Here is a 144179-nt window from a genome sequence, read left to right as displayed (position 1 = left end):
ACGCTCTACCGACTGAACTAGCCGGCTATTTCGGTGAGTACCTGTTGGGTTGCAAGTCACATAGTACTCGTTTGGGTTGGGTGGTCCCATACAGAATCTCTCCATGCCGCCTAATGTTTTCCTAAGGTCACACTCGTCACGTACTTCACTTTTATGTCATAATCATTTCTGAGAGGTAAAGAAATTGCATGACAACATGCAGAGCTATTGGCGTCAAAATTAACACACATACTTTATGTGACTCAAAAGCCGAACGAGTTACTTTCCGACGTTGTTTTAGATGTGCAAGTGCCAGTCAAAACTCGTGGTGACGGCACTCTGCCGACCATTTCGCTAGTTAACACCGGTCCTGTTGTGTGTGTTTCAAGCTCAAGAGCATCTCCAAGCAAAAAATGGTCAACAGCAACATTCAGACCGTTTCGTACTGCTCAATTGCTACATTAAAACGGTATGTTTCTTTTTCAGAACTGGAAAAACACGAGCGTGACAGCATTCGAACCTGTAATCTTCAGATCCGAAGTCCGACGCCTTATCCATTAGGCCACCCGATCACTGACGACCATGTGCAACTTGTATCTGACTTATCTCGAAACGCTCACTCCCCTGATGATTTGTGTTTTCGTTCCACACAGCCGCAGCCCCTTGCTGTTTCCCACCCATTCGTTACATTCAACCTCTTACGTGACTGACCAAATATAGACTGGGAAACAAGACCACACACTTTGTGCCTTTGGAATCGAATGGCAGGGCGTCCCTCGCCGCATTTGCTACGATGGCCATTTGCTTCTTCTGCAGAAGCGGCGGCGGCGGCGGCGGCGGCGGCGGCGTTGACGAGGACGACAACGACCGCGAGAGGCTCTGAGATATGTGAGAAATACATCTATAAAATGTAATTCAGACTGCCTCGTCCCACCTTATGCTGTACCGCTTTGGCAAATGCTTTATCTGCGCCATTCGCCTTAATCACATCTCAGAGTAATTCTTAAAAAAACGCCTGTCGCTAATTGTTCGTCATCACAGATACTGTTTGCTATACGGCCACGACGCGCAACTGATTTCCAAAATTCATCTTTCTCCTGTGAGGATGGAACTTACGACACCTGGTTTATTAGAGCAGTGCTCTACCACTGAGGTAAAGAGGCGCGGCCTAGCGGTACTCTTGAGTACTTCGTCCTTACGGTCTTCTGCATCATCAGACTTCAGCTGACAACACTTCATATTACCGGCTAATATTTGCAGCTATGGCGACCAATTACTGCTTGGCTACACATCTGACACGTAACCGATGTGCTCTCCAAACAACAACACTTGCATTTCTGAACATGTCTTTCACACATGTCTACAAAATCACCTTCACCTTCAAATACAGTTTCCTTGCGACTGACAGAGACGTAGGCAAAGTTTAAAGATGCTATCTCCATTACATCTCGTTAATCAGAAAAACGGTAATTTACATCTGCAGCGGAACAAAATTCCGTTCCGCCCAGCGCTTGGCTCGAACCCACGACCCTGGTTTTAAGAGTCTGACGCTCTACCGACTGAACTAGCCGGCTATTTCGGTGAGTACCTGTCGGGTTGCAAGTCACATAGTACTCGTTTGGGTTGGGTGGTCCCATACAGAATCTCTCCATGCCGCCTAATGTTTTCCTAAGGTCACACTCGTCACGTACTTCACTTTTATGTCATAATCATTTCTGAGAGGTAAAGAAATTGCATGACAACATGCAGAGCTAGTGGCGTCAAAATTAACACACATACTTTACGTGACTCAAAAGCCGAACGAGTTACTTTCCGACGTTGTTTTAGATGTGCAAGTGCCAGTCAAACTCGCAGTGTCGGCACTCTGCCGACCATTTCGCTACTTAACACCGGTCTTGTTGTGTGTTTCAAGCTCAAGAGCATGTCCAAGCAAAAAATGGTCAACAGCAACATTCAGACGGTTTCGTACTGCTCAATTGCTACATTAAAACGGTATGTTTCTTTATCAGAACTGGAAAACACGAGCGTGACGGCATTAAAACCTGTAATCTTCAGATCCGAAGTCCGACGCCTTATCCATTACGCCACACGGTCAATGACGAACAACTATAACATGTATACGACTCATCTCGAAACGCTCACACCTCTGAGGATTTGTGTTTTTTTTTCTACACAGCCGTTGCCCCTTGCTCTTTCCCACCCATTCGTTACATTCAACCTCTTACGAGACCGACCAAATATAGACTGAGAAACAAGACCTCACACTTTGTGCATTCGGAATCGAAGGCAGGGCCTCCCTCGCCGCTTTTGCTACGATGGCCATTTGCTACTTCTGCAGAAGCGGCGGCGGCGGCGACGACGACGACGACGACGACGACGACGACGAAGACGACGACGACCGCGAGAGGCTCTGAGATATGTGAGAAATACATCTATAAAATGTAATTCAGACTGCCTTGTCCCACCTTATGCTGTACCGCTTTGGCAAATGCTTTATCTGCGCCATTCGCCTTAATCACATCTCAGAGTAATTCTTAAAAAAACGCCTGTCGCTAATTGTTCGTCATCACAGATACGGTTTGCTATACGGCCACGACGCGCAACTGATTTCCAAAATTCATCCTTCTCCTGTGAGGATGGATCTAACGACGCCTGGTTTATTAGAGAAAAGCTCAACCACTGAGCTAAAGAGGCGCGTCCTTGCTGTACTCTTGGCTACTTCGACCTTACGGTCGTCTGCATCATCAGACTTCAGCTGACAACACTTCATATTACCGGCTAATATTTGCAGCTATGGCGACCAATTACTGCTTGGCTACACATCTGACACGTAACCGATGTGCTCTCCAAACAACAACACTTGCATTTCTGAACATGTCTTTCACACATGTCTACAAAATCACCTTCACCTTCAAATACAGTTTCCTTGCGACTGACAGAGACGTAGGCAAAGTTTAAAGATGCTATCTCCATTACATCTCGTTAATCAGAAAAACGGTAATTTACATCTGCAGCGGAACAAAATTCCGTTCCGCCCAGCGCTTGGCTCGAACCCACGACCCTGGTTTTAAGAGTCTGACGCTCTACCGAATGAACTAGCCGGCTATTTCGGTGAGTACCTGTCGGGTTGCAAGTCACATAGTACTCGTTTGGGTTGGGTGGTCCCATACAGAATCTCTCCATGCCGCCTAATGTTTTCCTAAGGTCACACTCGTCACGTACTTCACTTTTATGTCATAATCATTTCTGAGAGGTAAAGAAATTGCATGACAACATGCAGAGCTAGTGGCGTCAAAATTAACACACATACTTTACGTGACTCAAAAGCCGAACGAGTTACTTTCCGTCGTTGTTTTAGATGTGCAAGTGCCAGTCAAACTCGCAGTGTCGGCACTCTGCCGACCATTTCGCTACTTAACACCGGTCTTGTTGTGTGTTTCAAGCTCAAGAGCATGTCCAAGCAAAAAATGGTCAACAGCAACATTCAGACGGTTTCGTACTGCTCAATTGCTACATTAAAACGGTATGTTTCTTTTTCAGAACTGGAAAACACGAGCGTGACGGCATTAAAACCTGTAATCTTCAGATCCGAAGTCCGACGCCTTATCCATTACGCCACACGGTCAATGACGACCAACTATAACATGTATACGACTCATCTCGAAACGCTCACACCTCTGAGGATTTGTGTTTTTTTTTTCTACACAGCCGTTGCCCCTTGCTCTTTCCCACCCATTCGTTACATTCAACCTCTTACGAGACCGACCAAATATAGACTGAGAAACAAGACCTCACACTTTGTGCATTCGGAATCGAAGGCAGGGCCTCCCTCCCCGCTTTTGCTACGATGGCCATTTGCTTCTTCTGCAGAGGCGGCGGCGGCGGCAGCAGCGGCGGCGGCGGCGTTGACGACGACGACAACGACCGCGAGAGGCTCTGAGATATGTGAGAAATACATCTATAAAATGTAATTCAGACTGCCTTGTCCCACCTTATGCTGTACCGCTTTCGCAAATGCTTTATCTGCGCCATTCGCCTTAATCACATCTCAGAGTAATTCTTAAAAAAACGCCTGTCGCTAATTGTTCGTCATCACAGATACTGTTTGCTATACGGCCACGACGCGCAACTAATTTCCAAAATTCATCCTTCTCCTGTGAGGATGGATCTAACGACGCCTGGTTTATTAGAGCAAAGCTCAAACACTGAGCTAAAGAGGCGCGTCCTTGCTGTACTCTTCGCTACTTCGACCTTACGGTCGTCTGCATCATCAGACTTCAGCTGACAACACTTCATATTACCGGCTAATATTTGCAGCTATGGCGACCCATTACTGCTTGGCTACACATCTGACACGTAACCGATGTGCTCTCCAAACAACAACACTTGCATTTCAGAACATGTCTTTCACACATGTCTACAAAATCACCTTCACTTTCAAATACAGTTTCCTTGCGACTGACAGAGACGTAGGCAAAGTCTAAAGTTGCTATTTCCATTACATCTCGTTAATCAGAAAAACGGTGATTTACATCTGCAGCGGAACAAAACTCTGTTCCGCCCAGCGTGCGGCTCGAACCCACGACCATGGGATTTAGAGTCTGACTCTCTACCGACTGAGCTAGCCGGCTACCTCGGTGAATACCTGTCGGGTAGCGCGTCACACAGTACTCGTTTGGGTTGTGTGGTCCCATACAGAATCTCTCCATGCCGCCTAATGTTTTCCTAAGGTCACACTCGTCACGTACTTCACTTTTATGTCATAATCATTTCTGAGAGGTAAAGAAATTGCATGACAACATGCAGAGCTAGTGGCGTCAAAATTAACACACATACTTTACGTGACTCAAAAGCCGAACGAGTTACTTTCCGACGTTGTTTTAGATGTGCAAGTGCCAGTCAAACTCGCAGTGTCGGCACTCTGCCGACCATTTCGCTACTTAACACCGGTCTTGTTGTGTGTTTCAAGCTCAAGAGCATGTCCAAGCAAAAAATGGTCAACAGCAACATTCAGACGGTTTCGTACTGCTCGATTGCTACATTAAAACGGTATGTTTCTTTTTCAGAACTGGAAAAACACGAGAGTGACAGAATTAAAACCTGTAATCTTCAGATCCGAAGTCCGACGCGTTATCCATTACGCCACACGGTCACTGACGACCAACTATAACATGTATACGACTCATCTCGAAACTCTCACACCCCTGAGGATTTGTGTTTTCGTTCTACACAGCCGTTGCCCCTTGCTCTTTCCCACCCATTCGTTACATTCAACCTCTTACGAGACCGACCAAATATAGACTGAGAAACAAGACCTCACACTTTGTGCATTCGGAAACGAAGGCAGGGCCTCCCTCGCCGCTTTTGCTACGATGGCCATTTGCTACTTCTGCAGAAGCGCCGCCGACGACGACGACGACGACGACGACGACGACGACCGCTAGAGGCTCTGAGATATGTGAGAAATACATCTATAAAATGTAATTCAGACTGCCTCGTCCCACCTTATGCTGTACCGCTTTGGCAAATGCTTTATCTGCGCCATTCGCCTTAATCACATCTCAGAGTAATTCTTAAAAAAACGCCTGTCGCTAATTGTTCGTCATCACAGATACTGTTTACTATACGGCCACGACGCGCAACTGATTTCCAAAATTCATCTTTCTCCCGTGAGGATGGATCTTACGACGCGTGGTTTATTAGAGCAGAGCTCTATCACTGAGCTAAAGAGGCGCGGTCTAGCGGTACTCTTGGATACTTCGTCCTTACGGTCGTCTGCATCATCAGACTTCAGCTGACAACACTTCATATTACCGGCTAATATTTGCAGCTATGGCGACCCATTACTGCTTGGCTACACATCTGACACGTAACCGATGTGCTCTCCAAACAACAATACTTGCATTTCAGAACATGTCTTTCACACATGTCTACAAAATCACCTTCACCTTCAAATACAGATTCCTTGCGACTGACAGAGACGTAGGCAAAGTCTAAAGTTGCTATTTCCATTACATCTCGTTAATCAGAAAAATGGTAATTTACATCTGCAGCGGAACAATATTCCGTTCCGTGCAGCGTGTGGCTTGAACCCACGACCCTGGGATTAAGAGTCTGACGCTATACCGACTGAGCTAGCCGGCTACTTCGGTGAATACCTGCCGGGTAGCACGTCACACAGTACTCGTTTGGGTTGGGTGGTCCCATACAGAATCTCTCCATGCTGCCTAATGCTTTCCTAACTTCACACTCGTCACGTACTTCAGTTTTATGTCATAATCATTTCTGAGAGGTAAGACATTGCATGACAACATGCAGAGCTAGTGGCGTCAAAATTAACACACATACTTTACGTGACTCAAAAGCCGAACGAGTTACTTTCCGACGTTGTTTTAGATGTGCAAGTGCCAGTCAAACTCGCGGTGTCGGGACTCTGCCGACCATTTCGCTACTTAACACCGATCTTGTTGTGTGTTTCAAGCTCAAGAGCATGTCCAAGCAAAAAATGGCCAACAGCAACATTCAGACGGTTTCGTACTGCTCAATTGCTACATTAAACCGGTATGTTTCTTTTTCAGAACTGGAAAAACACGAGCGTGACGGCATTAAAACCTGTAATCTTCAGATCCGAAGTCCGACGCCTTATCCATTACGCCACACTGTCAATGACGACCAACTATAACATGTATACGACTCATCTCGAAACGCTCACACCTCTGAGGATTTGTGTTTTCGTTCTACACAGCCGTTGCCCCTTGCTCTTTCCCACCCATTCGTTACATTCAACCTCTTACGAGACCGACCAAACATAGACTGAGAAACAAGACCTCACACTTTGTGCATTCGGAATCGAAGGCAGGGCCTCCCTCGCCGCTTTTGCTACGATGGCCATTTTCTACTTCTGCAGAAGCGGCGGCGGCGGCGACGACGATGACGACGACGACGACGACGACGAAGACGACGAAGACCGCGAGAGGCTCTGAGATATGTGAGAAATACATCTATAAAATGTAATTCAGACTGCCTTGTCCCACCTTATGCTGTACCGCTTTCGCAAATGCTTTATCTGCGCCATTCGCCTTAATCACATCTCAGAGTAATTCTTAAAAAAACGCCTGTCGCTAATTGTTCGTCATCACAGATACGGTTTGCTATACGGCCACGACGCGCAACTGATTTCCAAAATTCATCCTTCTCCTGTGAGGATGGATCTAACGACGCCTGGTTTATTAGAGTAAAGCTCAACCACTGAGCTAAAGAGGCGCGTCCTTGCTGTACTCTTGGCTACTTCGACCTTACGGTCGTCTGCATCATCAGACTTCAGCTGACAACACTTCATATTACCGGCTAATATTTGCAGCTATGGCGACCCATTACTGCTTGGCTACACATCTGACACGTAACCGATGTGCTCTCCAAACAACAATACTTGCATTTCAGAACATGTCCTTCACACATGTCTACAAAATCACCTTCACCTTCAAATACAGATTCCTTGCGACTGACAGAGACGTAGGCAAAGTCTAAAGTTGCTATTTCCATTACATCTCGTTAATCAGAAAAATGGTAATTTACATCTGCAGCGGAACAATATTCCGTTCCGTGCAGCGTGTGGGTCGAACCCACGACCCTGGGATTAAGAGTCTGACGCTATACCGACTGAGCTAGCCGGCTACTTCGGTGAATACTTGCCGGGTAGCACGTCACACAGTACTCGTTTGGGTTGGGTGGTCCCATACAGAATCTCTCCATGCTGCCTAATGCTTTCCTAACTTCACACTCGTCACGTACTTCACTTTTATGTCATAATCATTTCTGAGAGGTAAGACATTGCATGACAACATGCAGAGCTAGTGGCGTCAAAATTAACACACATACTTTACGTGACTCTAAAGCCGAACGAGTTACTTTCCGACGTTGTTTTAGATGTGCAAGTGCCAGTCAAACTCGCGGTGTCGGGACTCTGCCGACCATTTCGCTACTTAACACCGATCTTGTTGTGTGTTTCAAGCTCAAGAGCATGTCCAAGCAAAAAATGGCCAACAGCAACATTCAGACGGTTTCGTACTGCTCAATTGCTACATTAAACCGGTATGTTTCTTTTTCAGAACTGGAAAAACACGAGCGTGACGGCATTAAAACCTGTAATCTTCAGATCCGAGGTCCGACGCCTTATCCATTAGGCCACACGGTCAATGACGACCAACTGTAACATGTATACGACTCATCTCGAAACGCTCACACCTCTGAGGATTTGTGTTTTCGTTCTACACAGCCGTTGCCCCTTGCTCTTTCCCACCCATTCGTTACATTCAACCTCTTACGAGACCGACCAAATATAGACTGAGAAACAAGACCTCACACTTTGTGCATTCGGAATCGAAGGCAGGGCCTCCCTCGCCGCTTTTGCTACGATGGCCATTTGCTACTTCTGCAGAAGCGGCGGCGGCGGCGACGACGACGACGACGACGACGACGACGACGAATACGACGACGACCGCGAGAGGCTCTGAGATATGTGAGAAATACATCTATAAAATGTAATTCAGACTGCCTTGTCCCACCTTATGCTGTACCGCTTTCGCAAATGCTTTATCTGCGCCATTCGCCTTAATCACATCTCAGAGTAATTCTTAAAAAAACGCCTGTCGCTAATTGTTCGTCATCACAGATACGGTTTGCTATACGGCCACGACGCGCAACTGATTTCCAAAATTCATCCTTCTCCTGTGAGGATGGATCTAACGACGCCTGGTTTATTAGAGTAAAGCTCAACCACTGAGCTAAAGAGGCGCGTCCTTGCTGTACTCTTGGCTACTTCGACCTTACGGTCGTCTGCATCATCAGACTTCAGCTGACAACACTTCATATTACCGGCTAATATTTGCAGCTATGGCGACCCATTACTGCTTGGCTACACATCTGACACGTAACCGACGTGCTCTCCAAACAACAACCCTTACATTTCAGAACATGTCTTTCACACATGTCTACAAAATCACCTTCACCTTCAAATACAGATTCCTTGCGACTGACAGAGACGTAGGCAAAGTCTAAAGTTGCTATTTCCATTACATCTCGTTAATCAGAAAAACGGCGATTTACATCTGCAGCGGAACAAAACTCTGTTCCGCCCAGCGTGTGGCTCGAACCCACGACCACGGGATTTAGAGTCTGACGCTCTACCGACTGAGCTAGCCGGCTACCTCGGCGAATACCTGCCGGGTAGCACGTCACACAGTACTCGTTTGGGTTGGGTGGTCCCATACAGAATCTCTCCATGCTGCCTAATGTTTTCCTAACGTCACACTCGTCACGTACTTCACTTTTATGTCATAATCATTTCTGAGAGGTAAAGAAATTGCATGACAACATGCAGAGCTAGTGGCGTCAAAATTAACACACATACTTTATGTGTCTCAAAAGCCGAACGAGTTACTTTCCGACGTTGTTTTAGATGTGCAAGTGCCAGTCAAAACTCGCGGTGTCGGCACTCTGTCGACCATTTCGCTACTTAACACCGGTCTTGTTGTGTGTTTCAAGCTCAAGAGCATCTCCAAGCAAAAAATGGTCAACAGCAACATTCAGACAGTTTCGTTCTGCAAAATTGCTACATTAAAACGGTATGTTTCTTTTTCAGAACTGGGAAAACACGAGCATGACAGCATTAAAACCTGTAATCTTCAGATCCGAATTCCGACGCCTTATCCATTACGCCACACGGTCAATGACGACCAACTATAACATGTATACGACTCATCTCGAAACGCTCACACCTCTGAGGATTTGTGTTTTCGTTCTACACAGCCGTTGCCCCTTGCTCTTTCCCACCCATTCGTTACATTCAACCTCTTACGAGTCCGACCAAATATAGACTGAGAAACAAGACCTCACACTTTGTGCATTCGGAATCGAAGGCAGGGCCTCCCTCACCGCTTTTGCTACGATGGCCATTTGCTACTTCTGCAGAAGCGGCGGCGGCGGCGACGACGACGACGACGACGACGAAGACGACGACGACCGCGAGAGGCTCTGAGATATGTGAGAAATACATCTATAAAATGTAATTCAGACTGCCTTGTCCCACCTTATGCTGTACCGCTTTGACAAATGCTTTATCTGCGCCATTCGCCTTAATCACATCTGAGAGTAATTCTTAAAAAAACGCCTGTCGCTAATTGTTCGTCATCACAGATACGGTTGGCTATACGGCCACGACGCGCAACTGATTTCCAAAATTCATCCTTCTCCTGTGAGGATGGATCTAACGACGCCTGGTTTATTAGAGCAAAGCTCAACCACTGAGCTCAAGAGGCGCGTCCTTGCTGTACTCTTGGCTACTTCGACCTTACGGTCGTCTGCATCATCAGACTTCAGCTGACAACACTTCATATTACCGGCTAATATTTGCAGCTATGGCGACCCATTACTGCTTGGCTACACATCTGACACGTAACCGATGTGCTCTCCAAACAACAACACTTGCATTTCAGAACATGTCTTTCACACATGTGTACAAAATCACCTTCACCTTCAAATACAGTTTCCTTGCGACTGACAGAGACGTAGGCAAAGTTTAAAGTTGCTATTTCCATTACATCTCGTTAATCAGAAAAAAGGTAATTTACATCTGCAGCGGAACAAAATTCCATTCCGCCCAGCGTGTGGCTCGAACCCACGACCCTCGGATTAAGAGTCTGACGCTCTACCATTTGCTTCTTCTGCAGAAGCGGCGGCGGCGGCGGCGGCGGCGTTGACGACGACGACAACGACCGCGAGAGGCTCTGAGATATGTGAGAATTACATCTATAAAATGTAATTCAGACTGCCTTGTCCCACCTTATGCTGTACCGCTTTGGCAAATGCTTTATCTGTGCCATTCGCCTTAATCACATCTCAGAGTAATTCTTAAAAAAACGCCTGTCGCTAATTGTTCGTCATCACAGATACTGTTTGCTATACGGCCACGACGCGCAACTGATTTCCAAAATTCATCCTTCTCCTGTGAGGATGGATCTAACGACGCCTGGTTTATTAGAGCAAAGCTCAAACACTGAGCTAAAGAGGCGCGTCCTTGCTGTACTCTTGGCTACTTCGACCTTACGGTCGTCTGCATCATCAGACTTCAGCTGACAACACTTCATATTACCGGATAATATTTGCAGCTATGGCGACCCATTACTGCTTGGCTACACATCTGACATGTAACCGATGTGCTCTCCAAACAACAACACTTGCATTTCATAACATGTCTTTCACACATGTCTACAAAATCACCTTCACCTTCAAATACAGTTTCCTTGCGACTGACAGAGATGTAGGCAAAGTCTAAAGTTGCTATTTCCATTACATCTCGTTAATCAGAAAAACGGCGATTTACATCTGCAGCGGAACAAAACTCTGTTCCGCCCAGCGTGTGGCTCGAACCCACGACCATGGGATTTAGAGTCTGACGCTCTACCGACTGAGCTAGCCGGCTACCTCGGTGAATACCTGCCGGGTAGCACGTCACACAGTACTCGTTTGGGTTGGGTGGTCCCATACAGAATCTCTCCATGCTGCCTAATGTTTTCCTAACGTCACACTCGTCACGTACTTCACTTTTATCTCATAATCATTTCTGAGAGGTAAAGAAATTGCATGACAACATGCAGAGCTAGTGGCGTCAAAATTAACACACATACTTTATGTGTCTCAAAAGCCGAACGAGTTACTTTCCGACGTAGTTTTAGATGTGCAAGTGCCAGTCAAAACTCGCGGTGTCGGCACTCTGCCGACCATTTCGCTAGTTACCACATGTCTTGTTGTGTGTGTTTCAAGCTCAAGAGCATCTCCAAGCAAAAAATGGTCAACAGCAACATTCAGACGGTTTCGTACTGCTCAATTGCTACATTAAAACGGTATGTTTCTTTTTCAGAACTGGAAAAAATACGAGCGTGACAGCATTAAAACCTCTAATCTGCAGATCCGAAGCCCGACGACTTATCCATTAGGCCACACGGTCACTGACAACCAACTATAACATGTATACGACGGTCACTGACGACCAACTATAACATGTATACCACTCATCTCGAAACGCTCACACCCCTGAGGATTTGTGTTTTCGTTCTACACAGCCGCTGCCCCTTGCTCTTTCCCACCCATTCGTTACATTAAATTTCTTACGAGACCGACCAAATATAGACTGAGAAACGAGACCACACACTTTGTGCATTCGGAATTGAAGGCAGGGCGTCCCTCGCCGCATTTGCTACGATGGCCATTTGCTACTTCTGCAGAAGCGGCGGCGGCGACGACGACGACGACGACGACGACGACGACCGCGAGAGGCTCTGAGTTATGTGAGAAATACATCTATAAAATGTACTTCAGACTGTCTCGCCCCACCTTATGCTGTACCGCTTTGGCAAATGCTTTATCTGCGCCATTCGCCTTAATCACATCTGAGAGTAATTCTTAAAAAAACGCCGGTCGCTAATTGTTCGTCATCACAGATACTGTTTGCTATACGGCCACGACGCGCAACTGATTTCCAAAATTCATATTTCTCCTGTGAGGATGGAACTTACGACGCCTGGTTTATTAGAGCAGTGCTGTACCACTGAGCTAAAGAGACGCGGCCTAGCGGTACACTTGCATACTTCGTCCTTACGGTCGTCTGCACCATCAGACTTCAGCTGACAACACTTCATATTACCGGCAAATATTTGCAGCTATGGGGACCCATTGCTGCTTAGCAACACATCTGACACGTAACCGATGTGCTCTCCAAACAACAACACTTGCATTTCAGAGCATGTCTTTCACACATGTCTACAAAATCACCTTCACCTTCAAATACAGTTTCCTTGCGACTGACAGAGACGTAGGCAAAGTTTAAAGTTGCTATTTCCATTACATCTCGTTAATCAGAAAAACGGTACTTTACATCAGCAGCGGAACAAAATTCCGTTCCGCCCAGCGTGTGGCTGGAAGCCACAACCCTGAGATTAAGAGTCTGACGCTCTACCGACTGAGCTAGCCGGCTCCCTCGGTGAATACCTGCCGGGTAGCACGTCACACAGTACTCGTTTGGGTTGGGTGGTCCCATACAGAATCTCTCCATGCTGCCTAATGTTTTCCTAACGACACACTCGTCACGTACTTCACTTTTATGTCATAATCATTTCTGAGAGGTAAAGAAACTGCATGACAACATGCAGAGCTAGTGGCGTCAAAATTAACACACATACTTTACGTGACTCAAAAGCCGAACGAGTTACTTTCCGACGTTGTTTTAGATGTGCAAGTGCCAGTCAAACTCGCGGTGTCGGGACTCTGCCGACCATTTCGCTACTTAACACCGATCTTGTTGTGTGTTTCAAGCTCAAGAGCATGTCCAAGCAAAAAATGGCCAACAGCAACATTCAGACGGTTTCGTACTGCTCAATTGCTACATTAAACCGGTATGTTTCTTTTTCAGAACTGGAAAAACACGAGCGTGACGGCATTAAAACCTGTAATCTTCAGATCCGAAGTCCGACGCCTTATCCATTACGCCACACTGTCAATGACGACCAACTATAACATGTATACGACTCATCTCGAAACGCTCACACCTCTGAGGATTTGTGTTTTCGTTCTACACAGCCGTTGCCCCTTGCTCTTTCCCACCCATTCGTTACATTCAACCTCTTACGAGACCGACCAAACATAGACTGAGAAACAAGACCTCACACTTTGTGCATTCGGAATCGAAGGCAGGGCCTCCCTCGCCGCTTTTGCTACGATGGCCATTTGCTACTTCTGCAGAAGCGGCGGCGGCGGCGACGACGATGACGACGACGACGACGACGACGAAGACGACGAAGACCGCGAGAGGCTCTGAGATATGTGAGAAATACATCTATAAAATGTAATTCAGACTGCCTTGTCCCACCTTATGCTGTACCGCTTTCGCAAATGCTTTATCTGCGCCATTCGCCTTAATCACATCTCAGAGTAATTCTTAAAAAAACGCCTGTCGCTAATTGTTCGTCATCACAGATACGGTTTGCTATACGGCCACGACGCGCAACTGATTTCCAAAATTCATCCTTCTCCTGTGAGGATGGATCTAACGACGCCTGGTTTATTAGAGTAAAGCTCAACCACTGAGCTAAAGAGGCGCGTCCTTGCTGTACTCTTGGCTACTTCGACCTTACGGTCGTCTGCATCATCAGACTTCAGCTGACAACACTTCATATTACCGGCTAATATTTGCAGCTATGGCGACCCATTACTGCTTGGCTACACATCTGACACGTAACCGATGTGCTCTCCAAACAACAATACTTGCATTTCAGAACATGTCCTTCACACATGTCTACAAAATCACCTTCACCTTCAAATACAGATTCCTTGCGACTGACAGAGACGTAGGCAAAGTCTAAAGTTGCTATTTCCATTACATCTCGTTAATCAGAAAAATGGTAATTTACATCTGCAGCGGAACAATATTCCGTTCCGTGCAGCGTGTGGGTCGAACCCACGACCCTGGGATTAAGAGTCTGACGCTATACCGACTGAGCTAGCCGGCTACTTCGGTGAATACTTGCCGGGTAGCACGTCACACAGTACTCGTTTGGGTTGGGTGGTCCCATACAGAATCTCTCCATGCTGCCTAATGCTTTCCTAACTTCACACTCGTCACGTACTTCACTTTTATGTCATAATCATTTCTGAGAGGTAAGACATTGCATGACAACATGCAGAGCTAGTGGCGTCAAAATTAACACACATACTTTACGTGACTCTAAAGCCGAACGAGTTACTTTCCGACGTTGTTTTAGATGTGCAAGTGCCAGTCAAACTCGCGGTGTCGGGACTCTGCCGACCATTTCGCTACTTAACACCGATCTTGTTGTGTGTTTCAAGCTCAAGAGCATGTCCAAGCAAAAAATGGCCAACAGCAACATTCAGACGGTTTCGTACTGCTCAATTGCTACATTAAACCGGTATGTTTCTTTTTCAGAACTGGAAAAACACGAGCGTGACGGCATTAAAACCTGTAATCTTCAGATCCGAGGTCCGACGCCTTATCCATTAGGCCACACGGTCAATGACGACCAACTGTAACATGTATACGACTCATCTCGAAACGCTCACACCTCTGAGGATTTGTGTTTTCGTTCTACACAGCCGTTGCCCCTTGCTCTTTCCCACCCATTCGTTACATTCAACCTCTTACGAGACCGACCAAATATAGACTGAGAAACAAGACCTCACACTTTGTGCATTCGGAATCGAAGGCAGGGCCTCCCTCGCCGCTTTTGCTACGATGGCCATTTGCTACTTCTGCAGAAGCGGCGGCGGCGGCGACGACGACGACGACGACGACGACGACGACGAAGACGACGACGACCGCGAGAGGCTCTGAGATATGTGAGAAATACATCTATAAAATGTAATTCAGACTGCCTTGTCCCACCTTATGCTGTACCGCTTTCGCAAATGCTTTATCTGCGCCATTCGCCTTAATCACATCTCAGAGTAATTCTTAAAAAAACGCCTGTCGCTAATTGTTCGTCATCACAGATACGGTTTGCTATACGGCCACGACGCGCAACTGATTTCCAAAATTCATCCTTCTCCTGTGAGGATGGATCTAACGACGCCTGGTTTATTAGAGTAAAGCTCAACCACTGAGCTAAAGAGGCGCGTCCTTGCTGTACTCTTGGCTACTTCGACCTTACGGTCGTCTGCATCATCAGACTTCAGCTGACAACACTTCATATTACCGGCTAATATTTGCAGCTATGGCGACCCATTACTGCTTGGCTACACATCTGACACGTAACCGACGTGCTCTCCTAACAACAACCCTTACATTTCAGAACATGTCTTTCACACATGTCTACAAAATCACCTTCACCTTCAAATACAGATTCCTTGCGACTGACAGAGACGTAGGCAAAGTCTAAAGTTGCTATTTCCATTACATCTCGTTAATCAGAAAAACGGCGATTTACATCTGCAGCGGAACAAAACTCTGTTCCGCCCAGCGTGTGGCTCGAACCCACGACCACGGGATTTAGAGTCTGACGCTCTACCGACTGAGCTAGCCGGCTACCTCGGCGAATACCTGCCGGGTAGCACGTCACACAGTACTCGTTTGGGTTGGGTGGTCCCATACAGAATCTCTCCATGCTGCCTAATGTTTTCCTAACGTCACACTCGTCACGTACTTCACTTTTATGTCATAATCATTTCTGAGAGGTAAAGAAATTGCATGACAACATGCAGAGCTAGTGGCGTCAAAATTAACACACATACTTTATGTGTCTCAAAAGCCGAACGAGTTACTTTCCGACGTTGTTTTAGATGTGCAAGTGCCAGTCAAAACTCGCGGTGTCGGCACTCTGTCGACCATTTCGCTACTTAACACCGGTCTTGTTGTGTGTTTCAAGCTCAAGAGCATCTCCAAGCAAAAAATGGTCAACAGCAACATTCAGACAGTTTCGTTCTGCAAAATTGCTACATTAAAACGGTATGTTTCTTTTTCAGAACTGGGAAAACACGAGCATGACAGCATTAAAACCTGTAATCTTCAGATCCGAATTCCGACGCCTTATCCATTACGCCACACGGTCAATGACGACCAACTATAACATGTATACGACTCATCTCGAAACGCTCACACCTCTGAGGATTTGTGTTTTCGTTCTACACAGCCGTTGCCCCTTGCTCTTTCCCACCCATTCGTTACATTCAACCTCTTACGAGTCCGACCAAATATAGACTGAGAAACAAGACCTCACACTTTGTGCATTCGGAATCGAAGGCAGGGCCTCCCTCACCGCTTTTGCTACGATGGCCATTTGCTACTTCTGCAGAAGCGGCGGCGGCGGCGACGACGACGACGACGACGACGAAGACGACGACGACCGCGAGAGGCTCTGAGATATGTGAGAAATACATCTATAAAATGTAATTCAGACTGCCTTGTCCCACCTTATGCTGTACCGCTTTGACAAATGCTTTATCTGCGCCATTCGCCTTAATCACATCTGAGAGTAATTCTTAAAAAAACGCCTGTCGCTAATTGTTCGTCATCACAGATACGGTTGGCTATACGGCCACGACGCGCAACTGATTTCCAAAATTCATCCTTCTCCTGTGAGAATGGATCTAACGACGCCTGGTTTATTAGAGCAAAGCTCAACCACTGAGCTCAAGAGGCGCGTCCTTGCTGTACTCTTGGCTACTTCGACCTTACGGTCGTCTGCATCATCAGACTTCAGCTGACAACACTTCATATTACCGGCTAATATTTGCAGCTATGGCGACCCATTACTGCTTGGCTACACATCTGACACGTAACCGATGTGCTCTCCAAACAACAACACTTGCATTTCAGAACATGTCTTTCACACATGTGTACAAAATCACCTTCACCTTCAAATACAGTTTCCTTGCGACTGACAGAGACGTAGGCAAAGTTTAAAGTTGCTATTTCCATTACATCTCGTTAATCAGAAAAAAGGTAATTTACATCTGCAGCGGAACAAAATTCCATTCCGCCCAGCGTGTGGCTCGAACCCACGACCCTCGGATTAAGAGTCTGACGCTCTACCATTTGCTTCTTCTGCAGAAGCGGCGGCGGCGGCGGCGGCGGCGTTGACGACGACGACAACGACCGCGAGAGGCTCTGAGATATGTGAGAATTACATCTATAAAATGTAATTCAGACTGCCTTGTCCCACCTTATGCTGTACCGCTTTGGCAAATGCTTTATCTGTGCCATTCGCCTTAATCACATCTGAGAGTAATTCTTAAAAAAACGCCTGTCGCTAATTGTTCGTCATCACAGATACTGTTTGCTATACGGCCACGACGCGCAACTGATTTCCAAAATTCATCCTTCTCCTGTGAGGATGGATCTAACGACGCCTGGTTTATTAGAGCAAAGCTCAAACACTGAGCTAAAGAGGCGCGTCCTTGCTGTACTCTTGGCTACTTCGACCTTACGGTCGTCTGCATCATCAGACTTCAGCTGACAACACTTCATATTACCGGCTAATATTTGCAGCTATGGCGACCCATTACTGCTTGGCTACACATCTGACATGTAACCGATGTGCTCTCCAAACAACAACACTTGCATTTCATAACATGTCTTTCACACATGTCTACAAAATCACCTTCACCTTCAAATACAGTTTCCTTGCGACTGACAGAGATGTAGGCAAAGTCTAAAGTTGCTATTTCCATTACATCTCGTTAATCAGAAAAACGGCGATTTACATCTGCAGCGGAACAAAACTCTGTTCCGCCCAGCGTGTGGCTCGAACCCACGACCATGGGATTTAGAGTCTGACGCTCTACCGACTGAGCTAGCCGGCTACCTCGGTGAATACCTGCCGGGTAGCACGTCACACAGTACTCGTTTGGGTTGGGTGGTCCCATACAGAATCTCTCCATGCTGCCTAATGTTTTCCTAACGTCACACTCGTCACGTACTTCACTTTTATGTCATAATCATTTCTGAGAGGTAAAGAAATTGCATGACAACATGCAGAGCTAGTGGCGTCAAAATTAACACACATACTTTATGTGTCTCAAAAGCCGAACGAGTTACTTTCCGACGTAGTTTTAGATGTGCAAGTGCCAGTCAAAACTCGCGGTGTCGGCACTCTGCCGACCATTTCGCTAGTTACCACATGTCTTGTTGTGTGTGTTTCAAGCTCAAGAGCATCTCCAAGCAAAAAATGGTCAACAGCAACATTCAGACGGTTTCGTACTGCTCAATTGCTACATTAAAACGGTATGTTTCTTTTTCAGAACTGGAAAAAATACGAGCGTGACAGCATTAAAACCTCTAATCTGCAGATCCGAAGCCCGACGACTTATCCATTAGGCCACACGGTCACTGACAACCAACTATAACATGTATACGACGGTCACTGACGACCAACTATAACATGTATACCACTCATCTCGAAACGCTCACACCCCTGAGGATTTGTGTTTTCGTTCTACACAGCCGCTGCCCCTTGCTCTTTCCCACCCATTCGTTACATTAAATTTCTTACGAGACCGACCAAATATAGACTGAGAAACGAGACCACACACTTTGTGCATTCGGAATTGAAGGCAGGGCGTCCCTCGCCGCATTTGCTACGATGGCCATTTGCTACTTCTGCAGAAGCGGCGGCGGCGACGACGACGACGACGACGACGACGACGACCGCGAGAGGCTCTGAGTTATGTGAGAAATACATCTATAAAATGTACTTCAGACTGTCTCGCCCCACCTTATGCTGTACCGCTTTGGCAAATGCTTTATCTGCGCCATTCGCCTTAATCACATCTGAGAGTAATTCTTAAAAAAACGCCGGTCGCTAATTGTTCGTCATCACAGATACTGTTTGCTATACGGCCACGACGCGCAACTGATTTCCAAAATTCATATTTCTCCTGTGAGGATGGAACTTACGACGCCTGGTTTATTAGAGCAGTGCTGTACCACTGAGCTAAAGAGACGCGGCCTAGCGGTACACTTGCATACTTCGTCCTTACGGTCGTCTGCACCATCAGACTTCAGCTGACAACACTTCATATTACCGGCAAATATTTGCAGCTATGGGGACCCATTGCTGCTTAGCAACACATCTGACACGTAACCGATGTGCTCTCCAAACAACAACACTTGCATTTCAGAGCATGTCTTTCACACATGTCTACAAAATCACCTTCACCTTCAAATACAGTTTCCTTGCGACTGACAGAGACGTAGGCAAAGTTTAAAGTTGCTATTTCCATTACATCTCGTTAATCAGAAAAACGGTACTTTACATCAGCAGCGGAACAAAATTCCGTTCCGCCCAGCGTGTGGCTGGAAGCCACAACCCTGAGATTAAGAGTCTGACGCTCTACCGACTGAGCTAGCCGGCTCCCTCGGTGAATACCTGCCGGGTAGCACGTCACACAGTACTCGTTTGGGTTGGGTGGTCCCATACAGAATCTCTCCATGCTGCCTAATGTTTTCCTAACGACACACTCGTCACGTACTTCACTTTTATGTCATAATCATTTCTGAGAGGTAAAGAAACTGCATGACAACATGCAGAGCTAGTGGCGTCAAAATTAACACACGTTGTTTTAGATGTGCAAGTGCCAGTCAAAACTCGCGGTGTCGGCACTCTGCTGACCATTTCGCTAGTTAACACCGGCCTTGTTGTGTGTGTTTCAAGCTCAAGAATATCTCCAAGCAAAAAATGGTCAACAGCAACATTCAGACGGTTTCGTACTGCTCAATTGCTACATTAAAACGGTATGTTTCTTTTTCAGAACTGGAAAAACACGAGCGTGACAGCATTCGAAACTGTAATCTTCAGATCCGAAGTCCGACGCCTTATCCATTAGGCCACACGGTCACTGACGACTAACTATGTCATGTATACGACTCACCTCGAAACGCTCACACCCCTGAGGATTTGTGTTTTCGTTCTACACAGCCGCTGCCCCTTGCTCTTTCCCACCCATTCGTTACATTCAACCTCTTACGAGACCGACCAAATATAGACTGAGAAACAAGACCACACACTTTGTGCATTCGGAATCGAAGGCAGGGCGTCCCTCGCCGCATTTGCTACGACAGCCATTTGCTACTTCTGCAGAAGCGGCGACGACGACGACGACGACGACGACGACGACCGCGAGAGGCTCTGAGATATGTGAGAAATACATCTATAAAATGTAAATCAGACTGCCTCGTCCCACTTTATGCTGTACCGCTTTGGCAAATGCTTTATCTGTGCCATTCGCCTTAATCACATCTGAGAGTAATTCTTAAAAAAACGCCTGTCGCTAATTGTTCGTCATCACAGATACTGTTTGCTATACGGCCACGACGCGCAACTGATTTCCAAAATTCATCTTTCTCCTGTGAGCATGGAACTTACGATGCCTGGTTTATTAGAGCAGTGCTCTACCACTGAGCTAAAGAGGCGCGGCCTAGTGGTACTCTTGGGTACTTCGTCCTTACGGTCGTCTGCATCATCAGACTTCAGCTGACAACACTTCATATTACCGGCTAATATTTGCAGCTATGGCGACCCTTTACTGCTTGGCTACACATCTGACACGTAACCGATGTGCTCTCGAAACTACAACACTTGCATTTCAGAACATGTCTTCCACACATGTCTACAAAATCACCCTCACATTCAAATACAGTTTCCTTGTGACTGACAGAGACGTAGGCAAAGTTTAAAGTTGCTATTTCCATTACATCTCGTTAATCAGAAACACGGTAATTTACATCTGCAGCGGTACAAAATTCCGTTCCGCCCAGCGTGTGGCTCGAACCCACGACCCTAGGATTAAGAGTCTGACGCTCTACCGACCGAGCTAGCCGGCTACCTCGTTGAATACCTGCCGGATAGCACGTCACACAGTACTCGTTTGGTTGGGTGGTCCCATACAGAATCTCTCCATGCTGCCTATAGTTTTCCTAACGTCACATTCGTCACGTACTTCACTTTTATGTCATAATCATTTCTGAGAGGTAAAGAAATTGCATGACAGCATGCAGAGCTAGTGGCGTCAAAATTAACACACATACTTTATGTGACTCAAAAGCCGAACGAGTTACTTTCCGTCGTTGTTTTAGATGTGCAAGTGCCAGTCAAAACTCGCGGTGTCGGCACTCTGCTGACCATTTCGCTAGTTAACACCGGTCTTGTTGTGTGTGTTTCAAGCTCAAGAGCATTTCCAAGCAAAAAATGGTCAACAGCAACATTCAGACCGTTTCGTACTGCTCAATTGCTACATTAAAACGGTATGTTTCTTTTTCAGAACTGGAAAAAAAAACGAGCGTGACAACATTCGAAATTGTAATTATCAGATCCGAAGTCCGACGCCTTATCCATTAGGCCACACGGTCACTGACGACTAACTATGTCATGTATACGACTCACCTCGAAACGCTCACACCCCTGAGGATTTGTGTTTTCGTTCTACACAGCCGCTGCCCCTTGCTCTTTCCCACCCATTCGTTACATTCAACCTCATACGAGACCGACCAAATATAGACTGAGAAACAAGACCACACACTTTGTGCATTCGGAATCGAAGGCAGGGCGTCCCTCGCCGCATTTGCTACGATGGCCATTTGCTACTTCTGCAGAAGCGGCAACGGCAACGACGACGACGACGACGACGACGACGACCGCGAGAGGCTCTGAGTTATGTGAGAAATACATCTATAAAATGTAATTCATGCTGCCTCGTCCCACTTTATGCTGTACCGCTTTGGCAAATGCTTTATCTGCGCCATTCGCCTTAATCACATCTGAGAGTAATTCTTAAAAAAACGCCTGTCGCTAATTGTTCGTCATCACAGATACTGTTTGCTATACGGCCACGACGCGCAACTGATTTCCAAAATTCATCTTTCTCCTGTGAGCATGGAACTTCCGATGCCTGGTTTATTAGAGCAGTGCTCTACCACTGAGCTAAAGAGGCGCAGCCTAGTGGTACTCTTGGGTACTTCGTCCTTACGGTCGTCTGCATCATCAGACTTCAGCTGACAACACTTCATATTACCGGCTAATATTTGCAGCTATGGCGACCCTTTACTGCTTGGCTACACATCTGACACGTAACCGATGTGCTCTCGAAACTACAACACTTGCATTTCAGAACATGTCTTCCACACATGTCTACAAAATCACCCTCACATTCAAATACAGTTTCCTTGTGACTGACAGAGACGTAGGCAAAGTTTAAAGTTGCTATTTCCGTTACATCTCGTTAATCAGAAAAACGGTAATTTACATCTGCAGCGGAACAAAATTCCTTTCCGCCCAGCGTGTGGCTCGAACCCACGACCCTAGGATTAAGAGTCTGACGCTCTACCGACTGAGCTAGCCGGCTACTTCGGTGAATACCTGCCAGATAGCACGTCACACAGTACTCGTTTGGGTTGGGTGGTCCCATACGGAATCTCTCCATGCTGCCTAATGTTTTCCTAACGTCACAATCGTCACGTACTTCACTTTTATGTCATAATCATTTCTGAGAGGTAAAGAAATTGCATGACAGCATGCAGAGCTAGTGGCGTCAAAATTAACACACATACTTTATGTGACTCAAAAGCCGAACGAGTTACTTTCCGTCGTTGTTTTAGATGTGCAAGTGCCAGTCAAAACTCGCGGTGTCGGCACTCTGCTGACCATTTCGCTAGTTAACACCGGTCTTGTTGAGTGTGTTTCAAGCTCAAGAGCATTTCCAAGCAAAAAATGGTCAACAGCAACATTCAGACCGTTTCGTACTGCTCAATTGCTACATTAAAACGATATGTTTCTTTTTCAGAACTGGAAAAAAAACGAGCGTGACAACATTCGAAATTGTAATTATCAGATCCGAAGTCCGACGCCTTATCCATTACGCCACATAGTCACTGACGACCAACTATGTCATGTATACGACTCATCTCGAAACGCTCACACCCCTGAGGATTTGTGTTTTCGTTCTACACAGCCGCTGCCCCTTGCTCTTTCCCACCCATTCGTTACATTCAACCTCTTACGAGACCGACCAAATATAGACTCAGAAACAAGACCACACACTTTGTGCATTCGGAATCGAAGGCAGGGCGTCCCTCGCCGCATTTGCTACGATAGCCATTTGCTACTTCTGCAGAAGCGGAGGCGGCGGCGGCGACGACGACGACGACGACGACGACCGCGAGAGGCTCTGAGATATGTGAGAAATACATCTATAAAATGCAATTCAGACTGCCTCGTCCCACTTTATGCTGTACCGCTTTGGCAAATGCTTTATCTGTGCCATTCGCCTTAATCACATCTGAGAGTAATTCTTAAAAAAACGCCTGTCGCTAATTGTTCGTCATCACAGATACTGTTTGCTATACGGCCACGACGCGCAACTGATTTCCAAAATTCATCTTTCTCCTGTGAGGATGGAACTTCCGATGCCTGGTTTATTAGAGCAGTGCTCTACCACTGAGCTAAGGAGGCGCGGCCTAGCGGTACTCTTGGATACTTCGTCCTTACGTTCGTCTGCATCATCAGACTTCAGCTGACAACACTTCATATTACCGGCTAATATTTGCAGCTATGGCAACCCATTACTGCTTGGCTACACATCTGACACGTAACCGACGTGCTCTCCAAACAACAACACTTGCATTTCAGAACATGTCTTCCACACATGTCTACAAAATCACCTTCACATTCAAATACAGTTTCCTTGTGACTGACAGAGACGTAGGCAAAGTTTAAAGTTGCTATTTCCATTACATCTCGTTAATCTGAAAAACGGTAATTTACATCTGCAGCGGAACAAAATTCCGTTCCGACCAGCGTGTGGCTCGATCCCACGATCCTAGGATTAAGAGTCTGACGCTCTACCGACTGAGCTAGCCGGCTACCTCGTTGAATACCTGCCGGATAGCACGTCACACAGTACTCGTTTGGTTGGGTGGTCCCATACAGAATCTCTCCATGCTGCCTAATGTTTTCCTAACGTCACACTCGTCACGTACTTCACTTTTATGTCATAATCATTTCTGAGAGGTAAAGAAATTGCATGACAGCATGCAGAGCTAGTGGCGTCAAAATTAACACACATACTTTATGTGACTCAAAAGCCGAACGAGTTACTTTCCGTCGTTGTTTTAGATGTGCAAGTGCCAGTCAAATCTCGCGGTGTCGGCACTCTGCTGACCATTTCGCTAGTTAACACCGGTCTTGTTGTGTGTGTTTCAAGCTCAAGAGCATTTCCAAGCAAAAAATGGTCAACAGCAACATTCAGACGGTTTCGTACTGCTCAATTGCTACATTAAAACGGTATGTTTCTTTTTCAGAACTGGAAAAAAAAAGGGTCGTGACAACATTCGAACCTGTAATCATCAGATCCGAAGTCCGACGCCTTATCCATTAGGCCACATGGTCACTGACGGCCAGCTACGTCATGTATACGACTCATCTCGAAACGCTCACACCCCTGAGGATTTGTGTTTTCGTTCTACACAGCCGCTGCCCCTTGGTCTTTCCCACCCATTCGTTACATTCAACCTCTTACGAGACCGACCAAATATAAACTGAGAAACAAGACCACACACTTTGTGCATTCGGAATCGAAGGCAGGGCGTCCCTCGCCGCATTTGCTACGACAGCCATTTGCTACTTCTGCAGAAGCGGCGACGACGACGACGACGACGACGACGACGACGACGACGACGACCGCGAGAGGCTCTGAGATATGTGAGAAATACATCTATAAAATGTAATTCAGACTGCCTCGTCCCACTTTATGCTGTACCGCTTTGGCAAATGCTTTATCTGTGCCATTCGCCTTAATCACATCTGAGAGTAATTCTTAAAAAAACGCCTGTCGCTAATTGTTCGTCATCACAGATACTGTTTGCTATACGGCCACGACGCGCAACTGATTTCCAAAATTCATCTTTCTCCTGTGGGCATGGAACTTACGATGCCTGGTTTATTAGAGCAGTGCTCTACCACTGAGCTAAAGAGGCACGGCCTAGTGGTACTCTTGGGTACTTCGTCCTTACGGTCGTCTGCATCATCAGACTTCAGCTGACAACACTTCATATTACCGGCTAATATTTGCAGCTATGGCGACCCATTACTGCTTGGCTACACATCTGACACGTAACCGATGTGCTCTCCAAACAACAACACTTGCATTTCAGAACATGTCTTCCACACACGTCTACAAAATCACCTTCACATTCAAATACAGTTTCCTTGTGACTGACAGAGACGTAGGCAAAGTTTAAAGTTGCTATTTCCATTACATCTCGTTAATCAGAAACACGGTAATTTACATCTGCAGCGGAATAAAATTCCGTTCCGCCCAGCGTGTGGCTCGAACCCACGACCCTAGGATTAAGAGTCTGACGGTCTACCGACTGAGCTAGCCGGCTACCTCGTTGAATACTTGCCGGATAGCACGTCACACAGTACTCGTGTGGTTGGGTGGTCCCATACAGAATCTCTCCATGCTGCCTAATGTTTTCCTAACGTCACATTCGTCACGTACTTCACTTTTATGTCATAATCATTTCTGAGAGGTAAAGAAATTGCATGACAGCATGCAGAGCTAGTGGCGTCAAAATTAACACACATACTTTATGTGACTCAAAAGCCGAACGAGTTACTTTCCGTCGTTGTTTTAGATGTGCAAGTGCCAGTCAAAACTCGCGGTGCCGGCACTCTGCTGACCATTTCGCTAGTTAACACCGGTCTTGTTGTGTGTGTTTCAAGCTCAAGAGCATTTCCAAGCAAAAAATGGTCAACAGCAACTTTCAGACCGTTCCGTACTGCTCAATTGCTACATTAAAACGGTATGTTTCTTTTTCAGAACTGGAAAAAAAACGAGCGTGACAACATTCGAACCTGTTATCATCAGATCCGAAGTCCAACGCCTTATCCATTAGGCCACACGGTCACTGACAACCAACTATGTCATGTATACGACTCATCTCGAAACGCTCACACCCCTGAGGATTTGTGTTTTCGTTCTACACAGCCGCTGCCCCTTGCTCTTTCCCACCCATTCGTTACATTCAACCTCTTACGAGACCGACCAAATATAGACTGAGAAACAAGACCACACACTTTGTGCATTCGGAATCGAAGGCAGGGCGTCGCTCGCCGCATTTGCTACGATAGCCATTTGCTACTTCTGCAGAAGCGGCGGCGGCGGCGGCGACGACTACGACGACGACGACCGCGAGAGGCTCTGAGATATGTGAGAAATACATCTATAAAATGTAATTCAGACTGCCTCGTCCCACCTTATGCTGTACCGCTTTGGCAAATGCTTTATCTGCGCCATTCGCCTTAATCACATCTGAGAGTAATTCTCAAAAAAACGCCTGTCGCTAATTGTTCGTCATCACAGATACTGTTTGCTATACGGCCACGACGAGCAACTGATTTCCAAAATTCATCTTTCTCCTGTGAGGATGGAACTTCCGATGCCTGGTTTATTAGAGCAGTGCTCTACCACTTTTTTTTTTTTTTTTTTTTTTTGGGCCTCCCATCACCCCTTTTAGCCCATCCTTGCGCTCTCCATAATTCGCCTTCATCGGCGTCGGCTTCTCACGCCATGTACATTACCATAAACTGATGAGACGAAGTTAATCCCTTTATCGTGGAGAAACTAATGTACCCCTTCTTTGGGCTTATTGATAATGTGAAAAAAGAATGAAGTCTTCAGTAGGTAGAAACAGAAGTTATGTTCATTTTGTTTCTTTCTTCATCGCTGTTTTTTGTTGTCACACTTAAAGCAAATAGTCTTCCTTGACAAAGAAACGTCAGAGAGCATTTCGAAACTGCCTCTTCTCTCTGAAAATGCTTAAAAAACAAACCATATTCGGTGAGAAGCAACTATTTATAATGGCTTCTTGAAAAATAAATTAATAAACGTTGAACTCAAAGAACGGCAATTACGTTAAAAACTAAAATAATTTTTTTTTTTTATTTTTTTTTCACGATTGTTAAGTAAGTTAGTAGTGGTGAACACTCTCTTACGTTTGTCTTCTGTGTCCGCAGATATTTCTTGTTAATTCTTTTACATCAAGGTCTTGATTAAAAAATTTGCGTATGTTTCTTTATATTTACTAGTCTTCAGTAACATGTGATGCTCAGTTAGCAGAGAGATCCAAAAATCCTCTTGGCTTTTTTCTTCCTTCGTGAAGAGGTAATGGACCGTTGCCGCTTTCAGCCAATTGACTGCGTTGCGTTTCGTGTTAGGAAAGGGTACATCATCCGGCGTCAAAAAGTCCGCAGGCGTTATAGCGTTAGGTGACGTTCGAAGGATGAGTGCCAGCTTTCGTCGGACATTCAGCCAGATATCTTTAACCTTGTCGCACACGAAACGATGTTCTTCGTTATCAATTAAACTACACGTTGCACACAAAGGCGAATCCGCTAAGTGGATCGAATGAAGTTTCGAGTTTGTTGCAACTTTCCTATTTACAACAAAGTACCATGTTGCTTTCAGATGAGTAGCTAAGTTACGGTTATGAATATTTGCCCATATCACTTTCCAGTTAGAACATGGATAGTTTTGTTCTATTTTGTTGTTCTTCTTTTCTCCCATCAATTTGCCATATATTTCTTTTACGTTTGTCATGTCTTTTTCCGGAATTCTTGAACGTAGGTAGCTATATTCTATTAAAAACCATCGTAAATGGTAAAGTCCGCTCGGTATGTGCTGCACATTAATGGGTGGAGAGAGGTCATCTGGAGCTATTTCAGATAGCAAGTGCGCGGCGATACAGCTGCCGGATTGTCTCCATTGTTGAAATGTATTGGAGATGTACAGAGCCTGCGACTTTTTAGTAACATTCGTTAAGTTTAAGCCGCCATTATTAGTGGCGAGCGTCAGAGTGTCATACTGGATTTTAAATATGTGGCCACGGCTCACAAAATAGCCTATTGCTGACATAATTTGTTTGGCGATGCCGGCGGGTATTGGCAGTATCTGGGCGACATAATTGACTTTGGAAGTAATAGAGACGTTCGCTAAAGACACTCTCTGAATTTCATTTAATTGTCGAATACTATGTGTCCGTACACTAGCTCGTATGGTAGTTAGTACTTGTCTATAGTTGGCCGCAATAGTTTGACGTATATTTTTTCGGAAAGCAATGCCGAGACACTTCAAGGCTGTTAGCTCACGTAACTGACCGTGTGTGCGCATGCCAATGCCACATCCGATATTGAATATGCCGGACTTGGTTTTGTTTAACCTCGCGGCTGACGCTCGTTCGTATTTTTCTATTATGTGCATTGCCGTCTCGACTTCCGCTACATTCATAACGAGAAACCCAACATCGTCCGCATAAGCTTTACATATTATTTTGTTTCCTCGTATTTGCAATCCTTGTAACCGCTGAGTCAAGGTAGCGAGCAAAGGTTCGATGGCCATGGCAAAAAGTGCCATGGACAACGGACAACCTTGCCTGACGGAACATGCGATCTCGACTGGCCGGCTAGGCTGTCCATTTATGATGATTCTGGAGGAGTTATTCGTTACCAAACGTCGTATGAGGTCGACGAATCTCGGCGGAAAACCCATTGCGCCCATCGTTTTCAGGAGGTAGGAGTGGCTGATCCTGTCGAAGGCTTTATCGAAATCTAACGACACGATGGCACATTTTAGTCGACATACTTCTGCTATTGAAATTATGTCGCGGTAGTCGGACAGCGTCTGCTGAATTTTCCTATCTTTGCCCACGCTAGACTGATATGGGCCGGTGACGCTGGCCATTACATTTTTAAGTCTGTGGGCTAAGAGCCGCGAAAAAATTTTATAGTCACTGTTCAACAGAGTGATTGGTCTCAAATTTCCAATTTTCTTGCCAGCCGATTTTTTTGCGATTAACACTATCATACCTTCACGAAAATCTTTCGGTATCTCCTTATTGAGGTTCAGAAGTTCATTACAGATGCATGTAATTCTATGTTTTATAAGTTCCCAGAAGACTTGATAAAATTCTGCTGGTATGCCGTCAGCTCCAGGGGATTTATTTTTTGCACTTTGATAGACAGCATAGTGTACATCGTCTTCGGTCGCCTCCGCTATTAGAGCTTCCGCGTACGCGTTACCAACGCGTCCTTGCAGGTGGGTCAGTAAATCGTCCTGTGCTTTTTCGTCTACCTCTTTATGTGAAAACAAGTTGTCGAAATGGGTTAGTATTTCTGCTTTTATGTCGTTGTGCATTGTCAAGGTGATTCCATTATCAGTTTTAAGCTCCGTCAGTATTTTGCGGAATCCTCGTTTAGTTTCACGAATCACATGATATATCGAAGTGGCTTCTTTTTGCGCCACAGTCTCTGCTCTTGACCTTATTTGGTATCCTTCAAGCTGTTGTCGCCTTAATGTCAGTATTTTTGCCTGGAATTTTTTAATTCTCCCATGGTTCCCAATAGCTGTAGCACCTTGCAGGTAGAGTTCTCGGAGACAATGAAAGTAAAATTCTATCGTTCTTTTCCGCCAAAAGCTCTTCTCCCGGGAGTAGTTGATGAAACATCTCCGGATCTGAGGTTTGGCGCATTTGAGCCACCAATCCAAGGTCGAGTGGTAAGAGCTGAGTTTGGTCTCGCAGGCTCTCCAAGTGGTGAGAAAGGCTTCTCGACAGGCAGGATCTTTTAAGTGTGAAACATTAAGTTTCCATGGCCCTTTATATCGACAGGTTCCTTGTCGTTCCAAATTTAATGTGCATATATATGCAGCGTGGTCCGAAAAAACGGTTGGCCAAACTTCAGACTGCAGGATGCGGTGTTTCAGATTGGGCGAGACATATATTCGATCCAACCGGCTCGCTGAATGATTAGTGAGGTGGGTAAAGCCGGGTACCGCGCCGTGCTTTTGCTCCCACGAATCAGTTAAACGGAGGTCGGTGACGATACGTTCCAGGTCCGGCGATTTGTTGTAGTTCGGAGTTTGGTCTTTGGCATGTATGACACTGTTAAAGTCGCCTCCAAGGATGGTATGGGTGCAGTGTACACCAAACAAAGGAACAATTCCCTCCTTAAAAAACTGTGCTCGTTGGCACCGATTGGTAGAACCAGATGGGGCATAGACATTAATAATCCTGGTGTTATAAAGCGTGCCGGCAATGCCTCTGCCGTTAGGCAGTTTTGTTACGTCTGTAATGACGACGCCCTCTTTGAAAAGAAATGCGGTACCCAAATCACATCCAATTCCAGGATTGACTATAGCATTATACCCCTGTATGAAGTCAAGTTCGATGTTCGTTACTTCTTGTAAAAACAAAATGTCCACATCAGCTGCATACAGGAAATCTTTTAAATTTTGTAAATTAAATGGGCTACAAATTTTATTGATGTTCAGCGTAGCGATCTTATAGGCCTGCAACGGAACTACGTTAGCCAAGACGGGAGTGTAATTAGGAAAAACTCTGGCAACATATCATTTCGAAAAAACATTAAGAAATCTGACCCGAGAGACATGTGGACACAAGTCAGTAAAACCGTTCAGACTAGAAATATTCATGACTTGGGAAGGGATCAGTCGGCTTCTCCGTGTCTGGGACAGTATCCGTCGCGGCGATGACATTCAAGACGACGTCATCGCGTGGTGTGGCCATCGTGGTGACTGTAACGGTTCCTGTGGTGTCCATAATTTCGTCCTCCTTTGTAGTGTCGTCGACATCGTCTGCCCACGGATTCGACAGCCCTGTCATCGGTTCGTCATTAAGTGGTGCACTATATTCAGGTGTTTGCTGGTGATTTTTATCTTCGGTTCGGGTAATTGCTACGTCATCGGAGGGCAAACTGGCAGAACCGGAGGTACTATCCAAGGACACAGGGTCTTCGTTAGATGACTGCTGATTGCACTGCAAGTTCTCAGATGCAGATTGACGTATTTTGCCCCCTATTTGCTTCGCCTGTTCACGCAGTTGTGGTGCAGTCTGCTCTGCACCTTGACGCGCGATCCTCCGTTTTTTAGATTTCTTGGGAGATGCGTCTCGTGGTGGACTTTGGACGGTACCTGAAGAAGCCTCAGGTTGCAAAGTAGCACTACTCGAAGTGACTGACGCCAGGTCTGATTTCATTGCACTTGACGGGCTGTGGTCAGTGCCTAAGGCAGCTGCAGGATTCGGAAGAGCACCACTAGAAACGGCTGGTTGCGAGTCCGTTTTCTGTGCACCTGATACGCTTTTGATACCTCCTAAAGAAGCTCCAGGATGCAGAGGAGCACTACCCGAAGCGACTGAGGTCGCGTCCGTATCCATTGCCTCATTGGGCGATTCCACGGCGACAAGGGCAGGAGCAGATATGTCTTCGCAGGAGGGTTGAGTGTCTACAGATGCTACACCTGAGTCGGTCGGTTGGTCGGTCGCTTGTGGGTCGGTATTCGTAGTAACTTCGGGGGGCGCAGTGGCACTTGCAAAACCGCGCGCTACGGCGACATATGTCACGGGCAGCGTTGACATAGCAGGGGGCCAGACGGCATCGCCAGCAGGCAGTTACGCCACTCGCCTTTGAACACATTCTGCACGAACGTGGCCTGGTAAATTGCAGACAGCACACGTTTTCGGTTGGTCATCATACATCACAACAGCTCTATATCCGCAGACGTTTATAAACGACGGAATGTGCTTCTGCAATTCGACTTTTAATTGGCGCACACCATTCAAAACAGGGAATTTGTGTGCAGCAGATCACCGTTCGGCAATATTACTCAAAACTTTCCCGTATGGAGCAATAACAGCATTTATCTGGTCACTTGTAATTTCAAAGGGAAGTTCAAAGACTCGCACGGTCCGAATACCTAGACCAGCATGGGCAACGGTAACCTCCCCAACATTTCCGTCAGCATGTTTAAATTTCAGAATGCCACCACAAGATCGAACTATCCTTTCACACAATTCTGGACTGGCAAGTTTCACGAAAACCACACTGTTCATAATCGAGAAATGTATGCCGATAATATCATCAAGTCCTATTTTAACATCATCCTCTAACCACTGTTCAACATCAAATGACCTCGGTCGGACAAAGTTGCGATCAAACGTGAATTTCAAAGTATCTTTTCGTTGCGGTTGCGACATCTCTTAATTCTTTTTCATGTCTACACAAATACTATAGACAGCGACGCGTTGCAGCAAGAGCAGAGACTTACCACGCGGAGCTAACGCAGCACAGCACACAGCACGGCACGTCCGACCTCCAGCGCAGCCGCTGGCTGACTGTGTCCACTGAGCTAAAGAGGCGCGGCCTAGCGGTACGCTTGGGTACTTCGTCCTTACGGTCGTCTGCATCATCAGGCTTCAGCTGACAAAATTTCATATTACCGGCTAATATTTGCAGCTATGGCGACCCATTACTGCTTGGCTACACATCTGACACGTAACCGATGTGCTCTCCAAACAACAACACTTGCATTTCAGAACATGTCTTCCACACATGTCTACAAAATCACCTTCACATTCAAATACAGTTTCCTTGTGACTGACAGAGACGTAGGCAAAGTTTAAAGTTGCTATTTCCATTACATCTAGTTAATCAGAAAAACGGTAATTTACATCTGCAGCGGAACAAAATTCCGTTCCGCCCAGCGTGTGGCTCGATCCGACGTCCCTAGGATTAAGAGTCTGACGCTCTACCGACTGAGCTAGCCGGCTACCTCGGTGAATACCTGCCGGATAGCACGTCACACCGTACTCGTTTGGGTTGGGTGGTCCCATACAGAATCTCTCCATGCTGCCTAATGTTTTCCTAACGTCACACTCGTCACGTACTTCACTTTTATGTCATTATCATTTCTGAGAGGTAAAGAAATTGCATGACAGCATGCAGAGCTAGTGGCGTCAAAATTAACACACATACTTTATGTGACTCAAAAGCCGAACGAGTTACTTTCCGTCGTTATTTTAGATGTGCAAGTGCCAGTCAAAACTCGCGGTGTCGGCACTCTGCTGACCATTTCGCTAGTTAACACCGGTCTTGTTGTGTGTGTTTCAAGCTCAAGAGCATTTCCAAGCAAAAAATGGTCAACAGCAACATTCAGACCGTTTCGTACTGTTCAATTGCTACATTAAAACGGTATGTTTCTTTTTCAGAACTGGAAAAAAAAAACGAGCGTGACAACATTCGAACCAGTTATCATCAGATCCAAAGCCCGACGCCTTATCCATTAGGCCACACAGTCACTGACAACCAACTATGTCATGTATACGACTCATCTCGAAACGCTCACACCCCTGAGGATTTGTGTTTTCGTTCTACACAGCCGCTGCCCCTTGCTCTTTCCCACCCATTCGTTACATTCAACCTCTTACGAGACCGACCAAATATAGACTGAGAAACAAGACCACACACTTTGTGCATTCGGAATCGAAGGCAGGGCGTCCCTCGCCGCATTTGCTACGATAGCCATTTGCTACTTCTGCAGAAGCGGAGGCGGCGGCGGCGACGACGACGACGACGACGACGACCGCGAGAGGCTCTGAGATATGTGAGAAATACATCTATAAAATGTAATTCAGACTGCCTCGTCCCACTTTATGCTGTACCGCTTTGGCAAATGCTTTATCTGTGCCATTCGCCTTAATCACATCTGAGAGTAATTCTTAAAAAAACGCCTGTCGCTAATTGTTCGTCATCACAGATACTGTTTGCTATACGGCCACGACGCGCAACTGATTTCCAAAATTCATCTTTCTCCTGTGAGGATGGAACTTCCGATGCCTGGTTTATTAGAGCAGTGCTCTACCACTGAGCTAAGGAGGCGCGGCCGAGCGGTACTCTTGGATACTTCGTCCTTACGGTCGTCTGCATCATCAGACTTCAGCTGACAACACTTCATATTACCGTCTAATATTTGCAGCTATGGCGACCCATTACTGCTTGGCTACACATCTGACACGTAACCGACGTGCTCTCCAAACAACAACACTTGCATTTCAGAACATGTCTTCCACACATGTCTACAAAATCACCTTCACATTCAAATACAGTTTCCTTGTGACTGACAGAGACGTAGGCAAAGTTTAAAGTTGCTATTTCCATTACATCTCGTTAATCTGAAAAACGGTAATTTACATCTGCAGCGGAACAAAATTCCGTTCCGACCAGCGTGTGGCTCGATCCCACGATCCTAGGATTAAGAGTCTGACGCTCTACCGACTGAGCTAGCCGGCTACCTCGTTGAATACCTGCCGGATAGCACGTCACACAGTACTCGTTTGGTTGGGTGGTCCCATACAGAATCTCTCCATGCTGCCTAATGTTTTCCTAACGTCACACTCGTCACGTACTTCACTTTTATGTCATAATCATTTCTGAGAGGTAAAGAAATTGCATGACAGCATGCAGAGCTAGTGGCGTCAAAATTAACACACATACTTTATGTGACTCAAAAGCCGAACGAGTTACTTTCCGTCGTTGTTTTAGATGTGCAAGTGCCAGTCAAATCTCGCGGTGTCGGCACACTGCTGACCATTTCGCTACTTAACACCGGTCTTGTTGTGTGTGTTTCAAGCTCAAGAGCATTTCCAAGCAAAAAATGGTCAACAGCAACATTCAGACGGTTTCGTACTGCTCAATTGCTACATTAAAACGGTATGTTTCTTTTTCAGATCTGGAAAAAAAAGGGTCGTGACAACATTCGAACCTGTAATCATCAGATCCGAAGTCCGACGCCTTATCCATTAGGCCACATGGTCACTGACGGCCAGCTACGTCATGTATACGACTCATCTCGAAACGCTCACACCCCTGAGGATTTGTGTTTTCGTTCTACACAGCCGCTGCCCCTTGCTCTTTCCCACCCATTCGTTACATTCAACCTCTTACGAGACCGACCAAATATAAACTGAGAAACAAGACCACACACTTTGTGCATTCGGAATCGAAGGCAGGGCGTCCCTCGCCGCATTTGCTACGATAGCCATTTGCTACTTCTGCAGAAGCGGAGGCGGCGGCGGCGACGACGACGACGACGACGACGACGACGACGACCGCGAGAGGCTCTGAGATATGTGAGAAATACATCTATAAAATGTAATTCAGACTGCCTCGTCCCACTTTATGCTGTATCGCTTTGGCAAATGCTTTATCTGCGCCATTCGCCTTAATCACATCTGAGAGTAATTCTTAAAAAAACGCCTGTCGCTAATTGTTCGTCATCACAGATACTGTTTGCTATACGGCCACGACGCGCAACTGATTTCCAAAATTCATCTTTCTCCTGTGAGGATGGAACTTCCGATGCCTGGTTTATTAGAGCAGTGCTCTACCACTGAGCTAAATAGGTGCGGCCTAGCGGTAGTCTTGGATACTTCGTCCCTACGGTCGTCTGCATCATCAGACTTCAGCTGACAACACTTCATATTACCGGCTAATGTTTGCAGCTATGGCGACCCTTTACTGCTTGGCTACACATCTGACACGTAACCGATGTGCTCTCCAAACAACAACACTTGCATTTCAGAACATGTCATCCACTCATGTCTACAAAGTCACCTTCACATTCAAATACAGTTTCCTTGTGAGTGACAGATACGTAGGCAAAGTTTAAAGTTGCTATTTCCATTACATCTCGTTAATCAGAAAAACGGTAATTTACATCTGCAGCGGAACAAAATACCGTTCCGCCCAGCGTGTGGCTCGAACCTACGACCCTAGGATTAAGAGTCTGACGGTCTACCGTCTGAGCTAGCCGGCTACCTCGTTGAATACCTGCCGGATAGCAGGTCACACAGTACTCGTTTGGGTTGGGTGGTCCCATACAGAATCCCTCCATGCTGCCTAATGTTTTTATAACGTCACACTCGTCACGTACTTCACTTTTATGTCATAATCATTTCTGAGAGGTAAAGAAATTGCATGACAGCATGCAGAGCTAGTGGCGTCAAAATTAACACACATACTTTATGTGACTCAAAAGCCGAACGAGTTACTTTCCGACGTTGTTTTAGATGTGCAAGTGCCAGTCAAAACTCGCGGTGTCGGCACTCTGCCGACCATTTCGCTAGTTAACACCGGTCTTGTTGTGTGTGTTTCAAGCTCAAGAGCATTTCCAAGCAAAAAATGGTCAACAGCAACATTCAGACGGTTTCGTACTGCTCAATTGCTACATTAAAACAGTATGTTTCTTTTTCAGAACTGGAAAAAAAAGGGCCGTGACAACATTCGAACCTGTAATCATCACATCCGAAGTCCGACGCCTTATCCATTAGGCCACATGGTCACTGACGACCAACTATGTCATGTATACGACTCATCTCGAAACGCTCACACCCCTGAGGATTTGTGTTTTCGTTCTACACAGCCGCTGCCCCTTGCTCTTTCCCACCCATTCGTTACATTCAACCTCTTACGAGACCGACCAAATATAGACTGAGAAACAAGACCACACACTTTGTGCATTCGGAATCGAAGGCAGGGCGTCCCTCGCCGCATTTGCTACGATAGCCATTTGCTACTTCTGCAGAAGTGGCGGCGGCGACGACGACGACGACGACGACGACGACGACGACCGCGAGAGGCTCTGAGATATGTGAGAAATACATCTATAACATGTAATTCCGACTGCATCGTCCCACTTTATGCTGTACCGCTTTGGCAAATGCTTTATCTGCGCCATTCGCCTTAATCACATCTGAGAGTAATTCTTAAAAAAGCGCCTGTCGCTAATTGTTCGTCATCACAGATACTGTTTGCTATACGGCCACGACGCGCAACTGATTTCCAAAATTCATCTTTCTCCTGTGAGGATGGAACTTCCGATGCCTGGTTTATTAGAGCAGTGCTCTACCACTGAGCTAAATAGGCGCGGCCTAGCGGTACTCTTGGATACGTCGTCCTTACGGTCGTCTGCATCATCAGACTTCAGCTGACAACACTTCATATTACCGGCTAATATTTGCAGCTATGGCGACCCTTTACTGCTTGGCTACACATCTGACACGTAACCGATGTGCTCTCCAAACAACAACACTTGCATTTCAGAACATGTCATCCACACATGTCTACAAAATCACCTTCACATTCAAATACAGTTTCCTTGTGAGTGACAGATACGTAGGCAAAGTTTAAAGTTGCTATTTCCATTACATCTCGTTAATCAGAAAAACGGTAATTTACATCTGCAGCGGAACAAAATACCGTTCCGCCCAGCGTATGGCTCGAACCTACGACCCTAGGATTAAGAGTCTGACGGTCTACCGTCTGAGCTAGCCGGCTACCTCGTTGAATACCTGCCGGATAGCAGGTCACACAGTACTCGTTTGGGTTGGGTGGTCCCATACAGAATCCCTCCATGCTGCCTAATGTTTTCCTAACGTCACACTCGTCACGTACTTCACTTTTACGTCATAATCATTTCTGAGAGGTAAAGAAATTGCATGACAGCATGCAGAGCTAGTGGCGTCAAAATTAACACACATACTTTATGTGACTCAAAAGCCGAACGAGTTACTTTCCGACGTTGTTTTAGATGTGCAAGTGCCAGTCAAAACTCGCGGTGTCGGCACTCTGCCGACCATTTCGCTAGTTAACACCGGTCTTGTTGTGTGTGTTTCAAGCTCAAGAGCATTTCCAAGCAAAAAATGGTCAACAGCAACATTCAGACGGTTTCGTACTGCTCAACTGCTACATTAAAACAGTATGTTTCTTTTTCATAACTGGAAAAAAAAAGGGCCGTGACAACATTCGAACCTGTAATCATCAGATCCGAAGTCCGACGCCTTATCCATTAGGCCACATGGTCACTGACGGCCAGCTACGTCATGTATACGACTCATCTCGAAACGCTCACACCCCAGAGGATTTGTGTTTTCGTTCTACACAGCCGCTGCCCCTTGCTCTTTCCCACCCATTCGTTACATTCAACCTCTTACGAGACCGACCAAATATAAACTGAGAAACAAGACCACACACTTTGTGCATTCGGAATCCAAGGCAGGGCGTCCCTCGCCGCATTTGCTACGATAGCCATATGCTACTTCTGCAGAAGCGGCGGCGACGACGACGACGACGACGACGACGACGACGACCGCGAGAGGCTCTGAGATATGTGAGAAATACATCTATAAAATGTAATTCAGACTGCCTTGTCCCACTTAATGCTGTATCGCTTTGGCAAATGCTTTATCTGCGCCATTCGCCTTAATCACATCTGAGAGTAATTCTGAAAAAAACGCCTGTCGCTAATTGTTCGTCATCACAGATACTGTTTGCTATACGGCCACGACGCGCAACTGATTTCCAAAATTCATCTTTCTCCTGTGAGGATGGAACTTCCGATGCCTGGTTTATTAGAGCAGTGCTCTACCACTGAGCTAAAGAGGCGCGGCCAAGTGGTACTTTTGGGTACTTCGTCCTTACGGTCGTCTGCATAATCAGACTTCAGCTGACAACACTTCATATTACCGGCTAATATTTGCAGCTATGGCGACCCATTACTGCTTGGCTACACATCTGACACGTAACCGATGTGCTTTCCAAACAACAACACTTGCATTTCAGAACATGTCTTCCACACATGTCTACAAAATCACCTTCACATTCAAATACAGTTTCCTTGTGAGTGACAGATACGTAGGCAAAGTTTAAAGTTGCTATTTCCATTACATCTCGTTAATCAGAAAAACGGTAATTTACATCTGCAGCGGAACAAAATTCCACTCCGCCCAGCGTGTGGCTCGAACCCACGACCCTCGGATTAAGAGTCTGACGCTCTACCTTTTGCTTCTTCTGCAGAAGCGGCGGCGGCGGCGGCGGCGGCGTTGACGACGACGACAACGACCGCGAGAGGCTCTGAGATATGTGAGAATTACATCTATAAAATGTAATTCAGACTGCCTTGTCCCACCTTATGCTGTACCGCTTTGGCAAATGCTTTATCTGCACCATTCGCCTTAATCACATCTCAGAGTAATTCTTAAAAAAACGCCTGTCGCTAATTGTTCGTCATCACAGATACTGTTTGCTATACGGCCACGACGCGCAACTGATTTCCAAAATTCATCCTTCTCCTGTGAGGATGGATCTAACGACGCCTGGTTTATTAGAGCAAAGCTCAAACACTGAGCTAAAGAGGCGCGTCCTTGCTGTACTCTTGGCTACTTCGACCTTACGGTCGTCTGCATCATCAGACTTCAGCTGACAACACTTCATATTACCGGCTAATATTTGCAGCTATGGCGACCCATTACTGCTTGGCTACACATCTGACATGTAACCGATGTGCTCTCCAAACAACAACACTTGCATTTCATAACATGTCTTTCACACATGTCTACAAAATCACCTTCACCTTCAAATACAGTTTCCTTGCGACTGACAGAGATGTAGGCAAAGTCTAAAGTTGCTATTTCCATTACATCTCGTTAATCAGAAAAACGGCGATTTACATCTGCAGCGGAACAAAACTCTGTTCCGCCCAGCGTGTGGCTCGAACCCACGACCATGGGATTTAGAGTCTGACGCTCCACCGACTGAGCTAGCCGGCTACCTCGGTGAATACCTGCCGGGTAGCACGTCACACAGTAATCGTTTGGGTTGGGTGGTCCCATACAGAATCTCTCCATGCTGCCTAATGTTTTCCTAACGTCACACTCGTCACGTACTTCACTTTTATGTCATAATCATTTCTGAGAGGTAAAGAAATTGCATGACAACATGCAGAGCTAGTGGCGTCAAAATTAACACACATACTTTATGTGTCTCAAAAGCCGAACGAGTTACTTTCCGACGTAGTTTTAGATGTGCAAGTGCCAGTCAAAACTCGCGGTGTCGGCACTCTGCCGACCATTTCGCTAGTTACCACATGTCTTGTTGTGTGTGTTTCAAGCTCAAGAGCATCTCCAAGCAAAAAATGGTCAACAGCAACATTCAGACGGTTTCGTACTGCTCAATTGCTACATTAAAACGGTATGTTTCTTTTTCAGAACTGGAAAAACACGAGCGTGACAGCATTAAAACCTCTAATCTGCAGATCCGAAGCCCGACGACTTATCCATTAGGCCACACGGTCACTGACAACCAACTATAACATGTATACGACGGTCACTGACGACCAACTATAACATGTATACCACTCATCTCGAAACGCTCACACCCCTGAGGATTTGTGTTTTCGTTCTACACAGCCGCTGCCCCTTGCTCTTTCCCACCCATTCGTTACATTAAACCTCTTACGAGACCGACCAAATATAGACTGAGAAACGAGACTACACACTTTGTGCATTCGGAATTGAAGGCAGGGCGTCCCTCGCCGCATTTGCTACGATGGCCATTTGCTACTTCTGCAGAAGCGGCGGCGGCGACGACGACGACGACGACGACGACGACGACCGCGAGAGGCTCTGAGTTATGTGAGAAATACATCTATAAAATGTACTTCAGACTGTCTCGCCCCACCTTATGCTGTACCGCTTTGGCAAATGCTTTATCTGCGCCATTCGCCTTAATCACATCTGAGAGTAATTCTTAAAAAAACGCCGGTCGCTAATTGTTCGTCATCACAGATACTGTTTGCTATACGGCCACGACGCGCAACTGATTTCCAAAATTCATATTTCTCCTGTGAGGATGGAACTTACGACGCCTGGTTTATTAGAGCAGTGCTGTACCACTGAGCTAAAGAGACGCGGCCTAGCGGTACACTTGCATACTTCGTCCTTACGGTCGTCTGCACCATCAGACTTCAGCTGACAACACTTCATATTACCGGCAAATATTTGCAGCTATGGGGACCCATTGCTGCTTAGCAACACATCTGACACGTAACCGATGTGCTCTCCAAACAACAACACTTGCATTTCAGAGCATGTCTTTCACACATGTCTACAAAATCACCTTCACCTTCAAATACAGTTTCCTTGCGACTGACAGAGACGTAGGCAAAGTTTAAAGTTGCTATTTCCATTACATCTCGTTAATCAGAAAAACGGTACTTTACATCAGCAGCGGAACAAAATTCCGTTCCGCCCAGCGTGTGGCTGGAAGCCACAACCCTGAGATTAAGAGTCTGACGCTCTACCGACTGAGCTAGCCGGCTCCCTCGGTGAATACCTGCCGGGTAGCACGTCACACAGTACTCGTTTGGGTTGGGTGGTCCCATACAGAATCTCTCCATGCTGCCTAATGTTTTCCTAACGACACACTCGTCACGTACTTCACTTTTATGTCATAATCATTTCTGAGAGGTAAAGAAACTGCATGACAACATGCAGAGCTAGTGGCGTCAAAATTAACACACGTTGTTTTAGATGTGCAAGTGCCAGTCAAAACTCGCGGTGTCGGCACTCTGCTGACCATTTCGCTAGTTAACACCGGCCTTGTTGTGTGTGTTTCAAGCTCAAGAATATCTCCAAGCAAAAAATGGTCAACAGCAACATTCAGACGGTTTCGTACTGCTCAATTGCTACATTAAAACGGTATGTTTCTTTTTCAGAACTGGAAAAACACGAGCGTGACAGCATTCGAAACTGTAATCTTCAGATCCGAAGTCCGACGCCTTATCCCTTAGGCCACACGGTCACTGACGACTAACTATGTCATGTATACGACTCACCTCGAAACGCTCACACCCCTGAGGATTTGTGTTTTCGTTCTACACAGCCGCTGCCCCTTGCTCTTTCCCACCCATTCGTTACATTCAACCTCTTACGAGACCGACCAAATATAGACTGAGAAACAAGACCACACACTTTGTGCATTCGGAATCGAAGGCAGGGCGTCCCTCGCCGCATTTGCTACGACAGCCATTTGCTACTTCTGCAGAAGCGGCGACGACGACGACGACGACGACGACGACGACGACCGCGAGAGGCTCTGAGATATGTGAGAAATACATCTATAAAATGTAAATCAGACTGCCTCGTCCCACTTTATGCTGTACCGCTTTGGCAAATGCTTTATCTGTGCCATTCGCCTTAATCACATCTGAGAGTAATTCTTAAAAAAACGCCTGTCGCTAATTGTTCGTCATCACAGATACTGTTTGCTATACGGCCACGACGCGCAACTGATTTCCAAAATTCATCTTTCTCCTGTGAGCATGGAACTTACGATGCCTGGTTTATTAGAGCAGTGCTCTACCACTGAGCTAAAGAGGCGCGGCCTAGTGGTACTCTTGGGTACTTCGTCCTTACGGTCGTCTGCATCATCAGACTTCAGCTGACAACACTTCATATTACCGGCTAATATTTGCAGCTATGGCGACCCTTTACTGCTTGGCTACACATCTGACACGTAACCGATGTGCTCTCGAAACTACAACACTTGCATTTCAGAACATGTCTTCCACACATGTCTACAAAATCACCCTCACATTCAAATACAGTTTCCTTGTGACTGACAGAGACGTAGGCAAAGTTTAAAGTTGCTATTTCCCTTACATCTCGTTAATCAGAAACACGGTAATTTACATCTGCAGCGGTACAAAATTCCGTTCCGCCCAGCGTGTGGCTCGAACCCACGACCCTAGGATTAAGAGTCTGACGTTCTACCGACCGAGCTAACCGGCTACCTCGTTGAATACCTGCCGGATAGCACGTCACACAGTACTCGTTTGGTTGGGTGGTCCCATACAGAATCTCTCCATGCTGCCTATAGTTTTCCTAACGTCACATTCGTCACGTACTTCACTTTTATGTCATAATCATTTCTGAGAGGTAAAGAAATTGCATGACAGCATGCAGAGCTAGTGGCGTCAAAATTAACACACATACTTTATGTGACTCAAAAGCCGAACGAGTTACTTTCCGTCGTTGTTTTAGATGTGCAAGTGCCAGTCAAAACTCGCGGTGTCGGCACTCTGCTGACCATTTCGCTAGTTAACACCGGTCTTGTTGTGTGTGTTTCAAGCTCAAGAGCATTTCCAAGCAAAAAATGGTCAACAGCAACATTCAGACCGTTTCGTACTGCTCAATTGCTACATTAAAACGGTATGTTTCTTTTTCAGAACTGGAAAAAAAACGAGCGTGACAACATTCGAAATTGTAATTATCAGATCCGAAGTCCGACGCCTTATCCATTAGGCCACACGGTCACTGACGACTAACTATGTCATGTATACGACTCACCTCGAAACGCTCACACCCCTGAGGATTTGTGTTTTCGTTCTACACAGCCGCTGCCCCTTGCTCTTTCCCACCCATTCGTTACATTCAACCTCATACGAGACCGACCAAATATAGACTGAGAAACAAGACCACACACTTTGTGCATTCGGAATCGAAGGCAGGGCGTCCCTCGCCGCATTTGCTACGATGGCCATTTGCTACTTCTGCAGAAGCGGCAACGGCAACGACGACGACGACGACGACGACGACCGCGAGAGGCTCTGAGTTATGTGAGAAATACATCTATAAAATGTAATTCATGCTGCCTCGTCCCACTTTATGCTGTACCGCTTTGGCAAATGCTTTATCTGCGCCATTCGCCTTAATCACATCTGAGAGTAATTCTTAAAAAAACGCCTGTCGCTAATTGTTCGTCATCACAGATACTGTTTGCTATACGGCCACGACGCGCAACTGATTTCCAAAATTCATCTTTCTCCTGTGAGCATGGAACTTCCGATGCCTGGTTTATTAGAGCAGTGCTCTACCACTGAGCTAAAGAGGCGCAGCCTAGTGGTACTCTTGGGTACTTCGTCCTTACGGTCGTCTGCATCATCAGACTTCAGCTGACAACACTTCATATTACCGGCTAATATTTGCAGCTATGGCGACCCTTTACTGCTTGGCTACACATCTGACACGTAACCGATGTGCTCTCGAAACTACAACACTTGCATTTCAGAACATGTCTTCCACACATGTCTACAAAATCACCCTCACATTCAAATACAGTTTCCTTGTGACTGACAGAGACGTAGGCAAAGTTTAAAGTTGCTATTTCCGTTACATCTCGTTAATCAGAAACACGGTAATTTACATCTGCAGCGGTACAAAATTCCGTTCCGCCCAGCGTGTGGCTCGAACCCACGACCCTAGGATTAAGAGTCTGACGCTCTACCGACCGAGCTAGCAGGCTACCTCGTTGAATACCTGCCGGATAGCACGTCACACAGTACTCGTTTGGTTGGGTGGTCCCATACAGAATCTCTCCATGCTGCCTATAGTTTTCCTAACGTCACATTCGTCACGTACTTCACTTTTATGTCATAATCATTTCTGAGAGGTAAAGAAATTGCATGACAGCATGCAGAGCTAGTGGCGTCAAAATTAACACACATACTTTATGTGACTCAAAAGCCGAACGAGTTACTTTCCGTCGTTGTTTTAGATGTGCAAGTGCCAGTCAAAACTCGCGGTGTCGGCACTCTGCTGACCATTTCGCTAGTTAACACCGGTCTTGTTGTGTGTGTTTCAAGCTCAAGAGCATTTCCAAGCAAAAAATGGTCAACAGCAACATTCAGACCGTTTCGTACTGCTCAATTGCTACATTAAAACGGTATGTTTCTTTTTCAGAACTGGAAAAAAAAACGAGCGTGACAACATTCGAAATTGTAATTATCAGATCCGAAGTCCGACGCCTTATCCATTAGGCCACATGGTCACTGACGACCAGCTATGTAATGTTTACGACTCATCTCGAAACGCTCACACCCCTGAGGATTTGTGTTTTCGTTCTACACAGCCGCTGCCTCTTGCTCTTTCCCACCCATTCGTTACATTCAACCTCATACGAGACCGACCAAATATAGACTGAGAAACAAGACCACACACTTTGTGCATTCGGAATCGAAGGCAGGGCGTCCCTCGCCGCATTTGCTACGATGGCCATTTGCTACTTCTGCAGAAGCGGCAACGGCAACGACGACGACGACGACGACGACGACCGCGAGAGGCTCTGAGTTATGTGAGAAATACATCTATAAAATGTAATTCATGCTGCCTCGTCCCACTTTATGCTGTACCGCTTTGGCAAATGCTTTATCTGTGCCATTCGCCTTAATCACATCTGAGAGTAATTCTTAAAAAAACGCCTGTCGCTAATTGTTCGTCATCACAGATACTGTTTGCTATACGGCCACGACGCGCAACTGATTTCCAAAATTCATCTTTCTCCTGTGAGCATGGAACTTACGATGCCTGGTTTATTAGAGCAGTGCTCTACCACTGAGCTAAGTCTGCATCATCAGACTTCAGCTGACAACACTTCATATTACCGGCTTATATTTGCAGCTATGGCGACCCATTACTGCTTGGCTACACATCTGACACGTAACCGATGTGCTCTCCAAACAACAACACTTGCATTTCAGAACATGTCTTCCACACAGGGTCTACAAAATCACCTTCACATTCAAATACAATATCCTTGTGACTGACAGAGACGTAGGCAAAGTTTAAAGTTGCTATTTCCATTACATCTCGTTAATCAGAAAAACGGTAATTTACATCTGCAGCGGAACAAAATTCCGTTCCGCCCAGCGTGTGGCTCGAACCCACGACCCTAGGATTAAGAGTCTGACGGTCTACCGACTGAGCTAGCCGGCTACCTCGGTGAATACCTGCCAGATAGCACGTCACACAGTACTCGTTTGGGTTGGGTGGTCCCATACAGAATCTCTCCATGCTGATTAATGTTTTCCTAACGTCACACTCGTCACGTACTTCACTTTTATGTCATAATCATTTCTGAGAGGTAAAGAAATTGCATGACAGCATGCAGAGCTAGTGGCGTCAAAATTAACACACATACTTTATGTGACTCAAAAGCCGAACGAGTTACTTTCCGACGTTGTTTTAGATGTGCAAGTGCCAGTCAAAACTCGCGGTGTCGGCACTCTGCTGACCATTTCGCTAGTTAACACCGGTCTTGTTGTGTGTGTTTCAAGCTCAAGAGCATTTCCAAGCAAAAAATGGTCAACAGCAACATTCAGACCGTTTCGTACTGCTCAATTGCTACATTAAAACGATATGTTTCTTTTTCAGAACTGGAAAAAAAACGAGCGTGACAACATTCGAAATTGTAATTATCAGATCCGAAGTCCGACGCCTTATCCATTACGCCACATAGTCACTGACGACCAACTATGTCATGTATACGACTCATCTCGAAACGCTCACACCCCTGAGGATTTGTGTTTTCGTTCTACACAGCCGCTGCCCCTTGCTCTTTCCCACCCATTCGTTACATTCAACCTCTTACGAGACCGACCAAATATAGACTGAGAAACAAGACCACACACTTTGTGCATTCGGAATCGAAGGCAGGGCGTCCTTCGCCGCATTTGCTACGATAGCCATTTGCTACTTCTGCAGAAGCGGCGGCGGTGGCGGTGGCGGCGACGACTACGACGACGACGACCGCGAGAGGCTCTGAGATATGTGAGAAATACATCTATAAAATGTAATTCAGACTGCCTCGTCCCACTTTATGCTGTACCGCTTTGGCAAATGCTTTATCTGCGCCATTCGCCTTAATCACATCTGAGAGTAATTCTTAAAAAAACGCCTGTCGCTAATTGTTCGTCATCACAGATACTGTTTGCTATACGGCCACGACGCGCAACTGATTTCCAAAATTCATCTTTCTCCTGTGAGAATGGAACTTCCGATGCCTGGTTTATTAGAGCAGTGCTCAACCACTGAGCTAAAGAGGCGCGGCCTAGCGGTACGCTTGGGTACTTCGTCCTTACGGTCGTCTGCATCATTAGGCTTCAGCTGACAAAATTTCATATTACCGGCTAATATTTGCAGCTATGGCGACCCATTACTGCTTGGCTACACATCTGACACGTAACCGATGTGCTCTCCAAACAACAACACTTGCATTTCAGAACATGTCTTCCACACATGTCTACAAAATCACCTTCACATTCAAATACAGTTTCCTTGTGACTGACAGAGACGTAGGCAAAGTTTAAAGTTGCTATTTCCATTACATCTCGTTAATCAGAAAAACGGTAATTTACATCTGCAGCGGAACAAAATTCCGTTCCGCCCAGCGTGTGGCTCGATCCGACGTCCCTAGGATTAAGAGTCTGACGCTCTACCGACTGAGCTAGCCGGCTTCCTCGGTGAATACCTGCCGGATAGCACGTCACACCGTACTCGTTTGGGTTGGGTGGTCCCATACAGAATCTCTCCATGCTGCCTAATGTTTTCCTAACGTCACACTCGTCACGTACTTCACTTTTATGTCATAATCATTTCTGAGAGGTAAAGAAATTGCATGACAGCATGCAGAGCTAGTGGCGTCAAAATTAACACACATACTTTATGTGACTCCAAAGCCGAACGAGTTACTTTCCGTCGTTATTTTAGATGTGCAAGTGCCAGTCAAAACTCGCGGTGTCGGCACTCTGCTGACCATTTCGCTAGTTAACACCGGTCTTGTTGTGAGTGTTTCAAGCTCAAGAGCATTTCCAAGCAAAAAGTGGTCAACAGCAACATTCAGACCGTTTCGTACTGTTCAATTGCTACATTAAAACGGTATGTTTCTTTTTCAGAACTGGAAAAAAAACGAGCGTGACAACATTCGAACCAGTTATCATCAGATCCAAAGCCCGACGCCTTATCCATTAGGCCACACGGTCACTGACGACCAACATTTACATGTATACGACTCATCTCGAAACGCTCACACCCCTGAGGATTTGTGTTTTCGTTCTACACAGCCGCTGCCCCTTGCTCTTTCCCACCCATTCGTTACATTCAACCTCTTACGAGACCGACCAAATATAGACTCAGAAACAAGACCACACACTTTGTGCATTCGGAATCGAAGGCAGGGCGTCCCTCGCCGCATTTGCTACGATAGCCATTTGCTACTTCTGCAGAAGCGGAGGCGGCGGCGGCGACGACGACGACGACGACGACGACGACGACCGCGAGAGGCTCTGAGATATGTGAGAAATACATCTATAAAATGCAATTCAGACTGCCTCGTCCCACTTTATGCTGTACCGCTTTGGCAAATGCTTTATCTGTGCCATTCGCCTTAATCACATCTGAGAGTAATTCTTAAAAAAACGCCTGTCGCTAATTGTTCGTCATCACAGATACTGTTTGCTATACGGCCACGACGCGCAACTGATTTCCAAAATTCATCTTTCTCCTGTGAGGATGGAACTTCCGATGCCTGGTTTATTAGAGCAGTGCTCTACCACTGAGCTAAGGAGGCGCGGCCTAGCGGTACTCTTGGATACTTCGTCCTTACGTTCGTCTGCATCATCAGACTTCAGCTGACAACACTTCATATTACCGGCTAATATTTGCAGCTATGGCAACCCATTACTGCTTGGCTACACATCTGACACGTAACCGACGTGCTCTCCAAACAACAACACTTGCATTTCAGAACATGTCTTCCACACATGTCTACAAAATCACCTTCACATTCAAATACAGTTTCCTTGTGACTGACAGAGACGTAGGCAAAGTTTAAAGTTGCTATTTCCATTACATCTCGTTAATCTGAAAAACGGTAATTTACATCTGCAGCGGAACAAAATTCCGTTCCGACCAGCGTGTGGCTCGATCCCACGATCCTAGGATTAAGAGTCTGACGCTCTACCGACTGAGCTAGCCGGCTACCTCGTTGAATACCTGCCGGATAGCACGTCACACAGTACTCGTTTGGTTGGGTGGTCCCATACAGAATCTCTCCATGCTGCCTAATGTTTTCCTAACGTCACACTCGTCACGTACTTCACTTTTATGTCATAATCATTTCTGAGAGGTAAAGAAATTGCATGACAGCATGCAGAGCTAGTGGCGTCAAAATTAACACACATACTTTATGTGACTCAAAAGCCGAACGAGTTACTTTCCGTCGTTGTTTTAGATGTGCAAGTGCCAGTCAAATCTCGCGGTGTCGGCACTCTGCTGACCATTTCGCTAGTTAACACCGGTCTTGTTGTGTGTGTTTCAAGCTCAAGAGCATTTCCAAGCAAAAAATGGTCAACAGCAACATTCAGACGGTTTCGTACTGCTCAATTGCTACATTAAAACGGTATGTTTCTTTTTCAGAACTGGAAAAAAAAGGGTCGTGACAACATTCGAACCTGTAATCATCAGATCCGAAGTCCGACGCCTTATCCATTAGGCCACATGGTCACTGACGGCCAGCTACGTAATGTATACGACTCATCTCGAAACGCTCACACCCCTGAGGATTTGTGTTTTCGTTCTACACAGCCGCTGCCCCTTGCTCTTTCCCACCCATTCGTTACATTCAACCTCTTACGAGACCGACCAAATATAAACTGAGAAACAAGACCACACACTTTGTGCATTCGGAATCGAAGGCAGGGCGTCCCTCGCCGCATTTGCTACGATAGCCATTTGCTACTTCTGCAGAAGCGGAGGCGGCGGCGGCAACGACGACGACGACGACGACGACCGCGAGAGGCTCTGAGATATGTGAGAAATACATCTATAAAATGTAATTCAGACTGCCTCGTCCCACTTTATGCTGTACCGCTTTGGCAAATGCTTTATCTGTGCCATTCGCCTTAATCACATCTGAGAGTAATTCTTAAAAAAACGCCTGTCGCTAATTGTTCGTCATCACAGATACTGTTTGCTATACGGCCACGACGCGCAACTGATTTCCAAAATTCATCTTTCTCCTGTGAGGATGGAACTTCCGATGCCTGGTTTATTAGAGCAGTGCTCTACCACTGAGCTAAGGAGGCGCGGCCTAGCGGTACTCTTGGATACTTCGTCCTTACGGTCGTCTGCATCATCAGACTTCAGCTGACAACACTTCATATTACCGGCTAATATTTGCAGCTATGGCGACCCATTACTGCTTGGCTACACATCTGACACGTAACCGATGTGCTCTCCAAACAACAACACTTGCATTTCAGAACATGTCTTCCACACATGTCTACAAAATCACCTTCACATTCAAATACAGTTTCCTTGTGACTGACAGAGACGTAGGCAAAGTTTAAAGTTGCTATTTCCATTACATCTCGTTAATCTGAAAAACGGTAATTTACATCTGCAGCGGAACAAAATTCCGTTCCGACCAGCGTGTGGCTCGAACCCACGATCCTAGGATTAAGAGTCTGACGCTCTACCGACTGAGCTAGCCGGCTACCTCGTTGAATACCTGCCGGATAGCACGTCACACAGTACTCGTTTGGTTGGGTGGTCCCATACAGAATCTCTCCATGCTGCCTAATGTTTTCCTAACGTCACACTCGTCACGTACTTCACTTTTATGTCATAATCATTTCTGAGAGGTAAAGAAATTGCATGACAGCATGCAGAGCTAGTGGCGTCAAAATTAACACACATACTTTATGTGACTCAAAAGCCGAACGAGTTACTTTCCGTCGTTGTTTTAGATGTGCAAGTGCCAGTCAAATCTCGCGGTGTCGGCACTCTGCTGACCATTTCGCTAGTTAACACCGGTCTTGTTGTGTGTGTTTCAAGCTCAAGAGCATTTCCAAGCAAAAAATGGTCAAATGCAACATTCAGACCGTTTCGTACTGCTCAATTGCTACATTAAAACGGTATGTTTCTTTTTCAGAACTGGAAAAAAAAGGGCCGTGACAACATTCGAACCTGTAATCATCAGATCCGAAGTCCGACGCCTTATCCATTAGGCCACATGGTCACTGACGGCCAGCTACGTCATGTATACGACTCATCTCGAAACGCTCACACCCCTGAGGATTTGTGTTTTCGTTCTACACAGCCGCTGCCCCTTGGTCTTTCCCACCCATTCGTTACATTCAACCTCTTACGAGACCGACCAAATATAAACTGAGAAACAAGACCACACACTTTGTGCATTCGGAATCGAAGGCAGGGCGTCCCTCGCCGCATTTGCTACGACAGCCATTTGCTACTTCTGCAGAAGCGGCGACGACGACGACGACGACGACGACGACGACGACGACGACGACCGCGAGAGGCTCTGAGATATGTGAGAAATACATCTATAAAATGTAAATCAGACTGCCTCGTCCCACTTTATGCTGTACCGCTTTGGCAAATGCTTTATCTGTGCCATTCGCCTTAATCACATCTGAGAGTAATTCTTAAAAAAACGCCTGTCGCTAATTGTTCGTCATCACAGATACTGTTTGCTATACGGCCACGACGCGCAACTGATTTCCAAAATTCATCTTTCTCCTGTGGGCATGGAACTTACGATGCCTGGTTTATTAGAGCAGTGCTCTACCACTGAGCTAAAGAGGCACGGCCTAGTGGTACTCTTGGGTACTTCGTCCTTACGGTCGTCTGCATCATCAGACTTCAGCTGACAACACTTCATATTACCGGCTAATATTTGCAGCTATGGCGACCCATTACTGCTTGGCTACACATCTGACACGTAACCGATGTGCTCTCCAAACAACAACACTTGCATTTCAGAACATGTCTTCCACACACGTCTACAAAATCACCTTCACATTCAAATACAGTTTCCTTGTGACTGACAGAGACGTAGGCAAAGTTTAAAGTTGCTATTTCCATTACATCTCGTTAATCAGAAACACGGTAATTTACATCTGCAGCGGAATAAAATTCCGTTCCGCCCAGCGTGTGGCTCGAACCCACGACCCTAGGATTAAGAGTCTGACGGTCTACCGACTGAGCTAGCCGGCTACCTCGTTGAATACTTGCCGGATAGCACGTCACACAGTACTCGTGTGGTTGGGTGGTCCCATACAGAATCTCTCCATGCTGCCTAATGTTTTCCTAACGTCACATTCGTCACGTACTTCACTTTTATGTCATAATCATTTCTGAGAGGTAAAGAAATTGCATGACAGCATGCAGAGCTAGTGGCGTCAAAATTAACACACATACTTTATGTGACTCAAAAGCCGAACGAGTTACTTTCCGTCGTTGTTTTAGATGTGCAAGTGCCAGTCAAAACTCGCGGTGCCGGCACTCTGCTGACCATTTCGCTAGTTAACACCGGTCTTGTTGTGTGTGTTTCAAGCTCAAGAGCATTTCCAAGCAAAAAATGGTCAACAGCAACTTTCAGACCGTTCCGTACTGCTCAATTGCTACATTAAAACGGTATGTTTCTTTTTCAGAACTGGAAAAAAAACGAGCGTGACAACATTCGAACCTGTTATCATCAGATCCGAAGTCCAACGCCTTATCCATTAGGCCACACGGTCACTGACAACCAACTATGTCATGTATACGACTCATCTCGAAACGCTCACACCCCTGAGGATTTGTGTTTTCGTTCTACACAGCCGCTGCCCCTTGCTCTTTCCCACCCATTCGTTACATTCAACCTCTTACGAGACCGACCAAATATAGACTGAGAAACAAGACCACACACTTTGTGCATTCGGAATCGAAGGCAGGGCGTCCCTCGCCGCATTTGCTACGATAGCCATTTGCTACTTCTGCAGAAGCGGCGGCGGCGGCGGCGACGACTACGACGACGACGACCGCGAGAGGCTCTGAGATATGTGAGAAATACATCTATAAAATGTAATTCAGACTGCCTCGTCCCACCTTATGCTGTACCGCTTTGGCAAATGCTTTATCTGCGCCATTCGCCTTAATCACATCTGAGAGTAATTCTCAAAAAAACGCCTGTCGCTAATTGTTCGTCATCACAGATACTGTTTGCTATACGGCCACGACGAGCAACTGATTTCCAAAATTCATCTTTCTCCTGTGAGGATGGAACTTCCGATGCCTGGTTTATTAGAGCAGTGCTCTACCACTTTTTTTTTTTTTTTTTTTTTTTGGGCCTCCCATCACCCCTTTTAGCCCATCCTTGCGCTCTCCATAATTCGCCTTCATCGGCGTCGGCTTCTCACGCCATGTACATTACCATAAACTGATGAGACGAAGTTAATCCCTTTATCGTGGAGAAACTAATGTACCCCTTCTTTGGGCTTATTGATAATGTGAAAAAAGAATGAAGTCTTCAGTAGGTAGAAACAGAAGTTATGTTCATTTTGTTTCTTTCTTCATCGCTGTTTTTTGTTGTCACACTTAAAGCAAATAGTCTTCCTTGACAAAGAAACGTCAGAGAGCATTTCGAAACTGCCTCTTCTCTCTGAAAATGCTTAAAAAACAAACCATATTCGGTGAGAAGCAACTATTTATAATGGCTTCTTGAAAAATAAATTAATAAACGTTGAACTCAAAGAACGGCAATTACGTTAAAAACTAAAATAATTTTTTTTTTTTATTTTTTTTTCACGATTGTTAAGTAAGTTAGTAGTGGTGAACACTCTCTTACGTTTGTCTTCTGTGTCCGCAGATATTTCTTGTTAATTCTTTTACATCAAGGTCTTGATTAAAAAATTTGCGTATGTTTCTTTATATTTACTAGTCTTCAGTAACATGTGATGCTCAGTTAGCAGAGAGATCCAAAAATCCTCTTGGCTTTTTTCTTCCTTCGTGAAGAGGTAATGGACCGTTGCCGCTTTCAGCCAATTGACTGCGTTGCGTTTCGTGTTAGGAAAGGGTACATCATCCGGCGTCAAAAAGTCCGCAGGCGTTATAGCGTTAGGTGACGTTCGAAGGATGAGTGCCAGCTTTCGTCGGACATTCAGCCAGATATCTTTAACCTTGTCGCACACGAAACGATGTTCTTCGTTATCAATTAAACTACACGTTGCACACAAAGGCGAATCCGCTAAGTGGATCGAATGAAGTTTCGAGTTTGTTGCAACTTTCCTATTTACAACAAAGTACCATGTTGCTTTCAGATGAGTAGCTAAGTTACGGTTATGAATATTTGCCCATATCACTTTCCAGTTAGAACATGGATAGTTTTGTTCTATTTTGTTGTTCTTCTTTTCTCCCATCAATTTGCCATATATTTCTTTTACGTTTGTCATGTCTTTTTCCGGAATTCTTGAACGTAGGTAGCTATATTCTATTAAAAACCATCGTAAATGGTAAAGTCCGCTCGGTATGTGCTGCACATTAATGGGTGGAGAGAGGTCATCTGGAGCTATTTCAGATAGCAAGTGCGCGGCGATACAGCTGCCGGATTGTCTCCATTGTTGAAATGTATTGGAGATGTACAGAGCCTGCGACTTTTTAGTAACATTCGTTAAGTTTAAGCCGCCATTATTAGTGGCGAGCGTCAGAGTGTCATACTGGATTTTAAATATGTGGCCACGGCTCACAAAATAGCCTATTGCTGACATAATTTGTTTGGCGATGCCGGCGGGTATTGGCAGTATCTGGGCGACATAATTGACTTTGGAAGTAATAGAGACGTTCGCTAAAGACACTCTCTGAATTTCATTTAATTGTCGAATACTATGTGTCCGTACACTAGCTCGTATGGTAGTTAGTACTTGTCTATAGTTGGCCGCAATAGTTTGACGTATATTTTTTCGGAAAGCAATGCCGAGACACTTCAAGGCTGTTAGCTCACGTAACTGACCGTGTGTGCGCATGCCAATGCCACATCCGATATTGAATATGCCGGACTTGGTTTTGTTTAACCTCGCGGCTGACGCTCGTTCGTATTTTTCTATTATGTGCATTGCCGTCTCGACTTCCGCTACATTCATAACGAGAAACCCAACATCGTCCGCATAAGCTTTACATATTATTTTGTTTCCTCGTATTTGCAATCCTTGTAACCGCTGAGTCAAGGTAGCGAGCAAAGGTTCGATGGCCATGGCAAAAAGTGCCATGGACAACGGACAACCTTGCCTGACGGAACATGCGATCTCGACTGGCCGGCTAGGCTGTCCATTTATGATGATTCTGGAGGAGTTATTCGTTACCAAACGTCGTATGAGGTCGACGAATCTCGGCGGAAAACCCATTGCGCCCATCGTTTTCAGGAGGTAGGAGTGGCTGATCCTGTCGAAGGCTTTATCGAAATCTAACGACACGATGGCACATTTTAGTCGACATACTTCTGCTATTGAAATTATGTCGCGGTAGTCGGACAGCGTCTGCTGAATTTTCCTATCTTTGCCCACGCTAGACTGATATGGGCCGGTGACGCTGGCCATTACATTTTTAAGTCTGTGGGCTAAGAGCCGCGAAAAAATTTTATAGTCACTGTTCAACAGAGTGATTGGTCTCAAATTTCCAATTTTCTTGCCAGCCGATTTTTTTGCGATTAACACTATCATACCTTCACGAAAATCTTTCGGTATCTCCTTATTGAGGTTCAGAAGTTCATTACAGATGCATGTAATTCTATGTTTTATAAGTTCCCAGAAGACTTGATAAAATTCTGCTGGTATGCCGTCAGCTCCAGGGGATTTATTTTTTGCACTTTGATAGACAGCATAGTGTACATCGTCTTCGGTCGCCTCCGCTATTAGAGCTTCCGCGTACGCGTTACCAACGCGTCCTTGCAGGTGGGTCAGTAAATCGTCCTGTGCTTTTTCGTCTACCTCTTTATGTGAAAACAAGTTGTCGAAATGGGTTAGTATTTCTGCTTTTATGTCGTTGTGCATTGTCAAGGTGATTCCATTATCAGTTTTAAGCTCCGTCAGTATTTTGCGGAATCCTCGTTTAGTTTCACGAATCACATGATATATCGAAGTGGCTTCTTTTTGCGCCACAGTCTCTGCTCTTGACCTTATTTGGTATCCTTCAAGCTGTTGTCGCCTTAATGTCAGTATTTTTGCCTGGAATTTTTTAATTCTCCCATGGTTCCCAATAGCTGTAGCACCTTGCAGGTAGAGTTCTCGGAGACAATGAAAGTAAAATTCTATCGTTCTTTTCCGCCAAAAGCTCTTCTCCCGGGAGTAGTTGATGAAACATCTCCGGATCTGAGATTTGGCGCATTTGAGCCACCAATCCAAGGTCGAGTGGTAAGAGCTGAGTTTGGTCTCGCAGGCTCTCCAAGTGGTGAGAAAGGCTTCTCGACAGGCAGGATCTTTTAAGTGTGAAACATTAAGTTTCCATGGCCCTTTATATCGACAGGTTCCTTGTCGTTCCAAATTTAATGTGCATATATATGCAGCGTGGTCCGAAAAAACGGTTGGCCAAACTTCAGACTGCAGGATGCGGTGTTTCAGATTGGGCGAGACATATATTCGATCCAACCGGCTCGCTGAATGATTAGTGAGGTGGGTAAAGCCGGGTACCGCGCCGTGCTTTTGCTCCCACGAATCAGTTAAACGGAGGTCGGTGACGATACGTTCCAGGTCCGGCGATTTGTTGTAGTTCGGAGTTTGGTCTTTGGCATGTATGACACTGTTAAAGTCGCCTCCAAGGATGGTATGGGTGCAGTGTACACCAAACAAAGGAACAATTCCCTCCTTAAAAAACTGTGCTCGTTGGCACCGATTGGTAGAACCAGATGGGGCATAGACATTAATAATCCTGGTGTTATAAAGCGTGCCGGCAATGCCTCTGCCGTTAGGCAGTTTTGTTACGTCTGTAATGACGACGCCCTCTTTGAAAAGAAATGCGGTACCCAAATCACATCCAATTCCAGGATTGACTATAGCATTATACCCCTGTATGAAGTCAAGTTCGATGTTCGTTACTTCTTGTAAAAACAAAATGTCCACATCAGCTGCATACAGGAAATCTTTTAAATTTTGTAAATTAAATGGGCTACAAATTTTATTGATGTTCAGCGTAGCGATCTTATAGGCCTGCAACGGAACTACGTTAGCCAAGACGGGAGTGTAATTAGGAAAAACTCTGGCAACATATCATTTCGAAAAAACATTAAGAAATCTGACCCGAGAGACATGTGGACACAAGTCAGTAAAACCGTTCAGACTAGAAATATTCATGACTTGGGAAGGGATCAGTCGGCTTCTCCGTGTCTGGGACAGTATCCGTCGCGGCGATGACATTCAAGACGACGTCATCGCGTGGTGTGGCCATCGTGGTGACTGTAACGGTTCCTGTGGTGTCCATAATTTCGTCCTCCTTTGTAGTGTCGTCGACATCGTCTGCCCACGGATTCGACAGCCCTGTCATCGGTTCGTCATTAAGTGGTGCACTATATTCAGGTGTTTGCTGGTGATTTTTATCTTCGGTTCGGGTAATTGCTACGTCATCGGAGGGCAAACTGGCAGAACCGGAGGTACTATCCAAGGACACAGGGTCTTCGTTAGATGACTGCTGATTGCACTGCAAGTTCTCAGATGCAGATTGACGTATTTTGCCCCCTATTTGCTTCGCCTGTTCACGCAGTTGTGGTGCAGTCTGCTCTGCACCTTGACGCGCGATCCTCCGTTTTTTAGATTTCTTGGGAGATGCGTCTCGTGGTGGACTTTGGACGGTACCTGAAGAAGCCTCAGGTTGCAAAGTAGCACTACTCGAAGTGACTGACGCCAGGTCTGATTTCATTGCACTTGACGGGCTGTGGTCAGTGCCTAAGGCAGCTGCAGGATTCGGAAGAGCACCACTAGAAACGGCTGGTTGCGAGTCCGTTTTCTGTGCACCTGATACGCTTTTGATACCTCCTAAAGAAGCTCCAGGATGCAGAGGAGCACTACCCGAAGCGACTGAGGTCGCGTCCGTATCCATTGCCTCATTGGGCGATTCCACGGCGACAAGGGCAGGAGCAGATATGTCTTCGCAGGAGGGTTGAGTGTCTACAGATGCTACACCTGAGTCGGTCGGTTGGTCGGTCGCTTGTGGGTCGGTATTCGTAGTAACTTCGGGGGGCGCAGTGGCACTTGCAAAACCGCGCGCTACGGCGACATATGTCACGGGCAGCGTTGACATAGCAGGGGGCCAGACGGCATCGCCAGCAGGCAGTTACGCCACTCGCCTTTGAACACATTCTGCACGAACGTGGCCTGGTAAATTGCAGACAGCACACGTTTTCGGTTGGTCATCATACATCACAACAGCTCTATATCCGCAGACGTTTATAAACGACGGAATGTGCTTCTGCAATTCGACTTTTAATTGGCGCACACCATTCAAAACAGGGAATTTGTGTGCAGCAGACCACCGTTCGGCAATATTACTCAAAACTTTCCCGTATGGAGCAATAACAGCATTTATCTGGTCACTTGTAATTTCAAAGGGAAGTTCAAAGACTCGCACGGTCCGAATACCTAGACCAGCATGGGCAACGGTAACCTCCCCAACATTTCCGTCAGCATGTTTAAATTTCAGAATGCCACCACAAGATCGAACTATCCTTTCACACAATTCTGGACTGGCAAGTTTCACGAAAACCACACTGTTCATAATCGAGAAATGTATGCCGATAATATCATCAAGTCCTATTTTAACATCATCCTCTAACCACTGTTCAACATCAAATGACCTCGGTCGGACAAAGTTGCGATCAAACGTGAATTTCAAAGTATCTTTTCGTTGCGGTTGCGACATCTCTTAATTCTTTTTCATGTCTACACAAATACTATAGACAGCGACGCGTTGCAGCAAGAGCAGAGACTTACCACGCGGAGCTAACGCAGCACAGCACACAGCACGGCACGTCCGACCTCCAGCGCAGCCGCTGGCTGACTGTGTCCACTGAGCTAAAGAGGCGCGGCCTAGCGGTACGCTTGGGTACTTCGTCCTTACGGTCGTCTGCATCATCAGGCTTCAGCTGACAAAATTTCATATTACCGGCTAATATTTGCAGCTATGGCGACCCATTACTGCTTGGCTACACATCTGACACGTAACCGATGTGCTCTCCAAACAACAACACTTGCATTTCAGAACATGTCTTCCACACATGTCTACAAAATCACCTTCACATTCAAATACAGTTTCCTTGTGACTGACAGAGACGTAGGCAAAGTTTAAAGTTGCTATTTCCATTACATCTAGTTAATCAGAAAAACGGTAATTTACATCTGCAGCGGAACAAAATTCCGTTCCGCCCAGCGTGTGGCTCGATCCGACGTCCCTAGGATTAAGAGTCTGACGCTTTACCGACTGAGCTAGCCGGCTACCTCGGTGAATACCTGCTGGATAGCACGTCACACCGTACTCGTTTGGGTTGGGTGGTCCCATACAGAATCTCTCCATGCTGCCTAATGTTTTCCTAACGTCACACTCGTCACGTACTTCACTTTTATGTCATAATCATTTCTGAGAGGTAAAGAAATTGCATGACAGCATGCAGAGCTAGTGGCGTCAAAATTAACACACATACTTTATGTGACTCAAAAGCCGAACGAGTTACTTTCCGTCGTTATTTTAGATGTGCAAGTGCCAGTCAAAACTCGCGGTGTCGGCACTCTGCTGACCATTTCGCTAGTTAACACCGGTCTTGTTGTGTGTGTTTCAAGCTCAAGAGCATTTCCAAGCAAAAAATGGTCAACAGCAACATTCAGACGGTTTCGTACTGCTCAATTGCTACATTAAAACGGTATGTTTCTTTTTCAGAACTGGAAAAAAAAGGGTCGTGACAACATTCGAACCTGTAATCATCAGATCCGAAGTCCGACGCCTTATCCATTAGGCCACATGGTCACTGACGGCCAGCTACGTCATGTATACGACTCATCTCGAAACGCTCACACCCCTGAGGATTTGTGTTTTCGTTCTACACAGCCGCTGCCCCTTGCTCTTTCCCACCCATTCGTTACATTCAACCTCTTACGAGACCGACCAAATATAAACTGAGAAACAAGACCACACACTTTGTGCATTCGGAATCGAAGGCAGGGCGTCCCTCGCCGCATTTGCTACGATAGCCATTTGCTACTTCTGCAGAAGCGGAGGCGGCGGCGGCGACGACGACGACGACGACGACGACGACGACGACCGCGAGAGGCTCTGAGATATGTGAGAAATACATCTATAAAATGTAATTCAGACTGCCTCGTCCCACTTTATGCTGTATCGCTTTGGCAAATGCTTTATCTGCGCCATTCGCCTTAATCACATCTGAGAGTAATTCTTAAAAAAACGCCTGTCGCTAATTGTTCGTCATCACAGATACTGTTTGCTATACGGCCACGACGCGCAACTGATTTCCAAAATTCATCTTTCTCCTGTGAGGATGGAACTTCCGATGCCTGGTTTATTAGAGCAGTGCTCTACCACTGAGCTAAATAGGTGCGGCCTAGCGGTAGTCTTGGATACTTCGTCCTTACGGTCGTCTGCATCATCAGACTTCAGCTGACAACACTTCATATTACCGGCTAATGTTTGCAGCTATGGCGACCCTTTACTGCTTGGCTACACATCTGACACGTAACCGATGTGCTCTCCAAACAACAACACTTGCATTTCAGAACATGTCATCCACTCATGTCTACAAAGTCACCTTCACATTCAAATACAGTTTCCTTGTGAGTGACAGATACGTAGGCAAAGTTTAAAGTTGCTATTTCCATTACATCTCGTTAATCAGAAAAACGGTAATTTACATCTGCAGCGGAACAAAATACCGTTCCGCCCAGCGTGTGGCTCGAACCTACGACCCTAGGATTAAGAGTCTGACGGTCTACCGTCTGAGCTAGCCGGCTACCTCGTTGAATACCTGCCGGATAGCAGGTCACACAGTACTCGTTTGGGTTGGGTGGTCCCATACAGAATCCCTCCATGCTGCCTAATGTTTTTATAACGTCACACTCGTCACGTACTTCACTTTTATGTCATAATCATTTCTGAGAGGTAAAGAAATTGCATGACAGCATGCAGAGCTAGTGGCGTCAAAATTAACACACATACTTTATGTGACTCAAAAGCCGAACGAGTTACTTTCCGACGTTGTTTTAGATGTGCAAGTGCCAGTCAAAACTCGCGGTGTCGGCACTCTGCCGACCATTTCGCTAGTTAACACCGGTCTTGTTGTGTGTGTTTCAAGCTCAAGAGCATTTCCAAGCAAAAAATGGTCAACAGCAACATTCAGACGGTTTCGTACTGCTCAATTGCTACATTAAAACAGTATGTTTCTTTTTCAGAACTGGAAAAAAAAGGGCCGTGACAACATTCGAACCTGTAATCATCACATCCGAAGTCCGACGCCTTATCCATTAGGCCACATGGTCACTGACGACCAACTATGTCATGTATACGACTCATCTCGAAACGCTCACACCCCTGAGGATTTGTGTTTTCGTTCTACACAGCCGCTGCCCCTTGCTCTTTCCCACCCATTCGTTACATTCAACCTCTTACGAGACCGACCAAATATAGACTGAGAAACAAGACCACACACTTTGTGCATTCGGAATCGAAGGCAGGGCGTCCCTCGATGCATTTGCTACGATAGCCATTTGCTACTTCTGCAGAAGTGGCGGCGGCGACGACGACGACGACGACGACGACGACGACGACCGCGAGAGGCTCTGAGATATGTGAGAAATACATCTATAACATGTAATTCCGACTGCATCGTCCCACTTTATGCTGTACCGCTTTGGCAAATGCTTTATCTGCGCCATTCGCCTTAATCACATCTGAGAGTAATTCTTAAAAAAGCGCCTGTCGCTAATTGTTCGTCATCACAGATACTGTTTGCTATACGGCCACGACGCGCAACTGATTTCCAAAATTCATCTTTCTCCTGTGAGGATGGACCTTCCGATGCCTGGTTTATTAGAGCAGTGCTCTACCACTGAGCTAAATAGGCGCGGCCTAGCGGTACTCTTGGATACGTCGTCCTTACGGTCGTCTGCATCATCAGACTTCAGCTGACAACACTTCATATTACCGGCTAATATTTGCAGCTATGGCGACCCTTTACTGCTTGGCTACACATCTGACACGTAACCGATGTGCTCTCCAAACAACAACACTTGCATTTCAGAACATGTCATCCACACATGTCTACAAAATCACCTTCACATTCAAATACAGTTTCCTTGTGAGTGACAGATACGTAGGCAAAGTTTAAAGTTGCTATTTCCATTACATCTCGTTAATCAGAAAAACGGTAATTTACATCTGCAGCGGAACAAAATACCGTTCCGCCCAGCGTATGGCTCGAACCTACGACCCTAGGATTAAGAGTCTGACGGTCTACCGTCTGAGCTAGCCGGCTACCTCGTTGAATACCTGCCGGATAGCAGGTCACACAGTACTCGTTTGGGTTGGGTGGTCCCATACAGAATCCCTCCATGCTGCCTAATGTTTTCCTAACGTCACACTCGTCACGTACTTCACTTTTATGTCATAATCATTTCTGAGAGGTAAAGAAATTGCATGACAGCATGCAGAGCTAGTGGCGTCAAAATTAACACACATACTTTATGTGACTCAAAAGCCGAACGAGTTACTTTCCGACGTTGTTTTAGATGTGCAAGTGCCAGTCAAAACTCGCGGTGTCGGCACTCTGCCGACCATTTCGCTAGTTAACACCGGTCTTGTTGTGTGTGTTTCAAGCTCAAGAGCATTTCCAAGCAAAAAATGGTCAACAGCAACATTCAGACGGTTTCGTACTGCTCAACTGCTACATTAAAACAGTATGTTTCTTTTTCATAACTGGAAAAAAAAGGGCCGTGACAACATTCGAACCTGTAATAATCAGATCCGAAGTCCGACGCCTTATCCATTAGGCCACATGGTCACTGACGGCCAGCTACGTCATGTATACGACTCATCTCGAAACGCTCACACCCCTGAGGATTTGTGTTTTCATTCTACACAGCCGCTGCCCCTTGCTCTTTCCCACCCATTCGTTACATTCAACCTCTTACGAGACCGACCAAATATAAACTGAGAAACAAGACCACACACTTTGTGCATTCGGAATCCAAGGCAGGGCGTCCCTCGCCGCATTTGCTACGATAGCCATTTGCTACTTCTGCAGAAGCGGCGGCGACGACGACGACGACGACGACGACGACGACGACCGCGAGAGGCTCTGAGATATGTGAGAAATACATCTATAAAATGTAATTCAGACTGCCTTGTCCCACTTTATGCTGTATCGCTTTGGCAAATGCTTTATCTGCGCCATTCGCCTTAATCACATCTGAGAGTAATTCTTAAAAAAACGCCTGTCGCTAATTGTTCGTCATCACAGATACTGTTTGCTATACGGCCACGACGCGCAACTGATTTCCAAAATTCATCTTTCTCCTGTGAGGATGGAACTTCCGATGCCTGGTTTATTAGAGCAGTGCTCTACCACTGAGCTAAAGAGGCGCGGCCAAGTGGTACTTTTGGGTACTTCGTCCTTACGGTCGTCTGCATAATCAGACTTCAGCTGACAACACTTCATATTACCGGCTAATATTTGCAGCTATGGCGACCCATTACTGCTTGGCTACACATCTGACACGTAACCGATGTGCTTTCCAAACAACAACACTTGCATTTCAGAACATGTCTTCCACACATGTCTACAAAATCACCTTCACATTCAAATACAGTTTCCTTGTGAGTGACAGAGACGTAGGCAAAGTTTAAAGTTGCTATTTCCATTACATCTCGTTAATGTGAAAAACGGTAATTTACATCTGCAGCGGAACAAAATTCCGTTCCGCCCAGCGTGTGGCTCGAACCCACGACCCTACGATTAAGAGTCTGACGCTCTACCGACTGAGCTAGCCGGCTACCTCGTTGAATACCTGCCGGATAGCACGTCACACAGTACTCGTTTGGTTGGGTGGTCCCATACAGAATCTCTCCATGCTGCCTAATGTTTTCCTAACGTCACACTCGTCACGTACTTCACTTTTATGTCATAATCATTTCTGAGAGGTAAAGAAATTGCATGACAGCATGCAGAGCTAGTGGCGTCAAAATTAACACACATACTTTATGTGACTCCAAAGCCGAACGAGTTACTTTCCGTCGTTGTTTTAGATGTGCAAGTGCCAGTCAAAACTCGCGGTGTCGGCACTCTGCTGACCATTTCGCTAGTTAACACCGGTCTTGTTGTGTGTGTTTCAAGCTCAAGAGCATTTCCAAGCAAAAAATGGTCAACAGCAACATTCAGACGGTTTCGTACTGCTCAATTGCTACATTAAAACGGTATGTTTCTTTTTCAGAACTGGAAAAAAACGAGCGTCACAACATTCGAACCTGTAATCATCAGATCCGAAGTCCAACGGCTTATCCATTAGGTCACATGGTCACTGACGACCAACTATGTCATGTATACGACTCATCTCGAAACGCTCACACCCCTGAGGATTTGTGTTTTCGTTCTACACAGCCGCTGCCCCTTGCTCTTTCCCACCCATTCGTTACATTCAACCTCTTACGAGACCGACCAAATATAAACTGAGAAACAAGACCACACACTTTGTGCATTCGGAATCCAAGGCAGGGCGTCCCTCGCCGCATTTGCTACGATGGCCATTTGCTACTTCTGCAGAAGCGGCGGCGACGACGACGACGACGACGACGACGACAGGCTCTGAGATATGTGAGAAATACATCTATAAAATGTAATTCAGACTGCCTTGTCCCACTTTATGCTGTATCGCTTTGGCAAATGCTTTATCTGCGCCATTCGCCTTAATCACATCTGAGAGTAATTCTTAAAAAAACGCCTGTCGCTAATTGTTCGTCATCACAGATACTGTTTGCTATACGGCCACGACACGAAACTGATTTCCAAAATTCATCTTTCTCCTGTGAGGATGGAACTTCCGATGCCTGGTTTATTAGAGCAGTGCTCTACCACTGAGCTAAAGAGGCGCGGCCTAGTGGTACTTTTGGGTACTTCGTCCTTACGGTCGTCTGCATCATCAGACTTCAGCTGACAACACTTCATATTACCGGCTAATATTTGCAGCTATGGCGACCCATTACTGCTTGGCTACACATCTGACACGTAACCGATGTGCTTTCCAAACAACAACACTTGCATTTCAGAACATGTCTTCCACACATGTCTACAAAATCACCTTCACATTCAAATACAGTTTCCTTGTGAGTGACAGAGACGTAGGCAAAGTTTAAAGTTGCTATTTCCATTACATCTCGTTAATCTGAAAAACGGTAATTTACATCTGCAGCGGAACAAAATTCCGTTCCGCCCAGCGTGTGGCTCGAACCCACGACCCTACGATTAAGAGTCTGACGCTCTACCGACTGAGCTAGCCGGCTACCTCGTTGAATACCTGCCGGATAGCACGTCACACAGTACTCGTTTGGTTGGGTGGTCCCATACAGAATCTCTCCATGCTGCCTAATGTTTTCCTAACGTCACACTCGTCACGTACTTCACTTTTATGTCATAATCATTTCTGAGAGGTAAAGAAATTGCATGACAGCATGCAGAGCTAGTGGCGTCAAAATTAACACACATACTTTATGTGACTCCAAAGCCGAACGAGTTACTTTCCGTCGTTGTTTTAGATGTGCAAGTGCCAGTCCAAACTCGCGGTGTCGGCACTCTGCTGACCATTTCGCTAGTTAACACCGGTCTTGTTGTGTGTGTTTCAAGCTCAAGAGCATTTCCCAGCAAAAAATGGTCAACAGCAACATTCAGACGGTTTCGTACTGCTCAATTGCTACATTAAAACGGTATGTTTCTTTTTCAGAACTGGAAAAAAACGAGCGTGACAACATTCGAACCTGTAATCATCAGATCCGAAGTCCAACGCCTTATCCATTAGGTCACATGGTCACTGACGACCAACTATGTCATGTATACGACTCATCTCGAAACGCTCACACCCCTGAGGATTTGTGTTTTCGTTCTACACAGCCGCTGCCCCTTGCTCTTTCCCACCCATTCGTTACATTCAACCTCTTACGAGACCGACCAAATATAAACTGAGAAACAAGACCACACACTTTGTGCATTCGGAATCCAAGGCAGGGCGTCCCTCGCCGCATTTGCTACGATAGCCATTTGCTACTTCTGCAGAAGCGGCGGCGACGACGACGACGACGACGACGACGTCGACGACGACCGCGAGAGGCTCTGAGATATGTGAGAAATACATCTATAACATGTAATTCCGACTGCATCGTCCCACTTTATGCTGTACCGCTTTGGCAAATGCTTTATCTGCGCCATTCGCCTTAATCACATCTGAGAGTAATTCTTAAAAAAACGCCTGTCGCTAATTGTTCGTCATCACAGATACTGTTTGCTATACGGCCACGACGCGCAACTGATTTCCAAAATTCATCTATATCCTGTGAGGATGGAACTTCCGATGCCTGGTTTATTAGAGCAGTGCTCTACCACTGAGCTAAATAGGCGCGGCCTAGCGGTACTCTTGGATTCTTCGTCCTTACGGTCGTCTGCATCATCAGACTTCAGCTGACAACACTTCATATTACCGGCTAATATTTGCAGCTATGGCGACCCTTTACTGCTTGGCTACACATCTGACACGTAACCGATGTGCTCTCCAAACAACAACACTTGCATTTCAGAACATGTCATCCACACATGTCTACAAAATCACCTTCACATTCAAATACAGTTTCCTTGTGAGTGACAGATACGTAGGCAAAGTTTAAAGTTGCTATTTCCATTACATCTCGTTAATCAGAAAAACGGTAATTTACATCTGCAGCGGAACAAAATACCGTTCCGCCCAGCGTATGGCTCGAACCTACGACCCTAGGATTAAGAGTCTGACGGTCTACCGTCTGAGCTAGCCGGCTACCTCGATGAATACCTGCCGGATAGCAGGTCACACAGTACTCGTTTGGGTTGGGTGGTCCCATACAGAATCCCTCCATGCTGCCTAATGTTTTCCTAACGTCACACTCGTCACGTACTTCACTTTTATGTCATAATCATTTCTGAGAGGTAAAGAAATTGCATGACAGCATGCAGAGCTAGTGGCGTCAAAATTAACACACATACTTTATGTGACTCAAAAGCCGAACGAGTTACTTTCCGACGTTGTTTTAGATGTGCAAGTGCCAGTCAAAACTCGCGGTGTCGGCACTCTGCCGACCATTTCGCTAGTTAACACCGGTCTTGTTGTGTGTGTTTCAAGCTCAAGAGCATTTCCAAGCAAAAAATGGTCAACAGCAACATTCAGACGGTTTCGTACTGCTCAATTGCTACATTAAAACAGTATGTTTCTTTTTCATAACTGGAAAAAAAGGGCCGTGACAACATTCGAACCTGTAATCATCAGATCCGAAGTCCGACGCCTTATCCATTAGGCCACATGGTCACTGACGGCCAGCTACGTCATGTATACGACTCATCTCGAAACGCTCACACCCCTGAGGATTTGTGTTTTCGTTCTACACAGCCGCTGCCCCTTGCTCTTTCCCACCCATTCGTTACATTCAACCTCTTACGAGACCGACCAAATATAAACTGAGAAACAAGACCACACACTTTGTGCATTCGGAATCCAAGGCAGGGCGTCCCTCGCCGGATTTGCTACGATGGCCATTTGCTACTTCTGCAGAAGCGGCGGCGACGACGACGACGACGACGACGACAGGCTCTGAGATATGTGAGAAATACATCTATAAAATGTAATTCAGACTGCCTTGTCCCACTTTATGCTGTATCGCTTTGGCAAATGCTTTATCTGCGCCATTCGCCTTAATCACATCTGAGAGTAATTCTTAAAAAAACGCCTGTCGCTAATTGTTCGTCATCACAGATACTGTTTGCTATACGGCCACGACACGCAACTGATTTCCAAAATTCATCTTTCTCCTGTGAGGATGGAACTTCCGATGCCTGGTTTATTAGAGCAGTGCTCTACCACTGAGCTAAAGAGGCGCGGCCTAGTGGTACTTTTGGGTACTTCGTCCTTACGGTCGTCTGCATCATCAGACTTCAGCTGACAACACTTCATATTACCGGCTAATATTTGCAGCTATGGCGACCCATTACTGCTTGGCTACACATCTGACACGTAACCGATGTGCTTTCCAAACAACAACACTTGCATTTCAGAACATGTCTTCCACACATGTCTACAAAATCACCTTCACATTCAAATACAGTTTCCTTGTGAGTGACAGAGACGTAGGCAAAGTTTAAAGTTGCTATTTCCATTACATCTCGTTAATCTGAAAAACGGTAATTTACATCTGCAGCGGAACAAAATTCCGTTCCGCCCAGCGTGTGGCTCGAACCCACGACCCTACGATTAAGAGTCTGACGCTCTACCGACTGAGCTAGCCGGCTACCTCGTTGAATACCTGCCGGATAGCACGTCACACAGTACTCGTTTGGTTGGGTGGTCCCATACAGAATCTCTCCATGCTGCCTAATGTTTTCCTAACGTCACACTCGTCACGTACTTCACTTTTATGTCATAATCATTTCTGAGAGGTAAAGAAATTGCATGACAGCATGCAGAGCTAGTGGCGTCAAAATTAACACACATACTTTATGTGACTCCAAAGCCGAACGAGTTACTTTCCGTCGTTGTTTTAGATGTGCAAGTGCCAGTCCAAACTCGCGGTGTCGGCACTCTGCTGACCATTTCGCTAGTTAACACCGGTCTTGTTGTGTGTGTTTCAAGCTCAAGAGCATTTCCCAGCAAAAAATGGTCAACAGCAACATTCAGACGGTTTCGTACTGCTCAATTGCTACATTAAAACGGTATGTTTCTTTTTCAGAACTGGAAAAAAACGAGCGTGACAACATTCGAACCTGTAATCATCAGATCCGAAGTCCAACGCCTTATCCATTAGGTCACATGGTCACTGACGACCAACTATGTCATGTATACGACTCATCTCGAAACGCTCACACCCCTGAGGATTTGTGTTTTCGTTCTACACAGCCGCTGCCCCTTGCTCTTTCCCACCCATTCGTTACATTCAACCTCTTACGAGACCGACCAAATATAAACTGAGAAACAAGACCACACACTTTGTGCATTCGGAATCCAAGGCAGGGCGTCCCTCGCCGCATTTGCTACGATAGCCATTTGCTACTTCTGCAGAAGCGGCGGCGACGACGACGACGACGACGACGACGTCGACGACGACCGCGAGAGGCTCTGAGATATGTGAGAAATACATCTATAACATGTAATTCCGACTGCATCGTCCCACTTTATGCTGTACCGCTTTGGCAAATGCTTTATCTGCGCCATTCGCCTTAATCACATCTGAGAGTAATTCTTAAAAAAACGCCTGTCGCTAATTGTTCGTCATCACAGATACTGTTTGCTATACGGCCACGACGCGCAACTGATTTCCAAAATTCATCTATATCCTGTGAGGATGGAACTTCCGATGCCTGGTTTATTAGAGCAGTGCTCTACCACTGAGCTAAATAGGCGCGGCCTAGCGGTACTCTTGGATTCTTCGTCCTTACGGTCGTCTGCATCATCAGACTTCAGCTGACAACACTTCATATTACCGGCTAATATTTGCAGCTATGGCGACCCTTTACTGCTTGGCTACACATCTGACACGTAACCGATGTGCTCTCCAAACAACAACACTTGCATTTCAGAACATGTCATCCACACATGTCTACAAAATCACCTTCACATTCAAATACAGTTTCCTTGTGAGTGACAGATACGTAGGCAAAGTTTAAAGTTGCTATTTCCATTACATCTCGTTAATCAGAAAAACGGTAATTTACATCTGCAGCGGAACAAAATACCGTTCCGCCCAGCGTATGGCTCGAACCTACGACCCTAGGATTAAGAGTCTGACGGTCTACCGTCTGAGCTAGCCGGCTACCTCGATGAATACCTGCCGGATAGCAGGTCACACAGTACTCGTTTGGGTTGGGTGGTCCCATACAGAATCCCTCCATGCTGCCTAATGTTTTCCTAACGTCACACTCGTCACGTACTTCACTTTTATGTCATAATCATTTCTGAGAGGTAAAGAAATTGCATGACAGCATGCAGAGCTAGTGGCGTCAAAATTAACACACATACTTTATGTGACTCAAAAGCCGAACGAGTTACTTTCCGACGTTGTTTTAGATGTGCAAGTGCCAGTCAAAACTCGCGGTGTCGGCACTCTGCCGACCATTTCGCTAGTTAACACCGGTCTTGTTGTGTGTGTTTCAAGCTCAAGAGCATTTCCAAGCAAAAAATGGTCAACAGCAACATTCAGACGGTTTCGTACTGCTCAATTGCTACATTAAAACAGTATGTTTCTTTTTCATAACTGGAAAAAAAGGGCCGTGACAACATTCGAACCTGTAATCATCAGATCCGAAGTCCGACGCCTTATCCATTAGGCCACATGGTCACTGACGGCCAGCTACGTCATGTATACGACTCATCTCGAAACGCTCACACCCCTGAGGATTTGTGTTTTCGTTCTACACAGCCGCTGCCCCTTGCTCTTTCCCACCCATTCGTTACATTCAACCTCTTACGAGACCGACCAAATATAAACTGAGAAACAAGACCACACACTTTGTGCATTCGGAATCCAAGGCAGGGCGTCCCTCGCCGCATTTGCTACGATAGCCATTTGCTACTTCTGCAGAAGCGGCGGCGACGACGACGACGACGACGACGACGACGACGACGACCGCGAGAGGCTCTGAGATATGTGAGAAATACATCTATAAAATGTAATTCAGACTGCCTTGTCCCACTTTATGCTGTATCGCTTTGGCAAATGCTTTATCTGCGCCATTCGCCTTAATCACATCTGAGAGTAATTCTTAAAAAAACGCCTGTCGCTAATTGTTCGTCATCACAGATACTGTTTGCTATACGGCCACGACGCGCAACTGATTTCCAAAATTCATCTTTCTCCTGTGAGGATGGAACTTCCGATGCCTGGTTTATTAGAGCAGTGCTCTACCACTGAGCTAAAGAGGCGCGGCCAAGTGGTACTTTTGGGTACTTCGTCCTTACGGTCGTCTGCATAATCAGACTTCAGCTGACAACACTTCATATTACCGGCTAATATTTGCAGCTATGGCGACCCATTACTGCTTGGCTACACATCTGACACGTAACCGATGTGCTTTCCAAACAACAACACTTGCATTTCAGAACATGTCTTCCACACATGTCTACAAAATCACCTTCACATTCAAATACAGTTTCCTTGTGAGTGACAGAGACGTAGGCAAAGTTTAAAGTTGCTATTTCCATTACATCTCGTTAATCTGAAAAACGGTAATTTACATCTGCAGCGGAACAAAATTCCGTTCCGCCCAGCGTGTGGCTCGAACCCACGACCCTACGATTAAGAGTCTGACGCTCTACCGACTGAGCTAGCCGGCTACCTCGTTGAATACCTGCCGGATAGCACGTCACACAGTACTCGTTTGGTTGGGTGGTCCCATACAGAATCTCTCCATGCTGCCTAATGTTTTCCTAACGTCACACTCGTCACGTACTTCACTTTTATGTCATAATCATTTCTGAGAGGTAAAGAAATTGCATGACAGCATGCAGAGCTAGTGGCGTCAAAATTAACACACATACTTTATGTGACTCCAAAGCCGAACGAGTTACTTTCCGTCGTTGTTTTAGATGTGCAAGTGCCAGTCCAAACTCGCGGTGTCGGCACTCTGCTGACCATTTCGCTAGTTAACACCGGTCTTGTTGTGTGTGTTTCAAGCTCAAGAGCATTTCCAAGCAAAAAATGGTCAACAGCAACATTCAGACGGTTTCGTACTGCTCAATTGCTACATTAAAACGGTATGTTTCTTTTTCAGAACTGGAAAAAAACGAGCGTCACAACATTCGAACCTGTAATCATCAGATCCGAAGTCCAACGGCTTATCCATTAGGTCACATGGTCACTGACGACCAACTATGTCATGTATACGACTCATCTCGAAACGCTCACACCCCTGAGGATTTGTGTTTTCGTTCTACACAGCCGCTGCCCCTTGCTCTTTCCCACCCATTCGTTACATTCAACCTCTTACGAGACCGACCAAATATAAACTGAGAAACAAGACCACACACTTTGTGCATTCGGAATCCAAGGCAGGGCGTCCCTCGCCGCATTTGCTACGATGGCCATTTGCTACTTCTGCAGAAGCGGCGGCGACGACGACGACGACGACGACGACAGGCTCTGAGATATGTGAGAAATACATCTATAAAATGTAATTCAGACTGCCTTGTCCCACTTTATGCTGTATCGCTTTGGCAAATGCTTTATCTGCGCCATTCGCCTTAATCACATCTGAGAGTAATTCTTAAAAAAACGCCTGTCGCTAATTGTTCGTCATCACAGATACTGTTTGCTATACGGCCACGACACGCAACTGATTTCCAAAATTCATCTTTCTCCTGTGAGGATGGAACTTCCGATGCCTGGTTTATTAGAGCAGTGCTCTACCACTGAGCTAAAGAGGCGCGGCCTAGTGGTACTTTTGGGTACTTCGTCCTTACGGTCGTCTGCATCATCAGACTTCAGCTGACAACACTTCATATTACCGGCTAATATTTGCAGCTATGGCGACCCATTACTGCTTGGCTACACATCTGACACGTAACCGATGTGCTTTCCAAACAACAACACTTGCATTTCAGAACATGTCTTCCACACATGTCTACAAAATCACCTTCACATTCAAATACAGTTTCCTTGTGAGTGACAGAGACGTAGGCAAAGTTTAAAGTTGCTATTTCCATTACATCTCGTTAATCTGAAAAACGGTAATTTACATCTGCAGCGGAACAAAATTCCGTTCCGCCCAGCGTGTGGCTCGAACCCACGACCCTACGATTAAGAGTCTGACGCTCTACCGACTGAGCTAGCCGGCTACCTCGTTGAATACCTGCCGGATAGCACGTCACACAGTACTCGTTTGGTTGGGTGGTCCCATACAGAATCTCTCCATGCTGCCTAATGTTTTCCTAACGTCACACTCGTCACGTACTTCACTTTTATGTCATAATCATTTCTGAGAGGTAAAGAAATTGCATGACAGCATGCAGAGCTAGTGGCGTCAAAATTAACACACATACTTTATGTGACTCCAAAGCCGAACGAGTTACTTTCCGTCGTTGTTTTAGATGTGCAAGTGCCAGTCCAAACTCGCGGTGTCGGCACTCTGCTGACCATTTCGCTAGTTAACACCGGTCTTGTTGTGTGTGTTTCAAGCTCAAGAGCATTTCCCAGCAAAAAATGGTCAACAGCAACATTCAGACGGTTTCGTACTGCTCAATTGCTACATTAAAACGGTATGTTTCTTTTTCAGAACTGGAAAAAAACGAGCGTGACAACATTCGAACCTGTAATCATCAGATCCGAAGTCCAACGCCTTATCCATTAGGTCACATGGTCACTGACGACCAACTATGTCATGTATACGACTCATCTCGAAACGCTCACACCCCTGAGGATTTGTGTTTTCGTTCTACACAGCCGCTGCCCCTTGCTCTTTCCCACCCATTCGTTACATTCAACCTCTTACGAGACCGACCAAATATAAACTGAGAAACAAGACCACACACTTTGTGCATTCGGAATCCAAGGCAGGGCGTCCCTCGCCGCATTTGCTACGATAGCCATTTGCTACTTCTGCAGAAGCGGCGGCGACGACGACGACGACGACGACGACGTCGACGACGACCGCGAGAGGCTCTGAGATATGTGAGAAATACATCTATAACATGTAATTCCGACTGCATCGTCCCACTTTATGCTGTACCGCTTTGGCAAATGCTTTATCTGCGCCATTCGCCTTAATCACATCTGAGAGTAATTCTTAAAAAAACGCCTGTCGCTAATTGTTCGTCATCACAGATACTGTTTGCTATACGGCCACGACGCGCAACTGATTTCCAAAATTCATCTTTCTCCTGTGAGGATGGAACTTCCGATGCCTGGTTTATTAGAGCAGTGCTCTACCACTGAGCTAAATAGGCGCGGCCTAGCGGTACTCTTGGATACTTCGTCCTTACGGTCGTCTGCATCATCAGACTTCAGCTGACAACACTTCATATTACCGGCTAATATTTGCAGCTATGGCGACCCTTTACTGCTTGGCTACACATCTGACACGTAACCGATGTGCTCTCCAAACAACAACACTTGCATTTCAGAACATGTCATCCACACATGTCTACAAAATCACCTTCACATTCAAATACAGTTTCCTTGTGAGTGACAGATACGTAGGCAAAGTTTAAAGTTGCTATTTCCATTACATCTCGTTAATCAGAAAAACGGTAATTTACATCTGCAGCGGAACAAAATACCGTTCCGCCCAGCGTATGGCTCGAACCTACGACCCTAGGATTAAGAGTCTGACGGTCTACCGTCTGAGCTAGCCGGCTACCTCGATGAATACCTGCCGGATAGCAGGTCACACAGTACTCGTTTGGGTTGGGTGGTCCCATACAGAATCCCTCCATGCTGCCTAATGTTTTCCTAACGTCACACTCGTCACGTACTTCACTTTTATGTCATAATCATTTCTGAGAGGTAAAGAAATTGCATGACAGCATGCAGAGCTAGTGGCGTCAAAATTAACACACATACTTTATGTGACTCAAAAGCCGAACGAGTTACTTTCCGACGTTGTTTTAGATGTGCAAGTGCCAGTCAAAACTCGCGGTGTCGGCACTCTGCCGACCATTTCGCTAGTTAACACCGGTCTTGTTGTGTGTGTTTCAAGCTCAAGAGCATTTCCAAGCAAAAAATGGTCAACAGCAACATTCAGACGGTTTCGTACTGCTCAATTGCTACATTAAAACAGTATGTTTCTTTTTCATAACTGGAAAAAAAGGGCCGTGACAACATTCGAACCTGTAATCATCAGATCCGAAGTCCGACGCCTTATCCATTAGGCCACATGGTCACTGACGGCCAGCTACGTCATGTATACGACTCATCTCGAAACGCTCACACCCCTGAGGATTTGTGTTTTCGTTCTACACAGCCGCTGCCCCTTGCTCTTTCCCACCCATTCGTTACATTCAACCTCTTACGAGACCGACCAAATATAAACTGAGAAACAAGACCACACACTTTGTGCATTCGGAATCCAAGGCAGGGCGTCCCTCGCCGCATTTGCTACGATAGCCATTTGCTACTTCTGCAGAAGCGGCGGCGACGACGACGACGACGACGACGACGACGACGACGACGACCGCGAGAGGCTCTGAGATATGTGAGAAATACATCTATAAAATGTAATTCAGACTGCCTTGTCCCACTTTATGCTGTATCGCTTTGGCAAATGCTTTATCTGCGCCATTCGCCTTAATCACATCTGAGAGTAATTCTTAAAAAAACGCCTGTCGCTAATTGTTCGTCATCACAGATACTGTTTGCTATACGGCCACGACGCGCAACTGATTTCCAAAATTCATCTTTCTCCTGTGAGGATGGAACTTCCGATGCCTGGTTTATTAGAGCAGTGCTCTACCACTGAGCTAAAGAGGCGCGGCCAAGTGGTACTTTTGGGTACTTCGTCCTTACGGTCGTCTGCATCATCAGACTTCAGCTGACAACACTTCATATTACCGGCTAATATTTGCAGCTATGGCGACCCATTACTGCTTGGCTACACATCTGACACGTAACCGATGTGCTTTCCAAACAACAACACTTGCATTTCAGAACATGTCTTCCACACATGTCTACAAAATCACCTTCACATTCAAATACAGTTTCCTTGTGAGTGACAGAGACGTAGGCAAAGTTTAAAGTTGCTATTTCCATTACATCTCGTTAATCTGAAAAACGGTAATTTACATCTGCAGCGGAACAAAATTCCGTTCCGCCCAGCGTGTGGCTCGAACCCACGACCCTAGGATTAAGAGTCTGACGCTCTACCGACTGAGCTAGCCGGCTACCTCGTTGAATACCTGCCAGATAGCACGTCACACAGTACTCGTTTGGTTGGGTGGTCCCATACAGAATCTCTCCATGCTGCCTAATGTTTTCCTAACGTCACACTCGTCACGTACTTCACTTTTATGTCATAATCATTTCTGAGAGGTAAAGAAATTGCATGACAGCATGCAGAGCTAGTGGCGTCAAAATTAACACACATACTTTATGTGACTCCAAAGCCGAACGAGTTACTTTCCGTCGTTGTTTTAGATGTGCAAGTGCCAGTCCAAACTCGCGGTGTCGGCACTCTGCTGACCATTTCGCTAGTTAACACCGGTCTTGTTGTGTGTGTTTCAAGCTCAAGAGCATTTCCAAGCAAAAAATGGTCAACAGCAACATTCAGACGGTTTCGTACTGCTCAATTGCTACATTAAAACGGTATGTTTCTTTTTCAGAACTGGAAAAAAACGAGCGTGACAACATTCGAACCTGTAATCATCAGATCCGAAGTCCAACGCCTTATCCATTAGGTCACATGGTCACTGACGACCAACTATGTCATGTATACGACTCATCTCGAAACGCTCACACCCCTGAGGATTTGTGTTTTCGTTCTACACAGCCGCTGCCCCTTGCTCTTTCCCACCCATTCGTTACATTCAACCTCTTACGAGACCGACCAAATATAAACTGAGAAACAAGACCACACACTTTGTGCATTCGGAATCCAAGGCAGGGCGTCCCTCGCCGCATTTGCTACGATGGCCATTTGCTAATTCTGCAGAAGCGGCGGCGACGACGACGACGACGACGACGACAGGCTCTGAGATATGTGAGAAATACATCTATAAAATGTAATTCAGACTGCCTTGTCCCACTTTATGCTGTATCGCTTTGGCAAATGCTTTATCTGCGCCATTCGCCTTAATCACATCTGAGAGTAATTCTTAAAAAAACGCCTGTCGCTAATTGTTCGTCATCACAGATACTGTTTGCTATACGGCCACGACACGCAACTGATTTCCAAAATTCATCTTTCTCCTGTGAGGATGGAACTTCCGATGCCTGGTTTATTAGAGCAGTGCTCTACCACTGAGCTAAAGAGGCGCGGCCTAGTGGTACTTTTGGGTACTTCGTCCTTACGGTCGTCTGCATCATCAGACTTCAGCTGACAACACTTCATATTACCGGCTAATATTTGCAGCTATGGCGACCCATTACTGCTTGGCTACACATCTGACACGTAACCGATGTGCTTTCCAAACAACAACACTTGCATTTCAGAACATGTCTTCCACACATGTCTACAAAATCACCTTCACATTCAAATACAGTTTCCTTGTGAGTGACAGAGACGTAGGCAAAGTTTAAAGTTGCTATTTCCATTACATCTCGTTAATCTGAAAAACGGTAATTTACATCTGCAGCGGAACAAAATTCCGTTCCGCCCAGCGTGTGGCTCGAACCCACGACCCTAGGATTAAGAGTCTGACGCTCTACCGACTGAGCTAGCCGGCTACCTCGTTGAATACCTGCCGGATAGCACGTCACACAGTACTCGTTTGGTTGGGTGGTCCCATACAGAATCTCTCCATGCTGCCTAATGTTTTCCTAACGTCACACTCGTCACGTACTTCACTTTTATGTCATAATCATTTCTGAGAGGTAAAGAAATTGCATGACAGCATGCAGAGCTAGTGGCGTCAAAATTAACACACATACTTTATGTGACTCCAAAGCCGAACGAGTTACTTTCCGTCGTTGTTTTAGATGTGCAAGTGCCAGTCCAAACTCGCGGTGTCGGCACTCTGCTGACCATTTCGCTAGTTAACACCGGTCTTGTTGTGTGTGTTTCAAGCTCAAGAGCATTTCCCAGCAAAAAATGGTCAACAGCAACATTCAGACGGTTTCGTACTGCTCAATTGCTACATTAAAACGGTATGTTTCTTTTTCAGAACTGGAAAAAAACGAGCGTGACAACATTCGAACCTGTAATCATCAGATCCGAAGTCCAACGCCTTATCCATTAGGTCACATGGTCACTGACGACCAACTATGTCATGTATACGACTCATCTCGAAACGCTCACACCCCTGAGGATTTGTGTTTTCGTTCTACACAGCCGCTGCCCCTTGCTCTTTCCCACCCATTCGTTACATTCAACCTCTTACGAGACCGACCAAATATAAACTGAGAAACAAGACCACACACTTTGTGCATTCGGAATCCAAGGCAGGGCGTCCCTCGCCGCATTTGCTACGATGGCCATTTGCTACTTCTGCAGAAGCGGCGGCGACGACGACGACGACGACGACGACGACGACGACGACGACGTCGACGACGACCGCGAGAGGCTCTGAGATATGTGAGAAATACATCTATAACATGTAATTCCGACTGCATCGTCCCACTTTATGCTGTATCGCTTTGGCAAATACTTTATCTGCGCCATTCGCCTTAATCACATCTGAGAGTAATTCTTAAAAAAACGCCTGTCGCTAATTGTTCGTCATCACAGATACTGTTTGCTATACGGCCACGACACGCAACTGATTTCCAAAATTCATCTTTCTCCTGTGAGGATGGAACTTCCGATGCCTGGTTTATTAGAGCAGTGCTCTACCACTGAGCTAAAGAGGCGCGGCCTAGTGGTACTTTTGGGTACTTCGTCCTTACGGTCGTCTGCATCATCAGACTTCAGCTGACAACACTTCATATTACCGGCTAATATTTGCAGCTATGGCGACCCATTACTGCTTGGCTACACATCTGACACGTAACCGATGTGCTTTCCAAACAACAACACTTGCATTTCAGAACATGTCTTCCACACATGTCTACAAAATCACCTTCACATTCAAATACAGTTTCCTTGTGAGTGACAGAGACGTAGGCAAAGTTTAAAGTTGCTATTTCCATTACATCTCGTTAATCTGAAAAACGGTAATTTACATCTGCAGCGGAACAAAATTCCGTTCCGCCCAGCGTGTGGCTCGAACCCACGACCCTAGGATTAAGAGTCTGACGCTCTACCGACTGAGCTAGCCGGCTACCTCGTTGAATACCTGCCGGATAGCACGTCACACAGTACTCGTTTGGTTGGGTGGTCCCATACAGAATCTCTCCATGCTGCCTAATGTTTTCCTAACGTCACACTCGTCACGTACTTCACTTTTATGTCATAATCATTTCTGAGAGGTAAAGAAATTGCATGACAGCATGCAGAGCTAGTGGCGTCAAAATTAACACACATACTTTATGTGACTCCAAAGCCGAACGAGTTACTTTCCGTCGTTGTTTTAGATGTGCAAGTGCCAGTCCAAACTCGCGGTGTCGGCACTCTGCTGACCATTTCGCTAGTTAACACCGGTCTTGTTGTGTGTGTTTCAAGCTCAAGAGCATTTCCAAGCAAAAAATGGTCAACAGCAACATTCAGACGGTTTCGTACTGCTCAATTGCTACATTAAAACGGTATGTTTCTTTTTCAGAACTGGAAAAAAACGAGCGTGACAACATTCGAACCTGTAATCATCAGATCCGAAGTCCAACGCCTTATCCATTAGGTCACATGGTCACTGACGACCAACTATGTCATGTATACGACTCATCTCGAAACGCTCACACCCCTGAGGATTTGTGTTTTCGTTCTACACAGCCGCTGCCCCTTGCTCTTTCCCACCCATTCGTTACATTCAACCTCTTACGAGACCGACCAAATATAAACTGAGAAACAAGACCACACACTTTGTGCATTCGGAATCCAAGGCAGGGCGTCCCTCGCCGCATTTGCTACGATGGCCATTTGCTACTTCTGCAGAAGCGGCGGCGACGACGACGACGACGACGACGTCGACGACGACCGCGAGAGGCTCTGAGATATGTGAGAAATACATCTATAACATGTAATTCCGACTGCATCGTCCCACTTTATGCTGTATCGCTTTGGCAAATGCTTTATCTGCGCCATTCGCCTTAATCACATCTGAGAGTAATTCTTAAAAAAACGCCTGTCGCTAATTGTTCGTCATCACAGATACTGTTTGCTATACGGCCACGACACGCAACTGATTTCCAAAATTCATCTTTCTCCTGTGAGGATGGAACTTCCGATGCCTGGTTTATTAGAGCAGTGCTCTACCACTGAGCTAAAGAGGCGCGGCCTAGTGGTACTTTTGGGTACTTCGTCCTTACGGTCGTCTGCATCATCAGACTTCAGCTGACAACACTTCATATTACCGGCTAATATTTGCAGCTATGGCGACCCATTACTGCTTGGCTACACATCTGACACGTAACCGATGTGCTTTCCAAACAACAACACTTGCATTTCAGAACATGTCTTCCACACATGTCTACAAAATCACCTTCACATTCAAATACAGTTTCCTTGTGAGTGACAGAGACGTAGGCAAAGTTTAAAGTTGCTATTTCCATTACATCTCGTTAATCTGAAAAACGGTAATTTACATCTGCAGCGGAACAAAATTCCGTTCCGCCCAGCGTGTGGCTCGAACCCACGACCCTAGGATTAAGAGTCTGACGCTCTACCGACTGAGCTAGCCGGCTACCTCGTTGAATACCTGCCGGATAGCACGTCACACAGTACTCGTTTGGTTGGGTGGTCCCATACAGAATCTCTCCATGCTGCCTAATGTTTTCCTAACGTCACACTCGTCACGTACTTCACTTTTATGTCATAATCATTTCTGAGAGGTAAAGAAATTGCATGACAGCATGCAGAGCTAGTGGCGTCAAAATTAACACACATACTTTATGTGACTCCAAAGCCGAACGAGTTACTTTCCGTCGTTGTTTTAGATGTGCAAGTGCCAGTCCAAACTCGCGGTGTCGGCACTCTGCTGACCATTTCGCTAGTTAACACCGGTCTTGTTGTGTGTGTTTCAAGCTCAAGAGCATTTCCCAGCAAAAAATGGTCAACAGCAACATTCAGACGGTTTCGTACTGCTCAATTGCTACATTAAAACGGTATGTTTCTTTTTCAGAACTGGAAAAAAACGAGCGTGACAACATTCGAACCTGTAATCATCAGATCCGAAGTCCAACGCCTTATCCATTAGGTCACATGGTCACTGACGACCAACTATGTCATGTATACGACTCATCTCGAAACGCTCACACCCCTGAGGATTTGTGTTTTCGTTCTACACAGCCGCTGCCCCTTGCTCTTTCCCACCCATTCGTTACATTCAACCTCTTACGAGACCGACCAAATATAAACTGAGAAACAAGACCACACACTTTGTGCATTCGGAATCCAAGGCAGGGCGTCCCTCGCCGCATTTGCTACGATGGCCATTTGCTACTTCTGCAGAAGCGGCGGCGACGACGACGACGACGACGACGTCGACGACGACCGCGAGAGGCTCTGAGATATGTGAGAAATACATCTATAACATGTAATTCCGACTGCATCGTCCCACTTTATGCTGTATCGCTTTGGCAAATGCTTTATCTGCGCCATTCGCCTTAATCACATCTGAGAGTAATTCTTAAAAAAACGCCTGTCGCTAATTGTTCGTCATCACAGATACTGTTTGCTATACGGCCACGACACGCAACTGATTTCCAAAATTCATCTTTCTCCTGTGAGGATGGAACTTCCGATGCCTGGTTTATTAGAGCAGTGCTCTACCACTGAGCTAAAGAGGCGCGGCCTAGTGGTACTTTTGGGTACTTCGTCCTTACGGTCGTCTGCATCATCAGACTTCAGCTGACAACACTTCATATTACCGGCTAATATTTGCAGCTATGGCGACCCATTACTGCTTGGCTACACATCTGACACGTAACCGATGTGCTTTCCAAACAACAACACTTGCATTTCAGAACATGTCTTCCACACATGTCTACAAAATCACCTTCACATTCAAATACAGTTTCCTTGTGAGTGACAGAGACGTAGGCAAAGTTTAAAGTTGCTATTTCCATTACATCTCGTTAATCTGAAAAACGGTAATTTACATCTGCAGCGGAACAAAATTCCGTTCCGCCCAGCGTGTGGCTCGAACCCACGACCCTAGGATTAAGAGTCTGACGCTCTACCGACTGAGCTAGCCGGCTACCTCGTTGAATACCTGCCGGATAGCACGTCACACAGTACTCGTTTGGTTGGGTGGTCCCATACAGAATCTCTCCATGCTGCCTAATGTTTTCCTAACGTCACACTCGTCACGTACTTCACTTTTATGTCATAATCATTTCTGAGAGGTAAAGAAATTGCATGACAGCATGCAGAGCTAGTGGCGTCAAAATTAACACACATACTTTATGTGACTCCAAAGCCGAACGAGTTACTTTCCGTCGTTGTTTTAGATGTGCAAGTGCCAGTCCAAACTCGCGGTGTCGGCACTCTGCTGACCATTTCGCTAGTTAACACCGGTCTTGTTGTGTGTGTTTCAAGCTCAAGAGCATTTCCAAGCAAAAAATGGTCAACAGCAACATTCAGACGGTTTCGTACTGCTCAATTGCTACATTAAAACGGTATGTTTCTTTTTCAGAACTGGAAAAAAACGAGCGTGACAACATTCGAACCTGTAATCATCAGATCCGAAGTCCGACGCCTTATCCGTTAGGCCACATGGTCACTGACGGCCAGCTACGTCATGTATACGACTCATCTGGAAACGCTCACACCCCTGAGGATTTGTGTTTTCGTTCTACACAGCCGCTGCCCCTTGCTCTTTCCCACCCATTCGTTACATTCAACCTCTTACGAGACCGACCAAATATAAACTGAGAAACAAGACCACACACTTTGTGCATTCGGAATCCAAGGCAGGGCGTCCCTCGCCGCATTTGCTACGATAGCCATTTGCTACTTCTGCAGAAGCGGCGGCGACGACGACGACGACGACGACGACGACGACGACCGCGAGAGGCTCTGAGATATGTGAGAAATACATCTATAAAATGTAATTCAGACTGCCTTGTCCCACTTTATGCTGTATCGCTTTGGCAAATGCTTTATCTGCGCCATTCGCCTTAATCACATCTGAGAGTAATTCTTAAAAAAACGCCTGTCGCTAATTGTTCGTCATCACAGATACTGTTTGCTATACGGCCACGACGCGCAACTGATTTCCAAAATTCATCTTTCTCCTGTGAGGATGGAACTTCCGATGCCTGGTTTATTAGAGCAGTGCTCTACCACTGAGCTAAAGAGGCGCGGCCTAGCGGTACTTTTGGGTACTTCGTCCTTACGGTCGTCTGCATCATCAGACTTCAGCTGACAACACTTCATATTACCGGCTAATATTTGCAGCTATGGCGACCCATTACTGCTTGGCTACACATCTGACACGTAACCGATGTGCTTTCCAAACAACAACACTTGCATTTCAGAACATGTCTTCCACACATGTCTACAAAATCACCTTCACATTCAAATACAGTTTCCTTGTGACTGACAGAGACGTAGGCAAAGTTTAAAGTTGCTATTTCCATTACATCTCGTTAATCTGAAAAACGGTAATTTACATCTGCAGCGGAACAAAATTCCGTTCCGCCCAGCGTGTGGCTCGAACCCACGACCCTAGGATTAAGAGTCTGACGCTCTACCGACTGAGCTAGCCGGCTACCTCGTTGAATACCTGCCGGATAGCACGTCACACAGTACTCGTTTGGTTGGGTGGTCCCATACAGAATCTCTCCATGCTGCCTAATGTTTTCCTAACGTCACACTCGTCACGTACTTCACTTTTATGTCATAATCATTTCTGAGAGGTAAAGAAATTGCATGACAGCATGCAGAGCTAGTGGCGTCAAAATTAACACACATACTTTATGTGACTCCAAAGCCGAACGAGTTACTTTCCGTCGTTGTTTTAGATGTGCAAGTGCCAGTCCAAACTCGCGGTGTCGGCACTCTGCTGACCATTTCGCTAGTTAACACCGGTCTTGTTGTGTGTGTTTCAAGCTCAAGAGCATTTCCCAGCAAAAAATGGTCAACAGCAACATTCAGACGGTTTCGTACTGCTCAATTGCTACATTAAAACGGTATGTTTCTTTTTCAGAACTGGAAAAAAACGAGCGTGACAACATTCGAACCTGTAATCATCAGATCCGAAGTCCAACGCCTTATCCATTAGGTCACATGGTCACTGACGACCAACTATGTCATGTATACGACTCATCTCGAAACGCTCACACCCCTGAGGATTTGTGTTTTCGTTCTACACAGCCGCTGCCCCTTGCTCTTTCCCACCCATTCGTTACATTCAACCTCTTACGAGACCGACCAAATATAAACTGAGAAACAAGACCACACACTTTGTGCATTCGGAATCCAAGGCAGGGCGTCCCTCGCCGCATTTGCTACGATGGCCATTTGCTACTTCTGCAGAAGCGGCGGCGACGACGACGACGACGACGACGTCGACGACGACCGCGAGAGGCTCTGAGATATGTGAGAAATACATCTATAACATGTAATTCCGACTGCATCGTCCCACTTTATGCTGTATCGCTTTGGCAAATGCTTTATCTGTGCCATTCGCCTTAATCACATCTGAGAGTAATTCTTAAAAAAACGCCTGTCGCTAATTGTTCGTCATCACAGATACTGTTTGCTATACGGCCACGACACGCAACTGATTTCCAAAATTCATCTTTCTCCTGTGAGGATGGAACTTCCGATGCCTGGTTTATTAGAGCAGTGCTCTACCACTGAGCTAAAGAGGCGCGGCCTAGTGGTACTTTTGGGTACTTCGTCCTTACGGTCGTCTGCATCATCAGACTTCAGCTGACAACACTTCATATTACCGGCTAATATTTGCAGCTATGGCGACCCATTACTGCTTGGCTACACATCTGACACGTAACCGATGTGCTTTCCAAACAACAACACTTGCATTTCAGAACATGTCTTCCACACATGTCTACAAAATCACCTTCACATTCAAATACAGTTTCCTTGTGACTGACAGAGACGTAGGCAAAGTTTAAAGTTGCTATTTCCATTACATCTCGTTAATCTGAAAAACGGTAATTTACATCTGCAGCGGAACAAAATTCCGTTCCGCCCAGCGTGTGGCTCGAACCCACGACCCTAGGATTAAGAGTCTGACGCTCTACCGACTGAGCTAGCCGGCTACCTCGTTGAATACCTGCCGGATAGCACGTCACACAGTACTCGTTTGGTTGGGTGGTCCTATACAGAATCTCTCCATGCTGCCTAATGTTTTCCTAACGTCACACTCGTCACGTACTTCACTTTTATGTCATAATCATTTCTGAGAGGTAAAGAAATTGCATGACAGTATGCAGAGCTAGTGGCGTCAAAATTAACACACATACTTTATGTGACTCCAAAGCCGAACGAGTTACTTTCCGTCGTTGTTTTAGATGTGCAAGTGCCAGTCCAAACTCGCGGTGTCGGCACTCTGCTGACCATTTCGCTAGTTAACACCGGTCTTGTTGTGTGTGTTTCAAGCTCAAGAGCATTTCCAAGCAAAAAATGGTCAACAGCAACATTCAGACGGTTTCGTACTGCTCAATTGCTACATTAAAACGGTATGTTTCTTTTTCAGAACTGGAAAAAAACGAGCGTGACAACATTCGAACCTGTAATCATCAGATCCGAAGTCCAACGCCTTATCCATTAGGTCACATGGTCACTGACGACCAACTATGTCATGTATACGACTCATCTCGAAACGCTCACACCCCTGAGGATTTGTGTTTTCGTTCTACACAGCCGCTGCCCCTTGCTCTTTCCCACCCATTCGTTACATTCAACCTCTTACGAGACCGACCAAATATAAACTGAGAAACAAGACCACACACTTTGTGCATTCGGAATCCAAGGCAGGGCGTCCCTCGCCGCATTTGCTACGATGGCCATTTGCTACTTCTGCAGAAGCGGCGGCGACGACGACGACGACGACGACGTCGACGACGACCGCGAGAGGCTCTGAGATATGTGAGAAATACATCTATAACATGTAATTCCGACTGCATCGTCCCACTTTATGCTGTATCGCTTTGGCAAATGCTTTATCTGCGCCATTCGCCTTAATCACATCTGAGAGTAATTCTTAAAAAAACGCCTGTCGCTAATTGTTCGTCATCACAGATACTGTTTGCTATACGGCCACGACACGCAACTGATTTCCAAAATTCATCTTTCTCCTGTGAGGATGGAACTTCCGATGCCTGGTTTATTAGAGCAGTGCTCTACCACTGAGCTAAAGAGGCGCGGCCTAGTGGTACTTTTGGGTACTTCGTCCTTACGGTCGTCTGCATCATCAGACTTCAGCTGACAACACTTCATATTACCGGCTAATATTTGCAGCTATGGCGACCCATTACTGCTTGGCTACACATCTGACACGTAACCGATGTGCTTTCCAAACAACAACACTTGCATTTCAGAACATGTCTTCCACACATGTCTACAAAATCACCTTCACATTCAAATACAGTTTCCTTGTGACTGACAGAGACGTAGGCAAAGTTTAAAGTTGCTATTTCCATTACATCTCGTTAATCTGAAAAACGGTAATTTACATCTGCAGCGGAACAAAATTCCGTTCCGCCCAGCGTGTGGCTCGAACCCACGACCCTAGGATTAAGAGTCTGACGCTCTACCGACTGAGCTAGCCGGCTACCTCGTTGAATACCTGCCGGATAGCACGTCACACAGTACTCGTTTGGTTGGGTGGTCCCATACAGAATCTCTCCATGCTGCCTAATGTTTTCCTAACGTCACACTCGTCACGTACTTCACTTTTATGTCATAATCATTTCTGAGAGGTAAAGAAATTGCATGACAGCATGCAGAGCTAGTGGCGTCAAAATTAACACACATACTTTATGTGACTCCAAAGCCGAACGAGTTACTTTCCGTCGTTGTTTTAGATGTGCAAGTGCCAGTCCAAACTCGCGGTGTCGGCACTCTGCTGACCATTTCGCTAGTTAACACCGGTCTTGTTGTGTGTGTTTCAAGCTCAAGAGCATTTCCAAGCAAAAAATGGTCAACAGCAACATTCAGACGGTTTCGTACTGCTCAATTGCTACATTAAAACGGTATGTTTCTTTTTCAGAACTGGAAAAAAACGAGCGTGACAACATTCGAACCTGTAATCATCAGATCCGAAGTCCAACGCCTTATCCATTAGGTCACATGGTCACTGACGACCAACTATGTCATGTATACGACTCATCTCGAAACGCTCACACCCCTGAGGATTTGTGTTTTCGTTCTACACAGCCGCTGCCCCTTGCTCTTTCCCACCCATTCGTTACATTCAACCTCTTACGAGACCGACCAAATATAAACTGAGAAACAAGACCACACACTTTGTGCATTCGGAATCCAAGGCAGGGCGTCCCTCGCCGCATTTGCTACGATGGCCATTTGCTACTTCTGCAGAAGCGGCGGCGACGACGACGACGACGACGACGTCGACGACGACCGCGAGAGGCTCTGAGATATGTGAGAAATACATCTATAACATGTAATTCCGACTGCATCGTCCCACTTTATGCTGTATCGCTTTGGCAAATGCTTTATCTGCGCCATTCGCCTTAATCACATCTGAGAGTAATTCTTAAAAAAACGCCTGTCGCTAATTGTTCGTCATCACAGATACTGTTTGCTATACGGCCACGACACGCAACTGATTTCCAAAATTCATCTTTCTCCTGTGAGGATGGAACTTCCGATGCCTGGTTTATTAGAGCAGTGCTCTACCACTGAGCTAAAGAGGCGCGGCCTAGTGGTACTTTTGGGTACTTCGTCCTTACGGTCGTCTGCATCATCAGACTTCAGCTGACAACACTTCATATTACCGGCTAATATTTGCAGCTATGGCGACCCATTACTGCTTGGCTACACATCTGACACGTAACCGATGTGCTTTCCAAACAACAACACTTGCATTTCAGAACATGTCTTCCACACATGTCTACAAAATCACCTTCACATTCAAATACAGTTTCCTTGTGACTGACAGAGACGTAGGCAAAGTTTAAAGTTGCTATTTCCATTACATCTCGTTAATCTGAAAAACGGTAATTTACATCTGCAGCGGAACAAAATTCCGTTCCGCCCAGCGTGTGGCTCGAACCCACGACCCTAGGATTAAGAGTCTGACGCTCTACCGACTGAGCTAGCCGGCTACCTCGTTGAATACCTGCCGGATAGCACGTCACACAGTACTCGTTTGGTTGGGTGGTCCCATACAGAATCTCTCCATGCTGCCTAATGTTTTCCTAACGTCACACTCGTCACGTACTTCACTTTTATGTCATAATCATTTCTGAGAGGTAAAGAAATTGCATGACAGCATGCAGAGCTAGTGGCGTCAAAATTAACACACATACTTTATGTGACTCCAAAGCCGAACGAGTTACTTTCCGTCGTTGTTTTAGATGTGCAAGTGCCAGTCCAAACTCGCGGTGTCGGCACTCTGCTGACCATTTCGCTAGTTAACACCGGTCTTGTTGTGTGTGTTTCAAGCTCAAGAGCATTTCCAAGCAAAAAATGGTCAACAGCAACATTCAGACGGTTTCGTACTGCTCAATTGCTACATTAAAACGGTATGTTTCTTTTTCAGAACTGGAAAAAAACGAGCGTGACAACATTCGAACCTGTAATCATCAGATCCGAAGTCCAACGCCTTATCCATTAGGTCACATGGTCACTGACGACCAACTATGTCATGTATACGACTCATCTCGAAACGCTCACACCCCTGAGGATTTGTGTTTTCGTTCTACACAGCCGCTGCCCCTTGCTCTTTCCCACCCATTCGTTACATTCAACCTCTTACGAGACCGACCAAATATAAACTGAGAAACAAGACCACACACTTTGTGCATTCGGAATCCAAGGCAGGGCGTCCCTCGCCGCATTTGCTACGATGGCCATTTGCTACTTCTGCAGAAGCGGCGGCGACGACGACGACGACGACGACGACGACGTCGACGACGACCGCGAGAGGCTCTGAGATATGTGAGAAATACATCTATAACATGTAATTCCGACTGCATCGTCCCACTTTATGCTGTATCGCTTTGGCAAATGCTTTATCTGCGCCATTCGCCTTAATCACATCTGAGAGTAATTCTTAAAAAAACGCCTGTCGCTAATTGTTCGTCATCACAGATACTGTTTGCTATACGGCCACGACACGCAACTGATTTCCAAAATTCATCTTTCTCCTGTGAGGATGGAACTTCCGATGCCTGGTTTATTAGAGCAGTGCTCTACCACTGAGCTAAAGAGGCGCGGCCTAGTGGTACTTTTGGGTACTTCGTCCTTACGGTCGTCTACATCATCAGACTTCAGCTGACAACACTTCATATTACCGGCTAATATTTGCAGCTATGGCGACCCATTACTGCTTGGCTACACATCTGACACGTAACCGATGTGCTTTCCAAACAACAACACTTGCATTTCAGAACATGTCTTCCACACATGTCTACAAAATCACCTTCACATTCAAATACAGTTTCCTTGTGACTGACAGAGACGTAGGCAAAGTTTAAAGTTGCTATTTCCATTACATCTCGTTAATCTGAAAAACGGTAATTTACATCTGCAGCGGAACAAAATTCCGTTCCGCCCAGCGTGTGGCTCGAACCCACGACCCTAGGATTAAGAGTCTGACGCTCTACCGACTGAGCTAGCCGGCTACCTCGTTGAATACCTGCCGGATAGCACGTCACACAGTACTCGTTTGGTTGGGTGGTCCCATACAGAATCTCTCCATGCTGCCTAATGTTTTCCTAACGTCACACTCGTCACGTACTTCACTTTTATGTCATAATCATTTCTGAGAGGTAAAGAAATTGCATGACAGCATGCAGAGCTAGTGGCGTCAAAATTAACACACATACTTTATGTGACTCCAAAGCCGAACGAGTTACTTTCCGTCGTTGTTTTAGATGTGCAAGTGCCAGTCAAAACTCGCGGTGTCGGCACTCTGCTGACCATTTCGCTAGTTAACACCGGTCTTGTTGTGTGTGTTTCAAGCTCAAGAGCATTTCCAAGCAAAAAATGGTCAACAGCAACATTCAGACGGTTTCGTACTGCTCAATTGCTACATTAAAACGGTATGTTTCTTTTTCAGAACTGGAAAAAAACGAGCGTGACAACATTCGAACCTGTAATCATCAGATCCGAAGTCCAACGCCTTATCCATTAGGTCACATGGTCACTGACGACCAACTATGTCATGTATACGACTCATCTCGAAACGCTCACACCCCTGAGGATTTGTGTTTTCGTTCTACACAGCCGCTGCCCCTTGCTCTTTCCCGCCCATTCGTTACATTCAACCTCTTACGAGACCGACCAAATATAAACTGAGAAACAAGACCACACACTTTGTGCATTCGGAATCCAAGGCAGGGCGTCCCTCGCCGCATTTGCTACGATGGCCATTTGCTACTTCTGCAGAAGCGGCGGCGACGACGACGACGACGACGACGACGTCGACGACGACCGCGAGAGGCTCTGAGATATGTGAGAAATACATCTATAACATGTAATTCCGACTGCATCGTCCCACTTTATGCTGTATCGCTTTGGCAAATGCTTTATCTGCGCCATTCGCCTTAATCACATCTGAGAGTAATTCTTAAAAAAACGCCTGTCGCTAATTGTTCGTCATCACAGATACTGTTTGCTATACGGCCACGACACGCAACTGATTTCCAAAATTCATCTTTCTCCTGTGAGGATGGAACTTCCGATGCCTGGTTTATTAGAGCAGTGCTCTACCACTGAGCTAAAGAGGCGCGGCCTAGTGGTACTTTTGGGTACTTCGTCCTTACGGTCGTCTGCATCATCAGACTTCAGCTGACAACACTTCATATTACCGGCTAATATTTGCAGCTATGGCGACCCATTACTGCTTGGCTACACATCTGACACGTAACCGATGTGCTTTCCAAACAACAACACTTGCATTTCAGAACATGTCTTCCACACATGTCTACAAAATCACCTTCACATTCAAATACAGTTTCCTTGTGACTGACAGAGACGTAGGCAAAGTTTAAAGTTGCTATTTCCATTACATCTCGTTAATCTGAAAAACGGTAATTTACATCTGCAGCGGAACAAAATTCCGTTCCGCCCAGCGTGTGGCTCGAACCCACGACCCTAGGATTAAGAGTCTGACGCTCTACCGACTGAGCTAGCCGGCTACCTCGTTGAATACCTGCCGGATAGCACGTCACACAGTACTCGTTTGGTTGGGTGGTCCCATACAGAATCTCTCCATGCTGCCTAATGTTTTCCTAACGTCACACTCGTCACGTACTTCACTTTTATGTCATAATCATTTCTGAGAGGTAAAGAAATTGCATGACAGCATGCAGAGCTAGTGGCGTCAAAATTAACACACATACTTTATGTGACTCCAAAGCCGAACGAGTTACTTTCCGTCGTTGTTTTAGATGTGCAAGTGCCAGTCCAAACTCGCGGTGTCGGCACTCTGCTGACCATTTCGCTAGTTAACACCGGTCTTGTTGTGTGTGTTTCAAGCTCAAGAGCATTTCCAAGCAAAAAATGGTCAACAGCAACATTCAGACGGTTTCGTACTGCTCAATTGCTACATTAAAACGGTATGTTTCTTTTTCAGAACTGGAAAAAAACGAGCGTGACAACATTCGAACCTGTAATCATCAGATCCGAAGTCCAACGCCTTATCCATTAGGTCACATGGTCACTGACGACCAACTATGTCATGTATACGACTCATCTCGAAACGCTCACACCCCTGAGGATTTGTGTTTTCGTTCTACACAGCCGCTGCCCCTTGCTCTTTCCCACCCATTCGTTACATTCAACCTCTTACGAGACCGACCAAATATAAACTGAGAAACAAGACCACACACTTTGTGCATTCGGAATCCAAGGCAGGGCGTCCCTCGCCGCTTTTGCTACGATGGCCATTTGCTACTTCTGCAGAAGCGGCGGCGACGACGACGACGACGACGACCGCGAGAGGCTCTGAGATATGTGAGAAATACATCTATAAAATGTAATTCAGACTGCCTCGTCCCACTTTATGCTGTATCGCTTTGGCAAATGCTTTATCTGCGCCATTCGCCTTAATCACATCTGAGAGTAATTCTTAAAAAAACGCCTGTCGCTAATTGTTCGTCATCACAGATACTGTTTGCTATACGGCCACGACGCGCAACTGATTTCCAAAATTCATCTTTCTCCTGTGAGGATGGAACTTCCGATGCCTGGTTTATTAGAGCAGTGCTCTACCACTGAGCTAAAGAGGCGCGGCCTAGTGGTACTTTTGGGTACTTCGTCCTTACGGTCGTCTGCATCATCAGACTTCAGCTGACAACACTTCATATTACCGGCTAATATTTGCAGCTATGGCGACCCATTACTGCTTGGCTACACATCTGACACGTAACCGATGTGCTTTCCAAACAACAACACTTGCATTTCAGAAAATGTCTTCCACACATGTCTACAAAATCACCTTCACATTCAAATACAGTTTCCTTGTGAGTGACAGAGACGTAGGCAAAGTTTAAAGTTGCTATTTCTATTACATCTCGTTAATCTGAAAAACGGTAATTTACATCTGCAGCGGAACAAAATTCCGTTCCGCCCAGCGTGTGGCTCGAACCCACGACCCTAGGATTAAGAGTCTGACGCTCTACCGACTGAGCTAGCCGGCTACCTCGTTCAATACCTGCCGGATAGCACGTCACACAGTACTCGTTTGGTTGGGTGGTCCCATACAGAATCTCTCCATGCTGCCTAATGTTTTCCTAACGTCACACTCGTCACGTACTTCACTTTTATGTCATAATCATTTCTGAGAGGTAAAGAAATTGCATGACAGCATGCAGAGCTAGTGGCGTCAAAATTAACACACATACTTTATGTGACTCAAAAGCCGAACGAGTTACTTTCCGTCGTTGTTTTAGATGTGCAAGTGCCAGTCAAAACTCGCGGTGTCGGCACTCTGCTGACCATTTCGCTAGTTAACACCGGTCTTGTTGTGTGTGTTTCAAGCTCAAGAGCATTTCCAAGCAAAAAATGGTCAACAGCAACATTCAGACGGTTTCGTACTGCTCAATTGCTACATTATAAACGGTATGTTTCTTTTTCAGAACTGGAAAAAAACGAGCGTGACGACATTCGAACCTGTAATCATCAGATCCGAAGTCCGACGCCTTATCCGTTAGGCCACATGGTCACTGACGACCAGCTTCTTTTTCAGAACTGGAAAAAGAAGAGCGTGATAGCATTCGAACCTGTAATCTTCAGATCCGAAGTCCGACGCCTTATCCATTAGGCCACACGGTCAATGACGACCAACTATAACATGTATACGACTCATCTCGAAACGCTCACACCCCTGAGGATTTGTGTTTTCGTTCTACACAGCCGCTGCCCCTTGCTCTTTCCCACCGATTCGTTACATTCAAACTCTTACGAGACCGACCAAATATAGACTGAGAAACAAGACCACACACTTTGTGCATTCGGAATCAAGGCAGGGCGTCCCTCGCCGCATTTGCTACGATAGCCATTTGCTACTTCTGCAGAAGCGGCGGCGGCGGCGGCGGCGGCGGCGGCGGCGACGACGACGACGACGACGACGACGACGACGACCGCGAGAGGCTCTGAGATATGTGAGAAATACATCTATAAAATGTAATTCAGACTGCCTCGTCCCACTTTATGCTGTACCGCTTTGGCAAATGCTTTATCGGTGCCATTCGCCTTAATCACATCTGAGAGTAATTCTTAAAAAAACGCCTGTCGCTAATTGTTCGTCATCACAGATACTGTTTGCTATACGGCCACGACGCGCAACTGATTTCCAAAATTCATCTTTCTCCTGTGAGGATGGAACTTCCGATGCCTGGTTTATTAGAGCAGTGCTCTACCACTGAGCTAAGGAGGCGCGGTCTAGCGGTACTCTTGGATACTTCGTCCTCACGGTCGTCTGCATCATCAGACTTCAGCTGACAACACTTCATATCACCGGCTAATATTTGCAGCTATGGCGACCCATTACTGCTTGGCTACACATCTGACACGTAACCGATGTGCTTTCCAAACAACAACACTTGCATTTCAGAACATGTCTTCCACACATGTCTACAAAATCACCTTCACATTCAAATACAGTTTCCTTGTGACTGACAGAGACGTAGGCAAAGTTTAAAGTTGCTATTTCCATTACATCTCGTTAATCTGAAAAACGGTAATTTACATCTGCAGCGGAACAAAATTCCGTTCCGCCCAGCGTGTGGCTCGAACCCACGACCCTAGGATTAAGAGTCTGACGCTCTACCGACTGAGCTAGCCGGCTACCTCGTTGAATACCTGCCGGATAGCACGTCACACAGTACTCGTTTGGTTGGGTGGTCCCATACAGAATCTCTCCATGCTGCCTAATGTTTTCCTAACGTCACACTCGTCACGTACTTCACTTTTATGTCATAATCATTTCTGAGAGGTAAAGAAATTGCATGACAGCATGCAGAGCTAGTGGCGTCAAAATTAACACACATACTTTATGTGACTCCAAAGCCGAACGAGTTACTTTCCGTCGTTGTTTTAGATGTGCAAGTGCCAGTCAAAACTCGCGGTGTCGGCACTCTGCTGACCATTTCGCTAGTTAACACCGGTCTTGTTGTGTGTGTTTCAAGCTCAAGAGCATTTCCAAGCAAAAAATGGTCAACAGCAACATTCAGACGGTTTCGTACTGCTCAATTGCTACATTAAAACGGTATGTTTCTTTTTCAGAACTGGAAAAAAACGAGCGTGACAACATTCGAACCTGTAATCATCAGATCCGAAGTCCAACGCCTTATCCATTAGGTCACATGGTCACTGACGACCAACTATGTCATGTATACGACTCATCTCGAAACGCTCACACCCCTGAGGATTTGTGTTTTCGTTCTACACAGCCGCTGCCCCTTGCTCTTTCCCACCCATTCGTTACATTCAACCTCTTACGAGACCGACCAAATATAAACTGAGAAACAAGACCACACACTTTGTGCATTCGGAATCCAAGGCAGGGCGTCCCTCGCCGCATTTGCTACGATGGCCATTTGCTACTTCTGCAGAAGCGGCGGCGACGACGACGACGACGACGACGTCGACGACGACCGCGAGAGGCTCTGAGATATGTGAGAAATACATCTATAAAATGTAATTCAGACTGCCTCGTCCCACTTTATGCTGTATCGCTTTGGCAAATGCTTTATCTGCGCCATTCGCCTTAATCACATCTGAGAGTAATTCTTAAAAAAACGCCTGTCGCTAATTGTTCGTCATCACAGATACTGTTTGCTATACGGCCACGACGCGCAACTGATTTCCAAAATTCATCTTTCTCCTGTGAGGATGGAACTTCCGATGCCTGGTTTATTAGAGCAGTGCTCTACCACTGAGCTAAATAGGTGCGGCCTAGCGGTAGTCTTGGATACTTCGTCCTTACGGTCGTCTGCATCATCAGACTTCAGCTGACAACACTTCATATTACCGGCTAATGTTTGCAGCTATGGCGACCCTTTACTGCTTGGCTACACATCTGACACGTAACCGATGTGCTCTCCAAACAACAACACTTGCATTTCAGAACATGTCATCCACTCATGTCTACAAAGTCACCTTCACATTCAAATACAGTTTCCTTGTGAGTGACAGATACGTAGGCAAAGTTTAAAGTTGCTATTTCCATTACATCTCGTTAATCAGAAAAACGGTAATTTACATCTGCAGCGGAACAAAATACCGTTCCGCCCAGCGTGTGGCTCGAACCTACGACCCTAGGATTAAGAGTCTGACGGTCTACCGTCTGAGCTAGCCGGCTACCTCGTTGAATACCTGCCGGATAGCAGGTCACACAGTACTCGTTTGGGTTGGGTGGTCCCATACAGAATCCCTCCATGCTGCCTAATGTTTTTATAACGTCACACTCGTCACGTACTTCACTTTTATGTCATAATCATTTCTGAGAGGTAAAGAAATTGCATGACAGCATGCAGAGCTAGTGGCGTCAAAATTAACACACATACTTTATGTGACTCAAAAGCCGAACGAGTTACTTTCCGACGTTGTTTTAGATGTGCAAGTGCCAGTCAAAACTCGCGGTGTCGGCACTCTGCCGACCATTTCGCTAGTTAACACCGGTCTTGTTGTGTGTGTTTCAAGCTCAAGAGCATTTCCAAGCAAAAAATGGTCAACAGCAACATTCAGACGGTTTCGTACTGCTCAATTGCTACATTAAAACAGTATGTTTCTTTTTCAGAACTGGAAAAAAAAGGGCCGTGACAACATTCGAACCTGTAATCATCAGATCCGAAGTCCGACGCCTTATCCATTAGGCCACATGGTCACTGACGGCCAGCTACGTCAAGTATACGACTCATCTCGAAACGCTCACACCCCTGAGGATTTGTGTTTTCGTTCTACACAGCCGCTGCCCCTTGCTCTTTCCCACCCATTCGTTACATTCAACCTCTTACGAGACCGACCAAATATAAACTGAGAAACAAGACCACACACTTTGTGCATTCGGAATCCAAGGCAGGGCGTCCCTCGCCGCATTTGCTACGATAGCCATTTGCTACTTCTGCAGAAGCGGCGGCGACGACGACGACGACGACGACGACGACGACGACGACCGCGAGAGGCTCTGAGATATGTGAGAAATACATCTATAAAATGTAATTCAGACTGCCTTGTCCCACTTTATGCTGTATCGCTATGGCAAATGCTTCATCTGCGCCATTCGCCTTAATCACATCTGAGAGTAATTCTTAAAAAAACGCCTGTCGCTAATTGTTCGTCATCACAGATACTGTTTGCTATACGGCCACGACGCGCAACTGATTTCCAAAATTCATCTTTCTCCTGTGAGGATGGAACTTCCGATGCCTGGTTTATTAGAGCAGTGCTCTACCACTGAGCTAAAGAGGCGCGGCCAAGTGGTACTTTTGGGTACTTCGTCCTTACGGTCGTCTGCATAATCAGACTTCAGCTGACAACACTTCATATTACCGGCTAATATTTGCAGCTATGGCGACCCATTACTGCTTGGCTACACATCTGACACGTAACCGATGTGCTTTCCAAACAACAACACTTGCATTTCAGAACATGTCTTCCACACATGTCTACAAAATCACCTTCACATTCAAATACAGTTTCCTTGTGACTGACAGAGACGTAGGCAAAGTTTAAAGTTGCTATTTCCATTACATCTCGTTAATCTGAAAAACGGTAATTTACATCTGCAGCGGAACAAAATTCCGTTCCGCCCAGCGTGTGGCTCGAACCCACGACCCTAGGATTAAGAGTCTGACGCTCTACCGACTGAGCTAGCCGGCTACCTCGTTCAATACCTGCCAGATAGCACGTCACACAGTACTCGTTTGGTTGGGTGGTTCCATACAGAATCTCTCCATGCTGCCTAATGTTTTCCTAACGTCACACTCGTCACGTACTTCACTTTTATGTCATAATCATTTCTGAGAGGTAAAGAAATTGCATGACAGCATGCAGAGCTAGTGGCGTCAAAATTAACACACATACTTTATGTGACTCCAAAGCCGAACGAGTTACTTTCCGTCGTTGTTTTAGATGTGCAAGTGCCAGTCCAAACTCGCGGTGTCGGCACTCTGCTGACCATTTCGCTAGTTAACACCGGTCTTGTTGTGTGTGTTTCAAGCTCAAGAGCATTTCCAAGCAAAAAATGGTCAACAGCAACATTCAGACGGTTTCGTACTGCTCAATTGCTACATTAAAACGGTATGTTTCTTTTTCAGAACTGGAAAAAAACGAGCGTGACAACATTCGAACCTGTAATCATCAGATCCGAAGTCCAACGCCTTATCCATTAGGTCACATGGTCACTGACGACCAACTATGTCATGTATACGACTCATCTCGAAACGCTCACACCCCTGAGGATTTGTGTTTTCGTTCTACACAGCCGCTGCCCCTTGCTCTTTCCCACCCATTCGTTACATTCAACCTCTTACGAGACCGACCAAATATAAACTGAGAAACAAGACCACACACTTTGTGCATTCGGAATCCAAGGCAGGACGTCCCTCGCCGCATTTGCTACGATGGCCATTTGCTACTTCTGCAGAAGCGGCGGCGACGACGACGACGACGACGACGACGACGACGACGACAGGCTCTGAGATATGTGAGAAATACATCTATAAAATGTAATTCAGACTGCCTTGTCCCACTTTATGCTGTATCGCTTTGGCAAATGCTTTATCTGCGCCATTCGCCTTAATCACATCTGAGAGTAATTCTTAAAAAAACGCCTGTCGCTAATTGTTCGTCATCACAGATACTGTTTGCTATACGGCCACGACACGCAACTGATTTCCAAAATTCATCTTTCTCCTGTGAGGATGGAACTTCCGATGCCTGGTTTATTAGAGCAGTGCTCTACCACTGAGCTAAAGAGGCGCGGCCTAGTGGTACTTTTGGGTACTTCGTCCTTACGGTCGTCTGCATCATCAGACTTCAGCTGACAACACTTCATATTACCGGCTAATATTTGCAGCTATGGCGACCCATTACTGCTTGGCTACACATCTGACACGTAACCGATGTGCTTTCCAAACAACAACACTTGCATTTCAGAACATGTCTTCCACACATGTCTACAAAATCACCTTCACATTCAAATACAGTTTCCTTGTGAGTGACAGAGACGTAGGCAAAGTTTAAAGTTGCTATTTCCATTACATCTCGTTAATCTGAAAAACGGTAATTTACATCTGCAGCGGAACAAAATTCCGTTCCGCCCAGCGTGTGGCTCGAACCCACGACCCTAGGATTAAGAGTCTGACGCTCTACCGACTGAGCTAGCCGGCTACCTCGTTGAATACCTGCCGGATAGCACGTCACACAGTACTCGTTTGGTTGGGTGGTCCCATACAGAATCTCTCCATGCTGCCTAATGTTTTCCTAACGTCACACTCGTCACGTACTTCACTTTTATGTCATAATCATTTCTGAGAGGTAAAGAAATTGCATGACAGCATGCAGAGCTAGTGGCGTCAAAATTAACACACATACTTTATGTGACTCCAAAGCCGAACGAGTTACTTTCCGTCGTTGTTTTAGATGTGCAAGTGCCAGTCCAAACTCGCGGTGTCGGCACTCTGCTGACCATTTCGCTAGTTAACACCGGTCTTGTTGTGTGTGTTTCAAGCTCAAGAGCATTTCCAAGCAAAAAATGGTCAACAGCAACATTCAGACGGTTTCGTACTGCTCAATTGCTACATTAAAACGGTATGTTTCTTTTTCAGAACTGGAAAAAAACGAGCGTGACAACATTCGAACCTGTAATCATCAGATCCGAAGTCCAACGCCTTATCCATTAGGTCACATGGTCACTGACGACCAACTATGTCATGTATACGACTCATCTCGAAACGCTCACACCCCTGAGGATTTGTGTTTTCGTTCTACACAGCCGCTGCCCCTTGCTCTTTCCCACCCATTCGTTACATTCAACCTCTTACGAGACCGACCAAATATAAACTGAGAAACAAGACCACACACTTTGTGCATTCGGAATCGAAGGCAGGGCGTCCCTCGCCGCATTTGCTACGATGGCCATTTGCTACTTATGCAGAAGCGGCGGCGACGACGACGACGACGACGACGACGACAGGCTCTGAGATATGTGAGAAATACATCTATAAAATGTAATTCAGACTGCCTTGTCCCACTTTATGCTGTATCGCTTTGGCAAATGCTTTATCTGCGCCATTCGCCTTAATCACATCTGAGAGTAATTCTTAAAAAAACGCCTGTCGCTAATTGTTCGTCATCACAGATACTGTTTGCTATACGGCCACGACACGCAACTGATTTCCAAAATTCATCTTTCTCCTGTGAGGATGGAACTTCCGATGCCTGGTTTATTAGAGCAGTGCTCTACCACTGAGCTAAAGAGGCGCGGCCTAGTGGTACTTTTGGGTACTTCGTCCTTACGGTCGTCTGCATCATCAGACTTCAGCTGACAACACTTCATATTACCGGCTAATATTTGCAGCTATGGCGACCCATTACTGCTTGGCTACACATCTGACACGTAACCGATGTGCTTTCCAAACAACAACACTTGCATTTCAGAACATGTCTTCCACACATGTCTACAAAATCACCTTCACATTCAAATACAGTTTCCTTGTGAGTGACAGAGACGTAGGCAAAGTTTAAAGTTGCTATTTCCATTACATCTCGTTAATCTGAAAAACGGTAATTTACATCTGCAGCGGAACAAAATTCCGTTCCGCCCAGCGTGTGGCTCGAACCCACGACCCTAGGATTAAGAGTCTGACGCTCTACCGACTGAGCTAGCCGGCTACCTCGTTGAATACCTGCCGGATAGCACGTCACACAGTACTCGTTTGGTTGGGTGGTCCCATACAGAATCTCTCCATGCTGCCTAATGTTTTCCTAACGTCACACTCGTCACGTACTTCACTTTTATGTCATAATCATTTCTGAGAGGTAAAGAAATTGCATGACAGCATGCAGAGCTAGTGGCGTCAAAATTAACACACATACTTTATGTGACTCCAAAGCCGAACGAGTTACTTTCCGTCGTTGTTTTAGATGTGCAAGTGCCAGTCCAAACTCGCGGTGTCGGCACTCTGCTGACCATTTCGCTAGTTAACACCGGTCTTGTTGTGTGTGTTTCAAGCTCAAGAGCATTTCCAAGCAAAAAATGGTCAACAGCAACATTCAGACGGTTTCGTACTGCTCAATTGCTACATTAAAACGGTATGTTTCTTTTTCAGAACTGGAAAAAAACGAGCGTGACAACATTCGAACCTGTAATCATCAGATCCGAAGTCCAACGCCTTATCCATTAGGTCACATGGTCACTGACGACCAACTATGTCATGTATACGACTCATCTCGAAACGCTCACACCCCTGAGGATTTGTGTTTTCGTTCTACACAGCCGCTGCCCCTTGCTCTTTCCCACCCATTCGTTACATTCAACCTCTTACGAGACCGACCAAATATAAACTGAGAAACAAGACCACACACTTTGTGCATTCGGAATCCAAGGCAGGGCGTCCCTCGCCGCATTTGCTACGATGGCCATTTGCTACTTCTGCAGAAGCGGCGGCGACGACGACGACGACGACGACGACGACGTCGACGACGACCGCGAGAGGCTCTGAGATATGTGAGAAATACATCTATAACATGTAATTCCGACTGCATCGTCCCACTTTATGCTGTATCGCTTTGGCAAATGCTTTATCTGCGCCATTCGCCTTAATCACATCTGAGAGTAATTCTTAAAAAAACGCCTGTCGCTAATTGTTCGTCATCACAGATACTGTTTGCTATACGGCCACGACACGCAACTGATTTCCAAAATTCATCTTTCTCCTGTGAGGATGGAACTTCCGATGCCTGGTTTATTAGAGCAGTGCTCTACCACTGAGCTAAAGAGGCGCGGCCTAGTGGTACTTTTGGGTACTTCGTCCTTACGGTCGTCTGCATCATCAGACTTCAGCTGACAACACTTCATATTACCGGCTAATATTTGCAGCTATGGCGACCCATTACTGCTTGGCTACACATCTGACACGTAACCGATGTGCTTTCCAAACAACAACACTTGCATTTCAGAACATGTCTTCCACACATGTCTACAAAATCACCTTCACATTCAAATACAGTTTCCTTGTGAGTGACAGAGACGTAGGCAAAGTTTAAAGTTGCTATTTCCATTACATCTCGTTAATCTGAAAAACGGTAATTTACATCTGCAGCGGAACAAAATTCCGTTCCGCCCAGCGTGTGGCTCGAACCCACGACCCTAGGATTAAGAGTCTGACGCTCTACCGACTGAGCTAGCCGGCTACCTCGTTGAATAACTGCCGGATAGCACGTCACACAGTACTCGTTTGGTTGGGTGGTCCCATACAGAATCTCTCCATGCTGCCTAATGTTTTCCTAACGTCACACTCGTCACGTACTTCACTTTTATGTCATAATCATTTCTGAGAGGTAAAGAAATTGCATGACAGCATGCAGAGCTAGTGGCGTCAAAATTAACACACATACTTTATGTGACTCCAAAGCCGAACGAGTTACTTTCCGTCGTTGTTTTAGATGTGCAAGTGCCAGTCCAAACTCGCGGTGTCGGCACTCTGCTGACCATTTCGCTAGTTAACACCGGTCTTGTTGTGTGTGTTTCAAGCTCAAGAGCATTTCCAAGCAAAAAATGGTCAACAGCAACATTCAGACGGTTTCGTACTGCTCAATTGCTACATTAAAACGGTATGTTTCTTTTTCAGAACTGGAAAAAAACGAGCGTGACAACATTCGAACCTGTAATCATCAGATCCGAAGTCCAACGCCTTATCCATTAGGTCACATGGTCACTGACGACCAACTATGTCATGTATACGACTCATCTCGAAACGCTCACACCCCTGAGGATTTGTGTTTTCGTTCTACACAGCCGCTGCCCCTTGCTCTTTCCCACCCATTCGTTACATTCAACCTCTTACGAGACCGACCAAATATAAACTGAGAAACAAGACCACACACTTTGTGCATTCGGAATCCAAGGCAGGGCGTCCCTCGCCGCATTTGCTACGATGGCCATTTGCTACTTCTGCAGAAGCGGCGGCGACGACGACGACGACGACCGCGAGAGGCTCTGAGATATGTGAGAAATACATCTATAACATGTAATTCCGACTGCATCGTCCCACTTTATGCTGTATCGCTTTGGCAAATGCTTTATCTGCGCCATTCGCCTTAATCACATCTGAGAGTAATTCTTAAAAAAACGCCTGTCGCTAATTGTTCGTCATCACAGATACTGTTTGCTATACGGCCACGACACGCAACTGATTTCCAAAATTCATCTTTCTCCTGTGAGGATGGAACTTCCGATGCCTGGTTTATTAGAGCAGTGCTCTACCACTGAGCTAAAGAGGCGCGGCCTAGTGGTACTTTTGGGTACTTCGTCCTTACGGTCGTCTGCATCATCAGACTTCAGCTGACAACACTTCATATTACCGGCTAATATTTGCAGCTATGGCGACCCATTACTGCTTGGCTACACATCTGACACGTAACCGATGTGCTTTCCAAACAACAACACTTGCATTTCAGAACATGTCTTCCACACATGTCTACAAAATCACCTTCACATTCAAATACAGTTTCCTTGTGAGTGACAGAGACGTAGGCAAAGTTTAAAGTTGCTATTTCCATTACATCTCGTTAATCTGAAAAACGGTAATTTACATCTGCAGCGGAACAAAATTCCGTTCCGCCCAGCGTGTGGCTCGAACCCACGACCCTAGGATTAAGAGTCTGACGCTCTACCGACTGAGCTAGCCGGCTACCTCGTTGAATACCTGCCGGATAGCACGTCACACAGTACTCGTTTGGTTGGGTGGTCCCATACAGAATCTCTCCATGCTGCCTAATGTTTTCCTAACGTCACACTCGTCACGTACTTCACTTTTATGTCATAATCATTTCTGAGAGGTAAAGAAATTGCATGACAGCATGCAGAGCTAGTGGCGTCAAAATTAACACACATACTTTAAATATGTGACTCCAAAGCCGAACGAGTTACTTTCCGTCGTTGTTTTAGATGTGCAAGTGCCAGTCAAAACTCGCGGTGTCGGCACTCTGCTGACCATTTCGCTAGTTAACACCGGTCTTGTTGTGTGTGTTTCAAGCTCAAGAGCATTTCCAAGCAAAAAATGGTCAACAGCAACATTCAGACGGTTTCGTACTGCTCAATTGCTACATTAAAACGGTATGTTTCTTTTTCAGAACTGGAAAAAAACGAGCGTGACAACATTCGAACCTGTAATCATCAGATCCGAAGTCCAACGCCTTATCCATTAGGTCACATGGTCACTGACGACCAACTATGTCATGTATACGACTCATCTCGAAACGCTCACACCCCTGAGGATTTGTGTTTTCGTTCTACACAGCCGCTGCCCCTTGCTCTTTCCCACCCATTCGTTACATTCAACCTCTTACGAGACCGACCAAATATAAACTGAGAAACAAGACCACACACTTTGTGCATTCGGAATCCAAGGCAGGGCGTCCCTCGCCGCATTTGCTACGATGGCCATTTGCTACTTCTGCAGAAGCGGCGGCGACGACGACGACGACGACGACGACGTCGACGACGACCGCGAGAGGCTCTGAGATATGTGAGAAATACATCTATAACATGTAATTCCGACTGCATCGTCCCACTTTATGCTGTATCGCTTTGGCAAATGCTTTATCTGCGCCATTCGCCTTAATCACATCTGAGAGTAATTCTTAAAAAAACGCCTGTCGCTAATTGTTCGTCATCACAGATACTGTTTGCTATACGGCCACGACACGCAACTGATTTCCAAAATTCATCTTTCTCCTGTGAGGATGGAACTTCCGATGCCTGGTTTATTAGAGCAGTGCTCTACCACTGAGCTAAAGAGGCGCGGCCTAGTGGTACTTTTGGGTACTTCGTCCTTACGGTCGTCTGCATCATCAGACTTCAGCTGACAACACTTCATATTACCGGCTAATATTTGCAGCTATGGCGACCCATTACTGCTTGGCTACACATCTGACACGTAACCGATGTGCTTTCCAAACAACAACACTTGCATTTCAGAACATGTCTTCCACACATGTCTACAAAATCACCTTCACATTCAAATACAGTTTCCTTGTGACTGACAGAGACGTAGGCAAAGTTTAAAGTTGCTATTTCCATTACATCTCGTTAATCTGAAAAACGGTAATTTACATCTGCAGCGGAACAAAATTCCGTTCCGCCCAGCGTGTGGCTCGAACCCACGACCCTAGGATTAAGAGTCTGACGCTCTACCGACTGAGCTAGCCGGCTACCTCGTTGAATAACTGCCGGATAGCACGTCACACAGTACTCGTTTGGTTGGGTGGTCCCATACAGAATCTCTCCATGCTGCCTAATGTTTTCCTAACGTCACACTCGTCACGTACTTCACTTTTATGTCATAATCATTTCTGAGAGGTAAAGAAATTGCATGACAGCATGCAGAGCTAGTGGCGTCAAAATTAACACACATACTTTATGTGACTCCAAAGCCGAACGAGTTACTTTCCGTCGTTGTTTTAGATGTGCAAGTGCCAGTCCAAACTCGCGGTGTCGGCACTCTGCTGACCATTTCGCTAGTTAACACCGGTCTTGTTGTGTGTGTTTCAAGCTCAAGAGCATTTCCAAGCAAAAAATGGTCAACAGCAACATTCAGACGGTTTCGTACTGCTCAATTGCTACATTAAAACGGTATGTTTCTTTTTCAGAACTGGAAAAAAACGAGCGTGACAACATTCGAACCTGTAATCATCAGATCCGAAGTCCAACGCCTTATCCATTAGGTCACATGGTCACTGACGACCAACTATGTCATGTATACGACTCATCTCGAAACGCTCACACCCCTGAGGATTTGTGTTTTCGTTCTACACAGCCGCTGCCCCTTGCTCTTTCCCACCCATTCGTTACATTCAACCTCTTACGAGACCGACCAAATATAAACTGAGAAACAAGACCACACACTTTGTGCATTCGGAATCCAAGGCAGGGCGTCCCTCGCCGCATTTGCTACGATGGCCATTTGCTACTTCTGCAGAAGCGGCGGCGACGACGACGACGACGACGACCGCGAGAGGCTCTGAGATATGTGAGAAATACATCTATAAAATGTAATTCAGACTGCCTCGTCCCACTTTATGCTGTATCGCTTTGGCAAATGCTTTATCTGCGCCATTCGCCTTAATCACATCTGAGAGTAATTCTTAAAAAAACGCCTGTCGCTAATTGTTCGTCATCACAGATACTGTTTGCTATACGGCCACGACGCGCAACTGATTTCCAAAATTCATCTTTCTCCTGGGAGGATGGAACTTCCGATGCCTGGTTTATTAGAGCAGTGCTCTACCACTGAGCTAAAGAGGCGCGGCCTAGTGGTACTTTTGGGTACTTCGTCCTTACGGTCGTCTGCATCATCAGACTTCAGCTGACAACACTTCATATTACCGGCTAATATTTGCAGCTATGGCGACCCATTACTGCTTGGCTACACATCTGACACGTAACCGATGTGCTTTCCAAACAACAACACTTGCATTTCAGAAAATGTCTTCCACACATGTCTACAAAATCACCTTCACATTCAAATACAGTTTCCTTGTGAGTGACAGAGACGTAGGCAAAGTTTAAAGTTGCTATTTCTATTACATCTCGTTAATCTGAAAAACGGTAATTTACATCTGCAGCGGAACAAAATTCCGTTCCGCCCAGCGTGTGGCTCGAACCCACGACCCTAGGATTAAGAGTCTGACGCTCTACCGACTGAGCTAGCCGGCTACCTCGTTGAATACCTGCCGGATAGCACGTCACACAGTACTCGTTTGGTTGGGTGGTCCCATACAGAATCTCTCCATGCTGCCTAATGTTTTCCTAACGTCACACTCGTCACGTACTTCACTTTTATGTCATAATCATTTCTGAGAGGTAAAGAAATTGCATGACAGCATGCAGAGCTAGTGGCGTCAAAATTAACACACATACTTTATGTGACTCAAAAGCCGAACGAGTTACTTTCCGTCGTTGTTTTAGATGTGCAAGTGCCAGTCAAAACTCGCGGTGTCGGCACTCTGCTGACCATTTCGCTAGTTAACACCGGTCTTGTTGTGTGTGTTTCAAGCTCAAGAGCATTTCCAAGCAAAAAATGGTCAACAGCAACATTCAGACGGTTTCGTACTGCTCAATTGCTACATTAAAACGGTATGTTTCTTTTTCAGAACTGGAAAAAAAACGAGCGTGACGACATTCGAACCTGTAATCATCAGATCCGAAGTCCGACGCCTTATCCGTTAGGCCACATGGTCACTGACGACCAGCTTCTTTTTCAGAACTGGAAAAAGAAGAGCGTGACAGCATTCGAACCTGTAATCTTCAGATCCGAAGTCCGACGCCTTATCCATTAGGCCACACGGTCAATGACGACCAACTATAACATGTATACGACTCATCTCGAAACGCTCACACCCCTGAGGATTTGTGTTTTCGTTCTACACAGCCGCTGCCCCTTGCTCTTTCCCACCGATTCGTTACATTCAAACTCTTACGAGACCGACCAAATATAGACTGAGAAACAAGACCACACACTTTGTGCATTCGGAATCGAAGGCAGGGCGTCCCTCGCCGCATTTGCTACGATAGCCATTTGCTACTTCTGCAGAAGCGGCGGCGGCGGCGGCGGCGGCGGCGGCGGCGGCGGCGACGACGACGACGACGACCGCGAGAGGCTCTGAGATATGTGAGAAATACATCTATAAAATGTAATTCAGACTGCCTCGTCCCACTTTATGCTGTACCGCTTTGGCAAATGCTTTATCGGTGCCATTCGCCTTAATCACATCTGAGAGTAATTCTTAAAAAAACGCCTGTCGCTAATTGTTCGTCATCACAGATACTGTTTGCTATACGGCCACGACGCGCAACTGATTTCCAAAATTCATCTTTCTCCTGTGAGGATGGAACTTCCGATGCCTGGTTTATTAGAGCAGTGCTCTACCACTGAGCTAAGGAGGCGCGGTCTAGCGGTACTCTTGGATACTTCGTCCTCACGGTCGTCTGCATCATCAGACTTCAGCTGACAACACTTCATATCACCGGCTAATATTTGCAGCTATGGCGACCCATTACTGCTTGGCTACACATCTGACACGTAACCGATGTGCTTTCCAAACAACAACACTTGCATTTCAGAACATGTCTTCCACACATGTCTACAAAATCACCTTCACATTCAAATACAGTTTCCTTGTGACTGACAGAGACGTAGGCAAAGTTTAAAGTTGCTATTTCCATTACATCTCGTTAATCTGAAAAACGGTAATTTACATCTGCAGCGGAACAAAATTCCGTTCCGCCCAGCGTGTGGCTCGAACCCACGACCCTAGGATTAAGAGTCTGACGCTCTACCGACTGAGCTAGCCGGCTACCTCGTTGAATACCTGCCGGATAGCACGTCACACAGTACTCGTTTGGTTGGGTGGTCCCATACAGAATCTCTCCATGCTGCCTAATGTTTTCCTAACGTCACACTCGTCACGTACTTCACTTTTATGTCATAATCATTTCTGAGAGGTAAAGAAATTGCATGACAGCATGCTGAGCTAGTGGCGTCAAAATTAACACACATACTTTATGTGACTCCAAAGCCGAACGAGTTACTTTCCGTCGTTGTTTTAGATGTGCAAGTGCCAGTCAAAACTCGCGGTGTCGGCACTCTGCTGACCATTTCGCTAGTTAACACCGGTCTTGTTGTGTGTGTTTCAAGCTCAAGAGCATTTCCAAGCAAAAAATGGTCAACAGCAACATTCAGACGGTTTCGTACTGCTCAATTGCTACATTAAAACGGTATGTTTCTTTTTCAGAACTGGAAAAAAACGAGCGTGACAACATTCGAACCTGTAATCATCAGATCCGAAGTCCAACGCCTTATCCATTAGGTCACATGGTCACTGACGACCAACTATGTCATGTATACGACTCATCTCGAAACGCTCACACCCCTGAGGATTTGTGTTTTCGTTCTACACAGCCGCTGCCCCTTGCTCTTTCCCACCCATTCGTTACATTCAACCTCTTACGAGACCGACCAAATATAAACTGAGAAACAAGACCACACACTTTGTGCATTCGGAATCCAAGGCAGGGCGTCCCTCGCCGCATTTGCTACGATGGCCATTTGCTACTTCTGCAGAAGCGGCGGCGACGACGACGACGACGACCGCGAGAGGCTCTGAGATATGTGAGAAATACATCTATAACATGTAATTCCGACTGCATCGTCCCACTTTATGCTGTATCGCTTTGGCAAATGCTTTATCTGCGCCATTCGCCTTAATCACATCTGAGAGTAATTCTTAAAAAAACGCCTGTCGCTAATTGTTCGTCATCACAGATACTGTTTGCTATACGGCCACGACACGCAACTGATTTCCAAAATTCATCTTTCTCCTGTGAGGATGGAACTTCCGATGCCTGGTTTATTAGAGCAGTGCTCTACCACTGAGCTAAAGAGGCGCGGCCTAGTGGTACTTTTGGGTACTTCGTCCTTACGGTCGTCTGCATCATCAGACTTCAGCTGACAACACTTCATATTACCGGCTAATATTTGCAGCTATGGCGACCCATTACTGCTTGGCTACACATCTGACACGTAACCGATGTGCTTTCCAAACAACAACACTTGCATTTCAGAACATGTCTTCCACACATGTCTACAAAATCACCTTCACATTCAAATACAGTTTCCTTGTGAGTGACAGAGACGTAGGCAAAGTTTAAAGTTGCTATTTCCATTACATCTCGTTAATCTGAAAAACGGTAATTTACATCTGCAGCGGAACAAAATTCCGTTCCGCCCAGCGTGTGGCTCGAACCCACGACCCTAGGATTAAGAGTCTGACGCTCTACCGACTGAGCTAGCCGGCTACCTCGTTGAATACCTGCCGGATAGCACGTCACACAGTACTCGTTTGGTTGGGTGGTCCCATACAGAATCTCTCCATGCTGCCTAATGTTTTCCTAACGTCACACTCGTCACGTACTTCACTTTTATGTCATAATCATTTCTGAGAGGTAAAGAAATTGCATGACAGCATGCAGAGCTAGTGGCGTCAAAATTAACACACATACTTTAAATATGTGACTCCAAAGCCGAACGAGTTACTTTCCGTCGTTGTTTTAGATGTGCAAGTGCCAGTCAAAACTCGCGGTGTCGGCACTCTGCTGACCATTTCGCTAGTTAACACCGGTCTTGTTGTGTGTGTTTCAAGCTCAAGAGCATTTCCAAGCAAAAAATGGTCAACAGCAACATTCAGACGGTTTCGTACTGCTCAATTGCTACATTAAAACGGTATGTTTCTTTTTCAGAACTGGAAAAAAACGAGCGTGACAACATTCGAACCTGTAATCATCAGATCCGAAGTCCAACGCCTTATCCATTAGGTCACATGGTCACTGACGACCAACTATGTCATGTATACGACTCATCTCGAAACGCTCACACCCCTGAGGATTTGTGTTTTCGTTCTACACAGCCGCTGCCCCTTGCTCTTTCCCACCCATTCGTTACATTCAACCTCTTACGAGACCGACCAAATATAAACTGAGAAACAAGACCACACACTTTGTGCATTCGGAATCCAAGGCAGGGCGTCCCTCGCCGCATTTGCTACGATGGCCATTTGCTACTTCTGCAGAAGCGGCGGCGACGACGACGACGACGACGACGACGTCGACGACGACCGCGAGAGGCTCTGAGATATGTGAGAAATACATCTATAACATGTAATTCCGACTGCATCGTCCCACTTTATGCTGTATCGCTTTGGCAAATGCTTTATCTGCGCCATTCGCCTTAATCACATCTGAGAGTAATTCTTAAAAAAACGCCTGTCGCTAATTGTTCGTCATCACAGATACTGTTTGCTATACGGCCACGACACGCAACTGATTTCCAAAATTCATCTTTCTCCTGTGAGGATGGAACTTCCGATGCCTGGTTTATTAGAGCAGTGCTCTACCACTGAGCTAAAGAGGCGCGGCCTAGTGGTACTTTTGGGTACTTCGTCCTTACGGTCGTCTGCATCATCAGACTTCAGCTGACAACACTTCATATTACCGGCTAATATTTGCAGCTATGGCGACCCATTACTGCTTGGCTACACATCTGACACGTAACCGATGTGCTTTCCAAACAACAACACTTGCATTTCAGAACATGTCTTCCACACATGTCTACAAAATCACCTTCACATTCAAATACAGTTTCCTTGTGACTGACAGAGACGTAGGCAAAGTTTAAAGTTGCTATTTCCATTACATCTCGTTAATCTGAAAAACGGTAATTTACATCTGCAGCGGAACAAAATTCCGTTCCGCCCAGCGTGTGGCTCGAACCCACGACCCTAGGATTAAGAGTCTGACGCTCTACCGACTGAGCTAGCCGGCTACCTCGTTGAATAACTGCCGGATAGCACGTCACACAGTACTCGTTTGGTTGGGTGGTCCCATACAGAATCTCTCCATGCTGCCTAATGTTTTCCTAACGTCACACTCGTCACGTACTTCACTTTTATGTCATAATCATTTCTGAGAGGTAAAGAAATTGCATGACAGCATGCAGAGCTAGTGGCGTCAAAATTAACACACATACTTTATGTGACTCCAAAGCCGAACGAGTTACTTTCCGTCGTTGTTTTAGATGTGCAAGTGCCAGTCCAAACTCGCGGTGTCGGCACTCTGCTGACCATTTCGCTAGTTAACACCGGTCTTGTTGTGTGTGTTTCAAGCTCAAGAGCATTTCCAAGCAAAAAATGGTCAACAGCAACATTCAGACGGTTTCGTACTGCTCAATTGCTACATTAAAACGGTATGTTTCTTTTTCAGAACTGGAAAAAAACGAGCGTGACAACATTCGAACCTGTAATCATCAGATCCGAAGTCCAACGCCTTATCCATTAGGTCACATGGTCACTGACGACCAACTATGTCATGTATACGACTCATCTCGAAACGCTCACACCCCTGAGGATTTGTGTTTTCGTTCTACACAGCCGCTGCCCCTTGCTCTTTCCCACCCATTCGTTACATTCAACCTCTTACGAGACCGACCAAATATAAACTGAGAAACAAGACCACACACTTTGTGCATTCGGAATCCAAGGCAGGGCGTCCCTCGCCGCATTTGCTACGATGGCCATTTGCTACTTCTGCAGAAGCGGCGGCGACGACGACGACGACGACGACCGCGAGAGGCTCTGAGATATGTGAGAAATACATCTATAAAATGTAATTCAGACTGCCTCGTCCCACTTTATGCTGTATCGCTTTGGCAAATGCTTTATCTGCGCCATTCGCCTTAATCACATCTGAGAGTAATTCTTAAAAAAACGCCTGTCGCTAATTGTTCGTCATCACAGATACTGTTTGCTATACGGCCACGACGCGCAACTGATTTCCAAAATTCATCTTTCTCCTGGGAGGATGGAACTTCCGATGCCTGGTTTATTAGAGCAGTGCTCTACCACTGAGCTAAAGAGGCGCGGCCTAGTGGTACTTTTGGGTACTTCGTCCTTACGGTCGTCTGCATCATCAGACTTCAGCTGACAACACTTCATATTACCGGCTAATATTTGCAGCTATGGCGACCCATTACTGCTTGGCTACACATCTGACACGTAACCGATGTGCTTTCCAAACAACAACACTTGCATTTCAGAAAATGTCTTCCACACATGTCTACAAAATCACCTTCACATTCAAATACAGTTTCCTTGTGAGTGACAGAGACGTAGGCAAAGTTTAAAGTTGCTATTTCTATTACATCTCGTTAATCTGAAAAACGGTAATTTACATCTGCAGCGGAACAAAATTCCGTTCCGCCCAGCGTGTGGCTCGAACCCACGACCCTAGGATTAAGAGTCTGACGCTCTACCGACTGAGCTAGCCGGCTACCTCGTTGAATACCTGCCGGATAGCACGTCACACAGTACTCGTTTGGTTGGGTGGTCCCATACAGAATCTCTCCATGCTGCCTAATGTTTTCCTAACGTCACACTCGTCACGTACTTCACTTTTATGTCATAATCATTTCTGAGAGGTAAAGAAATTGCATGACAGCATGCAGAGCTAGTGGCGTCAAAATTAACACACATACTTTATGTGACTCAAAAGCCGAACGAGTTACTTTCCGTCGTTGTTTTAGATGTGCAAGTGCCAGTCAAAACTCGCGGTGTCGGCACTCTGCTGACCATTTCGCTAGTTAACACCGGTCTTGTTGTGTGTGTTTCAAGCTCAAGAGCATTTCCAAGCAAAAAATGGTCAACAGCAACATTCAGACGGTTTCGTACTGCTCAATTGCTACATTAAAACGGTATGTTTCTTTTTCAGAACTGGAAAAAAAACGAGCGTGACGACATTCGAACCTGTAATCATCAGATCCGAAGTCCGACGCCTTATCCGTTAGGCCACATGGTCACTGACGACCAGCTTCTTTTTCAGAACTGGAAAAAGAAGAGCGTGACAGCATTCGAACCTGTAATCTTCAGATCCGAAGTCCGACGCCTTATCCATTAGGCCACACGGTCAATGACGACCAACTATAACATGTATACGACTCATCTCGAAACGCTCACACCCCTGAGGATTTGTGTTTTCGTTCTACACAGCCGCTGCCCCTTGCTCTTTCCCACCGATTCGTTACATTCAAACTCTTACGAGACCGACCAAATATAGACTGAGAAACAAGACCACACACTTTGTGCATTCGGAATCGAAGGCAGGGCGTCCCTCGCCGCATTTGCTACGATAGCCATTTGCTACTTCTGCAGAAGCGGCGGCGGCGGCGGCGGCGGCGGCGGCGGCGGCGGCGACGACGACGACGACGACCGCGAGAGGCTCTGAGATATGTGAGAAATACATCTATAAAATGTAATTCAGACTGCCTCGTCCCACTTTATGCTGTACCGCTTTGGCAAATGCTTTATCGGTGCCATTCGCCTTAATCACATCTGAGAGTAATTCTTAAAAAAACGCCTGTCGCTAATTGTTCGTCATCACAGATACTGTTTGCTATACGGCCACGACGCGCAACTGATTTCCAAAATTCATCTTTCTCCTGTGAGGATGGAACTTCCGATGCCTGGTTTATTAGAGCAGTGCTCTACCACTGAGCTAAGGAGGCGCGGTCTAGCGGTACTCTTGGATACTTCGTCCTCACGGTCGTCTGCATCATCAGACTTCAGCTGACAACACTTCATATCACCGGCTAATATTTGCAGCTATGGCGACCCATTACTGCTTGGCTACACATCTGACACGTAACCGATGTGCTTTCCAAACAACAACACTTGCATTTCAGAACATGTCTTCCACACATGTCTACAAAATCACCTTCACATTCAAATACAGTTTCCTTGTGACTGACAGAGACGTAGGCAAAGTTTAAAGTTGCTATTTCCATTACATCTCGTTAATCTGAAAAACGGTAATTTACATCTGCAGCGGAACAAAATTCCGTTCCGCCCAGCGTGTGGCTCGAACCCACGACCCTAGGATTAAGAGTCTGACGCTCTACCGACTGAGCTAGCCGGCTACCTCGTTGAATACCTGCCGGATAGCACGTCACACAGTACTCGTTTGGTTGGGTGGTCCCATACAGAATCTCTCCATGCTGCCTAATGTTTTCCTAACGTCACACTCGTCACGTACTTCACTTTTATGTCATAATCATTTCTGAGAGGTAAAGAAATTGCATGACAGCATGCTGAGCTAGTGGCGTCAAAATTAACACACATACTTTATGTGACTCCAAAGCCGAACGAGTTACTTTCCGTCGTTGTTTTAGATGTGCAAGTGCCAGTCAAAACTCGCGGTGTCGGCACTCTGCTGACCATTTCGCTAGTTAACACCGGTCTTGTTGTGTGTGTTTCAAGCTCAAGAGCATTTCCAAGCAAAAAATGGTCAACAGCAACATTCAGACGGTTTCGTACTGCTCAATTGCTACATTAAAACGGTATGTTTCTTTTTCAGAACTGGAAAAAAACGAGCGTGACAACATTCGAACCTGTAATCATCAGATCCGAAGTCCAACGCCTTATCCATTAGGTCACATGGTCACTGACGACCAACTATGTCATGTATACGACTCATCTCGAAACGCTCACACCCCTGAGGATTTGTGTTTTCGTTCTACACAGCCGCTGCCCCTTGCTCTTTCCCACCCATTCGTTACATTCAACCTCTTACGAGACCGACCAAATATAAACTGAGAAACAAGACCACACACTTTGTGCATTCGGAATCCAAGGCAGGGCGTCCCTCGCCGCATTTGCTACGATGGCCATTTGCTACTTCTGCAGAAGCGGCGGCGACGACGACGACGACGACGACGACCGCGAGAGGCTCTGAGATATGTGAGAAATACATCTATAAAATGTAATTCAGACTGCCTCGTCCCACTTTATGCTGTATCGCTTTGGCAAATGCTTTATCTGCGCCATTCGCCTTAATCACATCTGAGAGTAATTCTTAAAAAAACGCCTGTCGCTAATTGTTCGTCATCACAGATACTGTTTGCTATACGGCCACGACGCGCAACTGATTTCCAAAATTCATCTTTCTCCTGTGAGGATGGAACTTCCGATGCCTGGTTTATTAGAGCAGTGCTCTACCACTGAGCTAAAGAGGCGCGGCCTAGTGGTACTTTTGGGTACTTCGTCCTTACGGTCGTCTGCATCATCAGACTTCAGCTGACAACACTTCATATTACCGGCTAATATTTGCAGCTATGGCGACCCATTACTGCTTGGCTACACATCTGACACGTAACCGATGTGCTTTCCAAACAACAACACTTGCATTTCAGAAAATGTCTTCCACACATGTCTACAAAATCACCTTCACATTCAAATACAGTTTCCTTGTGAGTGACAGAGACGTAGGCAAAGTTTAAAGTTGCTATTTCTATTACATCTCGTTAATCTGAAAAACGGTAATTTACATCTGCAGCGGAACAAAATTCCGTTCCGCCCAGCGTGTGGCTCGAACCCACCACCCTAGGATTAAGAGTCTGACGCTCTACCGACTGAGCTAGCCGGCTACCTCGTTGAATACCTGCCGGATAGCACGTCACACAGTACTCGTTTGGTTGGGTAGTCCCATACAGAATCTCTCCATGCTGCCTAATGTTTTCCTAACGTCACACTCGTCACGTACTTCACTTTTATGTCATAATCATTTCTGAGAGGTAAAGAAATTGCATGACAGCATGCAGAGCTAGTGGCGTCAAAATTAACACACATACTTTATGTGACTCAAAAGCCGAACGAGTTACTTTCCGTCGTTGTTTTAGATGTGCAAGTGCCAGTCAAAACTCGCGGTGTTGGCACTCTGCTGACCATTTCGCTAGTTAACACCGGTCTTGTTGTGTGTGTTTCAAGCTCAAGAGCATTTCCAAGCAAAAAATGGTCAACAGCAACATTCAGACGGTTTCGTACTGCTCAATTGCTACATTAAAACGGTATGTTTCTTTTTCAGAACTGGAAAAAAACGAGCGTGACGACATTCGAACCTGTAATCATCAGATCCGAAGTCCGACGCCTTATCCGTTAGGCCACATGGTCACTGACGACCAGCTTCTTTTTCAGAACTGGAAAAAGAAGAGCGTGACAGCATTCGAACCTGTAATCTTCAGATCCGAAGTCCGACGCCTTATCCATTAGGCCACACGGTCAATGACGACCAACTATAACATGTATACGACTCATCTCGAAACGCTCACACCCCTGAGGATTTGTGTTTTCGTTCTACACAGCCGCTGCCCCTTGCTCTTTCCCACCGATTCGTTACATTCAAACTCTTACGAGACCGACCAAATATAGACTGAGAAACAAGACCACACACTTTGTGCATTCGGAATCGAAGGCAGGGCGTCCCTCGCCGCATTTGCTACGATAGCCATTTGCTACTTCTGCAGAAGCGGCGGCGGCGGCGGCGGCGGCGGCGACGACGGCGACGACGACGACGACGACGACGACGACGACGACCGCGAGAGGCTCTGAGATATGTGAGAAATACATCTATAAAATGTAATTCAGACTGCCTCGTCCCACTTTATGCTGTACCGCTTTGGCAAATGCTTTATCGGTGCCATTCGCCTTAATCACATCTGAGAGTATTTCTTAAAAAAACGCCTGTCGCTAATTGTTCGTCATCACAGATACTGTTTGCTATACGGCCACGACGCGCAACTGATTTCCAAAATTCATCTATCTCCTGTGAGGATGGAACTTCCGATGCCTGGTTTATTAGAGCAGTGCTCTACCACTGAGCTAAAGAGGCGCGGCCTAGCGGTACTCTTGGATACTTCGTCCTTACGGTCGTCTGCATCATCAGACTTCAGCTGACAACACTTCATATTACCGGCTAATATTTGCAGCAATGGCGACCCTTTACTGCTTGGCTACACATCTGACACGTAACCGATGTGCTCTCCAAACAACAACACTTGCATTTCAGAACATGTCTTCCACACATGTCTACAAAATCACCTTCACATTCAAATACAGTTTCCTTGTGACTGACAGAGACGTAGGCAAAGTTTAAAGTTGTTATTTCCATTACATCTCGTTAATCAGAAAAACGGTAATTTACATCTGCAGCGAAACAAAATACCGTTCCGCCCAGCGTGTGGCTCGAACCTACGACCTTAGGATTAAGAGTCTGACGGTCTAACGTCTGAGCTAGCCGGCTACCTCGTTGAATACCTGCCGGATAGCACGTCACACAGTACTCGTTTGGGTTGGGTGGTCCCATACAGAATCTCTCCATGCTGCCTAATGTTTTCCTAACGTCACACTCGTCACGTACTTCACTTTTATGTCATAATCATTTCTGAGAGGTAAAGAAATTGCATGACAGCATGCAGAGCTAGTGGCGTCAAAATTAACACACATACTTTATGTGACTCAAAAGCCGAACGAGTTACTTTCCGACGTTGTTTTAGATGTGCAAGTGCCAGTCAAAACTCGCGGTGTCGGCACTCTGCCGACCATTTCGCTAGTTAACACCGGTCTTGTTGTGTGTGTTTCAAGCTCAAGAGCATTTCCAAGCAAAAAATGGTCAACAGCAACATTCAGACGGTTTCGTACTGCTCAATTGCTACATTAAAACGGTATGTTTCTTTTTCAGAACTGGAAAAAAAAGGGCCGTGACAACATTCGAACCTGTAATCATCAGATCCGAAGTCCGACGCCTTATCCATTAGGCCACATGGTCACTGACGGCCAGCTATGTCATGTATACGACTCATCTCGAAACGCTCACACGCCTGAGGATTTGTGTTTTCGTTCTACACAGCCGCTGCCCCTTGCTCTTTCCCACCCATTCGTTACATTCAACCTCTTACGAGACCGACCAAATATAAACTGAGAACCAAGACCACACACTTTGTGCATTCGGAATCGAAGGCAGGGCGTCCCTCGCCGCATTTGCTACGATAGCCATTTGCTACTTCTGCAGAAGCGGCGGCGGCGGCGGCGGCGGCGGCGGCGAGAGGCTCTGAGATATGTGAGAAATACATCTATAACATGTAATTCAGACTGCCTCGTCCCACTTTATGCTGTACCGCTTTGGCAAATGCTTTATCGGTGCCATTCGCCTTAATCACATCTGAGAGTAATTCTTAAAAAAACGCCTGTCGCTAATTGTTCGTCATCACAGATACTGTTTGCTATACGGCCACGACGCGCAACTGATTTCCAAAATTCATCTATCTCCTGTGAGGATGGAACTTCCGATGCCTGGTTTATTAGAGCAGTGCTCTACCACTGAGCTAAAGAGGCGCGGCCTAGCGGTACTCTTGGATACTTCGTCCTTACGGTCGTCTGCATCATCAGACTTCAGCTGACAACACTTCATATTACCGGCTAATATTTGCAGCTATGGCGACCCTTTACTGCTTGGCTACACATCTGACACGTAACCGATGTGCTCTCCAAACAACAACACTTGCATTTCAGAACATGTCTTCCACACATGTCTACAAAATCACCTTCACATTCAAATACAGTTTCCTTGTGACTGACAGAGACGTAGGCAAAGTTTAAAGTTGCTATTTCCATTACATCTCGTTAATCAGAAAAACGGTAATTTACATCTGCAGCGAAACAAAATACCGTTCCGCCCAGCGTGTGGCTCGAACCTACGACCTTAGGATTAAGAGTCTGACGGTCTAACGTCTGAGCTAGCCGGCTACCTCGTTGAATACCTGCCGGATAGCACGTCACACAGTACTCGTTTGGGTTGGGTGGTCCCATACAGAATCTCTCCATGCTGCCTAATGTTTTCCTAACGTCACACTCGTCACGTACTTCACTTTTATGTCATAATCATTTCTGAGAGGTAAAGAAATTGCATGACAGCATGCAGAGCTAGTGGCGTCAAAATTAACACACATACTTTATGTGACTCAAAAGCCGAACGAGTTACTTTCCGACGTTGTTTTAGATGTGCAAGTGCCAGTCAAAACTCGCGGTGTCGGCACTCTGCCGACCATTTCGCTAGTTAACACCGGTCTTGTTGTGTGTGTTTCAAGCTCAAGAGCATTTCCAAGCAAAAAATGGTCAACAGCAACATTCAGACGGTTTCGTACTGCTCAATTGCTACATTAAAACGGTATGTTTCTTTTTCAGAACTGGAAAAAAAAGGGCCGTGACAACATTCGAACCTGTAATCATCAGATCCGAAGTCCGACGCCTTATCCATTAGGCCACATGGTCACTGACGGCCAGCTATGTCATGTATACGACTCATCTCGAAACGCTCACACGCCTGAGGATTTGTGTTTTCGTTCTACACAGCCGCTGCCCCTTGCTCTTTCCCACCCATTCGTTACATTCAACCTCTTACGAGACCGACCAAATATAAACTGAGAACCAAGACCACACACTTTGTGCATTCGGAATCGAAGGCAGGGCGTCCCTCGCCGCATTTGCTACGATAGCCATTTGCTACTTCTGCAGAAGCGGCGGCGGCGGCGGCGGCGGCTGCGGCGGCGGCGGCGGCGGCGGCGGCGACGACGACGACGACCGCGAGAGGCTCTGAGATATGTGAGAAATACATCTATAAAATGTAATTCAGACTGCCTCGTCCCACTTTATGCTGTACCTTTTTTTTTTTTTTTTTCCTTTATTGTGATTTTAATACCTGTGACAAACAGGTAGGCCGGCAGCGGACCAAGTATGCCGCTCTTCGGCCTCAGAGTATACACAGAACAGAGATGAGTGAGATATAAAAACAATCAAGACGGCGGGGTACAAACAGTAGACAAAACAGAGTTAAAACGGAGTCGGTCACGTGCGTAGCACAATGGATAAAAGCGGAGAAACACGGTGCACAAACGCAGATGGCAGATGGCCACACGTGAACCAGCGGAGCACAAACGACGAAACACAAACACACTGTAGGAGAGTCGAGGCACAAACACATGCGATGGTCTTCGGCGTAGGACGATGAAAGTAACTGATGGAAGACAGCAGAGTCGTGGCCTGCCAAGGGGAAAAGGTGTGGGGAAGAGGAGAGAGAGGGGGAGGGGAAGATGCCAGTGGAGGAGAGGGATGGAGGAGAAGGGGGAGGGTAGGGGGAGTGGAAGCCCAAGGAGAAAGGGGAGGGGAGGGAGGGAGAGAAGGGAGAGAGGGTGCCCACAGGAAAAGGAGAGGAGAGGGAAGGTAAGGCTCAAAGTTGGTAGGAGGGGTAGATGGAGGGGAGGAGGGCATCATCAGGGAGGGGGAGTTGACGGAAGCCACCGAGGGAGAGGGTGTGGAGGGTGTAAAGATGGAGAGCAGGTGGGATATAGGAATGCAGGCGCGGCAGCGGGTTGGGGTGGGAGAGGATGGGAGAGACAAGAGGGTGTGGAGGATCAAGCTTGCGGGAGGTGTAGAGGATCCGTAACCGTTCGAGGAAAAGGAGGAGGTGCGGGAAGGGAATCAGGTCATAGAGGATCCGCGTGGGGGAAGGGAGACGGATGCGATAGGCGAGGCGGAGCGCATGGCGTTCTAGGATCTGAATGGACTTGTAGAAGGTAGGAGGGGCAGAGATCCAGGCGGGATGAGCATAGCAAAGGATAGGACGGATGAGGGACTTGTAGGTGTAGAGGATGGTGGAAGGGTCCAGACCCCATGTACGGCCAGAAAGGAGCTTAAGGAGGCGGAGGCGGGAGCGTGCCTTGGCTTGGATCGTCCGGAGATGTGGGTTCCAGGAGAGGCGACGGTCGAGGGTGACACCAAGGTACTTGAGAGTAGGTGTGAGGGTGATGGGACGGCCATAAATAGTAAGATAGAAATCAAGGAGACGGAAGGAACGAGTGGTTTTGCCTACAATGATCGCCTGGGTCTTGGAAGGATTGACCTTGAGCAACCACTGGTTACACCAAGTGGTGAACCGGTCAAGATAGGATTGGAGAAGGTGCTGGGAGCGTTGCAGGGTGGGAGCGAGGGCAAGGATGGCAGCGTCATCGGCGTACTGGAGAAGGTGTAGGGGAGGTGCAGGTGGAGGCATGTCTGCCGTGTAAAGGAGGTAGAGAAGAGGGGAAAGGACGGAACCTTGGGGCACACCGGCGGAGGGGTAGAAGGTGTAGGAATCAGTGTTGTGGATGGTGACATAGGAAGGACGGTGGGAAAGGAAGGAAGCGACCAGACGGACATAGTTGAGAGGAAGAGCAAAGGTTTGGAGCTTGAAAAGGAGACCGGAATGCCACACACGGTCATATGCGCGTTCGAGGTCGAGGGAAAGGAAGATGGCGGAACGACGGGAATTGAGTTGTTCGGAGAGGAGGTGAGTGAGGTGAAGGAGGAGGTCATCGGCTGAGAAGGACGGCCGAAAGCCACATTGGGTAGGGGGGAGGAGGCGGTGTTGGTGAAGGTGCTTGTGTAGGCGGCGGGTAAGAATGGATTCCAGGACCTTGCTGAAGACCGAGGTAAGGCTGATGGGACGGTAGGAGGAGACAGCGGAAGGCGGTTTGTCGGGCTTGAGGAACATCAGGATCCGGGAGGTTTTCCACAGGTCGGGGTAGTAGCCGGTGGACAGGACCACATTGTAGAGCCTGGCCAATGTGGAGAGGAAGGAGGCAGGAGCTTCACGGAGGTGACGGTAAGTAACACGATCGTGACCGGGAGCAGTGTTGCGTTTAGGGCGACGTGTAGCAATGATATCTTGAGTGGTGATTGGGGTATTTAGTTCTGTGTGTGTGATGTTGTCCAAGTACTGGAAGCCAGGAGCAAGCGGGGGGACAGAGGTATCAGTTCGATCACGGACATCAGGAAAGAGGGAATAATCGAACTGGGGATCGTCAGGGATGGTAAGGATATCGGAGAGGTAGGAGGCGAAATGGTTGGCCTTACTAAGGGCATCAGGGAAGGGGTGGTCATCATGAAGGAGAGGGTAGTAGGGAGAGGGTTTAGATCCGGTAAGGCGGCGGAAGGCTGACCAGTACTTGGACGAGTTGATAGGTAAGGTGGCATTAAGACGGGTGCATGTCTGTCGCCAGTCCCGGCGTTTCTTTGCCGTGAGTAAGTTCCTGATGTGTCGCTGTAGTTGCCGGTGGCGTCGTAGTGTGTCCTGGTCACGTGTGTGAAGGAAGGCACGGTAGAGCCGGCGGGATTCACGCAGGAGAAGGACGGCCTGTGGGGGTAAGGTGGGGCGGTGCGGATGGATGGCAATGGTAGGGACGTGGGCCTCCACGGCCTCAGACAAGGTCTGCTGGAGAAAGGAGGCAGCACGGGTAACGTCATCAGGTTGGTGGTAGGTGAGGGGGTGGCTATCGACCTGGAGAGCAAGGGAGTCCCGGTAGGCATTCCAGTTGGCACGGGAGTAGTCATGGACATATTTCGGGGGAGGGTCATGGCGCGGGTCGGGACGGGGGCGACGACCGTCTGATACAGTGAGGAGGACAGGGAGATGGTCACTGCCAATGGGATCAAGGACGTCCACCGCTATGCGGCCAAGCAGGGTGGGGGAGGCTAGGACGACATCGGGAGTGGTATTGGATTCAGGGCGGGTGTGTTGGGGAATTGGAAGGACGTCGCCTTGGAGGGTGGCAAGGAACCGATGCCACCGCCGTAACTGGGCGGCAGAACGACTATGGATGTTAAGGTCGGCGGCGATCACGTAGGAGGAGAAGGTACGGTCGATGTGGGAAAGGAAGTCGAAAGGAATAGGTGCAGCGGGGCGGACATAGATGGTGGCACAGGTAAGGGTAAGGCCGGGGAAGAAGAGACTAAGGATCAAGTGTTCTGTGGGGTCGGGAAGGAGGGGTTGGAGCCGGACAGGGATCTGGCGGTGGTGGCCAATGGCAACTCCGCCACGCGCTATCTGGAGTGGATTGTCAGACCGGTGAAGGAGGTAGGGCGAGGTGTGGACGGTGTGGTGGGGCTGAAGAAAGGTTTCGTTCAGAAGGAAGGCATCCACACGGTGGGTCGTAAGGGTATGCATAAGGAGGTGCTTGTTGGTGGGAAGGGAGCGGATGTTATTGAACAGGATACGGTGCTGTCGTGCCATAATGGGAATTTAAACGAGGGTGTCGAGACGGGAGAAGGTGAAATGGGCCTGGTTGTGGGAATAGGTGGCGTAGGTGTTGAGGTGGAACACGGAACGGGCAGCGAGGGAAATCTGGTGGAGGGTGTGGGGACGCTGAAAGGGATGGACGTTCTGGAGCACTATTGTGACGAACCTGATGATGTCCTCTGCGGTGGGGGGAGGACGGAGGGAATTGCCAGGAGGGGTGGGGTCATCCAAAGGGCGGAGAGGAACAGTGAGTTCAGGAGCGGATGGAGGAGGTCGAGCCTTGCATTTCTGGGAGTAGGTAGGGTGTTGGAGGTTGCAGGTATTGCAGGAGGGAGGAGACTGAAGGTTGGGGCACTGCCGGAGGAAGTGCGCTTGCTTACAATGCGGGCAGACTGGGGCCTCGCGGCACTCTGATGTTGGGTGTGCGTTATTACGCAGACACCTCTGGCAGCGAATGGATTGTGGTGGGGAGCGGGAGGGGTCAACCTTATACTGGCGGTGGAAGAGGAGGGCACCCTCCTTAAGGAGATGGTCGATGGAGGGAGCGTGTTCGGAGAAAACTCGCATAAGGCGAGTGGGGCCCGCAGAGTTGAAAATGCGGCGAACAGCTCGCACCTCCAGGTACGGGTGGGCCTTCAACTCCGCCAGCACCTCTTCCTCCGTGATCGTCGGGCTAAGCCGAGTGATCACGGCGGTGAGGGTCGGCGGGCGACGTGGGGGTTGGGGTTGACGGGGGGAGGAAGGGGAAGGAGCAGGGGCAAGGGAGGCATTAGGTCCAAATCGGGTGAGAGGAATTCGGGAAAGGATGTCGGAGTGTAGGGTAGGGCTTGGGGAGGTGATCAAGACAGAGTCCCTACGGGGGGTAAGAAGGGAGATGGGGGCTGCAGGGAAGTATTGGCGGAGGAGCAAGGTCAGGTTGCGGGCCTCCAGGAGAGAGGGATCAGGACGGGAGAGGAGATACTTGTAGGAGGGGGAGTTAGAAGAGGAAGTAGAGGGGGCTGGAGGGGAGACATCCATGGCATCTAGGGGTGGGGGAGGGGGAAGATGCTGGGACTTCTTGGGTGCAGAGGAGGCGGGGGTGCCACTGGGACGCTTAACAGCGGGGACAGGATGGGAGGAGGTGTGGGGCACAGGAGTGACGGGGAGATGACGGGAAGCGGCAGGTCCCGGTGTCGGTGCTGGTGCTGGTGCTGGTGCTGCTGTTGGTGCTGCTGTTGGTGCTGTATGCTGTACCGCTTTGGCAAATGCTTTATCTGTGCCATTCGCCTTAATCACATCTGAGAGTAATTCTTAAAAAAACGCCTGTCGCTAATTGTTCGTCATCACAGATACTGTTTGCTATACGGCCAAGACGCGCAACTGATTTCCAAAATTCATCTTTCTCCTGTGAGGATGGAACTTCCGATGCCTGGTTTATTAGAGCAGTGCTCTACCACTGAGCTAAAGAGGCGCGGCCTAGTGGTACTTTTGGGTACTTCGTTCTTACGGTCGTCTGCATAATCAGACTTCAGCTGACAACACTTCATATTACCGGGTAATATTTGCAGCTATGGCGACCCATTACTGCTTGGCTACACATCTGACACGTAACCGATGTGCTTTCCAAACAACAACACTTGCATTTCAGAACATGTCTTCCACACATGTCTACAAAATCACCTTCACATTCAAATACAGTTTCCTTGTGAGTGACAGAGACGTAGGCAAAGTTTAAAGTTGCTATTTCCATTACATCTCGTTAATCTGAAAAACGGTAATTTACATCTGCAGCGGAACAAAATTCCGTTCCGCCCAGCGTGTGGCTCGAACCCACGACCCTAGGATTAAGAGTCTGACGCTCTACAGACTGAGCTAGCCGGCTACCTCGTTGAATACCTGCCGGATAGCACGTCACACAGTACTCGTTTGGTTGGGTGGTCCCATACAGAATCTCTCCATGCTGCCTAATGTTTTCCTAACGTCACACTCGTCACGTACTTCACTTTTATGTCATAATCATTTCTGAGAGGTAAAGAAATTGCATGACAGCATGCAGAGCTAGTGGCGTCAAAATTAACACACATACTTTATGTGACTCCAAAGCCGAACGAGTTACTTTCCGTCGTTGTTTTAGATGTGCAAGTGCCAGTCAAAACTCGCGGTGTCGGCACTCTGCTGACCATTTCGCTAGTTAACACCGGTCTTGTTGTGTGTTTCAAGCTCAAGAGCATTTCCAAGCAAAAAATGGTCAACAGCAACATTCAGACGGTTTCGTACTGCTCAATTGCTACATGAAAACGGTATGTTTCTTTTTCAGAACTGGAAAAAAACGAGCGTGACAACATTCGAACCTGTAATCATCAGATCCGAAGTCCAACGCCTTATCCATTAGGCCACATGGTCACTGACGACCAACTATGTCATGTATACGACTCATCTCGAAACGCTCACACCTCTGAGGATTTGTGTTTTCGTTCTACACAGCCGCTGCCCCTTGCTCTTTCCCACCCATTCGTTACATTCAACCTCTTACGAGACCGACCAAATATAGACTGAGAAACAAGACCACACACTTTGTGCATTCGGAATCGAAGGCAGGGCGTCCCTCGCCGCATTTGCTACAATAGCCATTTGCTACTTCTGCAGAAGCGGCGGCGGCGACGACGACGACGACGACGACGACGACGACGACCGCGAGAAGCTCTGAGATATGTGAGAAATACATCTATAACATGTAATTCAGACTGCCTCGTCCCACTTTATGCTGTACCGCTTTGGCAAATGCTTTATCTGCGCCATTCGCCTTAATCACATCTGAGAGTAATTCTTAAAAAAACGCCTGTCGCTAATTGTTCGTCATCACAGATACTGTTTGCTATACGGCCACGACGCGCAACTGATTTCCAAAATTCATCTATCTCCTGTGAGGATGGAACTTCCGATGCCTGGTTTATTAGAGCAGTGCTCTACCACTGAGCTAAAGAGGCGCGGCCTAGCGGTACTCTTGGATACTTCGTCCTTACGGTCGTCTGCATCATCAGACTTCAGCTGACAACACTTCATATTACCGGCTAATATTTGCAGCTATGGCGACCCTTTACTGCTTGGCTACACATCTGACACGTAACCGATGTGCTCTCCAAACAACAACACTTGCATTTCAGAACATGTCTTCCACACATGTCTACAAAATCACCTTCACATTCAAATACAGTTTCCTTGTGACTGACAGAGACCTAGGCAAAGTTTAAAGTTGCTATTTCCATTACATCTCGTTAATCAGAAAAACGGTAATTTACATCTGCAGCGAAACAAAATACCGTTCCGCCCAGCGTGTGGCTCGAACCTACGACCTTAGGATTAAGAGTCTGACGGTCTAACGTCTGAGCTAGCCGGCTACCTCGTTGAATACCTGCCGGATAGCACGTCACACAGTACTCGTTTGGGTTGGGTGGTCCCATACAGCATCTCTCCATGCTGCCTAATGTTTTCCTAACGTCACACTCGTCACGTACTTCACTTTTATGTCATAATCATTTCTGAGAGGTAAAGAAATTGCATGACAGCATGCAGAGCTAGTGGCGTCAAAATTAACACACATACTTTATGTGACTCAAAAGCCGAACGAGTTACTTTCCGACGTTGTTTTAGATGTGCAAGTGCCAGTCAAAACTCGCGGTGTCGGCACTCTGCCGACCATTTCGCTAGTTAACACCGGTCTTGTTGTGTGTGTTTCAAGCTCAAGAGCATTTCCAAGCAAAAAATGGTCAACAGCAACATTCAGACGGTTTCGTACTGCTCAATTGCTACATTAAAACGGTATGTTTCTTTTTCAGAACTGGAAAAAAAAGGGCCGTGACAACATTCGAACCTGTAATCATCAGATCCGAAGTCCGACGCCTTATCCATTAGGCCACATGGTCACTGACGGCCAGCTATGTCATGTATACGACTCATCTCGAAACGCTCACACGCCTGAGGATTTCTGTTTTCGTTCTACACAGCCGCTGCCCCTTGCTCTTTCCCACCCATTCGTTACATTCAACCTCTTACGAGACCGACCAAATATAAACTGAGAACCAAGACCACACACTTTGTGCATTCGGAATCGAAGGCAGGGCGTCCCTCGCCGCATTTGCTACGATAGCCATTTGCTACTTCTGCAGAAGCGGCGGCGGCGGCGGCGGCGGCGGCGGCGGCGACGACGACGACGACCGCGAGAGGCTCTGAGATATGTGAGAAATACATCTATAAAATGCAATTCAGACTGCCTCGTCCCACTTTATGCTGTACCGCTTTGGCAAATGCTTTATCTGTGCCATTCGCCTTAATCACATCTGAGAGTAATTCTTAAAAAAACGCCTGTCGCTAATTGTTCGTCATCACAGATACTGTTTGCTATACGGCCACGACGCGCAACTGATTTCCAAAATTCATCTTTCTCCTGTGAGGATGGAACTTCCGATGCCTGGTTTATTAGAGCAGTGCTCTACCACTGAGCTAAGGAGGCGCGGCCTAGCGGTACTCTTGGATACTTCGTCCTTACGGTCGTCTGCATCATCAGACTTCAGCTGACAACACTTCATATTACCGGCTAATATTTGCAGCTATGGCGACCCTTTACTGCTTGGCTACACATCTGACACGTAACCGATGTGCTCTCCAAACAACAACACTTGCATTTCAGAACATGTCTTCCACACATGTCTACAAAATCACCTTCACATTCAAATACAGTTTCCTTGTGACTGACAGAGACGTAGGCAAAGTTTAAAGTTGCTACTTCTATTACATCTCGTTAATCTGAAAAACGGTAATTTACATCTGCAGCGGAACAAAATTCCGTTCCGCCCAGCGTGTGGCTCGAAACCACCACCCTAGGATTAAGAGTCTGACGCTCTACCGACTGAGCTAGCCGGCTACCTCGTTGAATACCTGCCGGATAGCACGTCACACAGTACTCGTTTGGTTGGGTGGTCCCATACAGAATCTCTCCATGCTGCCTAATGTTTTCCTAACGTCACACTCGTCACGTACTTCACTTTTATGTCATAATCATTTCTGAGAGGTAAAGAAATTGCATGACAGCATGCAGAGCTAGTGGCGTCAAAATTAACACACATACTTTATGTGACTCAAAAGCCGAACGAGTTACTTTCCGTCGTTGTTTTAGATGTGCAAGTGCCAGTCAAAACTCGCGGTGTCGGCACTCTGCTGACCATTTCGCTAGTTAACACCGGTCTTGTTGTGTGTGTTTCAAGCTCAAGAGCATTTCCAAGCAAAAAATGGTCAACAGCAACATTCAGACGGTTTCGTACTGCTCAATTGCTACATTAAAACGGTATGTTTCTTTTTCAGAACTGGAAAAAAACGAGCGTGACGACATTCGAACCTGTAATCATCAGATCCGAAGTCCGACGCCTTATCCGTTAGGCCACATGGTCACTGACGACCAGCTTCTTTTTCAAAACTGGAAAAAGAAGAGCGTGACAGCATTCGAACCTGTAATCTTCAGATCCGAAGTCCGACGCCTTATCCATTAGGCCACACGGTCAATGACGACCAACTATAACATGAATACGACTCATCTCGAAACGCTCACACCCCTGAGGATTTGTGTTTTCGTTCTACACAGCCGCTGCCCCTTGCTCTTTCCCACCGATTCGTTACATTCAAACTCTTACGAGACCGACCAAATATAGACTGAGAAACAAGACCACACACTTTGTGCATTCGGAATCGAAGGCAGGGCGTCCCTCGCCGCATTTGCTACTTCTGCAGAAGCGGCGGCGGCGCCGGCGGCGGCGGCGGCGACGACGACGACGACGACGACGACGACGACGACGACCGCGAGAGGCTCTGAGATATGTGAGAAATACATCTATAAAATGTAATTCAGACTGCCTCGTCCCACTTTATGCTGTACCGCTTTGGCAAATGCTTTATCGGTGCCATTCGCCTTAATCACATCTGAGAGTAATTCTTAAAAAAACGCCTGTCGCTAATTGTTCGTCATCACAGATACTGTTTGCTATACGGCCACGACGCGCAACTGATTTCCAAAATTCATCTTTCTCCTGTGAGGATGGAACTTCCGATGCCTGGTTTATTAGAGCAGTGCTCTACCACTGAGCTAAGGAGGCGCGGTCTAGCGGTACTCTTGGATACTTCGTCCTCACGGTCGTCTGCATCATCAGACTTCAGCTGACAACACTTCATATCACCGGCTAATATTTGCAGCTATGGCGACCCATTACTGCTTGACTACACATCTGACACGTAACCGATGTGCTTTCCAAACAACAACACTTGCATTTCAGAACATGTCTTCCACACATGTCTACAAAATCACCTTCACATTCAAATACAGTTTCCTTGTGACTGACAGAGACGTAGGCAAAGTTTAAAGTTGCTATTTCCATTACATCTCGTTAATCTGAAAAACGGTAATTTACATCTGCAGCGGAACAAAATTCCGTTCCGCCCAGCGTGTGGCTCGAACCCACGACCCTAGGATTAAGAGTCTGACGCTCTACCGACTGAGCTAGCCGGCTACCTCGTTGAATACCTGCCGGATAGCACGTCACACAGTACTCGTTTGGTTGGGTGGTCCCATACAGAATCTCTCCATGCTGCCTAATGTTTTCCTAACGTCACACTCGTCACGTACTTCACTTTTATGTCATAATCATTTCTGAGAGGTAAAGAAATTGCATGACAGCATGCAGAGCTAGTGGCGTCAAAATTAACACACATACTTTATGTGACTCCAAAGCCGAACGAGTTACTTTCCGTCGTTGTTTTAGATGTGCAAGTGCCAGTCAAAACTCGCGGTGTCGGCACTCTGCTGACCATTTCGCTAGTTAACACCGGTCTTGTTGTGTGTTTCAAGCTCAAGAGCATTTCCAAGCAAAAAATGGTCAACAGCAACATTCAGACGGTTTCGTACTGCTCAATTGCTACATGAAAACGGTATGTTTCTTTTTCAGAACTGGAAAAAAACGAGCGTGACAACATTCGAACCTGTAATCATCAGATCCGAAGTCCAACGCCTTATCCATTAGGCCACATGGTCACTGACGACCAACTATATCATGTATACGACTCATCTCGAAACGCTCACACCTCTGAGGATTTGTGTTTTCGTTCTACACAGCCGCTGCCCCTTGCTCTTTCCCACCCATTCGTTACATTCAACCTCTTACGAGACCGACCAAATATAGACTGAGAAACAAGACCACACACTTTGTGCATTCGGAATCGAAGGCAGGGCGTCCCTCGCCGCATTTGCTACAATACCCATTTGCTACTTCTGCAGAAGCGGCGGCGGAGACGACGACGACGACGACGACGACGACGACCGCGAGAAGCTCTGAGATATGTGAGAAATACATCTATAAAATGTAATTCAGACTGCCTCGTCGCACTTTATGCTGTACCGCTTTGGCAAATGCTTTATCTGCGCCATTCGCCTTAATCACATCTGAGAGTAATTCTTAAAAAAACGCCTGTCGCTAATTGTTCGTCATCACAGATACTGTTTGCTATACGGCCACGACGCGCAACTGATTTCCAAAATTCATCTTTCTCCTGTGAGGATGGAACTTCCGATGCCTGGTTTATTAGAGCAGTGCTCTACCACTGAGCTAAAGAGGCGCGGCCTAGCGGTACTCTTGGATACTTCGTCCTTACGGTCGTCTGCATCATCAGACTTCAGCTGACAACACTTCATATTACCGGCTAATATTTGCAGCTATGGCGACCCTTTACTGCTTGGCTACACATCTGACACGTAACCGATGTGCTCTCCAAACAACAACACTTGCATTTCAGAACATGTCTTCCACACATGTCTACAAAATCACCTTCACATTCAAATACAGTTTCCTTGTGACTGACAGAGACGTAGGCAAAGTTTAAAGTTGCTATTTCCATTACATCTCGTTAATCAGAAAAACGGTAATTTACATCTGCAGCGAAACAAAATACCGTTCCGCCCAGCGTGTGGCTCAAACCTACGACCTTAGGATTAAGAGTCTGACGGTCTAACGTCTGAGCTAGCCGGCTACCTCGTTGAATACCTGCCGGATAGCACGTCACACAGTACTCGTTTGGGTTGGGTGGTCCCATACAGAATCTCTCCATGCTGCCTAATGTTTTCCTAACGTCACACTCGTCACGTACTTCACTTTTATGTCATAATCATTTCTGAGAGGTAAAGAAATTGCATGACAGCATGCAGAGCTAGTGGCGTCAAAATTAACACACATACTTTATGTGACTCAAAAGCCGAACGAGTTACTTTCCGACGTTGTTTTAGATGTGCAAGTGCCAGTCAAAACTCGCGGTGTCGGCACTCTGCCGACCATTTCGCTAGTTAACACCGGTCTTGTTGTGTGTGTTTCAAGCTCAAGAGCATTTCCAAGCAAAAAATGGTCAACAGCAACATTCAGACGGTTTCGTACTGCTCAATTGCTACATTAAAACGGTATGTTTCTTTTTCAGAACTGGAAAAAAAAGGGCCGTGACAACATTCGAACCTGTAATCATCAGATCCGAAGTCCGACGCCTTATCCATTAGGCCACATGGTCACTGACGGCCAGCTATGTCATGTATACGACTCATCTCGAAACGCTCACACGCCTGAGGATTTCTGTTTTCGTTCTACACAGCCGCTGCCCCTTGCTCTTTCCCACCCATTCGTTACATTCAACCTCTTACGAGACCGACCAAATATAAACTGAGAACCAAGACCACACACTTTGTGCATTCGGAATCGAAGGCAGGGCGTCCCTCGCCGCATTTGCTACGATAGCCATTTGCTACTTCTGCAGAAGCGGCGGCGGCGGCGGCGGCGGCGACGACGACGACGACCGCGAGAGGCTCTGAGATATGTGAGAAATACATCTATAAAATGCAATTCAGACTGCCTCGTCCCACTTTATGCTGTACCGCTTTGGCAAATGCTTTATCTGTGCCATTCGCCTTAATCACATCTGAGAGTAATTCTTAAAAAAACGCCTGTCGCTAATTGTTCGTCATCACAGATACTGTTTGCTATACGGCCACGACGCGCAACTGATTTCCAAAATTCATCTTTCTCCTGTGAGGATGGAACTTCCGATGCCTGGTTTATTAGAGCAGTGCTCTACCACTGAGCTAAGGAGGCGCGGCCTAGCGGTACTCTTGGATACTTCGACCTTTCGGTCGTCTGCATCATCAGACTTCAGCTGACAACACTTCATATTACCGGCTAATATTTGCAGCTATGGCGACCCATTACTGCTTGGCTACACATCTGACACGTAACCGATGTGCTCTCCAAACAACAACACTTGCATTTCAGAACATGTCTTCCACACATGTCTACAAAATCACCTTCACATTCAAATACAGTTTCCTTGTGACTGACAGAGACGTAGGCAAAGTTTAAAGTTGCTATTTCCATTACATCTCGTTAATCAGAAAAACGGTAATTTACATCTGCAGCGGAACAAAATTCCGTTCCGCCCAGCGTGTGGCTCGAACCCACGATCCTAGGATTAAGATTCTGACGCTCTACCGACTGAGCTAGCCGGCTACCTCGTTGAATACCTGCCGGATAGCACGTCACACAGTACTCGTTTGGGTTGGGTGGTCCCATACAGAATCTCTCCATGCTGCCTAATGTTTTCCTAACGTCACACTCGTCACGTACTTCACTTTTATGTCATAATCATTTCTGAGAGGTAAAGAAATTGCATGACAGCATGCAGAGCTAGTGGCGTCAAAATTAACACACATACTTTATGTGACTCAAAAGCCGAACGAGTTACTTTCCGACGTTGTTTTAGATGTGCAAGTGCCAGTCAAAACTCGCGGTGTCGGCACTCTGCTGACCATTTCGCTAGTTAACACCGGTCTTGTTGTGTGTTTCAAGCTCAAGAGCATTTCCAAGCAAAAAATGGTCAACAGCAACATTCAGACGGTTTCGTACTGCTCAATTGCTACATGAAAACGGTATGTTTCTTTTTCAGAACTGGAAAAAAACGAGCGTGACAACATTCGAACCTGTAATCATCAGATCCGAAGTCCAACGCCTTATCCATTAGGCCACATGGTCACTGACGACCAACTATGTCATGTATACGACTCATCTCGAAACGCTCACACCTCTGAGGATTTGTGTTTTCGTTCTACACAGCCGCTGCCCCTTGCTCTTTCCCACCCATTCGTTACATTCAACCTCTTACGAGACCGACCAAATATAGACTGAGAAACAAGACCACACACTTTGTGCATTCGGAATCGAAGGCAGGGCGTCCCTCGCCGCATTTGCTACAATAGCCATTTGCTACTTCTGCAGAAGCGGCGGCGGCGGCGACGACGACGACGACGACGACGACGACCGCGAGAGGCTCTGAGATATGTGAGAAATACATCTATAACATGTAATTCAGACTGCCTCGTCCCACTTTATGCTGTACCGCTTTGGCAAATGCTTTATCTGCGCCATTCGCCTTAATCACATCTGAGAGTAATTCTTAAAAAAACGCCTGTCGCTAATTGTTCGTCATCACAGATACTGTTTGCTATACGGCCACGACGCGCAACTGATTTCCAAAATTCATCTATCTCCTGTGAGGATGGAACTTCCGATGCCTGGTTTATTAGAGCAGTGCTCTACCACTGAGCTAAAGAGGCGCGGCCTAGCGGTACTCTTGGATACTTCGTCCTTACGGTCGTCTGCATCATCAGACTTCAGCTGACAACACTTCATATTACCGGCTAATATTTGCAGCTATGGCGACCCATTACTGCTTGGCTACACATCTGACACGTAACCGATGTGCTTTCCAAACAACAACACTTGCATTTCAGAACATGTCTTCCACACATGTCTACAAAATCACCTTCACATTCAAATACAGTTTCCTTGTGACTGACAGAGACGTAGGCAAAGTTTAAAGTTGCTATTTCCATTACATCTCGTTAATCTGAAAAACGGTAATTTACATCTGCAGCGGAACAAAATTCCGTTCCGCCCAGCGTGTGGCTCGAACCTACGACCTTAGGATTAAGAGTCTGACGGTCTAACGTCTGAGCTAGCCGGCTACCTCGTTGAATACCTGCCGGATAGCAGGTCACACAGTACTCGTTTGGGTTGGGTGGTCCCATACAGAATCTCTCCATGCTGCCTAATGTTTTCCTAACGTCACACTCGTCACGTACTTCACTTTTATGTCATAATCATTTCTGAGAGGTAAAGAAATTGCATGACAGCATGCAGAGCTAGTGGCGTCAAAATTAACACACATACTTTATGTGACTCAAAAGCCGAACGAGTTACTTTCCGACGTTGTTTTAGATGTGCAAGTGCCAGTCAAAACTCGCGGTGTCGGCACTCTGCCGACCATTTCGCTAGTTAACACCGGTCTTGTTGTGTGTGTTTCAAGCTCAAGAGCATTTCCAAGCAAAAAATGGTCAACAGCAACATTCAGACGGTTTCGTACTGCTCAATTGCTACATTAAAACGGTATGTTTCTTTTTCAGAACTGGAAAAAAAAGGGCCGTGACAACATTCGAACCTGTAATCATCAGATCCGAAGTCCGACGCCTTATCCATTAGGCCACATGGTCACTGACGGCCAGCTATGTCATGTATACGACTCATCTCGAAACGCTCACACCCCTGAGGATTTGTGTTTTCGTTCTACACAGCCGCTGCCCCTTGCTCTGTCCCACCCATTCGTTACATTCAACCTCTTACGAGACCGACCAAATATAAACTGAGAACCAAGACCACACACTTTGTGCATTCGGAATCGAAGGCAGGGCGTCCCTCGCCGCATTTGCTACGATAGCCATTTGCTACTTCTGCAGAAGCGGCGGCGGCGGCGGCGGCGGCGGCGGCGGCGGCGACGACGACGACGACGACCGCGAGAGGCTCTGAGATATGTGAGAAATACATCTATAAAATGTAATTCAGACTGCCTCGTCCCACTTTATGCTGTACCGCTTTGGCAAATGCTTTATCTGTGCCATTCGCCTTAATCACATCTGAGAGTAATTCTTAAAAAAACGCCTGTCGCTAATTGTTCGTCATCACAGATACTGTTTGCTATACGGCCACGACGCGCAACTGATTTCCAAAATTCATCTTTCTCCTGTGAGGATGGAACTTCCGATGCCTGGTTTATTAGAGCAGTGCTCTACCACTGAGCTAAGGAGGCGCGGCCTAGCGGTACTCTTGGATACTTCGACCTTACGGTCGTCTGCATCATCAGACTTCAGCTGACAACACTTCATATTACCGGCTAATATTTGCAGCTATGGCGACCCATTACTGCTTGGCTACACATCTGACACGTAACCGATGTGCTCTCCAAACAACAACACTTGCATTTCAGAACATGTCTTCCACACATGTCTACAAAATCACCTTCACATTCAAATACAGTTTCCTTGTGACTGACAGAGACGTAGGCAAAGTTTAAAGTTGCTATTTCCATTACATCTCGTTAATCAGAAAAACGGTAATTTACATCTGCAGCGGAACAAAATTCCGTTCCGCCCAGCGTGTGGCTCGAACCCACGATCCTAGGATTAAGATTCTGACGCTCTACCGACTGAGCTAGCCGGCTACCTCGTTGAATACCTGCCGGATAGCACGTCACACAGTACTCGTTTGGGTTGGGTGGTCCCATACAGAATCTCTCCATGCTGCCTAATGTTTTCCTAACGTCACACTCGTCACGTACTTCACTTTTATGTCATAATCATTTCTGAGAGGTAAAGAAATTGCATGACAGCATGCAGAGCTAGTGGCGTCAAAATTAACACACATACTTTATGTGACTCAAAAGCCGAACGAGTTACTTTCCGACGTTGTTTTAGATGTGCAAGTGCCAGTCAAAACTCGCGGTGTCGGCACTCTGCTGACCATTTCGCTAGTTAACACCGGTCTTGTTGTGTGTGTTTCAAGCTCAAGAGCATTTCCAAGCAAAAAATGGTCAACAGCAACATTCAGACGGTTTCGTACTGCTCAATTGCTACATTAAAACGGTATGTTTCTTTTTCAGAACTGGAAAAAAACGAGCGTGACAACATTCGAACCTGTAATCATCAGATCCGAAGTCCAACGCCTTATCCATTAGGCCACATTGTCACTAACGACCAACTATGTCATGTATACGACTCATCTCGAAACGCTCACACCCCTGAGGATTTGTGTTTTCGTTCTACACAGCCGCTGCCCCTTGCTCTTTCCCACCCATTCGTTACATTCAACATCTTACGAGACCGACCAAATATAGACTGAGAAACAAGACCACACACTTTGTGCATTCGGAATCGAAGGCAGGGCGTCCCTCGCCGCATTTGCTACGATAGCCATTTGCTACTTCTGCAGAAGCGGCGGCGACGACGACGACGACGACGACGACGACGACGACCGCGAGAGGCTCTGAGATATGTGAGAAATACATCCATAAAATGTAATTCAGACTGCCTCGTCCCACTTTATGCTGTACCGCTTTGGCAAATGCTTTATCTGTGCCATTCGCCTTAATCACATCTGAGAGTAATTCTTAAAAAAACGCCTGTCGCTAATTGTTCGTCATCACAGATACTGTTTGCTATACGGCCACGACGCGCAACTGATTTCCAAAATTCATCTTTCTCCTGTGAGGGTGGAACTTCCGATGCCTGGTTTATTAGAGCAGTGCTCTACCACTGAGCTAAGGAGGCGCGGCCTAGCGGTACTCTTGGATACTTCGTCCTTACGGTCGTCTGCATCATCAGACTTCAGCTGACAACACTTCATATTACCGGCTAATATTTGCAGCTATGGCGACCCATTACTGCTTGGCTACACATCTGACACGTAACCGATGTGCTCTCCAAACAACAACACTTGCATTTCAGAACATGTCTTCCACACATGTCTACAAAATCACCTTCACATTCAAATACAGTTTCCTTGTGACTGACAGAGACGTAGGCAAAGTTTAAAGTTGCTATTTCCATTACATCTCGTTAATCAGCATGGGTTTCGAAAAAGACGATCGTGTGAAACCCAGCTCGCGCTATTCGTCCACGAGACTCAGAGGGCCTTAGACACGGGTTCACAGGTAGATGCCGTGTTTCTTGACTTCCGCAAGGCGTTTGACACAGTTCCCCATAGTCGTTTAATGAACAAAGTAAGAGCATACGGACTATCAGATCAATTGTGTGATTGGATTGAGGAGTTCCTAAATAACAGAACGCAGCACGTCATTCTCAATGGAGAGAAGTCTTCCGAAGGAAGAGTGATTTCAGGTGTGCCGCAGGGGAGTGTCATAGGACCGTTGCTATTCACAATATACATAAATGACCTGGTGGATGACATCGGAAGTTCACTGAGGCTTTTTGCAGATGATGCTGTGGTGTATCGAGAGGTTGCAACAATGGAAAATTGTACTGAAATGCAGGAGGATCTGCAGCGAATTGACGCATGGTGCACGGAATGGCAATTGAATCTCAATGTAGCGAAGTGTAATGTGATGCGAATACATAGAAAGATAGGTCCCTTATCATTTAGCTACAAAATAGCAGGTCAGCAACTGGAAGCAGTTAATTCCATAAATTATCTGGGAGTACGCATTAGGAGTGATTTAAAATTGAATGATCATATAAAGTTGATCGTCGGTAAAGCAGATGCCAGACTGAGATTCATTGGAAGAATCCTAAGGAAATGCAATCCGACAACAAAGGAAGTAGGTTACAGTACGCTTGTTCGCCCAATGCTTGAATACTGCTCAGCAGTGTGGGATCCGCACCAGGTAGGGTTGATAGAAGAGATAGAGAAGATCCAACGGAGAGCAGCGCGCTTCGTTACAGGATCATTTAGTAATTGCGAAAGCGTTACGGAGATGATAGATAAACTCCAGTGGAAGACTCTGCAGGAAAGACGCTCAGTAGCTCGGTACGGGCTTTTGTTGAAGTTTCGAGAACATACCTTCACCGAAGAGTCAAGCAGTATATTGCTCCCTCCTACGTATATCTCGCGAAGAGACCATGAGGATAAAATCAGAGAGATTAGAGCCCACACAGAAGCATACCGACAATCCTTCTTTCCACGTACAATACGAGACTGGAATAGAAGGGAGAACCGATAGAGGTACTCAGGGTACCCTCCGCCACACACCGTCAGGTGGCTTGCGGAGTCCGGATGTAGATGTAGATGTAGAATCAGAAAAACGGTAATTTACATCTGCAGCGGAACAAAATTCCGTTCCGCCCAGCGTGTGGCTCGAACCCACGACCCTAGGATTAAGAGTCTGACGCTCTACCGACTGAGCTAGCCGGCTACCTCGTTGAATACCTGCCGGATAGCACGTCACACAGTACTCGTTTGGGTTGGGTGGTCCCATACAGAATCTCTCCATGCTGCCTAATGTTTTCCTAACGTCACACTCGTCACGTACTTCACTTTTATGTCATAATCATTTCTGAGAGGTAAAGAAATTGCATGACAGCATGCAGAGCTAGTGGCGTCAAAATTAACACACATACTTTATGTGACTCAAAAGCCGAACGAGTTACTTTCCGACGTTGTTTTAGATGTGCAAGTGCCAGTCAAAACTCGCGGTGTCGGCACTCTGCTGACCATTTCGCTAGTTAACACCGGTCTTGTTGTGTGTGTTTCAAGCTCAAGAGCATTTCCAAGCAAAAAATGGTCAACAGCAACATTCAGACGGTTTCGTACTGCTCAATTGCTACATTAAAACGGTATGTTTCTTTTTCAGAACTGGAAAAAAACGAGCGTGACAACATTCGAACCTGTAATCATCAGATCCGAAGTCCGACGCCTTATCCATTAGGCTACATGGTCACTGACGAGCAACTATGTCATGTATACGACTCATCTCGAAACGCTCACACCCCTGAGGATTTGTGTTTTCGTTCTACACAGCCGCTGCCCCTTGCTCTTTCCCACCCATTCGTTACATTCAACCTCTTACGAGACCGACCAAATATAGACTGAGAAACAAGACCACACACTTTGTGCATTCGGAATCGAAGGCAGGGCGTCCCTCGCCGCATTTGCTACGATAGCCATTTGCTACTTCTGCAGAAGCGGCGGCGGCGGCGGCGACGACGACGACGACGACGACGACGACGACGACGACGACGACGACCGCGAGAGGCTCTGAGATATGTGAGAAATACATCTATAAAATGTAATTCAGACTGCCTCGTCCCACTTTATGCTGTACCGCTTTGGCAAATGCTTTATCTGTGCCATTCGCCTTAATCACATCTGAGAGTAATTCTTAAAAAAACGCCTGTCGCTAATTGTTCGTCATCACAGATACTGTTTGCTATACGGCCACGACGCGCAACTGATTTCCAAAATTCATCTTTCTCCTGTGAGTATGGAACTTCCGATGCCTGGTTTATTAGAGCAGTGCTCTACCACTGAGCTAAGGAGGCGCGGCCTAGCGGTACTCTTGGCTACTTCGTCCTTACGGTCGTCTGCATCATCAGACTTCAGCTGACAACACTTCATATTACCGGCTAATATTTGCGGCTATGGCGACCCATTACTGCTTGGCTACACATCTGACACGTAACCGATGTGCTCTCCAAACAACAACACTTGCATTTCAGAACATGTCTTCCACACATGTCTACAAAATCACCTTCACATTCAAATACAGTTTCCTTGTGACTGACAGAGACGTAGGCAAAGTTTAAAGTTGCTATTTCCATTACATCTCGTTAATCAGAAAAACGGTAATTTACATCTGCAGCGGAACAAAATTCCGTTCCGCCCAGCGTGTGGCTCGAACCCACGATCCTAGGATTAAGAGTCTGACGCTCTACCGACTGAGCTAGCCGGCTACCTCGTTGAATACCTGCCGGATAGCACGTCACACATTACTCGTTTGGGTTGGGTGGTCCCATACAGAATCTCTCCATGCTGCCTAATGTTTTCCTAACGTCACACTCGTCACGTACTTCACTTTTATGTCATAATCATTTCTGAGAGGTAAAGAAATTGCATGACAGCATGCAGAGCTAGTGGCGTCAAAATTAACACACATACTTTATGTGACTCAAAAGCCGAACGAGTTACTTTCCGACGTTGTTTTAGATGTGCAAGTGCCAGTCAAAACTCGCGGTGTCGGCACTCTGCTGACCATTTCGCTAGTTAACACCGGTCTTGTTGTGTGTGTTTCAAGCTCAAGAGCATTTCCAAGCAAAAAATGGTCAACAGCAACATTCAGACGGTTTCGTACTGCTCAATTGCTACATTAAAACGGTATGTTTCTTTTTCAGAACTGGAAAAAAACGAGCGTGACAACATTCGAACCTGTAATCATCAGATCCGAAGTCCAACGCCTTATCCATTAGGCTACATGGTCACTGAGGAGCAACAATGTCATGTATACGACTCATCTCGAAACGCTCACACCCCTGAGGATTTGTGTTTTCGTTCTACACAGCCGCTGCCCCTTGCTCTTTCCCACCCATTCGTTACATTCAACCTCTTACGAGACCGACCAAATATAGACTGAGAAACAAGACCACACACTTTGTGCATTCGGAATCGAAGGCAGGGCGTCCCTCGCCGCATTTGCTACGATAGCCATTTGCTACTTCTGCAGAAGCGGCGGCGGCGGCGGCGACGACGACGACGACGACGACCGCGAGAGGCTCTGAGATATGTGAGAAATACATCTATAAAATGTAATTCAGACTGCCTCGTCCCACTTTATGCTGTACCGCTTTGGCAAATGCTTTATCTGTGCCATTCGCCTTAATCACATCTGAGAGTAATTCTTAAAAAAACGCCTGTCGCTAATTGTTCGTCATCACAGATACTGTTTGCTATACGGCCACGACGCGCAACTGATTTCCAAAATTCATCTTTCTCCTGTGAGGATGGAACTTCCGATGCCTGGTTTATTAGAGCAGTGCTCTACCACTGTGCTAAGGAGGCGCGGCCTAGCGGTACTCTTGGATACTTCGTCCTTACGGTTGTCTGCATCATCAGACTTCAGCTGACAACACTTCATATTACCGGCTAATATTTGCAGCTATGGCGACCCATTACTGCTTGGCTACACATCTGACACGTAACCGATGTGCTCTCCAAACAACAACACTTGCATTTCAGAACATGTCTTCCACACATGTCTACAAAATCACCTTCACATTCAAATACAGTTTCCTTGTGACTGACAGAGACGTAGGCAAAGTTTAAAGTTGCTATTTCCATTACATCTCGTTAATCAGAAAAACGGTAATTTACATCTGCAGCGGAACTAAATTCCGTTCCGCCCAGCGTGTGGCTCGAACCCACTATCCTAGGATTAATAGTCTGACGCTCTACCGACTGAGCTAGCCAGCTACCTCGTTGAATACCTGCCGGATAGCACGTCACACAGAACTCGTTTGGGTTGGGTGGTCCCATACAGAATCTCTCCATGCTGCCTAATGTTTTCCTAACGTCACACTCGTCACGTACTTCACTTTTATGTCATAATCATTTCTGAGAGGTAAAGAAATTGCATGACAGCATGCAGAGCTAGTGGCGTCAAAATTAACACACATACTTTATGTGACTCAAAAGCCGAACGAGTTACTTTCCGACGTTGTTTTAGATGTGCAAGTGCCAGTCAAAACTCGCGGTGTCGGCACTCTGCTGACCATTTCGCTAGTTAACACCGGTCTTGTTGTGTGTGTTTCAAGCTCAAGAGCATTTCCAAGCAAAAAATGGTCAACAACAACATTCAGACGGTTTCGTACTGCTCAATTGCTACATTAAAACGGTATGTTTCTTTTTCAGAACTGGAAAAAAACGAGCGTGACGACATTCGAACCTGTAATCATCAGATCCGAAGTCCAACGCCTTATCCATTAGGCTACATGGTCACTGACGACCAACTATGTCATGTATACGACTCATCTCGAAACGCTCACACCCCTGAGGATTTGTGTTTTCGTTCTACACAGCCGCTGCCCCTTGCTCTTTCCCAGCCATTCGTTACATTCAACCTCTTACGAGACCGACCAAATATAGACTGAGAAACAAGACCACACACTTTGTGCATTCGGAATCGAAGGCAGGGCGTCCCTCGCCGCATTTGCTACGACAGCCATTTGCTACTTCTGCAGAAGCGGCGGCGGCGGCGGCGGCGACGACGACGACGACGACGACGACGACGACGACGACGTCGACGACGACCGCGAGAGGCTCTGAGATATGTGAGAAATACATCTATAAAATGTAATTCAGACTGCCTCGTCCCACTTTATGCTGTACCGCTTTGGCAAATGCTTTATCTGTGCCATTCGCCTTAATCACATCTGAGAGTAATTCTTAAAAAAACGCCTGTCGCTAATTGTTCGTCATCACAGATACTGTTTGCTATACGGCCACGACGCGCAACTGATTTCCAAAATTCATCTTTCTCCTGTGAGTATGGAACTTCCGATGCCTGGTTTATTAGAGCAGTGCTCTACCACTGAGCTAAGGAGGCGCGGCCTAGCGGTACTCTTGGCTACTTCGTCCTTACGGTCGTCTGCATCATCAGACTTCAACTGACAACACTTCATATTACCGGCTAATATTTGCGGCTATGGCGACCCATTACTGCTTGGCTACACATCTGACACGTAACCGATGTGCTCTCCAAACAACAACACTTGCATTTCAGAACATGTCTTCCACACATGTCTACAAAATCACCTTCACATTCAAATACAGTTTCCTTGTGACTGACAGAGACGTAGGCAAAGTTTAAAGTTGCTATTTCCATTACATCTCGTTAATCAGAAAAACGGTAATTTACATCTGCAGCGGAACAAAATTCCGTTCCGCCCAGCGTGTGGCTCGAACCCACGATCCTAGGATTAAGAGTCTGACGCTCTACCGACTGAGCTAGCCGGCTACCTCGTTGAATACCTGCCGGATAGCACGTCACACATTACTCGTTTGGGTTGGGTGGTCCTATACAGAATCTCTCCATGCTGCCTAATGTTTTCCTAACGTCACACTCGTCACGTACTTCACTTTTATGTCATAATCATTTCTGAGAGGTAAAGAAATTGCATGACAGCATGCAGAGCTAGTGGCGTCAAAATTAACACACATACTTTATGTGCCTCAAAAGCCGAACGAGTTACTTTCCGACGTTGTTTTAGATGTGCAAGTGCCAGTCAAAACTCGCGGTGTCGGCACTCTGCTGACCATTTCGCTAGTTAACACCGGTCTTGTTGTGTGTGTTTCAAGCTCAAGAGCATTTCCAAGCAAAAAATGGTCAACAGCAACATTCAGACGGTTTCGTACTGCTCAATTGCTACATTAAAACGGTATGTTTCTTTTTCAGAACTGGAAAAAAACGAGCGTGACAACATTCGAACCTGTAATCATCAGATCCGAAGTCCAACGCCTTATCCATTAGGCTACATGGTCACTGAGGAGCAACAATGTCATGTATACGACTCATCTCGAAACGCTCACACCCCTGAGGATTTGTGTTTTCGTTCTACACAGCCGCTGCCCCTTGCTCTTTCCCACCCATTCGTTACATTCAACCTCTTACGAGACCGACCAAATATAGACTGAGAAACAAGACCACACACTTTGTGCATTCGGAATCGAAGGCAGGGCGTCCCTCGCCGCATTTGCTACGATAGCCATTTGCTACTTCTGCAGAAGCGGCGGCGGCGGCGACGACGACGACGACGACGACGACGACGACGACGACCGCGAGAGGCTCTGAGATATGTGAGAAATACATCTATAAAATGTAATTCAGACTGCCTCGTCCCACTTTATGCTGTACCGCTTTGGCAAATGCTTTATCTGTGCCATTCGCCTTAATCACATCTGAGAGTAATTCTTAAAAAAACGCCTGTCGCTAATTGTTCGTCATCACAGATACTGTTTGCTATACGGCCACGACGCGCAACTGATTTCCAAAATTCATCTTTCTCATGTGAGGATGGAACTTCCGATGCCTGGTTTATTAGAGCAGTGCTCTACCACTGAGCTAAGGAGGCG

General features: G+C 46.5%; 34 non-coding genes across 34 annotated transcripts; all 34 read right to left on the bottom strand.

Moving 5' to 3' along the window:
• Positions 1-22808: 22808 nt before the first annotated feature.
• On the bottom strand, positions 22809-22881 carry Trnak-cuu (transfer RNA lysine (anticodon CUU)). Its single transcript has one exon. It is a non-coding gene; the product is annotated as a tRNA-Lys (tRNA).
• Positions 22882-50483: 27602 nt separating this feature from the next.
• Positions 50484-50556, bottom strand: Trnak-cuu (transfer RNA lysine (anticodon CUU)). Its single transcript has one exon. It is a non-coding gene; the product is annotated as a tRNA-Lys (tRNA).
• A 13251-nt stretch (positions 50557-63807) lies between these two features.
• Trnak-cuu (transfer RNA lysine (anticodon CUU)) lies at positions 63808-63880 on the bottom strand. Its single transcript has one exon. It is a non-coding gene; the product is annotated as a tRNA-Lys (tRNA).
• Positions 63881-65310: 1430 nt separating this feature from the next.
• Positions 65311-65383, bottom strand: Trnak-cuu (transfer RNA lysine (anticodon CUU)). The gene has a single exon. It is a non-coding gene; the product is annotated as a tRNA-Lys (tRNA).
• A 2946-nt stretch (positions 65384-68329) lies between these two features.
• On the bottom strand, positions 68330-68402 carry Trnak-cuu (transfer RNA lysine (anticodon CUU)). Its single transcript has one exon. It is a non-coding gene; the product is annotated as a tRNA-Lys (tRNA).
• A 2964-nt stretch (positions 68403-71366) lies between these two features.
• Positions 71367-71439, bottom strand: Trnak-cuu (transfer RNA lysine (anticodon CUU)). Its single transcript has one exon. It is a non-coding gene; the product is annotated as a tRNA-Lys (tRNA).
• A 1427-nt stretch (positions 71440-72866) lies between these two features.
• Trnak-cuu (transfer RNA lysine (anticodon CUU)) lies at positions 72867-72939 on the bottom strand. The gene has a single exon. It is a non-coding gene; the product is annotated as a tRNA-Lys (tRNA).
• A 2967-nt stretch (positions 72940-75906) lies between these two features.
• Trnak-cuu (transfer RNA lysine (anticodon CUU)) lies at positions 75907-75979 on the bottom strand. The gene has a single exon. It is a non-coding gene; the product is annotated as a tRNA-Lys (tRNA).
• A 1427-nt stretch (positions 75980-77406) lies between these two features.
• Positions 77407-77479, bottom strand: Trnak-cuu (transfer RNA lysine (anticodon CUU)). Its single transcript has one exon. It is a non-coding gene; the product is annotated as a tRNA-Lys (tRNA).
• Positions 77480-78939: 1460 nt separating this feature from the next.
• Positions 78940-79012, bottom strand: Trnak-cuu (transfer RNA lysine (anticodon CUU)). Its single transcript has one exon. It is a non-coding gene; the product is annotated as a tRNA-Lys (tRNA).
• Positions 79013-80454: 1442 nt separating this feature from the next.
• Trnak-cuu (transfer RNA lysine (anticodon CUU)) lies at positions 80455-80527 on the bottom strand. The gene has a single exon. It is a non-coding gene; the product is annotated as a tRNA-Lys (tRNA).
• A 1442-nt stretch (positions 80528-81969) lies between these two features.
• On the bottom strand, positions 81970-82042 carry Trnak-cuu (transfer RNA lysine (anticodon CUU)). Its single transcript has one exon. It is a non-coding gene; the product is annotated as a tRNA-Lys (tRNA).
• Positions 82043-83484: 1442 nt separating this feature from the next.
• Trnak-cuu (transfer RNA lysine (anticodon CUU)) lies at positions 83485-83557 on the bottom strand. Its single transcript has one exon. It is a non-coding gene; the product is annotated as a tRNA-Lys (tRNA).
• Positions 83558-84999: 1442 nt separating this feature from the next.
• On the bottom strand, positions 85000-85072 carry Trnak-cuu (transfer RNA lysine (anticodon CUU)). The gene has a single exon. It is a non-coding gene; the product is annotated as a tRNA-Lys (tRNA).
• A 1442-nt stretch (positions 85073-86514) lies between these two features.
• Trnak-cuu (transfer RNA lysine (anticodon CUU)) lies at positions 86515-86587 on the bottom strand. The gene has a single exon. It is a non-coding gene; the product is annotated as a tRNA-Lys (tRNA).
• A 1442-nt stretch (positions 86588-88029) lies between these two features.
• Trnak-cuu (transfer RNA lysine (anticodon CUU)) lies at positions 88030-88102 on the bottom strand. Its single transcript has one exon. It is a non-coding gene; the product is annotated as a tRNA-Lys (tRNA).
• A 1448-nt stretch (positions 88103-89550) lies between these two features.
• Positions 89551-89623, bottom strand: Trnak-cuu (transfer RNA lysine (anticodon CUU)). Its single transcript has one exon. It is a non-coding gene; the product is annotated as a tRNA-Lys (tRNA).
• Positions 89624-91068: 1445 nt separating this feature from the next.
• Trnak-cuu (transfer RNA lysine (anticodon CUU)) lies at positions 91069-91141 on the bottom strand. Its single transcript has one exon. It is a non-coding gene; the product is annotated as a tRNA-Lys (tRNA).
• A 1430-nt stretch (positions 91142-92571) lies between these two features.
• Trnak-cuu (transfer RNA lysine (anticodon CUU)) lies at positions 92572-92644 on the bottom strand. The gene has a single exon. It is a non-coding gene; the product is annotated as a tRNA-Lys (tRNA).
• Positions 92645-94220: 1576 nt separating this feature from the next.
• Trnak-cuu (transfer RNA lysine (anticodon CUU)) lies at positions 94221-94293 on the bottom strand. The gene has a single exon. It is a non-coding gene; the product is annotated as a tRNA-Lys (tRNA).
• Positions 94294-97255: 2962 nt separating this feature from the next.
• On the bottom strand, positions 97256-97328 carry Trnak-cuu (transfer RNA lysine (anticodon CUU)). The gene has a single exon. It is a non-coding gene; the product is annotated as a tRNA-Lys (tRNA).
• A 1439-nt stretch (positions 97329-98767) lies between these two features.
• Trnak-cuu (transfer RNA lysine (anticodon CUU)) lies at positions 98768-98840 on the bottom strand. The gene has a single exon. It is a non-coding gene; the product is annotated as a tRNA-Lys (tRNA).
• Positions 98841-100270: 1430 nt separating this feature from the next.
• Trnak-cuu (transfer RNA lysine (anticodon CUU)) lies at positions 100271-100343 on the bottom strand. Its single transcript has one exon. It is a non-coding gene; the product is annotated as a tRNA-Lys (tRNA).
• A 1448-nt stretch (positions 100344-101791) lies between these two features.
• Trnak-cuu (transfer RNA lysine (anticodon CUU)) lies at positions 101792-101864 on the bottom strand. The gene has a single exon. It is a non-coding gene; the product is annotated as a tRNA-Lys (tRNA).
• Positions 101865-103291: 1427 nt separating this feature from the next.
• Trnak-cuu (transfer RNA lysine (anticodon CUU)) lies at positions 103292-103364 on the bottom strand. Its single transcript has one exon. It is a non-coding gene; the product is annotated as a tRNA-Lys (tRNA).
• Positions 103365-104813: 1449 nt separating this feature from the next.
• Trnak-cuu (transfer RNA lysine (anticodon CUU)) lies at positions 104814-104886 on the bottom strand. The gene has a single exon. It is a non-coding gene; the product is annotated as a tRNA-Lys (tRNA).
• Positions 104887-106316: 1430 nt separating this feature from the next.
• Positions 106317-106389, bottom strand: Trnak-cuu (transfer RNA lysine (anticodon CUU)). Its single transcript has one exon. It is a non-coding gene; the product is annotated as a tRNA-Lys (tRNA).
• A 1568-nt stretch (positions 106390-107957) lies between these two features.
• On the bottom strand, positions 107958-108030 carry Trnak-cuu (transfer RNA lysine (anticodon CUU)). The gene has a single exon. It is a non-coding gene; the product is annotated as a tRNA-Lys (tRNA).
• Positions 108031-109457: 1427 nt separating this feature from the next.
• Trnak-cuu (transfer RNA lysine (anticodon CUU)) lies at positions 109458-109530 on the bottom strand. The gene has a single exon. It is a non-coding gene; the product is annotated as a tRNA-Lys (tRNA).
• Positions 109531-110979: 1449 nt separating this feature from the next.
• Positions 110980-111052, bottom strand: Trnak-cuu (transfer RNA lysine (anticodon CUU)). The gene has a single exon. It is a non-coding gene; the product is annotated as a tRNA-Lys (tRNA).
• Positions 111053-112482: 1430 nt separating this feature from the next.
• On the bottom strand, positions 112483-112555 carry Trnak-cuu (transfer RNA lysine (anticodon CUU)). Its single transcript has one exon. It is a non-coding gene; the product is annotated as a tRNA-Lys (tRNA).
• A 1568-nt stretch (positions 112556-114123) lies between these two features.
• Trnak-cuu (transfer RNA lysine (anticodon CUU)) lies at positions 114124-114196 on the bottom strand. The gene has a single exon. It is a non-coding gene; the product is annotated as a tRNA-Lys (tRNA).
• A 15426-nt stretch (positions 114197-129622) lies between these two features.
• On the bottom strand, positions 129623-129695 carry Trnak-cuu (transfer RNA lysine (anticodon CUU)). Its single transcript has one exon. It is a non-coding gene; the product is annotated as a tRNA-Lys (tRNA).
• An 8703-nt stretch (positions 129696-138398) lies between these two features.
• Positions 138399-138471, bottom strand: Trnak-cuu (transfer RNA lysine (anticodon CUU)). The gene has a single exon. It is a non-coding gene; the product is annotated as a tRNA-Lys (tRNA).
• Between the last annotated feature and the right edge of the window lie 5708 nt (positions 138472-144179).

Source organism: Schistocerca gregaria, chromosome 6 (assembly GCF_023897955.1).
Source record: "Schistocerca gregaria isolate iqSchGreg1 chromosome 6, iqSchGreg1.2, whole genome shotgun sequence".
Classification (NCBI taxonomy): domain Eukaryota; kingdom Metazoa; phylum Arthropoda; class Insecta; order Orthoptera; family Acrididae; genus Schistocerca; species Schistocerca gregaria.
Note: the sequence above shows the minus strand (reverse complement) of the source record. Positions and strands in the feature narration are given on the sequence as shown.